Source organism: Dipodomys spectabilis, unplaced genomic scaffold (assembly GCF_019054845.1).
Source record: "Dipodomys spectabilis isolate Male_0828 unplaced genomic scaffold, ASM1905484v1 ptg000140l, whole genome shotgun sequence".
NCBI classification, from domain to species: Eukaryota; Metazoa; Chordata; class Mammalia; order Rodentia; family Heteromyidae; genus Dipodomys; species Dipodomys spectabilis.
The window spans coordinates 17,079,031-17,223,209 of NW_024870817.1; positions in this window are offsets into that span (position 1 = coordinate 17,079,031).

The following is a 144,179-nucleotide window of genomic DNA, read 5'->3' on the forward strand; positions in this document are numbered from 1 at the left end:
CATCCCAGTATCACTGTGAATGGACCTGACCATATTTCAGTTTTCCGGAGACTAGAAATACACATATTCTCATTATCCATTGGCATCTAGTATTTCAGCCACTGTTAGGTTTATTTTGTAAATTGGATTTCAACTAATAACATATCTTATTTAATGATGCTCTGGATTATAAGGCCTTACCTTATAAATTCTAATCATCTTCAAACATCATACCATTAAAATATTTTACATGAAAATTTCATTGGAACTATGTTAAGATCTTTGAATGTCATTTCTTTTTTGTGTATATGTGTGCTGGTCTAGGGGTTTAAACTCGGGGTCTGGGAGCTGTCCCCAAGCTTCTTTTGCTCAAGGCTGGTGCTCTACCACTTGAAATACAGTTCCCCTTCTGGATTTCTGATAGCTTATTGTAGGCTATGTGATCCTCAGATCTCATCTCCAGAGTAGCTAGGATTATAGACATGAGCCACCACACCTGGTTTGAATGTCATTTCTAAACAGAGAAATCTGAACGTTGAATGCTATATCAGACAACAGAAAAATGTGACCTGAAATGTAATAAATAATACCATAAAACACAAAAGAAAGTTAAGATACATGAAAGATGCCAAAGATAATATAGCCAAGTGCAACATTGCTTGAGAAAGAAGCAGTTAAGTATAGAGTAGTTGTGTCATGATGAAACGCATTGCTGTACAGACACATAGAAAGATATAAGTAACATAATTATAATAAAATACTTACTTTGATGGTGAAAGTTTGGATCATCAAAAAATGCAATAGATTCCTTTCTGCTTCAAGAATATAATTCTAATTATTCTTTCTGTCAGAAAAGGACTTCACACACTAGACAATGGAGTTACACACCATAAGATTATCTCGCATCTGACTAAAAGAGGTAAAGTATGTAAAATGTCTGAATATATTACAAGTTTCATATTGTGTTTTCTATATAATTAAACAAAGGAGGAGGCAACAATGCTTGAGAAGAAATGTTCTCATTACCTTGCTTACATGATTGTAAACCCTCTATATAGTATTCTCACAATAAAAAACTTATTTAAAAAAATCTAGGTGAAAATTGAATTAACAGATAGCTCATTCATTTGCAATTTTTCTCTTATGTTTAGACTCTGCTGCCTTCTGTTTCAACTGTGTTCTACATCAGTACTAAGTAAATAAGTTGTTTTATATGAACTAGAATACTGAACACAAATATTTATAATATATACTACTATCCTGTTTTTTTTTCCAATTTCTTCTTCTCTAATACTACTTTAAAATGTTTTACACTCTGACACCATATCGTTTTCCCAGTCTATGCATAGAAAATTTTGTCTATCATAAAAGGATTTTCAAATCCCAACAGAGGTTACTCTGTTCAATGCCAGACATGCAGCATTAAATCCCCATCAATAAGAAATAACAAAAGAATATGACTCTCTTTGGAACACTGTATAAATGAGTTTGACTAATATGTTCTTGTAAAGCAATCACCCAGAGTAATGGAAAATAATTATACACTATTTTCCCCCAAGATTGAGGTTATTAGAACTTTGTGGCTCCCAAGATATTTAGCTTTGTTCACTTACATAATATTTTATATATTTCTCTACCATCTCACAAAATTGAATGTAATATCTATAGATATAAAATATCATAATTAAACTTCAATCTCAATGATTTCCCTTTTGATACTATTTTTATGCAGCTTAAGAGAGAAGGTAAAAATCAATTCAATTACAATTTAGTGAAACATTAACACTAAATAAAAAATGGAAATAAGAATCATTATCATAAGCTAGCCCAATTCAATTTTTCACTACACATTAAATGTTTATTTTCTTTTCTGCTTATGCTGCATTATTTACAGTGATTTTAAAATCTACTCTATCACTATAAATCTTATATGAATATTTATATTTCATTTTATTCATTTTGATGAAATACACCATCTAGAATAACTAATAGAAATTTAATATGCTATTTGTATTTCAGATAAAGATAGGATTTTCATAGATATTTGTCTTTAAAAGCCAATTAGTGAAACAAAACATATTTAAGGGGAAAAAAACCTTTATTCAAATGTTAACTTGTAATATTTGTGGTTCTTTCTGTAACATCTGCCTCGGATTTGTTCTCCCACTTATAGTGTACATTGATTTTAAACAAATCTGTTTTAAAGGTCTTTTCTACTTATTTCCTTGATATTTCTTTGCAAAGATATTTTTAGTATTTTGCTAGATTTAACATATCCTAAGTACTTCTCTGTCATTGATTCTTTTAAAGACCACTTGTCTAAGATTCCCTTTTCTTAGTTTCCTGCAATGGATGCACATGAAAGATCTTATTCCTTTATTTCCACCTCATCTTTTACAACCCATTATTCTTATCTCTGCCTGTGTCTTCCCCTATTGACTTCCTTTTTGGTTTACTTCTTGTCCTTCTTCAGGCAATTTACTCACACTCGATAAACTATCCTCTTTATGCCCTCATCTTCAATCAACCAAATCTTTATTATCTCATTTGAAGGTATCTTATCTCTGAGATATAATCTATAGCAAAATGCAATGCATTCTCCATAGTGTATCTCTGAGCTACTTTTCTTTATAATTTCTTTCTCCACTGGCTTTACACAATCTCTTCAATTTTCTTCTTTCTATGTTCTCTCCCTTCCTCCATCCATTTCTTTCTCCCTCCCTCCTTAACTCTCTTTTTTCTGCACTTCTTATACTTTATTCCCTTCCTTTTCTTTCTGCATTACTTCCTTCTATCCCTTTTCCTCTTTACTTCAAGTTTTTGACTACCATAGCAAAATTCCATTAGTAACACTGTGTTCTTGTTCAGAATTTACAAAGTTTTGAAAATATTGAGAAAATGATCAATTTACTTTCACCTGAAAAATCCAACATTTTTCAGTAATTATATGGAATATATAATATATAATCTCGTTGTGATTTGACCTTAATTTTTTTTAACTTCGGTTATTAGAAATGTGGAGTTTCATATTTAAAAAAAAATGAAGGCAATTTACAACTCCTAATGGAGAAACTCAATATGACATTTGGGATTTAAATAAAGCACATTAATTTAGTGGGGAATGGAACCAAAGTAAAACTGTTTACAATATTTCAGACTAATAAACACCATGTTGTGATTTGAAGGTATCTGAATCAGTTTAGCTTACCGTGGCCCCAAGGAACTCTGAGCTTAAGGAGCTGCTCAAGTTCTGTGTGAGCAGGGGAGACATAATCTTTGCATTTTCACATTATGCTTTTCTGAAAGAAAAAAATGTTCAAGTGTCGATTTTGAATGTCACATTTCTGCATATTATTTTTTATAATGAGAGGGTGTATGAATGAGGTCTTTCTGGGGTAAGAGCTTGCGAGATCATTAAAATGCTAGTGGAGTAGATTATTGCAGGTTAAAATACAGTCACTTTGTAAAGATGGCAAGAATTTTTTTTTGCTCCACTTGTCATTAGGTGGGGGTTATTTCACAGTTACAAATTTTGTCTATTCCAAAACAAGTTTAAATGATGTGACAAAATAATATAATAATCATCAGGGCCCTAGATAGGCTGGGTAGTTCCAGCTTGGTCCCTTGGAGCCTTAAGTCATCCTGTAAGCTTATTATGCTGTTGGAGATTCTACCTGGAGAGATCCTGCATACATGGTGGACCAGAATCTAAATGACTCTTATTGATAGCCCTCTTACCACCTTCAGCTAGATCATATTGTTTTCATAGATAAAACCCTTATACATTTATGTTTTTAATTGGTGAATTTAATCTATTGATTCACAAAGCAATTATCAAGACATATGAATGTTACTTTATGTTCCTTCCTTTTTTTCTAATTATTTCCTTTATTTTCATCTTTTTACCTCTCACTGTATTCCTTAGGGCATAGGTGATTTTCTTTAGTAGAATTTTGTATTAAGTTGTTCTTAGTTTTGGCTTGTGTATTATATATTTTTGCTTTGTGCTTACTACAGGGGCTAGAGAAGGTATATTTGTGTTATAAGAAAGATACTTAAAAAGGATAGTAAGTCAATGTTGATTCTAAATATAAGAAAAGGAATAATATGGTCCAGAGGAAGATGGCAGAGGAGAAGCTGGAGGCTAAACAAGGTTTTTCTTAGAAAGCAGTTTTAGTATTCCAGTTAACAGTCCTAGGCCAGAGAATCACAACAAGTGTGCCATCACAGTACAGAGAGCTTGGCCAAAAAGAAAATCCAGGCAGCTTGGTCAAGGAGACAGATCTGAACTTTGCCTGTGTTCACAGCGGTGGCTGCTGCTCGGCTACCATATCAACAGAGAGAGCTCAGGAAAAAGGCGCCAGACCCAGTGAGCAAGTGGATTCTACTCGCCACCAGCAATAACTGACAAGGAGCAGAAATCTTCATCCTGCTGATCGCAGACCATGGTAACTAAGAGACTGGTGTGAGTACCCACAAGACATCACTCCTTCTCAAGGAGCAGAGGTGGGAAGGTAGTCTCTCCCCCACCAGCGGAGAAGAACTCCATTTTTGATACTGAAAAAAGACTGGCCTGAACAGGTAATGCAACTCAGGCCTTGGAAGAAAACAATAGGAGCCATTCAACAGGTCACTGGAACCTGACCTGCCGGGCTCAGCTCCACCCATGGGAAAGTTGCTCCTCCCAAGCAGAGGAAGCTCTACCCCAGAGGAGTGACTTTGTTCATGGGTAAACAGAGCCAGAGGCTGCCCCTCCCCACTACAGCCTAGGACCCCAGTCTCAGCAGCAGGAGGGGTAAAAGAAAAACAATCAAAACTGAGTAAACATAAATCTTGAGAATGGCTCCAGGCTAGGCTCTGTGAGAGTCTCAGGAGCTAAACCCTCAGGAAAAAGCTACTTATTGCTGATAGGCTTCAACTCTACCCACAAACTAGCCTCATCACAGCAGCTCCAAGCTGAGGAAACAGCCATCTGCCTTTTTTATGATACTCAAACCATATCTCTCTCCTACTGGACTAGCCTGGGAGGGGGACCACAAAGTTGTGGGTAAGGCAGAGGTTCTTTCTGCTTGTTCAAACAAAACTGACTTAAGAAACCAATCAAGCCACTGGGAAACCAAAGACCACAAGCAAACCAGAGATTCCACCAAGAGACTGGTTACAGACACAGGAGAGATACAAGATCTTCTCTCCCCCCCCCCCAATAAAAATCAAAGAACCCTTTTTCCTACCTAATTTTAAAATTTTTTAAAGAAATGTTTCAATTTATTTTCTTTCATAATTTTAATTTTTATTTTAAGTGTGTGTGTGTGTGTTTGTGTGTGTGTGTATTTAAATCATTTTTAACCTTTTGCCTCCTTTTTTTTTCTTTTTTTTGCATGATTTCATTGCTGTTCTGCTCATCCTCAGATATATACCCATCAGCAAATATTAGAACTTATCCTTCATTGTGTGCATACTTAAGTCAGAAATTGATTACTCAATTTACAACCTCTTAGGTTTAACTATTTTAATAATAATGTTATTTCTTTATACTTCTATAATTTTTAAGTATTCTATTTTTAACTTTTTATATTTTATATTTTTTCATTTTTCCTTTTTAATCTCCTTCCTCTTCTCATTCTATCCTTTCTTTCTATCAGTATTATTTCTTTAGGCTTACATAATCATTAAGTGTTTCCCTTTTTTCTTTAAGTTAAATTTTAGTTTTTTTTTTCATTTTTTTCTTGTTTCTTTATCTCTCTCCCCCTTTCATTCTAATCTAACAATTTGCTCTCTAAAATTATGGCGTGGTTAAATTCACACTTTCCTTTTACTTCTCCACATTCTTCTAATCCTATTTTTCTCCAGAATTCTCCCTAAGCCTATTAATTTCTGGTCTGCTGAATCCCTCTTTGACATCCTTAGCCCATAAATCCATAGTTGATTGATGTTGAATTAGATTGTGTTTGTTGAACTAGATTGTATGTGCAACAATTTTGACTGTGTCAATCGATCTGTGCAACTACAGGACTCTGGTTGATGTTTGTCTTAATATAATGTTCTAGCACAAAATTAGTGTTACTTTCACACCAAATGGGCAGAAAAGCTGGAGAAACACAAGAAAAATGGAAAGTCCAGGTACCTCAACTCCCACTCATGATAATCAGGTGACAGAATAGATAGTGAATAATACAGAGGAGAGATCCCCAAAAGCTCTACAAACACTACTGGTAAACATGGCCAATGAAAAGATTGAAAGCCTGAAAAGGACTCAGTGGGAGCATGATAGAGAGCAAGACCAGTAACCAAAAATTAGGAAACTCGTGAGCATAAAGAAGCTAATCAAAGATTAGTACAGGATTTGTGTGAGCAGGATGAGAATAGACAAAGGTCAATGGAGTCATTTATGGAATTCGTAAACAGACAGCTGAAGGAATCCAGGGAGACCACAAAGGGAATGCTTAACGGAGCCCATCAGAAGGAAAGGTGAAATGAACCCCAAGATAAGTATTCAAACGTTTTTGCTTTAATGCAATTGTTTCTAATATAAGATGATTTACTTGTTGCTTTTTATGTCTCTCCCTCACGGTATAACCCCTGCTTTCACTGTATTTGATGTTGGCATAATTTGTGGAGGGGAAGGGAAAAAACAATGGTTTAAATGGGGATACAGGTGGACCCATTGCAACAATGAGAATGTTGAAAAGTGAACTGTATAACTTTGGCGGGGAGGGAGAGGTAGGGGGGTAGAGGGGACGGGGGGTAGAGAGATATGAAGGGATGGGAAGGGGAAACAAAGGAGGAGGCAACAATGCTTGATAAGAAATGTACTCATTATCTTGCGCATGTAATTGTAACCCCTCTGTACTGTATTTTCACAATAAAAATAGAGAAAACTTAAAACACCCAACAAACTAGGAAATCAAAAAAAAAGAAGAAGAAGAAAAGAGGGTCCAAGGAAACGATAACCAATCAACTAAGTGATTTGAGAATAAACATTAAAAATGAAGTTAAGGAAGTAAAGAAGTCCATACAAGATCTAAAACAAAGCTGTAAGAAAGAATTTGAAGCCATCAAAGTTCACCAATTAGAAGGAAAGGAAATAAAAAAACAAAGTAGAAAGTCTTGACAGTAGGTTAGACCGTGCAGAAGATCAAATCTCGAGGACTGAAGACCACCTAAATATAATAGAGAAAGAAAATACAACTATCAAAGACAAATCCAAGAAATAGGGTAGATCTGTTCAACATATAGAAGATACCATCAGAGGGCCTAATCTGAGGATAATGGGTATAGAGGAGCACCTAGAGACAGAAGTTAATGGTCCAGGAAATATATTTAACAGGATCCTAGCAGAGAACTTCCCAAACATGCAAAAAATAGGTCTATTCAGATACAAGAAGCTTTTAGAACCCCAAATAGACCAGACCAGAACAGGACATACTAGCATCACATTAGAATCCTTAAAGGATCAATTCAGACCAAGGAAAGAATCCTTAAAGCTATCAAGGAGAAAAGATCAATTATCTATAAAGGGAAACTAATTAGAATTACCCTAGATTTTTCAGCAGAAACAAAGCAATAAGAGCCTGGAATGATGTATGCCACTCCCCAAAGGCAAGCAACATCAACCAAGAATACTGTACCCAGCTAAACTCTCCTTCATAACAGAAGGTCAAATAAAAACCCTCCATAGCAAAGAAAACTAAAACAATATATCTCCACCAAACTAGCCCTACAAAAGATACTTAAACATGTTCTACACACACACAAAAAAATCAACAAGAGCACAATAAAGGCCAAGAAACCTGTGTGGGGGGGGGGGATAAGGGGGGAAAATGGGAAGGGATGGGAAGGGGAAACAAAGGAGGAGGCAACAATGCTTGATAAGAAATATACTAATTAACTTGCCCATGTAATTGTAACCCCTCTGTATGGTATTTTCAGAAGAAAAGAAAAGAAAAAAAAGAAACCGCACCCAAACTGAGAATTCAAGAACCACAGAAGAACCCAGTTGTCACAGTTTCCAAGAAGGTGGATAACATGGCAGGAATGACCAAACATCTCTCAGCCCTAACTCTCAACATTAATGGTCTTAACTCTCCAATTAAGTGACATAGACTGTCTAATTTGATTAAAAACCAAAATCCTTCTATTTGCTGCCTTCAAGAGTCACACCTTGCCCATAAAAACAAATATATTCTGAAAGTAAAAGGCTGGAATAAAATCTACCAAGCAAATGGCCCCCACAAACAGGAGGGAGTTGCAATCTTAATATCAGATAAAATAGACTTCAATTTTAAATTAGTGAGAAGAGATAAAGAAGGTTGCTACATACTAATGAAAGGATCAGTCATTCAGGAGGAAATTACAATTATAATTATCTATTCACCAAACAATGGAGCACCCAAATTTGTCCAAGAAACACTACTTTCCCTCAAATCTCACATAGATCCAAAGACATTGATTGTTGGGGACTTTAACACACCAATATCCCCACTAGATAGATCAACTCAGCAAAAACAAAACAGAGAAACCACAGATCTAAACAACTGCATATATCAACCAGATTTAACAGACATCTACCGAATATTTCATCCAGCAGCATAAGAATACACGTTTGTAGCAGCACATAGAACATTTTCCAAAATAGACCACATTTTAGGTCACAAAGCAAGCTTGTCCAAATTCAGAAACATTAAAATTATACCCTGCATTCTCTCAGAACACAAGGGAATAAAATTAGAACTCAACGCTAAAAGCCATCAAAGAAAGTCCTATAACACATAGAGGCTGAACCATACACTATTGAACTACCAGTGTGTCATTGAAGAGATTAGAAATGAAATTCAGATGTTTATGACATTCAACAAAAATGAACACACAAATTACCAGCTCTTCTGGGATACAGCAAAGGTAGCACTCAGAGGCAAGACTATAGCTCTGATTTCCTACATCAACAAATTGGAGAGATCCTAGCAAATACCAACATGCCGAAACTAAACCAAGATGAATTAACCAACTTAACAGAGCCATATGTAGCTTCAAAATAAAAACAGCAATAAGAAACCTCCCATCTAAGAAAAGTCCAGGACCAAATCGATTTACAGCAGAATTCTACAAGGCTTCAAAGCAGAACTCACACCACTACTCCTCCAACTCTTCAATGAAATTGAAAGAGAACTTTCACTACTGAACTCTTTCTTTTTTGGGGGGTGGTGGTGTCCGGTCGTGGGGCCTGAACTCTGGGCCTGGGCGCTGTCCCTCAGCAATTCAGCTCAAGGCTAGTGCTCTACCACTTGAGCCACAGCGCCACTTCTGGCTTTTTTCTTTTTGCTTATGTGGTGCTGAGGAATCAAACCCAGGGCCTCATGCATGCAAGGCAAGCGCTCAACCACCGAGCCACCTTCCCAGCCCACTACTGAACTACTGAACTATAGACTAATTTCTTTGATGAGCAGCTATGCAAAACTTCTCAACAAAATTTTGGCCCATCGACTTCAACATTTTATCCAAAAAAATCATACACAACGATCAAACAGTATTCATTTCAAGTTTGCAAAGCTGGTTCAATATATGCAAATCAATTAATATAATTCTTCCCATCAAGAGCAAGAATAAGAATCACATGAGGGCTGGGAAGGTGTCTCAGTGGTAGAGCGCTTGCCTTGCATGCATGAGGCCCTGGGTTCGTTCCTCAGCACCACATAAGCAAAAAAGAAAAAAACAGAAGTGGCGCTGTGGCTCAAGTGGTAGAGCGCTAGCCTTGAGCTGAAGAGCTGAGGGACAGTGCCCAGGTCCAGAGTTCAGGCCCCACGACTGGACCAAAAAAAAAGAATCACATGATTATCTCAATAGATTTAGAAAAAGCATTTGACAAGACCCAATACTCCTTTATGATGAAGGCTCTGGAAAAACTAGGTATCCATGGAACATTCCTCAATACAATAAAGTATATAACAAACCTACAGCCAGCATTATACTTAACGGTGAAAAGCTAAAGCCATTTCTTCTCAACTCAGGAATGAGACAAGGATGTCCAATCTCTTCATTTATTTTCAGTTTAGTACTAGAATGCTTAGCTACAGCAATAAGAAAAAAAATGCAAGCATAAAGAGGATCCAAATAGGGAAAGCTGAAGTAAAACTCTCCCTCTTTGCAGATGACATGATCTTGTATTTAGAGCACCCCTTGGACTCCACTCCCAAGTTACTTCAGTTGATTTGAAACTTGGGCAAAGTAGCAGGTTATAAAATTAACCCCCAATATTTGAGGCTTTTTTGTATGCCAACAATGAGAAGAGCACTGAAATCAGGAAAGCAACTCCTTTTGTAATAGCCCCACAAAAAAATAAAATATCTACAAGAAAACCAAAGAAGTGAAGGAACTCTACGATGAAAATTTTAAAAACCCGAAAATAGAAATCAAAGGAGAACTTAAGAAGTAGAAAAACCTCCCATGCTCCTAGATTGGAAGGAGCATAATCATGGAAATGGCAATAGTTCCCAAGGCTATCTACAAATTCAATCCAATACCTATCAATATTCCAATCTTATTCTTCAATGAACTAGAAGAAGTAATGCAAAAATTCATATGGAACAATAAAAGACCTCGAATTGCAAAAACAATCCTTAACAGAAAGAAAAGTGCTGGAGGACTAGCAATACCAAATTTCAAACTCTACTACAAAGCCATAGTAATCAAAACAGCTTGGTACTGGCACAAGAACAGACCTCAGGACCAATGGAATAGACCTGAAAATCCAGAAATTAACCCACAGACCTATAGCCACCTAATCTTTGATAAGGGAGCTACAAAAATAGAATGGAAGAAAGACAGCCTCTTCAGTAAATGGTGCTGGCAAATTGATTAATTCCCTGTAGAAAATTAAGCTAGACCCTTATATATAACCCTGCACCAGAATCAACTCCAAATGGATCAAAGACCTCAGAGTCAAAGCAGACACCCTGAAAACATTACAGGAAGGAATAGGAGAAATTCTAGGTCTGCTTGGCACAGGCTGAAATTTTCTTAATAGAGACCCAGAAACACAACAAATCAAAGAAAGGTTGGACAAATGGGATTGCATGAAATTGCAGAGCTTCTGCATGGCAAAGGACATAGCTAGAAAGATCAATAGAAAGCCCACCGATTGGAGATCTTCACTAGCAATACATAGACAAGGGCCTCATATCTAAAGTACACTTGGAATTAAAAAAATTAAATCCCCAACAACAAATCCTCAAAGAAACAACAGCCTGATAAATAAGTGGGCTAAAAACTAAAAGAGAAACTTCTCTGAAGAGGAAAGAAGGATGGTCAATAGACATATGAAGATATGCTCAACCTCCCATCCATAAAAGAAATGCAAATCAAAACAACATTGAGGTACCACCTCACCCCAGTTAGAATGGCTATGATCAAGAACTCTAATAACAACAGAGGCTGGAGGGGATGTGGCCAGAAGGGAAACCTACCGCATTGTTGGTGGGAGTATAAACTTGTTCAATTACTTTAGAAAGCAGTATGGAGGTGCCTCAAAAGACTCCCCTATGACCTAGCAATATCACTTTTGGACATTTACCCAAACAATCACCAACAAGGTCATACCAAAGCTAACAACATAAACTATGCTTATCACAGCATTATTTATCATAGCTAAGATATGGAACCAATCCAGATGCCCCTCAGTAGATGAATGGATCAAGAAAATATGGTATAAAGACACACACACACACACACACACACACGATGGAATTCTATGCCTCCATCAGAAAGAATGATATGGAAAGACTTTGAAAAAATTATGTTGAGTGATGTAAGCCACACTCACAGAATCATAGGTCACATGGTTTCTCTTATTTACAATAACTATTACATGTATAGGACAAGTAGAAAAGTTCAAAAGCTATGTACATATGATCATATAAGATGATATTAAGTGAAATGAACCCGAAGATAGGGTCATGAATATAGTTTTTTTTTCCTTTCTTGCTATTGTTTCTAACATAGTAATAATGTACCATGTGATTTTTTTTTGTTTCTTTGTATGTTCCTCCCCCACAGTAAAACCTCTTTTTTCTCTGCATTTGATGTCTATGCCCTGCATCTTGTATATATATTTCTCTAATCCAGGGAGGGGAAGGGAGAGGGTCTAGTTGTGGAGTTGAGAGGGAAGGGATGTTAGGGGAAAACCAAAGGAGGAGGCAACAAAGTTCAATTGGAAATGTACTCATTAACTTGCTCATTTAACTGTAACCCCTCTGTACAGTAATTTTACAATAAAAATTGTACAAAAAAGAAAAGGAATAATACAAAGAAAAAAAATGTCTTTTTATTAAAAATTACTCTTCAATAAATAAAAAATCCTATCATAAATGTCTTCATTTGCTTTTTGCTCCTCCCAATCATTTGCTTTTTGCTCCTCCAAACCTTTGGGTTGACTATATTATCTATCTGTTACAATATTAGTGCAATTATTTGTCTTTACTTTCATTTGTACTTTAGGTAAAGTTTATGTATCACATATAGACTCTTCATTGTTAGCATATATAATTATTTTTATCTGTTGTTTCTACTTTATTATACTTTCTCCTTATGAATTTACATTTTTCACTTTGAAGAGCTTCTCTTATCATTATTTGACCATTTGTCTCTCCTCATTTCTAAAAGCAAATCTATATTGTATAGTATTCTCTATTGAGAGTGTATATATTTAAGTCTAGTTCTTTGAAAATCTCCTTTCTCTGTCTTCCTAACTATAAGAATTCTGTTGAAGAGTTAGCTGTCAAGTAAATTGTCACACCTCTGTATGTAGCTGACATTTTCCTTCTTTTATTTGAGAATCTTTACTTTGTCTTTAACCTTTCAGAGCATGATTGTAATATTTCTTGACATGTACTTGGCTGAGCTATTTCTGACTGGTGGACTTTTGACCTTCTTTTATCTGGATATTTAGTTGTTTCCTTCTGCAGCTTTAAGAAGGTTTTTTTTTTTTTTTTAAATAGTGACTAAGCTTTCTTCTCTTGCATTTGTCTCCCTCCTGAAAGCTAGTAATCCTTGTATTTGCCCTTTTAGTAGTGCACCAAACTTCCCATGTGCTTTTCAAATTCCTCTTCGTTTTTTTTAAAAGGTATCCTCTATATTTTAAAAGCTTATTTTCAGCTCGTGTTTTTCAGTTTGATAAATTTTATTTATGCCTTATATTGTACTTTTTAAAAATTTGATTTAGTATAATTTTCTATTTATTCATTTCTGCTTGGATTCTTACAACCCACTTTAATATGTTAAATTCAGAGTTCTGAGTTGTTTATCTGTTTCCTTGAATTTCAATTGGTTTCATTAAAACATCTGCTTAAATTCCTCTTTCCAAGAGCTTGAACATATTGGATGGCACCTTGCACCTTATTTGACAAATTAGATGAGGCCAGGCTCTCTGGAATGTACTGTCAGGTACACATGAGAAGGCTTTTTATAATAGGGCTATTTTGGCTGGCTATTTATTTTCTCTGAGTTGATGACTTTTAAAAAATGGCAATAGATGGCATACCAATCCAAGTTTGCTACAAGTTCATGATAGATGTATTTTGATTATTTTAATACTAGAGGGAATGCCAAGCCACAAATTTGCTGCAAATACACAGGGAGGGTGGTAAGTACAAAAAAAGCATTCCATCTCCTACTCCCACAAATGGGACTTATCTGGATTCCTCAATTATATTCGAACTGCCTATGGTCTGGCTCTACAGGATTCTGCTTGGATATAGATCTTACTGTAGAGGGTCTGGCTGGAGGTTCCTATGCAATGACATTTTATTTACCTATTTCTCCCCAAAAGCCAATTAATTTCTCCGTGTTATACTATGTACTTTTTTGGATGATGGATGAGGTGGAAAATCCTGTGGCCAGGGATGCTACAGCACTAGGTAACAGCTAAAATCCAGAGTCTCCTGAGACCAATACAATACTGAGAATTAATCAAGATTGTGGCTTGAATGACTTACCTACTGCTATGGTATATTTATGTCCAGAAACCACAAAACTAGTCTCAATTGATGCTTTCCAGTGTAGAAATTTGTTGAAATAAATCTCTGCCAGGTGTTGGGGTATGTTCAAACTCTTCATCTATGCATAGTGGTCTGCTATCAGGTGATGTTCTGATTCACTCTTTTTTAGGTTTCACTGTCCTGACAGAAAAGTTATAAGGAAAAATCTTTTTTCCCCTGTTCTGCCCTCCAGAAGATGAATTATTACTCTGTATTGCACTGTTTAGTGCTCCTAACTTGGATGCATAGACATTGACCTTGGGTAGAGATCATGGGATCTGGTATACAGTATATTTCACTGTGATGGCACTGGTTATAATTCTAAGATGTGCAAGCAATTCCTTGTCCTACCCTCAAGAAATCTCTGCATTGCTAAGATTTCTTCTTGAATCTTTATTTCTCATACTATGCTACAACTAAATAGTATGATTTTTTACTAATTTTTCCTTAGTTCTTTGTGATGTTACTTTGACAAGTTGAGTATCACTTCAAGTGATATTTCTTTGGGAGCAAATCACCTTTTTATTAAACTGTTATCCTGCTCTATCTCTTAATTTTTTTTAACATTTTATAAGATGTTAAAAGTACTTTACCTTCTGGGGATTTGTCTATAATAATAAGGTTATTATACAATTAGTTATAGGCTTGTCTATAATAATAAGGTTAGTTATATAAAAGTATGTATGTATATATATATATATATATATATATATATATACAATCATTTTATAACTAACTAGATGTTCCTATCAATGTTAAATTCTCTATTTTATTGTACTCAGCACTTCTTACACATTTGTCTTATAAAATACATTGATAAATTGTTAACATAATATCACCATTATAGTTTTTTTCTGAGAAACAAATACTTAAACAGTAATTCATAATGATAAATGTCTTGATGTAAAGATGCAGTTTGTATAAAGTTGTACAGAAATACATGAACCATATTCATTATGCTGTGGCAGGGTCAGAGATGTTTTAAGAAAACTTATAATTGGAAGATATGTTATGTTGGAATGTAAAGAATACAAATATTACCATGGTGATGAAATTGGCAGTTTTACTACTGATATTCTTGGATCAATTGGTAAGAATTCTACAAGAGGAAATGACTAAGAGAAATGGGTGGGCAGAGAAGTATAAAAATTTTGAGTATGGATAGGTAGGATGAAAAATACTCAGACTATTCTATTGACAAAAATGTAAGAGTAGAAAATTGTAACAAGTAGATAATTTAACATTCAATTCATGAATATTACGGAATATTTTAGAAAGCAACCATAACTCTTCTATGAATGAAGAAAATTAAATATAATTGCTATGGTTTAACAAATATTACTTACAGTAACCTGAAATTTTTCTGAATATTAACATTCCAATAGACACAACCACTAACAGACAGGATTTTTATGAAGTAGAAACATTCATTTGTTGTGTTTTCTGCACAAAATATATGCACATAAATTATGTGTATCTTAATGTGATATGGTGAGATCTTATACCTGCTTACCAAGGAGTTTTCTGGTAAAATATTAGTGCTAAAGCCAGAAGATGGTTACTCATACCTGTAATCCTTGCTACTCAGGAGGATAAAACCTGAGCTAGCCTGGACAGAAAAGTCCTTGAAAATCCTATGTGCAATTAACCACCAAAAATCTGGAAGTGGCACATACACACACACACACACATACACACACACACACACACACACACACCACACATACACAGACACACATACACAGACACACACACACTAAAAATGACCCTTTAGGTCTTATGTTTTAGTATATTTTTAGGAATTGTGAGCTATAAAAAGATACATTTTAGAAAAATAACATCTTAGAATTCAAATTAAGTGAATATGATTGAATGTAATTGGCTGTTAAATATTTTTTTCTAAAACAACTAGATGATAATTCATATATTTTATCTGAAGGAAAGAATTGTGCTATTTTTCACCTAGCAAAATATTAAAATATCTGTTGTACTTTTATTTTCTTCTGTTCACATTCCTTGTTGTTATTTTCTTGACAAAGTTATATAGAAAACTTTAAATATGCTCACTGAATGCACAATTACATATTACAGCAACTATTGTGATGAAATTTTACATAATATTTTATGAGCATTATCTTTTAGTATAGTCAAAAGAAAGTTAGGAGAGCTACTTTAAATGGAAGAATTTTTTTTCTGATTCTTTTTTTGTTAACCATCCATAGAAAAGTCTTGTGTAATAGTAGAAAGACACCTTTATGACTGCAGCAGTGAAAAAATGTCAGCCCATAAGAGCAGCTGATAAATGCTAGAAGTGAAGTCAATAACTGATGTAACCCATTCTACTGGAAATAATATTGCCCTAAGAGAAATAGCCTTGAAACACCTGTAATTCAATTTAAGAGAAGAATTTTAAGAATTATTGAAATTATGCTCCACACAGAAATAATTATTTTCTGTTACAATTTGCAATCAATATCAATTGATAATGCACACTGTGGTATAAAGTAATTTCTATTTTCAAGAAATTTTTCTTTGTTTCTTGGGATTTGTCTTTGAAGTAAGCTTCTCTGTAAAATCTAATAATTTGAGCCAACAATATGCATGTTCATAAAGGATTATGTGTCTTTTTCTAAGAGACCTGCAGATTTGTTTTTATTTATTAACTTTTAGGAAATGATCGATTTTGCTGTAAGCAGTGTCCTAGATGAAAAGTCCATGTCTATATTTCAGTCTAAAATGTTATCAAAATTTATCATTTCATAGTTAATTCATTAAGAAACAATAGAATTATGTATTTGTGAAATTGAATAATACTCCTATATATACTACAATTTAAATTGGGGACAAAAACCAGTTGTGTTTCTTTTATTAATTTATGACAAGTTTTTTCATCATGATCAATTCTCTACAGTACTTAGTCTTAGTGTATTGTCTTATAGTTGCAAAGGTTCAAGTCTTTCATCTTTACTTTAACTCACTCTTCTTCGAGTGGTTTAAGATGAAACAACTTGGTATACCTACTTTAACCTGTTTGTAGAAGTGACACATTTTTACATGTTTAGTCCTCTGTAGATCTCCCTGGAGTCATTTAGGGTTTCATAAAATAACTTATAAAATTTCAGTAAAATGTTACTGTAATTATCAACAACACAACTTTTTGTGATGTTATTCTTAGAGGAAAAAATAAGAAAGAATGCATATTTAATCTACAAACAGGTTAACAAAGAGTTCATAATATTGTGACTAGGGGATAAAAAGGGCAATCATAGCAACCAATGATACTGGCATTGAGTTTTGCCCTTTGGAGTCCACCATATGCATACGTTGATCTCATGAGGCAATTAGCAAATATGTGATGAGAAAGAGTTTTAGGGTAAAAATAGCAAGAATATTTTGTTCACACTTTGAAAAAGAAAGAGGGGGTTTGCAGAATGCTTCAAAAATAATTAGAGGGGAGTTCCGGGAAGATAGCGGAGGAGAAGCTGGAATCTGAACAAGCTCTTGCATAGAAAACAGTTTCAGAGTTCCAGTGAACAGTCCCAAGCCAGAGAATCACACCAAGTGTGCCATCACAGGACAGAGAGTTAGTCAAGAGAGGGGAAGCCAAGCAGACACATCTGAGCAGCTGCCGTTGCAGCGGCAGGGTCGCAGCGGCGACCACCGCTGCGAGGGCATACCTGAGACACAGTCCTGGACGAAGGAGCCAGACGCAGCGGACGAGCGGATTCTACTCAACACCAGCAAGAACCGACAAGAAGCGGACAACTTCATCCTGCACTTTGCAGACCAGAGACGACCCAGGATCCAAGACTCGGCGTGAGTAGAAGCCCAAATTCCTCACTCCTTCTCAGGGAGCAGAGGAGGGAAGGCCACCCCTCCCCCGCCAGCACCGGTGATCTCCATCTTGGATACCGACAAAGCTCGGAGGAGCAGCTAGCTCCAGCTCAGGCCTTGGAATAAAACGAGTCATTTAGTAGGTCACAAGAACTTAACTGCGAAGTGACCTCACAGACTCAGTTCCATCCAGGGAAAAGTCACCCAGCTCAGGCGCCAGCCATAGGAGTGGCTCTCCTCACCAGGTAACCAGAGCCAGAGGCTGCCTCTCCCTCTAGCAGCCACCACAATCAATTGAAAAACAGAAACCCTGAGAATGGCTCCAGGCTGGGTGCTGTGAGTTTTTTTCACAAAATAGCCCCAGGGAAAAGCTACTGTTTGTTGAAAGGCCTCAACTCTACCCAGAACCTAGCCTCATCACTGCATCCCCCTCTTGTGTGATTCTCAAAGCAGATCACCCTCCCAGTAAACTAACCTGGGAGGGGATCTCAAAATCTTGGGTAAAGCACAGCATTTTTCTGCCTGTTCCAACAAACCAATCAAGCCACAGGACCTCAAGCTGACCAGAGACTCCAACCAGACTCTGGTTACAGACAAAAGGGAGATACAGGACTCTTCCCACCCCTCCCCCCCCAAAAAAAATCAAAGAACTTTTTTTTTCTTCTTCTTTTCTTGTTTTCTTTTTTTTTCTCGTTTTTTGTTACCTTATATATATAAAAAAATTTTTTTCCTTTTCTAAAACTTTTATTAATCTTTAATTTTTGCCTCTTCTGAAAAAATAATTGTTTTCCAGTAACTTTTTTTTTCTCATAATTTTTATTTTAGGAATAACGTGAATGTGTGTTTTCCTTTCTTTTCTTGTCTTCTTTCTCTTTGTCTTTCATTCTTAATTATCTTTTTGTTTTTTGTCTAGCTCTACTGAACTTCTGATCTTTTCTTCTCACTTTCCTATCCTTTCCATCTTTTCCTCTTTTGTTCTTCTTTATGTGACTTAACTCTTGTCTTGCACATTATCAGATAAACCCGTAGTTAACTAGTAGACCCTATCCCCCATTGTGTACACACTTAATCCACAAACTTATTACTCAATTCAAAACCTCTGAGACTTAAACTCATTAATAGCAGTACTACCTCTTTATACCTATATAATATTTTAAGCATTTTTTTTAAAGTTTTTCACATCTCCTCTATGTCCCTCCCTTTTTCTCAACATATTCACATTCGTCTCTAAATAGATGGTCTTTTAATCTCTATAATAACATTAATTTTTACGTTTCCATTTTTTTTCTGGTCTCTTTTCATTCCCCTTTCCCTTTCTTCTTTTTCTCTCTCTCTCTACTTGCATCCTACCCAACCTATTTCCTGCATTGTGATTAGGACATAGTTAACTCTCCCTGTGCCTCCCCACACCAATCTATTCCTATTTTTTACCCACATCTCTCCCTAACCCTAATAATTTCTGGTTTTCCAAATTATTCTCTGCGGTTCAAAGTCCTTTAACATATAGTTGTTTGATGTCGAATAGCTGTATCTGTTGAACTAGATTGTATCTGTAGACTATTGACTGTACAAATGCAAACTTTGGTTGATGGTTGCCTTAAGATAGTGTTAAAGCACAAAACTGGTGCTATCTTCATCTCAAATGGGCAGAGTAAGCCGGAAAAACACAAGAAAAATGGCAAATTCGGGTATCTCAATTCCCAATCTTGATAAACAGGGGTTAGAACAGATAATGAATAATCCAGAGGAGAGTTCCCAAATAGCTCTACAAACACTGCTGGCAAACATGATAAATGAGAAGTTTGACAATGTATAAAGGACTCTGTATGAGCGTGATAGGGAGAGAGAGGAGGTATCCCAGAAGTTTATACAGGAATATCATAAGCGTGAGGAAGCTACTCAAAAACTGATACAGGATTTGCGTGAACAACTTGAGAATACTCAAAGAGAAAGGGAGGAATGGCATGAGCAGGCTGAGAACACTCAAAGAGATCTGCAGGAATCCCACGAACGGGAGGAAGCTAATCAAAGAGTAATACAGTAATTGAGAGACCAGGTAGAGAACACACAAAGATCACTAAAGGCATTCATGGAATCCATTAACAAAGAGCTGAAGGAAGTCAGGGAGACCACAAAGGGAATGCTGAATGGAACCCAACAGAAGGAATGGAAGCCCAAAGAAACCATAACCAATCAACTAAGTGATTTGAGGACAAACACTGAACACCAAATTAAGGAAGTAAAGAAATTCATACAAGACCTAAAACAGAGCTTCAACAAGGAACTTGAAGCTATCAAAGCTGACCAACTAGAAGGAAAAGAGATAAAAAACAAAGTAGAGAGTCTTGACAGCAGGTTAGACCATGCAGAAGATCGAATCTCAGGGATTGAAGACAGCCTAGATATTATAGAGAAAGAACATACAACCATCCAAGACAAGACCAAGAAATATGATAGATCTATCCAACACCTGGAAGACACCATCAGAAGGCCTAATCTAAGGATAATGGGTGTAGAGGAGCACCTAGAAACAAAAGTTAATGGTCTAGGAAATTTGTTTAACAGGATCCTGGCAGAGAACTTCCCAAACATGCAAAAAGATAGGCCTGTCCAGATACAAGAAGCCTATAGAACCCCAAATAGACCAGACCAGAATAGGACATCCCACTGCCACATTATAATCCACACAGGATCAACTCAGAACAAGGAAAAGATCCTTAAAGCTGTCAAGGAGAAAAGGGTAATCACCTATAAAGGGAAACCAATTAGAATCACCTCAGATTTCTCAGCAGAGACAATCAAAGCAAGAAGAGCCTGGAATGATGTATGCCATGCCCTAAAAACAAACAATTATCAACCAAGAATACTGTACCCAGCTAAACTCTCCTTCATAACTGAAGGCCAAATAAAAACCTTCCATAGCTAAGAAAAATGGAAACAATACATCTCCACCAAACCAGCCCTACAAAAGATTCTTAAAGATGTCCTACACATAGAAAACCAACAAGACTGGAATAAAGGCCAAGAAACTGCACCCAAACTGAGAATCCAAGAACCATAGGAAGAACCCAGTTTTCGCAGCCCCCAAGAAGGTAGATAACATAGCAGGAACTCCCAAATACCTCTCAGTCCTATCTCTTAATGTTAACGGACTGAACTCTCCAATTAAGCGACATAGACTGTCTAGTTGGATTAAAAAACAACACCCTTCTATCTGCTGCCTGCAGGAGTCACATCTTGCCAGTAAAAACAAACACATTTTCAATGTTAAAGGCTGGAACAAAATCTACCAAGCAAACGGACCCCATAAACAGGCGGGAGTTGCAATCCTAATATCAGATAAAATAGACTTCAAATTAAAATTCGTGAGAAGAGATAAAGAAGGTCGCTACATACTAATTAAAGGATCTCTCCTTCAAGAGGATATTACAATTCTAAATATCTATTCACCAAACAATGGAGCACCCAAATTTATCAAAGAAACACTACTTTCCCTCAAATCCCATATAGATCCAAAGACATTAATTGTTGGGGATTTTAACACACCACTCTGCCCACTAGATAGATCAACTCGGCAAAAACTCAACAGAGAAACCACAGATCTAAACAGCTGCATAGATCAACTAGACTTAACAGACATCTACCGAACATTTCACCCAGCAGCATCAGAATACACGTTTTTCTCAGCAGCACATGGAACGTTTTCTAAAATAGACCACATTTTAGGACATAAAGCAAACTTGTCTAAATTCAGAAACATTGAAGTTATACCTTGCATTCTTTCTGACCACAAGGGAATAAAATTAGAACTCAACACCAAAAGCGACCAAAGAAAGTCCGGTATCACATGGAGGCTGAACAACACACTGCTGAATCATGAGTGGGTCATGGAAGAAATTAGAAAGGAAATTCAAATGTTAATGCTATTCAACAAAAATGAACACACAAATTACCAGCTCCTCTGGGACACAGCAAAGGCAGTACTCAGAGGCAAGTTTATAGCTCTGAGCTCCTACATCAACAAATTGGAGAGATCTGAAACTAACAATTTAATGACACATCTAAACCTCCTTGAAAAAGAGCAGCAAGATTAACCCCAATCCAGTAGATGGAAAGAAATAATCAAAATTAAATCAGAATTAAATCAATTAGAATCCAAAAAAACTATAGAAAGAATCAACAAAACAAAGAGTTGGTTCTTCGAAAAACTTAACAAAATTGACAGACCCTTAGCAAATCTTATCAGAAAAAGAAGAGAACACACCCAAATTAATAAACTCAGAGATGAGAATGGAAACATCACCACGGAAACAACCAAGATTCAGAACATTATAAGGGAATACTTCTCAAAACTTTATGCTAATAAGTTTGAGAACTTGACAGAAATGGACCTCTTCCTAGCAAATATTGACATGCCAAAACTAAACCAAGATGAGGTAAACTATCTTAACAGGCCCATATCAAGCATTAAAATAGAAACAGCAATAAGAGACCTCCCAGCTAAGAAAAGTCCAGGACCAGATGGTTTTACAGCGGAATTTTACAAGGCCTTCAAAGCAGAGCTCACATCAATTCTCCTCCAACTCTTCAATGAAATTGAAAGAGAAAGCTCACTACCGAACACATTCTATGAAGCCATCATAACCCTCATCCCAAAACCAGGCAGGGACTCATCAAAGAAAGAGAACTATAGACCCATTTCTTTGATGAACATTGATGCAAAACTTCTCAACAAAATTTTGGCCAACCGACTTCAACAATTCATCCAAAAAATCATACACCACCATCAAACAGGATTCATTTCAGGGATACAAAACTGGTTCAATATACGCAAATCAATTAATATTATTCATCACATCAACAGGAGCAAGAATAAGAACCACATGGTTATCTCAATAGACGCAGAAAAAGCATTCGACAAGATCCAACACCCCTTCCTGATGAAGGTTTTGGAAAAATTAGGAATCCATGGAACATTCCTCAATACAGTAAAGGCTGTATATGACAAACCTACAGCCAGCATTATACTCAATGGTGAAACACTAAAGCCATTTCCCCTTAACTCAGGAACAAGACAAGGATGCCCACTCTCTCCACTTCTCTTCAATCTAGTATTAGAATGCCTAGCTACAGCAATAAGACCAGATGCACAATAAAGGGGATCCAAATAAGGAAAGAAGAAATAAAACTCTCCCTCTTTGCAGATGACATGATCTTATATTTAAAGAATCCCATAGACCCCACTCCCAAATTACTCAAGCTGATTCAAAACTTTGACAAAGTAGCAGGTTATAAAATTAACCCCCCAAAATCAATGGCTTTTCTGTATGCCAACAATGAGAAAAGTGTGGCTGAAATTAGGAAAGCAACTCCATTTGTAATAGCCCCACAAAAAATAAAATACCTAGGAATTAACTTAACTAAAGAAGTGAAGGACCTCTATGATGAAAACTTTAAAATCTTGAAAAAGGAAATCAACACAGAACTTAAAAAATGGCAAAACCTCTCATGCTCCTGGATTGGAAAGATTAACATTGTGAAAATGGCAATACTTCCCAAGGCTATCTACCAATTCAACGCAATACCTATCAAAATTCCACCCTCATTCTTCAAGGAAATAGAAGAGGCAATCCAAAAATTCATATGGAACAATAAAAGACCCCGAATAGCAAAAACGCTCCTCAATGGAAAGAACACTGCTGGAGGAATATCAATACCAAATTTCAAACTCTACTATAAAGCCATAGTAATCAAAACAGCTTGGTATTGGCATAAGAACAGACCTCAGGACCATTGGAATAGAATTGAAAACCCAGAAATGAACCTACAGACCTATAGCCATCTAATCTTCGATAAGGGAGCTAAAACAATAGAATGGAAGACGGACAGCCTCTTCAGTAAATGGTGCTGGCAAAACTGGTTAACTACATGTAGAAAACTAAAGCTAGATCCTTATATATCACCCTGCACCAGAATCAACTCCAAATGGATCAAAGACCTTGAACTCAAAGCAGACACTCTGAAAACATTACAGGATGGAATAGGAGAAACCCTGGGTCTCCTTGGCTCAGGCCGAAATTTTCTGAATAGAGACCCGGAAACACAACAAATCAAAGAAAGGTTGGACAAATGGGATTGCATAAGGTTGCAGAGCTTCTGCAGGGCAAATGACATAGCTAGCAAGATCAATAGAAAGCCCACGGATTGGGAGAAGATCTTTACTAGCCATACAACGGACAAGGGTCTCATATCTAAAATATACTTGGAACTCAAAAAATTAAACCACCCAACAACAAATCCTCAAAGAAACAACTGCCCAATAAGTAAGTGGGCGAAAGACTTAAAGAGAAGCTTCTCTGAAGAAGAAAGAAGGATGGCCAATAGACACATGAAGAAATGTTCAACATCCCTAGCCATAAAAGAAATGCAAATCAAAACAACATTGAGATATCACCTCACTCCAGTTAGAACAGCAAAAATCAAGAACTCTAACAACAACAGATGCTGGAGGGGATGTGGACAGAAAGGAACCTTACTTCATTGTTGGTGGGAATGTAAACTTGTTCAACCACTTTGGAAAGCAGTATGGAGGTTCCTCAAAAGACTGCACATAGAACTCCCCTATGACCCAGCAATCCCACTTTTGGGCATTTACCCTAATGTTTACAAAAAAGACCACACTAAAGCTACCAGCACAACTATGTTTATTGCAGCATTATTTACCATAGCTAAGATATGGAACCAAGCCCCTCAGTAGATGAATGGATCAAGAAAATGTGGTATACATACACAATGGAATTCTATGCCTCCATCAGAAAGAATGACATTGCCCCATTTTTTAGGAAATGGAAAGGCTTGGAAAAAATTATATTAAGTGAAGTAAACCAGGCCCAAAGAAACATAGGTCCCATGGTTTCCCTTATTTGCAATATCTAGTATAGATATGAGTCAAGCGGAAAAAGTCAGATAATGTGATGTTAGGAAAACGAACCCTCAAATATGTATTTTAATGTTTTTGTTTCTTTCATGCATGTGTTTCTAACGCATTTATAAGATTATTTCTTTGTTGCTTTGTATGTCCCTCCCCCACAGTGTAACCCCTGCTTTCACTATATTTGATGTCAGTATAACATGTGGAGGAGACGGGGACAAACAAGTCGTTTAAGGATTCAGGTGGACCTGTTGCAACAATGAGAAGTAGAAAATGTCATGTCAAAACCAGCTTTACAATGTCGGAGTGGGGGGGGAGGGGTGGTTTGATTGGGTGGGGGGGCGGGGGGAGGGTGGGAAGGGAGGTGAATGGTAAACAAAGGAGGAGGCTGCAATGCTTGGTAAGAAATGTATGCATAATCCTGCCCATGTAATTGTAACCCCTCTGTACAGTATGTTCTCAAATAAAATAAAATAATTAGAAATATTTTGTTTAAAAGTAACAAATTTAAATGTTGCAGAGCCAGAAAATTGGGAGCAAATTGCCACAATTGAGGTTGTCAGAAGAAATACGTCATTTTTTCTCATATACAAAAATGAGAATGTGAAGCAAGGTTTGCGGACAGGTGGTCTTTCTGAGAAGTGATTCCAAGAAGTGTTTGGTGAGGGGCAAACAAGGGGTCCTGAATCAACTCAGATATACCCTGAATGCTTGCTCATTCTTCTACCCCTCACTGACAACCATCTACTCATGGGATGAGGGCTGATTGAGGATGAATTAATTCTTGCTCCCATAATTCAAATGGGGTTTTAAGAAAAATGTTAAGTTAGGACCTCAATTGGGTGTTTCAGAAGCTTAAGATAGGACTGTTGGAAAACATGAATTTAAATAATAATGCTATATAAATGTTAAATTTTTAGGGGGTTCATGACAAACTGATCATAAAGTCAGTTTGCTATCTGGGTTCTTGTAATCCTAGCTACTCAGAAGGCTGAGATCTGAGGATCACAGTTCAAAACCAGCCTGAGCAGGAAAGTCCATGAGACTTTTATTTATAAATAACCACCAGAGAACCAGAAGTGGCACTATGGCTCAAAAAGTGGAGCAGTAGCTTTAAGCACAAAGAGGCTTGGAGACAGTGCTCTGGCCCTGAGTTCAAGCCCCACAACAGACAAAAACAAAATTAATTCCTTTTCCATTGGCAAGTTACTTTTTGAATCAAATTAAATTCTAAAAGTTTTCATTTGTTTTTATTTCTTAAAATATGTCAAAATATTCAAGTATTTTTCTCAACTATTAGGATATAGAAATTGATATTTCTTTTTGCAATTACCATATGTATTCTAAAGTACAAATTACCAGTTCTTTTTGAATTCAGTTCTGGAGAATTCCATTAGCAACATCAACCTGGTTGTGATAAGTTCACTATATTCACTCTAAAATTTAACTTATTGAGGTACTTAAATTTCAAATTTTACAATTTTAAACATCCAGTATATAAAAATTAGTTTCTAGTATAACTACTAGGTCTTGCTTTCTGAATCAACATCTTCTTCTTTCTCTTAAAAAAAGTGTGATGCTTATTTTTTCCTCTAGTTCCAGTGATTTTTGTAATTTTCTTTTTTAAAATATGTTTTTATTGTAAAAATAGTAAAAAAAATTATTGTAAAATTAGTGTACAGAGGGGTTACAGTTACATGAGTAAGGTAATGAATACATTTCCTATTGTTTTCCTTCTTTGTTTTCCCCCTACCTTCCCTTCCCTCCCTACCTCCCCAACTCCTCCTTCCCTCCCCTCTCCACAAGTAGTAAAGTTCGTTTTCAACGTCTCATTGTTACAATGGGTCAACCTGTATCTCTGTTTAAGCATTTTGTTTTTTCCTTCCCCTCCCCAAATTACAAAAATGTATATACAAGATGCAAGGCACCAGAATCAAATACAGTGAAAACAAGGGTTCTACCATGGGGGAGGAACATATCAAAGAAACAAAAAAAAAAATCACATACTACATTATAAGCATGTTAAAAACAATAGTAAAGAAAAAACCACTTGTGTACCTGTCATGGGGCTCATTTTGCTTAACATCATCTTATATGGTCATATGTACATAGCTTTTGACCTTTTCTGCTTTTTCTAGACATATTCTAAGATATCTCTTATGTTTCCAGTGTTCTTTGATATTTCATTATCATTAGGCAGGATCCTAGTGCTTTGGAGTAAACAGCTATCTAGTTTAAAATTCTAGCTTTGTTCCACACAGCTGATATCAATGTATGTGTTTAACAGAAGTGGAGATATACTCAAACAGGTATCCGAAAGAACACTCTGGACTTCAACTCTCATTTGTTCCACATAATCAGGAAATTCTACCCCCAGGGAATCTTTCCATATCACCTTTCAGTGCAATGTCACTGTTGGTTCCAGTGTATTTATTTCTTAAGTTGACAGAGCAATACTTGTTCTGCAAAGATAACTTTCCATGATTGTAATCATCTATCTGACAGAGGGAAAAGAAAAAGGATGAGAAGGGATGGACCAGTAAACTCTTATTTGCTGTCACTTCTTGTTTTCTGTTTCCTATCACTAGTTGACATTTTTCTTTCTGAAGCACTTTGGTTTATTCTGAGCGAGTGCTGCTGCATTTTGCTATGATTTTCACATTATAGTGCATTTCTCAGGTCTTCCTGAGAAAGTGTAAGAAAAAAGAAAAAGGATAAGAAAAGGAAAAAGGTTCTTTCTCCAACAGTCTTTTCAGTTTTCACTTAAGTATATCATTCTATCTACCCAAATATCTGTATCATTGTCTCAAATATTTTCCCCAGGAATCCATCAAATTACTTTGATTGAATCCCTTAGTTACTTCTTCTCATAAAATACTATATGATTTGTGTGTACTTAACAATCTTTCATCTGTTCATCATTTAATTACAGAAAAATTCTAATGTCTTATTTTGTCATAAACATGTTCTGTGCTATTAATTATTTCTGTCTCCTGGAGTCTGCTTAATTTTAACTTCATAGAACATTTAAAAGCAATTGAATACAGATTATGAAAAATCTCAAAGGTAGTCTGTCTGACAGCAGATCATATTCTTCTGTCAGGAAAGCACACTTAATTATATAAATCTAGACTCAGTAAGGTACACATTGTAGATTGCAATGTTTCTGTAAAATAAGTAATTCATGGGTGAAATTTAAACAACATTCTTTATGGTTCCTATCAAGAATATGAGTGTTGGATCAAATTATTTCACATGGGACATTTAACATTATATATGCATTCTAAAAGTATTCAGATGATGGCTATTTTCTCCCATGACTTCTTTATTGGCATTGGAATTAACATAGATAAAAACAGTCTACATATATCTATTTGATAGACTCAGAGGTGGAACAGAGAGTCTTTTAGCTGTTCAACTTAGCTGTTCAGCATACTATTTAACAAAGGCATTTTCTTTTCCTCAGATAAGGCAGAATAAAATTAGAATTGAGGATAACTTTGAATTTTCATTTTTTCTCTGTTATTAACTATTTGAATGATTTGCTAGAAAAATGCAGAAATAAAAGTAGAATTGATAGAAGTAAATATAAAAGAAAATAGAAGGAGAGTTATTTTTTCAGGCTTACTTCTTTTCTCTAGTGGGAAGAATGAGTAAAACTGCCTCTCGAGAGGAAGAGAGCTGGATATTAAGTTTTAATTATACTAAATCATCCTTTGAGCTACAAGGAAAGCACTCAAGAAGTATGTAGTCTGTTTAGTGACCCAGAAATGTACTTTTTCCTCCTTTCCATTTTTTTTGTAAATAAACAAAAGCTACATGTACTACATTGTAAAAGAACCACTACAATCAAGGGATTTTTTTACCTCTCAAAATGAGCTTTTAGTGCCATTTCTGAAAGTGTACACAATTTTGAGAAGTATCCATTTGATACATTAGCCTTAAGTACTTGTAAACCATTTTATGTGGTAGAAGCATAAACTTGAAGTTGGGCTGCAGGGATATTTTCCTGATACTGACTCTTAGACCTGGAACATGTTTATCTTTTTGTCATGTGTGAGATAAGGCCCATCTGATTCATTAAGTCTTATCCATTATCCCCGTTATGGATATTTTGCAGCACACAATAATATGCCAGAAGTATCTTTTTGCTCTTTGACTATCTTTATTTCTCACTTTACTGCTAGATCGCAGTAAGATATCTAAACCACTTCTTTGTGAAGATAGGTAGAATTACTTAGGACGAAATCTCTACACATTTAAATGTGTCCTGGTTTATCTGCCAAGACTAAACTTTCAATACCCTCATTAGTCTAAGTTTCGTGGTGTGTAGACTAACTGTGGCTGACTAGTGAGACCCACTCTTTGACATGTAATGGTTTGAAGCACAATATTACATGTGTCTCATGAGCTAAAATAAAAAGATAGAAAGCTCAGATAATTAAGAGTTTTAATAAACACTTGAGAAAATTTTATGCTTCCTTTATCTGTTTTTACAGTACCCTGGCCCAAACCAAATGCAACATTCTATGTACTAGGCAGATTGCATGTCCTGAGGCTACTTGAGTCTCAGGAACTAAATTTTATTATTATAGATCCTTTAGCAATTTGCTGTGATTCTATTTGATTCTCCAATTTTGTAGCTATAGCTTTTTCTTTGTTTTGATGTTAATGTATAAATCCACCTGTACCAATCATGTAACATAATGACAAACATGATTACCAAATAAATCATATCTTATATATAATGTCCTACACAGGAACAGCCTTATTTTAAATTCAATAAAACAAACAAAGACATTATGCTATTGTTACTCTTTTCTTTTTGTCACTATTTTTCCTTTGGTATTTAATTCTTTCCTTTAATATCAGTATTTTTAGGTGTTTTAAAGTGCCTTTTGTTTAAAAGTATAGTGAATAATCATCAAAGATTTTTCTCCAAAGTGAATATGTTTTAGCAACAGTTATTTGAAAATGTGTTCTGTGTTAAGGTGATCTTAAGGAAGTCACCACAGACATTGCAATTTCACTAGGTATAAACCCAGTTACTCAGGGAAATAAGATACACAAGTGTGAGAGTGTAAAAATGTGCAGAAGACTGGAGCTCCAGGGACACTTGAGAGCTTTTGAGGAGTGCCTGCTGTATTTCCACTAACTTGTCACCCACCTCTTCTTTATTAAACCACTCCCAATGAAGTCACTTACACTTAACTGAACAATTTAGCATCCCTCTGAGTACAGGAATTTAAAAATATGTTCTTCAAATTTACAATAATTTTTTGTAATAAAGCAAGGTAGCTAAGGAAGTATAGATTCCAGTATACTTCCTTGAGGTATTTGTAAAAGAGAACTGATTTCTATGATGTTTTAAATGTATTGAATAAGTTAAAATTCTTATCAGTTTCCCATTAACATGAAAAACAAAATAAAGCCAAATTGTTTCTTCTGACATTTTCTACATTATTATGATCCTGACTATCCATATTTACCTCAGCTGATAATGAAAGTTAGTGATATCAGCTTTATGTTATTGTAAGTTATTCATATTTTGCAAAGATGTCAAAAGTTAAATCTCAAACCTATCAATAATGGATTATAAGCATTATAAGCAAAGACAATTATTAATATTTCTCATAAACATAGATGTGTAACTTTTACTAAGTAATTACAATGTCAAACATGTCAACATATTGAAAGTTACACTATATGAAGGCAGAATTTGTTTTAAAAAAATGCAGTGTTACTTTAACACTTCAAATCATTGACTAATTTATATCAGCATCATGATTTTAAAAGAACATAACTTACGAATAAAAATTTTCATCAGACTTGGAATATATGTATCTCAATTGGAAGGAGTATACATGAAAAGGAAAGGCCCTGCAAATAAGATTGCAAGTGCTAGTGAATAATTAAATGTGTCCCCCACCCCAGCTGTCAGAACTGCTATTTGAAATTACATTCATTAAAGGAAATCAAGACCTTAGGATATGAAAACATGAAAATGTTTTATTGACAATATAGGACACAGAGAAAAATCAAATGCCTAGAATGCAACTTAGAATTAGCAAAAAAAAAAAAAAGTTTCTAATTTGGGGAGGGGAAGGGAAATAACAAAATGCTGAAATAAGGATACAGGTTGACCCATTGTAACAATGAGATGTATAAGACACTATGTTGAAAATGAACTTTACAACTTGGAGGTGGGGAGGAGTTGGGGAGGAGGGGAGGGAAGGGATGGTAGAGGAAAAACAACTGCTATAGGAAATGTACTCATTACTTTACTGATGTAATTGTAACCCCTCTGTACAGAATATATATATATATACATATATATATATATATATATATATATACACATATATATATATATATATATATATATATAGGTTAGTGTTGGAAATGTAGTTAAGTGGTACAGAGCCAGCTTTTCACTCCTTTGTTAGCTCTCTCCCTTCCTGTTAATGCCCTCTGCATCCAAGCTCGTTTTACTTGCCTGTCATTCTTTTTTCTTCTTTTATTGCATATTAATTGCATCATTAATTGCATGATTGTTTTATTTGCACATTAATAGCACCATTGATTCATTAATGTAATTCAGACATGCAAATATTATGTTTTGTTCAAAACAAGCCTCTCAATTTTTTTCTCTTCACACAGCCACACATCCCCTAGTAATCAGCAGTTTTCATCAAATTTCCTTATGCCTTTTTATTTGTTTGTTTTGTTTCCCTTTGGTCGTTGTGGGTCTTGAACTCTGGGCCTGGGCGCTGTCCCTCAGCTCCTCAGCTCAAGGCGAGTGCTCTACCACATAAGCCACTGTTCCATTTCCAGTTTTCTGGTGGTCACTTGGAGATAAGAATCTCAAGGTCTTTCCTGCCCTGGCTGGCTTTGAACTGCAATCCTCAGATTTCAGCCTCCTGAGTGGCTAGGATTATAGGTGTGAGCCACCTGCACCCGGCTTCCTTATGTCTTCTTGAAGATAGAAATTTTATGAGCATCAGAGCTATTTATCACTCTGAGTGAATTTTTGTATTCTCCATGATATCATAATCAAGAGATTTCCTATAGTATTTTTCCTCTCCTATTGAAGTACTTTCTTCTAAGTGAAGAAACGTGTCATATTTACAGGATGAAAGTTCTCTAACTATAAACTGATTTTCCTTATGGCAGCTGAAATTTCTAATAGTATTTCAGTTTTCATTTTATTATTTTTGTTCTATAATAATATACAAAAGCCTCTAGGTATTTAGCATTTATGTCAAATGAAGAATAAAGCTTACTTGTACAATGCTAAATATATTCCAGACATTCTGAAGTATTACCTGATAGGTTACTTCATAATATGCATGGTGGTTTCACATTGTAATCTCTTGTAGAGAACCAGTATTAAGGAGAGTCAAAAGCCATACGAACATTGTAGCTCCTTTACAGAGAGTCTCATTGGCCAAGAAATTAGCGCAGGGACCAATACTAACTTCACAAGGATGTGAATGAGAAATTATGGAAATAAATCCTTGAGATTTACTACATCACTAGAAGGCAGAGGACTTGACCATACCTTCTGAGAGAACACAGCCACTTAAATATATAATTCTTGAGAACGAAACTTACAGACACAGTGTGAGATAAAATATTCACTTTGTTTTAAGCTATTTTTTCCAGGGGAGGGGTTGCCTTTTTATACAGTAACAAATAATAGCACAATATACCATTATTTACTTACTCTTTTCTTCCCTAGTCTCTATTTCTAAATAAGATATATCCTATAGAACATATGGTAAACAAGCTTATGTGAACTCATATCCAAAGAGCTAATTCCAAAGATGGTGGGGTATAAAATTTTTGTGCTGTTTATAAAATCTAGATTTTTATGGGCTTATTCATGATCAGCTGATTTATCTACTTCCAGATTACTTGCTTAGGAAGAAGTTAATAAAAGAAAACATTCATCTCAGGTTCTTTACAGATTACCAGGAAACAGCTTGATGGAAAAACAATAAAAGCAGATGACCTGTTCTAACTTCATTTCTTTGGACAAAGTATTGGCAGGTCATCTCTTAGTATAATGTACATGTGGCCCTTGCCAAGAAAAAGTGTGCCTATTTACAGACAAATGTTTAAAGAACTGTCCTCATTGAAGGGCTTATAGTGATAAGTAACTTGAGTTTGTGGGTATTTGAAACTTACCTCCAGGGATGTCTCACCTAAGTAATATAAGCTCTAAGTAAAGGATGGAGTTTATAATAGTCTAAGCATCCTGTACTATGTGAAAAAATAATAAAATCTCACTAAACATTATATCATGCCAGCTTGGCACTGGTGGCTTACCCCTTTAACCCTAGCTATTCAGGAGTCTAACATCTGAGTGTCATGTTTTGAAGCCAGCTTGAGTAGGAAACTGCATGAGACTCTTTTAAAAAAATTTTTAGAATACATCTATTTCAATTTATTAGATGTATGTATGTGCCAGTAACTTTTTTTAAAAAAAATAAGATTTTATTGTGAAAATAGTGCACAGAGGGGTTACAATCACATGAGCAAGGTAATGAGTACATTTCTTATCAAGCATTGCTCCCTTCTCCTTTGATTTCCCCCTAGCATCCTTTCCCTCCCATCTCCACAACTACATCCCCCCCGCCTCACCTAAATTGTGGTATATATACACAGTGGAATTCTATGCCTCCATCAGAAAGAATGACATTGTCCCATTTGTTCGGAAATGGAAAGACTTGGAAATATTATATTAAGTGAAGTAAGCCAGGCGCAAAGAAACATAGGTTCCATGGTTTCCTTTATTTGCAATAACTAGTGTTTATCTGAGACAAGCAGAAAGGGTCAGATAAGATGATCTTAAGGGAAATGAACCCCAAGATAAGGACACAAGAGTTTTTTCTTTCTAATGTATTTATAAGGAACCAAGTGATTTTTTTTTGTTGTTTTGTATGTCTTTCTCCCACGGTATAACCTATGTTTTCAGGGGTATTTGATGTTGGTATTATTTGGGGTGTGGAAGGGGAAAAACAAATACTTTAAGTAGGGATACAGGTGGACTCATTGCAACAATGAGATGTACAAGACACTATATTGACACTCTTATCCTCAATTAAGCATAAAAAAAAGATGGAAGTCAAAGGGTGAACCAAAGCAACAGTGATGCTCACAAGACACTATGTTGGAAATGAACTTTAATACTTAGCAGGAAGGGAATTGAAGACAAAAGAAGGAGGGGTAACAATGTTACTTATGTAACTGTAACCCTTCTGTGCATCACTTTTAAATTAACAAAAAAAGCTGGAAATCAAGCTGTGGCCCAAAATAAAAGAAATAAAAATACATTTGCATCTAGGCATCTAGGCTAGGGAACATGATGGATATGAGAAGAGCAAATCACTTCAAACCAGGAAGAATGTTTACCATCTTGCTCTGCCTTGTCTATGGCCAGCAGTTTAACCTTGAAATTAACGCTTATTGCTGAATGATGAAAAGGTTTGATTTTTGTAGATGATCTCATCTTTTGACAATCTAACACTTGGGAGTATCCTCCCTCTCCTTGCTCTGGTGGTAGCATGTCTTTCAGACAGGAAGAGTTAATGTGAGAAAGCGTTTCTAAAAGGAAACTACCATAATAGAGCCATACAACTAATAAAACACAAATATGAGAACATACCATGTGCTATTTGAGGTGATAAAGAGCGAGAAAGCAAATATTTTGGATTGTGTTTCTTATCAAAAGAGAAAGAAAGTATCAAAAGAAAATATATGAGAAATCTTTCTAGGAAACTAAAGAATCTTAGAGTGTATCCTACATAGTCAAAGCTTATTTCTCATTTGGCCTTGTAATAAGCTCTAAAAAAAGATTTAATGTCTGAAACATCCAGTCAAATAATCAGCTAGACTGAGATGTGTTAAAACTACAAAGTTAGCTGCAGCTTTCAGTTCAAATTGTTCAACTCTGAACATGTTCCGCAGTCACAGCTGGAACCTTCACCCTCTGTAGATTTCTGTTAACAATCGTATTTTACATAAAATATTCAATATAAATCAAATCTCTTACCAAAGGAAAATATGCAGTTAGAAATGGATAGTATTTTCCTGTCAGTGACTTCAACATGCAATTTACTAGGGCTAACTTTCTTCTTTTAATAGCTAAATTGCCGGGTGCATAATCCTCACTACCCAGGAGACTGAGATCTGTGGGTCACTGTTCAAAACCAGCCTAGGCAGAAAAGTCTCTGTGAGACTCTTATCTCCAATTAATAAGTAAGCAACAACAACAACAAAAACAAAAACAATGAAGTGGCACTATGTCTTAAAGTAGTAGGCATTAACTGAGCACAACAAAAAATTTGTTAGGAAATGGAAAGACTTGGAAAAAATTAAGTGAAGTAAGCCAGTCCCAAAAAAACATAGGTCCCAGGGTTTCCCTTATTTGCAATAACTAGTATATGTCTGAGACAAGCAGAAAATTTCAGATAGGTTGATGTTAGGTAAAATGAACCCCAAGATAAGGATTCAAATTGTTTTTCATTCTTGCGATATTTTTACCACCTAAAAGTCATTTCCCTTTATTTAGGTAAACACCGTTATGATGAGTTATTGCAGATGAGTATGCTTTTTCATGATCTTCCTATAATAGGACCATTCCTCTTCCCTTTAATAAAAACATTCAGTTAATCATATTTTGTATTTTTACAGGTTAATCATTTCTTTACTTCTTTTCTGTTTTTTGCTTTGTTGGACAAGTCTGTGATAAATACTTTTGTCCACACATTTTTCTATATGCTAGATTCCAAATAAGTTATAGGGCAACATATGGATCAACAATACATGTTTTATATCAAATGTTTCAAGATTGTTTATATGAGTTTCTATATTACTAAAAGTGTGTTGTAAACAATATATGTACATATACTTAATTTAGAGTATTAAAGCTACTTCCTAGGGTGCAGTTATATAATTCTAATACAAATTTATTAGTGTTAATACTCATGTCTTTCTTTGATATATTCTACCTTACCTTTGAAAATAGAAGTAAATACATATTGAAAATGTGCTTTTGGATGACAAAGGAATAAACAACTGTGCAATCACATTTATAATTGTATATATTTATAAAGTTATGTGTAGTTACTTAAACATTCATTTAATTTAATGTTTTATATATATATTTAATAATTACAGCTATATCTGATGTCAAAGGAACAAATATATGTCAAAGGAATCAATAATATATCATTTTTTATTTTGGGTTATCCTTTAAAAATTATGGCTGAAAAGGGAGCCCTACTGCATTGTTGGTGGGAGTGTAAACTTGTTCAACCAATTTGGAAAGCAGTATGGAAGTGCCTCAAAAGACTGAACATAGAGCTCCCCTATGACCCACAATCTCACTTTTGGACACTTACCCAAACAATCACAAACAAGGCCATACTGAGGCTACCAGCATAACTATGTTTATCACAGCAGTATTTACCATAGCTAAGATATGGAACCAACCCAAATGCAACTCAGTAGATGAATGAATGGATCAAGAAAATGTGATAGATAGATAGATAGATAGATAGATAGATAGATAGATAGATAGATAGATAGATAGTTAGATAGATAGATAGAAAATGGAATTCTATGTCTCCATCAGAAAGAATGGCATTGCCCCATTTGTTAGGAAATGGAAAGACTTGGAAAAATTCTATTAAGTGAAGTAAGCCAGGCCCAAAGAAAGAAACATAGGTCCCATTGCTTCCCTTATTTGCAATAACTAGTATAAGTTTAGTACAAGCAGAAAAGGTCAAAAGCTATGTACATATGACCATATAAAATGATGCTAAGTGAAATGAACCCCAAGATAGGGACATAACTTGTTTTTTCTTTCTTGCTATTGTTTTTAACCTATCTAAAAGGTACTATGGGATTTTTTTTGTTTCTCTTGTTTGTTCTTCCTCTACAGTATAATTCCTGTTTTCACTGTTTTTTATTTTGGTGCCCTGCATCTTGTATATACATTTTTCTAATTTGGGGAGGGGAAAGGAAATAACAAAATGCTGAAACAAGGATACGGATTGATCAGTTGTCACAATGAAATGTACAAGACATCATGTTGAAAACAAACTTTAGGACTTAGGGGTCGGGGAGGGGGGGTGTTGGAGAGGTCAGGAGGGAAGGGATAGTAAGGGAAAAACAAAGGAGGAGGTAACAATGCTCAATAAGAAATGTATTCATGTCCTTACTCATGTAACTGTACCACTTCTGTATACTATTTTTACAATAAATTGACACACAGTAAAAAAAAAAAAAGAAGGCTGAAATAGGAAAATTGCATGTAACTAAGCTATACCAAGGACAGTTGAAGCACAATCACTTAATGGATTCCTATTTCACTTTTATCATAAATACAGGTTTCTCACCACAGGCAATATTAACCTATGTGTTCAAATTGTTTCCTTATTATGGAGAAATGATTACAAGTTCTGCTGAGCTGTGATGCAGTTATCTGGGGAGAGAAAAGGCAGGAGATTAGGAAACATTATTGAGGATTATAAATATCTACTAATCCTAAACTAGTCTTTAATTACCTCTATAGGACTCAGAATAAACTCAGCATTAGGATAAACAAAAGACAACAGTATAAGGACATTTTATTTTTAAATACGAGTTTTCCTAAGGACAAATTCAATGTCATTTTCGTGCTTGTATGGCTTTTTTGTCCATTTTACATTGGCTGTCATTCTGTAAATAGCTGATGTTCTAACTTAACTATAAATTATTATTTATTAATTATCTATTGTAATATAGGTCCTTATTTAATCTCTTTACATTGGTATATGTTAGATTTTTCAGCTCATGTTCAAAATTATCTTAGAAAGCTGATGTATAATTATATAATCTTGATAATTTAATTTTCAATGGATAAATCAATAAATTTATTCAGTGCTGAATTTATTAGATCATTCATAATCATTGCCATAGAAAATACAAATATTATGCATAACATCAATTTAAAAGATAAGTAGGAAGCCTAAGAATAAATTAGGTTCAATTTCTTTATGTTGTTACTAGGGCTCAAACTCAGGGCCTCATGGTCTCATTTGCCTTTTTTTCTCATGTTACTACTCTATTACTTGAGCTGTACCTCAGGTCCAGCTCTATTTTGCTGGTTAAATGGGGACAGAGTTTTGTAGAGTTTTCTGCCTGAGCTGGCACATTACCCTGAGAAATCAACTTCCTGAGGAGATAGGATTATAGATGTGATCCAATGATGTCTTGTTGTATATAAAATTTAGAATATTTTATTAGAGATTTGAGTTAATAGTTGTATATGCAAAATTTCAAATTATATCTTTACAATTATTGTCCTTTTATATTTCTTACAGTGGGAGTATAAATTAAAATACACTTTATAGAAATAGGGGTATTTTGTATATGATACTAAAATGTGAGACAAACATGTCTTGCATAACTATTAGTTTCTTTCCTCAGTACCTTTCATTTTTATGAAAAGCTAAATATTGATATTACTTTAAAGAGATTACTCTTTTAATCCAACATCACATTTAATATTTATTTACTCTTGTTTCCTCTTTTATAGTTTAATATGTGTGTGTGTGTGTGTGTGTGTGTGTGTGTGTTTGTAGCAGCACATGGTATTACAAAATTTTAGCACAGTGTGGTCTTTCTCATACGGAACTGTCTATTAAGGTTTCAAATGATTGAAATACATTTTCTCTTCCTATATAGCCCTCTATTCCCTAAATTTCTAGTGAGCTCTATAAAATTCAGGGCTTCACAAACAGGTTAGTGGTATGGCTTTGGTGTAGGATGATTATAATCAGATTTATTTCATTTTAGCTAAATTCTACAATGTTCTGATATTCATATTTCCCAGACATCTAAATACTATCAGGAAAACTTCTTTCTGCCTCTACAGCTCATGACATATCCATGGACTTTCAACCTGCTTTGTGCATTAACATTGTGCCATGACACACTCTTACAAATCATGATCTCGATGAACTACATGTATTTTATATATTAATTATATAAAGATTATCAGAAACTGACTTATCCAGGAACCAAACCTGTGATTTTCAAATGAAATCACAGGAACAGGACAATACCATGAAAAAATAATTATTTACAATAGTGTTATTGGGAAGTAAAATTAATAACAATATGATTGACAGGTAAAGTATAAAATTAGATGCTTTAAGCATTTGGAAAGCCTTGACATGTATTCTCCTAGTGCAAAAAATAGACAACAAAATATATTCCATATTAAAAATTGGCCGTAGGTTAGTTCTGAATATTCAACCATGGTAATTTAGTTTAAAGGCATGAAATGTCTTTCCCTTACACCTAGAGCAAAATAGTTGATAAGGTTGAGAGTATATAGCTACTTAACTTCAGTATTTTACAAACATTTTGGCTCTGGGCCTTCTATTCAGCATCTAGACAAATGACAAGACATTTTAATGTATTTTTTTCTCCTCACTACAAGTAGAAGTACACTTTAAGAATTAAATTAAAATAGTACCCAGAAGCATATTCCATCCTTGTTGCACTCTCCATTCATGTGGTCTACGTGAGTTTTTCTCACTGTATACAAATGTCTATTTTGCTGTTACTTCACAGTGTCAAGAGTAGTTTTGCATATTTTATGAATTAAGATATGTACATATAATTTTATAAAATTTTCTCTGCCTTCAAATCAGCATCACTTGTAGGACTTTTATAACAGAGAAAATAATTTTGAACGTTTGATTACAATGAATGTACAATTAATGATAACTGAAATATAAACACCCAAACAATGAAATACAAACTTAATAATTTCAGGAGTCAAACTCAAGGAGAAATATATTCAAAATGCCAGATACACTATTTGTTATGGAATAAAATAACAATGATAAATATGAAGGAAAATTAAGACTAATTTTGGTAATCATACCTGAAAAGGAAAAAAAAAAGTAGAAAAAGAAATAAAATATACATCAATTTCAAGTTGGGTTACTCTTTCAATTCAGTAAAGTAAAATACTGCAACAACTCTTAATGTCTTCCCATTCAATATGAAGCTTTTTGGTTTTTTTTGGGTCCGGTCATGGGGCCTGAACTCTGGGCCTGGGCGCTGTCCCTCAGCTCTTCAGCTCAAGGCTAGCGCTGTACCACTTGAGCCACAGCGCCACTTCTGGCTTTTTAGTTTTTGCTTATGTGGTGCTGAGGAATCAAACCCAGGGCCTCATGCATGCAAGGCAAGTGCTCTACCACTGAGCCTCCTTCCCAGCCTTGGAAGTTATTTTTTTGTATGGTAGCTTCTTTCATTTCAAGCAGACACAAGTCATTTCTGTTTGTCTGGTAATTACTCAGGAGCAATACCAATTTCTTATATCAAATTCTAAAATGTCTTAAAATTTTATTAAAAAGACACAAATATTCTACCAGATAAAATTAAAACATTTATACTTCAGAAAATAAATTTTAAGACACAATTATATATATATGATAGGATAGACAAGAGATATAATTATCAAGTCCATTTTGAAAGCTAATTTTTCTTGAAAATTAACTGAAAATATAGAAGATACAATTGGTTTATTTCATATATATGAACATATATTTTTATAAAGTTTTCTATTCTTGCTAATTGTTTTTTGCTAATGACTGAGTGCTTATTCTGAATTTAAAGAGCAATTTTTCTGTGTTAATATCATGGGATTTGTCCTTTTTTAAAGTATAGGTAATGTGCATACTAATTTGCGTTCATATTTATGCTAGTATTCCAGAGTTTGTATTTATATTTAATGTTAATGTATGCATTTTATGCAATCTAGAAAATAGTAATTTTCACTTCTGCTTTCTTGAAATTGCTGCCTTTTCAAATTGTAAGATATTGAAAACCAAGGCAACCAAGAATAAAAATTAAGTATTTTGATTCATTTTGCTGCTTTATTTAAGTACATTTGTAAAAAGTGGCTTCTCATTTGAACTAGATTACATCTCAAATTTTCTGCTTAGAAACAGAGGATGGTTATGATGCTGGAGAAGGCAGATAATAAATATCCAGCCTTAACGATTCTGACTTTGTAACCAATGTAAGGTGGCCTAAAACTGACTAATGGTTTCTATTTCCGTCAGCTGACTTTCAGAATCCAAATGATTTTAATGTCTTCCAAGCTGTTTTCCATTGTATATTCGGAGGCTTCTAATGAAACATTTTGAAACAAAGTTTATATGGTATTTTTGCTCATTAAACTCATACATACTCATCCAAAGTCAAAGAACTAAAGAAATTACAGTATATGATAGCCCATACTATCATTTACTATATATTTTAGTTTTATTTCTGCTCATTCTTTTAACACACACACATATATATATACATATTATACTAAATCATTTACATACACATTTTGAAATGAATCCACATTCATTTATGTAAGGATTTATGTGAAGAGCACAGTTAAAAGTGAAAACACTATGCCCATATTTTAATTTATGTAAATTTAAAAAATGTTACTATGGAATTAGAACATAATCTTTAGAGTATACATTAGAATACAACATATAAATGGTAGTTTAGTCACTTTGCTTTTGTTGTTGTTGTTGTTGGTAGTGGAGCTTGAACAGGGCACTGCGCCTGGGCACTATCCTTCAGCTCTTCAGCTCAAGGGGAGCACTTTACCACTGGAGCCATAGCACTACTTCCGGTTTTATGAGTGGTTTATTGGAGATAAAAGTCTCATGGACTTTCCTGCCCGGCCTGGCTTTGAACTGCATTCCTCAGATCTCAACTTCTTCAGTAGGTAAGATTACAGGCTGGAGCCCCTGAAGTGTGCTTTAGTTGAATGTTCTCACTACAAAAAAGATGATTTACACAACTTTATAGATTATTTCACAATCACCAAATGTTACTAAACCAATATTAAAGTCACTATATTCATGATGTTTAATAGAAAAATGGTTAAATATTGACATTTACCTTTTCAAAATGTGAAAGAGAATTTTTTTCCTTTTCTCTCAATACACAGTTGCTGTGAAGGTTTTAATATTATTGTGGTATGTGGAAATATTATCTGGCATATGATATTTGTATTTATGTATATGAGTGTATGCAACACATATATATGCAACACATATGTATATATTATATTTACTTTTACCTATAAGAGAACTTTTGTATTTATTTCTTAGGAAGCTCTATTGATAACACTTTCCCTAGTATTCAAAGAAGGTATTCAAAATATTTGTGTAAGTAATTAATGAGTATTTTACTCTTTTCAAAGCTATAGAACATTCAGGTTCTAGTCCCTAATTATGACCTTAGAGAGTTTCGACCTGAATTTTATTTGCAATGCAAATACTCAGCAGAAAAATTTTGGTAAACAAATTTAAGCTCTGATTTTGTGCCAGTGGCTCATGCCTAAAATCTTAGTTATTCAAGAGGCTAAGATACGATGTTAGGATTTTGAAGTCAGCCCAGACAAGAAAGTCCATGAGATGCTATTCTCCAATTAACCTCTCAAAAACCAGAAGTGGAGCTATGCCTTTCAGTGGTAGAGTTAGGCCTGAGCAAAAGAGCTCAGAAACAGCTCCAGGCCCCTAGTTCAAGCCCCACAACCGACAGTAAATAAATAAATAAACAAATAAAATTTAGACTCTAGTTGGGAGTTCCTCACCCCCAATTTTGGTGCCTAACCTGTTAGATGCCAAATTAGTTACTCTCCATAAATTCTCAATATCCTAATCCTCCAAATTTCCCTCTTCTTTGCAATGACAACGATTTCTGTAGTTAGTAAGGCCAAGAGATTTTTTTTTTTCTCTGTCGTGGGTCTTGAACTCTGGGTTTGGGCGCTGTCCCTGCGCTCTTCAGCTCAAGGCAAGCAGTCTACCTCTGGAGCCACAGCACCACTTCCGACTTTCTAGTGATTAATTGGAGATAAGTCTCACGGACTTTTCTGCGCAGGCTGGCTTTGAACAGTGATCTTCAGATCTCAGCCTCCTGAGTAGCTAGGATTACAGGCGTGAGCCACCGGCGGCGCCCTGCTAAACATTCTTTTTTTTTTTTTTTTTTAAATTTTATTTTATTTTATTTGAGAACATACTGTACAGAGGGGTTACAATTACATGGGCAGGATAATGCATACATTTCTTACCAAGCATTGCAGCCTCCGCCTTTGTTTACCCTTCACCTCCCTTCCCAGCCTCCCCCCTCCCCCCCACCCAATCAAACCCCCCCCCCCCTCCGACATTGTAAAGCTGGTTTTGACATGACATTTTGTACTTCTCATTGTTGCAACAGGTCTACCTGAATCCTTAAACGACTTGTTTGTCCCCATCTCCTCCACATGTTATACTGACATCAAATATAGTGAAAGCAGGGGTTACACTGTGGGGGAGGGACATACAAAGCAACCAAGAAATAATCTTTTAAATGCCTTAGAAACACATGCATGAAAGAAACAAAAACATTAAAATACATATTTGAGGGTTCGTTTTCCTAACAGCACATTATCTGACTTTTTCCCCTTGACTCATACCTATACTAGATATTGCAAATAAGGGAAACCATGGGACCTATGTTTCTTTGGGCCTGGCTTACTTCACTTAATATAATTTTTTCCAAGCCTTTCCATTTCCTAACAAATGGGGCAATGTCATTCTTTCTGATGGAGGCATAGAATTCCATTGTGTATATATACCACATTTTCTTGATCCATTCATCTATTGAGGGGCATCTGGGTTGGTTCCATATCTTAGCTATGGTAAATAATGCTGCAATAAACATAGTTGTGCTGGTAGCTTTAGTGTGGTCTTTTTTGTAAACATTAGGGTAAATGCCCAAAAGTGGGATTGCTGGGTCATAGGGGAGTTCTATGTGAAGTCTTTTGAGGAACCTCCATACTGCTTTCCAAAGTGGTTGAACAAGTTTACATTCCCACCAACAATGAAGTAAGGTTCCTTTCTGTCCACATCCCCTCCAGCATCTGTTGTTGTTAGAGTTCTTGATTTTTGCTGTTCTAACTGGAGTGAGGTGATATCTCAATGTTGTTTTGATTTGCATTTCTTTTATGGCTAGGGATGTTGAACATTTCTTCATGTGTCTATTGGCCATCCTTCTTTCTTCTTCAGAGAAGCTTCTCTTTAAGTCTTTCGCCCACTTACTTATTGGGCAGTTGTTTCTTTGAGGATTTGTTGTTGGGTGGTTTAATTTTTTGAGTTCCAAGTATATTTTAGATATGAGACCCTTGTCCGTTGTATGGCTAGTAAAGATCTTCTCCCAATCCGTGGGCTTTCTATTGATCTTGCTAGCTATGTCATTTGCCCTGCAGAAGCTCTGCAACCTTATGCAATCCCATTTGTCCAACCTTTCTTTGATTTGTTGTGTTTCCGGGTCTCTATTCAGAAAATTTCGGCCTGAGCCAAGGAGACCCAGGGTTTCTCTTATTCCATCCTGTAATGTTTTCAGAGTGTCTGCTTTGAGTTCAAGGTCTTTGATCCATTTGGAGTTGATTCTGGTGCAGGGTGATATATAAGGATCTAGCTTTAGTTTTCTACATGTAGTTAACCAGTTTTGCCAGCACCATTTACTGAAGAGGCTGTCTGTCTTCCATTCTATTGTTTTAGCTCCCTTATCGAAGATTAGATGGCTATAGGTCTGTAGGTTCATTTCTGGGTTTTCAATTCTATTCCAATGGTCCTGAGGTCTGTTCTTATGCCAATACCAAGCTGTTTTGATTATTATGGCTTTATAGTAGAGTTTGAAATTTGGTATTGATATTCCTCCAGCCGTGTTCTTTCCGTTGAGGAGCATTTTTGCTATTCGGGGTCTTTTATTGTTCCATATGAATTTTTGGATTGCCTCTTCTATTTCCTTGAAGAATGAGGGTGGAATTTTGATAGGTATTGCGTTGAATTGGTAGATAGCCTTGGGAAGTATTGCCATTTTCACGATGTTAATCTTTCCAATCCAGGAGCATGGGAGGTTTTGCCATTTTTTAAGTTCTGTGTTGATTTCCTTTTTCAAGATTTTAAAGTTTTCATCATAGAGGTCCTTCACTTCTTTAGTTAAGTTAATTCCTAGGTATTTTATTTTTTGTGGGGCTATTACAAATGGAGTTGCTTTCCTAATTTCAGCCACACTTTTCTCATTGTTGGCATACAGAAAAGCCATTGATTTTTGGGGGTTGACATGGTTATCTCAATAGACGCAGAAAAAGCATTCGACAAGATCCAACACCCCTTCCTGATGAAGGTTTTGGAAAAATTAGGAATCCATGGAACATTCCTCAATACAATAAAGGCTGTATATGACAAACCTACAGCCAGCATTATACTCAATGGTGAAAAACTAAAGCCATTTCCTCTTAACTCAGGAACAAGACAAGGATGCCCACTCTATCCACTTCTCTTCAATCTAGTATTAGAATGCCTAGCTACAGCAATAAGACAAGATGCAGACATAAAGGGGATCCAAATAGGGAAAGAAGAAATAAAACTCTCCCTCTTTGCAGATGACATGATCTTGTATTTAAAGAATCCCATAGACTCCACTCCCAAATTACTCAAGCTGATTCAAAACTTTGGCAAAGTATCAGGTTATAAAATCAACCTGCTAAACATTCTTAACCTATCACATTCCATTCTAGTTCCATAAGTAACCACAGTTTAGAGCATAATCCAGAATTAGACCGTTAGCCTGGCTCACATTGTTATCTCTTCTTCCACATAGTCCCGTTCTCTTAACAAGACCAGCAAAACTCCCTATCTGCCCTCTCAGCTGTGACCTTACAGCCTTGGAGTAGTTGCCAGTCAAGTGATATTTCTAGTCCAGAAGACTGATTCATGTCATTTTGTATGAAACTCTCAGTACTTCTCATTTATCCTGGAATATGTGAAAAGCTCTCGTATTAGATTGGAAATGGAAAATATATAACTACAGAAATATCTAACATAATTGTTCTACGTAGTATAAGACATTTCCATATGGAGTAATGAAAATGGATCTCAGAACAATAAATTGTGAAATCATTCATTCACTCAAGTAGTGCATTTTTCTTTCAGTTTTATTGTTATTATAAAGGATATGTACAGAAGATTTACAGTTACACAAGCCATATAAAGAATACATTTTTCTATTTACTTTTATGTGTTTATAACAAACATGTTGTATGATGTAAACCATTCACTCACACACACACACATACACAAATATTTTACATTGAATTGAGTGAGTCTCCATATTTCCATATAGTTGATTGATTTTCATTGGGAATCATCAGAACAGCGTTTTTCAGGGATCAAATATTAGACTGAAGAACAAGATGACTTGGGAGAATACATATGACTGAAAGTTCAAAAGAATGAAGTTAGTTATAAATTTTAATGTGTAAACAAAATGACTTGTAAGGCATAATGCTTAAGAAGAGGAATACTTTTGTAATTCCAAGGAGAGAGCTAAGTATCTGGGACAGCTCTGACACATCATTCTTCATTCCCAGTTCAGTAGAGTGCAGCTAGAGAGCTAGCTACAGATTGGGACTACACAACATAAAATTGATTGTGGTTGGATAAGTACAAAACTGGTCTTCCCAAAATACCGTCACTTCATGCTTTTTAAAATTCATTTACAAAGATGGGCATTCAGGTTGATAACAATTTAGTAGGAATTAAGGTCTTCTCTAGGAAAATAAAATTATCTTGAGCTATGTTATCTTTTGTTTATCTTTTCTTGGTATAACAATCAGTTATATATATCTTATTCTTTATATGAATGATCCAATAGCATATAAATAACACATTGTATCTTGCTAAATAGCTAACATGGTAATCAAACCAGAGGTCTTCATCATCTATAACACCCTTAAGTCAATTAATTTGTTATTAAATAAACAAATATGTATTATTAATTTATTACAGAAAAACTCAACTGGAAAGGATTATAAAATAAGTATACATTTAATATTTTAAAGAGATATCTGTCACTAACATAAGTATAATATTTTTTCTACCCTGGTGATTCCTGTCTTACTGCAGGAAGACATCAAAGATCCATGGTTATTCTCACTTTTACTGAAAAAAAGTCTTTTTCAAGGACATATACCTACTATTAAGGTCTAACACTTTGAGTACAGCCACAACAAAGTTTCATTTAAGATTATCCTATCATAGGCAGTAAGGACATATCCCTCTTCTGAAAAAAAAATCAAAGCATTTAATATACATGGAGTCATTACTTTGTTTATCCATGATTATAGATAAAGTTACCCAAAAGATTGCACTTCTCAGAATGAGCACAATTTTCAAATCAAGTTTGATTTCATGTCTGGCTCATATGCCAAACTATAGTATGAGGTCCTAGAGTGGGGATTGGATGTGAGGCTGAAGACAGAATAGAGCAAGAGATCTGTGAGTATTTACCTCTTTCCAAAGTAAGTGTATGAATCTCCAGGTGCTGCAGACAGCATAATTTAATAGCCTTGACTAGAAAAGATGGCATTAAAGACGGCATTAGAAAATACTGACACTTATTTCCTGTGATCTCTATATGGACTTATTTCAAGTAGTATCTAATCGCAAAGAGCTCACCTGGAAGGAAGAGAAAATGAATATCACTGCAACATTCTAAAGAACTGGTGCTGAAAGCACTTTGTTAAAAAGGCAGTTTTTTTTAAAGTTTGTCATGTACATATTGTGCCAATCCCCAGGGGGCACTGATAATTCTAATCTTCACTTCGAGTGTGAATTACAATCCCCATTCTTTCCATTGCCAGTCTATTGCTGGAAGCAAGGTATTCATTGTCCGCATTTTTGAAGGTTCTCTGTTTAATCATGTAAAGTTTAGGCATATAAATTATTGCAGTTTTCTCCCTCTTAATCATAGTGAGGGGCACAGAAAATCTTGACACTAACCCTACCGCCCAAGGACATGCAGCACCTTCAAGTAACGCTTAGGTGGAGAAAAACTGATATAACTTTTTAGAAAATCATCTTGTGACTGTGCCAACTGTACTTCAAAACAGACAAGACAACTAAAAATTAAAATCATTAGTATTTCGTTGGTCATTGATATTTCGAGTGAACTCATATTATTTCTCTTCTGGACAATGCTTAAATTTGACCACATTTCCATACTCTGTGTTCCTCTCTAATTTAAAGTGAGTAACTCTATTTAAAACTTTGGTGAGATAAAATTAAAGTGTTATAATCTCAGATATGAAGAAATAATTCATGTTTACCCATCTGATGAGTGAGCAATGATTATCAACACCACAATAAGCTGTCAGAATTCATAGAAATTTCTCAAGACAGAAAATATATTGATCTACATCATAGAAATTTTATTTTAAAATGAAAACAAAATTTACAAACTAATCCTGGGTCCAGTTTAGGCATCTGCCAATTTTCAGATGAAATTTTTCATAAAATCTCAGAATAAAGTTGTTTGCCAAAAGTACAGCCAATCAGAAGGAAATGGCAATCTAGGAGAATATTATTTCATATTCCATATATAGGTTAACATATATTGGAAATAAATGTTGAAATACATATTGACATATTAAATGTGAACTTGACAATTTGGGCTCAATATTATGGGTTTAACCATCTATGAAAATGTACACGTTAAAGAAATGGAGTTATGTCAATAATAGCAAGGAAAGACCTATAGTATTGTTTCCCAACAGTAACACAGACCAGAAAGCAAAGTAAAGTAGGAGTTTGCGGCAGAAATTGTTGAAGGCCTTAGAAATAAAACAGATTGAGTCAGAACATGTTGACTCCAGTGTGGAAGAGAAAAATTATACATAATAAATGTGTTAGTATGTGTCAGTTTTAACTTGGGCTAAAGATTGAAGTCTATATTATAGTTATCAAAAATACTGAAAAAGTAATGAGCCATTATACATATCAGAATGATAAGGTTTAATGAGTATAATAAGCACTAAATGCACAAAGAATTCTAGAAAAAATACAAACTAGAACCTACTGACTCATGTCTCTGCCTTATCCCTCCAGCAAGTATGGAGAAAAGATCTAGAGAAACTCAGACAACAAAGCATGAAACAAGATTGGAGCTTTATATCATGAATCTGAGTTTGTAATAAAGTCCTGGTCAAGGTTTTTGCTTTACAAAAAGTAAAAATAAATAAATAAATAAATAAAAAGACATACACCTCTGATGTTAGCATATGTTTGAAAAAATAATAAACTTTATAATCTATACCACTTCACATTTGGAATTAGCCAGAATTCAAGAAACAGTCACAGAGAGATGGAAACAACAAAACGTAGAAAATATTCTAAAAGAAAAATAAATCGATCTGAGGAAACACATATATGTCAGGTTCTAAATACAAAACTAAAACCAAGAAAACTAAACAAAAAATGAAGTTGTGCATACACAACTGAGGAACATGAAAAGCAAATTGAAAAAAATAAATAATTCAACCATGGAAACAGTGAGAGAATAATACATTATACACAATGGAATATGTCTAATTAAGGTTTTAAATCACATAACCCACATGCTGAAAGAAAAGTTGAAAATATCAACTTAGATCCCTCATTTGTCAAACATCCTTCAAACATAAAGGCAAAAAAATATCATTTTGTGAGTGGGATATTTCATCACCATATGTATTCTAAAGAAATGAAATTTCTTTAGTAATTTACTAAATTACTAAAGAAATCTCTTTCTTTAGTAATTTAGTAAATTACTAAAGAAATTTCTTCTGTATGACAAGAAACAGTATCACACCGTAAAAATGTTCTAAAGAAAGGATGAAATTTTCAGTACTAGTAAAAATTGAATAAATGGAAAATAATACTTACTTTGGTCTTTGCTTGCAATATCTTTATAAATACTATTAAGTGCATAAAATAAAAATTTGGCATGGGGTTGGGGTGGAGGGGTGGGGGGAAGATGGATGGGAAGGGGAAACAAAGGGGGAGGCAACAATGCTTGATCAGAAATGTACTCATTACCTTGTCCATGTAATTGTAACCCCTCTGTACAGTATTTTCACAATAAATAAATAAATTAATTAATAAATCATTAAAGCAAAAAAGAGCTGGGGATGTGGCTCAAGTTGTAGAGTACTTGCTTAGCAATCAGGATGCTCTGAGTTCAAGCCCCAGTACTAACAAAAAGGGGAAAAGGCCTTTTGAAATAAATGTTCTTGATAGTATTACCAGTAAAAAGAAAAAAAATTACATTTACCACAGTGTGTTTTTGGTGTGCACAGAAACATGCCTATCTACATAGTGTCATAATACATAATCACTGCAACACAAATTATGAAAAGAAACCAGACGTCAAAGAGGTAAGAGGTAAAAGTAATCAATTTATTGCTGGGGTGATTTTAAAAAGAAAAGAGGGTAACTCATGCTCCTCATTTTAGTTAAGAGGAGACATTGTAAAACCATCATTAAAAAGTGCTGTAAGAAATTCTGTATGTGTAAATTAGAAAACTTAAACAAAGGAAAGAAAATACAATTTTTTTCATGAGCTGGAGTGTAAAAATTGACCATCTTAATAGATTAATTTGAATTATTTGACACTCTTTAATGCACTTTAATGATGAAAATAACCTTACATTGTAAGAACTGGAGGAAATACACTCCTGGGTAGGATTCTGAGCCATGTGCACCTAGAATCATCTTGCCAAAGGACAGAATGCCATCATTCTCATCTGTGTGGTGTACCACTAAATAAATTAAACCTTGGATTTTATATAAGTAGAGCTATGGGGAATAAAAGCCAAAAGGAGTTCAAGGGGCTGGATCAAGTGTCAGGTTTTTTTTCTAATGAAGTGTCAACAATTAATTTCATTTTCAATTTATTATTCCAATTTAATCAATTAATTGTCATCACTAATAGGTATACACTACCCTAATGTCTTAGTACATAAAGCATAAAATTCCCCTTATGCAATATTCTAAATTCTGCTGTCACTTTTCTTAATATGTAGTTATACTTTTCAAGTATAAAATAGTTGTGGATGTTACAATTTCTTTTAATTTAAGACATTTATTGATGTCTAGTCTTAGATTTTTAAAAAAAAATCATCATTCATATTCCATATATAAATACAACATTTTATTCTCCCATGAGGAATTTTAAGCAATATATGTTGCATGTCTATAATTATAAGCCACATTAGTATATGCATCTTAAACCATATACTATATGCTATACAATATACTTTTCTTCTGTGGTTGGTGATACTAAATTTCGGAGGTATGGTTTCAAATTACTTATTCTTCAAAATGGTTGCTCTATTTTAACATCCACCATTAATATATAGATCTTTTAATTTGATATTCATACCAACAAAACGTTACTTCAACTTTGGACTTCAGAATGGGTGGATATATTTTAACTATTTAGAGGTTTAGTTGGCTTTCAAATATTAACTATTCTAACATTTTACAATGTGTATTTTAAGTCACTTGTATCTTGTTATGTAATTTTCAGTTTCTATATCACACAAATTTTTTTATTTCTATTTTTGAGTGATTTGAAGGATTTGAAAATATTTTTCAATAGCAACTCTTCCTTGTCTATCTGTATTCAATTATCTTCTGGCATTTCTAACTAGCACTTCTTTGTTTACTTAGATAAACTTACTAATGAGGAGTTTTTATGCAACTCAATAAATCAGTCTTTTCCTCTATGATTGTTCCAGAGCTGCTCTTTCTCATATCAAAGTTTAGCATATTTTAAACACTCAAGGTAGCACAAAGGAGACATAGCACACATCTCCTCTATCCCTTGATAGACAATAATTAATGTGCATTGAAGTTGGATATAATCGGTACATTCACCACTGCTTTCATTGATTTTTCAATAAGGCTTAAGGCTATGAAGAAGAAAGTTCTTTCTTTTTATTCCCAGTGTTTTATTTAATTTTCTCCCTTACTGAACCAAAATATACATTTGCTAGCACAGTCTATTTATCACCTCTTCTGTTTCTCATCTTGTTGCCAATTAAATCACAGATCATACCAATTAACAGCTGTTTCTTAGTATTTTCAACCAGATACTGTTTGTGCCAAGTATGACTTCTTTAAATTTCAAAATAATGACTGTTTGCTTTGATTAAAAGAAAGTATATAATTGTGTTACTAATGTCTGCCCTCATACTAGACTGTAATTCTTCAGAAATGAAATTGAAAATGATGGGAAATTCATCTTAATTTTTAACTTATGCATGTATCTAAGTATATGTATCTATGTACAATATTACTATAACAGTTAGAATATGTCTTCCTCAACATATGAATACGCAGTTTATTATTTCCACTTAATATTAGAATACTCCACTGAAAAAAATGTTTTTGTCAATTATGCTATTCAAAGTTATTTAATAGTTTAGTAACATTTATTCTCACCTTTTACTCTTCTCCTGAAACAGTTCATTCTTGCTTATTTATTTTTCTCCGTTTAGGATTAAAATATGATTTTCAGGGCTCAAAACCTCAACTTTTGCATTCAGAAGGCACAAATTTTGAATTTGTGTGAGGGATTTTTCCTTCACTATTGAGTGAAAAAACCTTTGGACCATAAGAGATGAAATTCCTTTTATGGGTTAATAATTAATAATTTTATTAATATAATTAAACATGAATAATTACTAATTATGTGAGCATTACGTGACTATTAACATTACTAGTGTATTAATCTTGAATTCTGCTTCCTTACTGAAATCATTAATTCTAAAAGCCTAAGCGCGGCATGGACTGTGATGCTGTGTTGATTCTTCTTGTCTTTTATAATCCTGATAGATTTGAAGGTACTGGTTAGGCATTTTACAGCACATCCTTTAGTTGGGTTTGTCAAATGTTGTCTAGAGATTCATATGGAGATAGGGTGAAAAACTAAAAATAAGTAAAGAATAGTACTTGTTTTATTTTTGCTAATTTTTTATTTTTGCTAAATTTATGTAAATTGTAGTTTATCAAGCTAGACTTTTTTTGAATCTTTTTAAGTAGTTGCCATTCTACAGAGCAGTTTATGAATATAGTGCCTGTTGATCAATGCCTTTCTCACCCATTCCTTGCTCCCTACCCCTTTCTACAGTTTCCTTAATTGTTAGGTTATGTATTGAATTTGTTTTGCCATTTAACAAAGCAATTTAGTTATACAGTGCAACTTGTTCTGTGTCATTCCTTTGGCATCTTTATATCTCCCTCCCACCCAAACTTTTCCTTACTTTTCTCAATCCTGTGTCATTCACTCATCATTTATTAAACAGTACAAATCAAAAACTAAACATTGCTAATATTCATGAACAATATTATCATTAACTGGGAAAGAGTCACATTGGCTTTACATAATAAAATTTTCACAGGGTGTTAATTGTTCGTTCAAAGGGTATAGCAGAATCTATTAACAAAACTTAACTTTGTCATCACCTAGGCCATTGATGGCTTCAAGGATGAAAGCAAAAGAGGAAACCGTTATGCTACTTGGTTTATTGCTTCAGTGAATCGATGATGAATGCTACACCACTTAATGAGAAGGAGAACACTGTAATAGTTTTGGATAGATTAGTCAAGTTGAAAGATCTTAACACATATGAATAAAATGTAATATGTATATCCGTCTGAGGATATTAGCCTGAAGTTCAAGAGAGAATACTTAGATACAGTATGCATTAGAAGGTAAAGTCACATAAAATTAAATATTATTATTATTTTTGTCTGTCACAGGGCTTGAACTCTTGGCTTGGGCGCTGTCCCTGGGCTCTTCAGCTCTAGATGAGCACTGTCCCACTCAAGCCACACTGCCACTTCTGGTTAATTGGAGATAAGAGTCTTACGGACTTTCCTGCTGGGGCTGACTTTGAACCGCGATCCTCAGATCTCAGCCTCCTGAGTAGCTAGGATTACAGACATGAGCCACCAGTACCCGGCAAAATTCTTATTTTATACTACATGAAATTATCCTAGGAAAGTAAAAATATTCAGGAAAGAAGAACATTGCACAGTTTTATTTGTGGGTGATAGTTGAGAATCCAGCAAAAGAGGCAAACATGCTCCTCAGTGCTGTCATAGAAGCCAACACAGGAGAATTTTCCAAAAGGAGAAAACATTCCATGTTCACCAATACGTGATACAGACATAAAAAGGAGCATGAATTTTTGAAACAGTATATTAGAGATACACTGTAAGTTGATGTTTTACTGAAACAACTGGATCCACGTCAAATCTGTAGGTTGAATACTTGATGTGTGTGAAAACAACAACTCATATCAAAGAAAGGAAGCACAGTAGAGTCATAGTTTAAAATAGTTTATGCTATAATTTATAACTAACTAAAAGTAGAGTTTGAAAGTACTCAACAAAAGATATGCTTACTTTAAAAGTTAAATGTTAAAAAGTTAAATGTTAACTTAAAAGTTAAAAGTTAAATTACCCTGATTTGATCATTATATATTATATGAATCAAATTATTTTAGTATAACCAGTGCTGGTGGCTCATGTCTGCAATCCTAGCTACTCATTAGGCTGAGGTCTGAGGATCAAGGTTGCAAGACAGCTCATGGCGGTAAGTCCATGAATCTCTAATAATTAATGACTAAAACGCTACAAGTGGAGCTGTTGCTCAAGTGGTAGAGCACTAGCCTTGAGTAAAACAGCTAAGGGCCAGTGCCCAAACCCTGAGTTCAAATCCCAGGGCCCACACATAAAAAGAAATATTGTAATATAGTCAATAAATATTTATAATTACTCAGTGACAGTTAACACAGGAAGAATGAAATAACACGGCAGCAGAGATAGAGAGGAAACAGATGTTTTAATATAGAACAAAAGAGCACATTTGCATCTAAATGTAAGCATGAAGAGGAGGAACTAACATAAGCTTATCAGAAGCATATGATGTAATCATTTCAATATAATACAAGCTTATAAAGCTAGACACATCATTATACAGAGAACTTAATGGATTTGTACGAACTGCACACAATTATGAAGCCAAGATTTAAATCAGTAAAAATACATAAGAAATGTGTCAAAACCCACCTTTATTTTCCCAACTTTCTCTCATTTCCATATTATTCAGTCTTCTGACTTAGGAGGGAATAGTTTTGTAATATAGTATATACATTTTAATTAAACTACTGATGAGATATTCTTAGTATCCAATTTTTATTGTAAGTAGAACATTTATATAACTACAAATGAATCACATGAATTAAAATAATACAGAAATTTATAAATAATTATAGAAATAAATATAATAAACATATATATTGGAAATTAAACAGTAAAATGTATAGGATAAAATCTGTAATATTAAATCAATATTCTGAGGATATTATGCTAATTATATTATTTGAATAGTAGTTTTTCTTCAAATTAAACTTCATTTACAATAAAATCCTAATCAAAACATCAGTAAAAATTTACCAAATTATGTAAATTCTTGTGGAGGAATGGAACCAATAATTCTAAGATAATCTCAGACAAGAAGAAAAATGTTTGAGGTTTATGAAATAGCTTTCAAGACATTGAAGGCACAGTATTCTAAGTGGTGTGATATTAGCAAAAATAATGAAAACAGAAAAGAAAAATGTGAAAAGAGAGCCTGGCCATACAGCTTGATTGTGACACACAAGGTCTTTTGCTGAATGCATCAAAGAATTCAATAAGAAAATGATTTTCAAAAAAGAGTTATGAATTAAGTATTTAATTAAATAGTGAAAGTATTGGGGGCTATAAATGTAGCTTAGTTTTTCCTGGCATTTTCCATGCCCTGAATTGGATCCCAGTCCCATCAAAAATAACTAAGTGATTAATAATTTTACTTTGTACAACAGTTATATGAGTTTGATCCTAGGTTCATAAAGTAAAACAAAACAACTTGAAATACTATTAGAAGATAATCTAGAATTCTTTTACAGTCTTCACAGAGGTCAGAACAGCATGAAGACAGGAAGATATGCTAGGGAACCATTACTTCATGACAACCAGAAAGCAAAGAATGAGGCAGAGGCAGTTATTGGATAAAATGCAATCAAAAACTGGTCCCCAAATGACATACTTGCTCCTCCATGGCTCACTTCCTCATGTTATCACTAGTTCCCAAAATACTACTACTAGTACTACTACTAGTAGAAGTAGTACTGCTAGTATTACAATCTATTCCAGAAGCCTGTAGTAGATATTTGACACTCAAAACACAATAATTAGTATTGTTAACAAAAAGAAAAATAATGCTTTCCAAAGTGGTTAAACAAGGTTACACTCCCACCAACAGTGCGGTAGGGTTCCCTTCTGGCCACATAGCTTCTAGCATCTGTTGTTAGTAGAGTTCTTGATTATAGCCATTCTAACTGGGGTGAGGTGGTATCTCAATATTGTTTTGATTTGTATTTCTTTTATGGCTAGAGAGGTTGAGCATTTCTTCATGTGTCTATTGGCCATTCTTATTTCCTCTTCAGAGAAGCTTCTCTTTAGCCCACTTATTTATTGGGCAGTTGTTGGGAGATTTAATTTTTTGAGTTCTAGGTATATTTTATTTTTATTTTTTTATTGTGAAAATACTGTACATAGGGGTTACAATTACATGGGCAAGATAATGAGTACATTTCCTACCAAGCATTGTTGCCTCCTCCTTTATTTCTCCTTCCCAACCCTTCCCATCTCCCCCCCCTCCCATTACCCCCATTACCTCCATCCCTCAAGTATATTTTAGATATGAGACCCTTGTCCGTTGAATGGCTAGTGACAATCTTCTCCCAGTTTGAGGGCTTTCTCTTGATCTTGGTAGCTATGTCCTCTGCCATGCAGAAGCTCTGCAGCTTCATGCAATCCCATTTGTCCAACTTTTCTTTGACTGTTGCTCAAAAGACTCTACATAGAGCTCCCCTAAGACCCAGCAATCCCACTTTTGGGCATTTACCCAAACGATCACAAACAAGGCCATATTAAGACTACCAGCACAACTATGTTTATCACAGCATTGTTTAACATAGCTAAGTATGGAACCAATCCAGATGCCCTTCAGTAAATGATGTCATTTATTCCATCAGAAAGAATGACATTGCCCCATTTGTTAGGAAAAAAAATATTAAGTGAAGTAAGCCAGGCCCAAAGAAACATAGGTCCCATGGTTTTCCTTTTTTGCAATAACTAGTACATGTATAGGAAGAGCAGAAAAGACCAAAAGCCAAGTACATATGATGATATAAGATGATGTTAAGCGAAATGAACCCCAAGATAGGGACACAAATATCTTTTGTTTCTTTCTTGCTATAGTTTCTAACGTATTTATGATGTACCATGTGATTTTTTTTGTTGCTTTGTATGTTCCTCCCTCAAGGTATAACCCTTATTTCCACTTTATTTGATGTCGGTGCCCTGCATCTTGTATATATACTTGTCTAATTCGGGGAGGGGCAGGGAAAAACGAAATCCTTACATTAGGATACAGGTTGGCTTTTGTAACAATGAGATGTACAAAACACTATGTTGAAAACTAACTTTACAAACTTTAGGTGCGGAAGGGAGGAGGAGTGGGGAGGGGGTAGTTGTGGAGGTCAGAGGGAAGGGATGGTGGGGGAAAACAAAGGAGGAGGCAACAATGCTCAATAGGAAATGTACTCATTACCTTGCTCATGTAACTGTAACCCCTCTATATCATTTTTTTTTACAATAAAAAACATAAAATAAATAAATAAGTAATAAAAAAAGAAAAAGAAAAATACTGTTATTCCAAGTGTTAGCAAAGCTGGAAGAGCAAACAAACTTCTTAGACATAGCTGATGGGTATGTAAAATGGCTCAATTATATTTTTAAGCTTATCTCAATATTAGGACTAAGAAATTCATTTCTAAAGTATTTAAGAACAATTTTAAATATATTTCCTGAAAAGAATATTTGTACTTTATTTCATGTAAAAAACAGACTAAATCATATATCCAGCAAGATAAATAATCAAGAAGTTACTGTACATTTATACATTCAGATTCTCTTCAGAAATAAAAATGGAGACAATGATGCATGTAACATGGACAATTCTAAAACACCTTATGTTAGTTGAGAAAAAAGGTACCAAATAGTTTACCTATAATATGGGAATGGGTAGAACTAAACTGTTATTACAGAAATAATCTCTATCATCTGGAAGTGGACAGTGAGCAACATTGCTTAGAATAAAGGACAAAAGAACATTTATTTTTCACAATGCGGAAGTGTTCTGTCCTTGCAAAGTGGTTCCCAAAACTGACGAAAATGCTTGTATTTTAAGATTTTCATGTACATAAACTATACATAAATTGAAATGTGTTACTATAAATGAAAATGATGTATTATGAATTTAATTTTACCAGTAATGATGACTGAATTATGTTCAATATTTAAAAAACAACACTTTTTACATGGGCTATCAGCCAAAAGCATTTCTTTTCTAATCAGCTTGCTTAACATGCTGCCTTGGTTTCTACTTACTGCTTACATAAAGTATGACAGTAGAGAAATAATGTAAAAATCTACTGTCAAAATAAAAGAGAGATGAATTGTTGTTTTTAAAGATTCCTAAATTTCCAAGAGGGAAAGCAACCCTAAGGTTATTAAAAAAAATGTCTCCTAATTAAAGATCAAATCAAGGACATGCTCAGAAAAGCACAATTTAAAGATAAAGGAGAGATGGGACAGGTTCAGAAAGATCAATGATGGTGCTTCACATCATTAACTAAAAATGTAATTATAATTTATCACCATTTCTTGATCTGTTTTTAATAAACTTAATTTCTCTGCTGTATGGTTAAAATTAGGTTAGTTACTTGAAGTTAGTTTTGATGAAACCAAACACTAGAAACATTTCATAATTCTTAATCTGAATCAGAGATGATTAAAGTAATAATAATCTCTAGGGTGGTAAATAAAAAGGAGTGAATCATTTCTCCTGTGCTAATGGAGACAGTTTTCTGAATGTGGAAACACTTTAGAACAATTTTATTTATATTTGCATTTGTTTATTTCATTTCTCCTACTTAAATAAGACACCTAGAATGTGTTTGGCGATATTTATTTCTTCTTTCATTTATGCATTCAACATTCATTATGAATTTTGGTGGTTATTTCTGCTAGAAGCTAATAAAAGAGTTCAAAATAAATTAATCAGTCTACTTAAGTTACTACAAAAATGTTATAGACAAAGGATTTTCTCTCAGCTCTAGAGACTCTGGGTCAAAGATCAAGGTATCCGTCAATTTGGTTCCTATGAAGGGCTCACTTGCTGATTTTGCGGGTGGCTACTTTTTTTAGTGTGTCCTTCTACTACAAATAATATGAGAATATCTCTACATCTTCTTTCCTCTTTCCCTTCCCCAACCTCCACTTTCCTCCTATTTACCCCAATTCATCCTTCCTCCTTCTATAAGGCTATTAATCTCATAAAAGGGTCAACTTCATGACACCATCTAATTTTAATGACTTCTTAAATTTCCTGTCTCCAAATATGACTAGAAGGATATTACATCTTCTGGTTTTAATATGAGTGAGTTGCCTTTCAATTTGGAAATATTCTTAAATACTTTATGCAATAGTATGACCAAGGCAAGTAAGATTTATTCAAATATAATCTTAATTTTTTGATCAAGACATAGACATTATAACTGTAATGACTATTTGCTCATTTATGATATAATAATCATAGAAAATAGAAGACTATATATTTTAAAATTCAAAAGCATTGAGAAGATATAACCCTGCCATTCATTGGAGTTACTGTGATTATTGGATTTCTTTTTTATTTTTAATAACATTAAAAATTATCTCATTGAGTCAGGAGCTGGTGGCTCATGACTGTAATCCTAGCTACTCAGGAAGCTGAGAACTGAGGACAGTGGTTCAAAGCCAGCCTAGGCAGGAATGTCCATGAGACTCTTATCTCCAATTAACTACCAGAAAACCAGAAGTGGTGCTGTGGCTCAGGTAGTAGAGCTCTAACCTTGAGATGAAGAACTCAGGGACAGTGTACAGGCCCAGAGCTCAAGCCTCACGACTGACAGAAAAAAATCTCATTGTTTTTTTCTGTTACAAGAACCATGATGCTTGGCAACAAGAGATTTATAATATAAATTTGTATCATAAAATCAATGAATTAACCAGGTTATTATATTTCTTACCTATTCAAAGAGAAATACATATATATCACATACATGAGTATTCATGCATTTTCAGGAATGAAACAAATAGAATATATAGCCTTAGACAACACTTTCTATGGTGTACAATATTTAACAAAATTTTCCTATCAAATATGTTGCTGAGTGTTTAGTATTTTGAATGGTATAAATTTGATTGGACTGTATTTGTTGAATACAGAGAAGAGATTTTGTATATCCATCATTCCACTTATTAATCAAAGACCATACCAAGTTTCCAGTAACTAATGAAACTTAGATAATGAGCAGTCAAGCCAAAGTGAAGACATTAGCATAACACAGGTAATGGAAACCAGCAAAATATGATTGTATTAAGTTTAAAAAAATGAGTGAAGTGAATCATATATGTCAAGCTTATAACTTAGCTTACAAAGTTGATTTGATGATCTTCACTAGAAATGGTTGAAATTAATTATTTATGCATGCTAGATCAGCAGTAATATACCTGAAATTCTTTTCTATTTATTGGGAGCTTATGTTCCTTTAATATCTAGTTAATCATTGTTTTAGTTATTGATAAATTTTCTACAATGGTAAAGTTAACACGGTTCCTGATTTTTTAGGTTCTTAGTAAAGTTTGATTTTAAACAGTTTGAAGTTATGAAAAATACTTATCTTTAAATCAACATAAGTAAAACTAAATTTGACTTTTGGAATACTAGTGAAGACAATAAGATGTATTTTATCATTTTCATCATCAAGAAACGGATTAATTACTGTCATATTTTTCTACATACCACCTTTGGTGTACAAAGGACATTTTCCTAACCTCAAGACCTCCAACACAAACATCGAGATTGGAGCTGGCATTAATCTGCAGCTGCCAGTGGCAGCCCTCCAGAGCAAAAGACTGCAAGGTCTGCAACGAGAATTTCTGCAATGAGGAGAATAGACTTATCAGGAGACCACACCTGCCAACGCAAAAATGCAAGGCCAGTGAACAAATTAAGACTGCAATCAAAGGAGACACTCAGGCCATTGCCTTTTCCCTTTGTGTTAAAAATGAATTGTAGATGGCATATATTAAGCAGACATGCTTAGAGTCTGTTTATTGATCCACAAACACTACAGAAAATTTCCAAGAATTTCCATTAGCTTAAACATATAATAAAATATTACAAAAAAGGGAAGGAGGTGATTATCATTGAAAAATGTTTTTATATATGTATATGAAAATAATAATGAAAAGTATTTAAACATTTATTGATTGAAATCCTGGGTTTGAAGTTTCACTGGCATATCTTTTCTTCATTTCACAGGAATTAGCTCCTTCAAAATTGTCTTTATCTAACAGTGGGATTACTTTTGGTGATGTTTCTCCTTCCCTTCACCAATCCCATCAATCTAGAGACTACAAGCCTCACAGTCTTTAATTCAGTAACTTGTGTCCCAGAATCATAGTTCTCCTGTTGTTGACTATCTGATCCTAACAATGAAGCTAAGTGCTGGAGGGAATGCTGTCTCAGCATAACAGTAATCAATGTCCATTGATATCCCAAATTGTATATATGGGACTCATGTACAAATTACTGCCTTGCTTTCTCTCAAATCCAGCTGAGTCTCAACTTGATTATAATCTGTTTATCCTTTGCACAAAGAACAATATACTAGAGAAATTTTTTACTTTAATTGATAGCTTATGCACGCTTCAACGTGATTTGTAACAACTTATCATTATAAGAACAAGTTTGATGGATATTTCTCAATTCAATAGTGTTTAAGTTGTGATGATGAGACAATTTCATATAGCCATAGACAATTTATGTGATCACTCTATAAAATATTTGAAGCAAAATTATGTCTTTGGTGATGATTCAACTAGTTTAATATCAATATTTTCAGATGAATTTTGGAAGTATTCACATAAAATAATTCCTCAATACAAATTTCTATGAACTATAACTTAATTTTAACCCTTTTGATTTGCCCTATGACTGACATTCATGGCAAGAGACATCTATATTTTTGTATAATTCTCATTGAAGAAATATGCTTCAGGAGAACTCAGAATTACAAAGACTTTCTAATCAACTATATTGTATTTAATCATGATTTTTTGTTCCAAAAGAAATGAAAAATTTGAATTATCAAAGTGAACTGTCAATCAGGTAAATTAATAATTTGCTAAATGAAATAGTTTGCAATGTGGAAACTTGGTTGAATGAACTTTTGCAAGTGTGGTCTCACCTCAGAAAGGCCATCATCAAGAACAAAAACAACAAACACTGCTGAACAAGTCAGAGAAAAAAATGAGCTCATACTTATTTAAAGTGAATAAGTCAATGTACAAAACATTTTGAGAGAAATCACATTAAATAACTATTGTTTTTATATATTGTTATATGACTTTATTTTGCCTATTGTTTATAGATTTTAATTTCTTTTACCTATTGTATGAATTACAATTTGTATTAGGTATTAACTTATTAAGGAAAAAATGTATATGCTGACTTCTTGAACTGAAATCTCTTTTATCCACTAAATATTTTTAGGTGTATATAGGGTTCAGGGCTGTCTGTGGCTTCAGGCTTCTACCAGAAACCTTGGAACATGTTCCTGATGAATAAGTTGCTACTACACTATCAAACTACACTAGTTTGGTTTAGCTCTATGAAGCTGACCAACAAGTGGATGTGGGCTATGTAGCACTAAAGGTAAACTTGGAAAGCAAAGCACAGGAAACAGCTATATTTTTGTGTTTTTGTTTCCCCAAGTAAATTACCTAGCATCATTATGGCAATCAATGCTGAAACAAATTTAATTAAAGTTTTCCTATAAGCATGTCCTTAAGGTTTTATATTAATAGCTTATGTTGAAACCAACTATAGCATCAACATTTAACATAGCAACTTTACAAATATAATTTAAAGTAATCTGTATGGGCATCAGACTCTCATGAGAAAGTCAAATGCTTTGTCATTTGTTATTTAGATAATGTGTTGCATTGTAATAGAGCTCTAGTCTTCTAATAGCTCATTTGATGACTGTCAGTAACATTTCTTTGATCTTTACTTGACAATTCTACCAATGCTATAATACCAATTTCTATATTTACATATCAATTTAACTATCTCTTCTTTAATTTTTTTTGTTATGTGCTACATGAGGCAGTTGTTAGGCTTAAACTCAGTAATAGAACTGAATTTAAACTGTTAATGCCTTTTAAGATACCTTAAACCTGGCAGAAGCAAAGTAAACTACATGTTTAGAAGAAAATAAATGACAAACAAATAAAAGTAAACATAAACCTAACGTGCCACAGGGGGGGCATGTTATTATTGATATTTTAAAGTCAATATACAGTATGAAGGACTAGCATAAAACTTGAAATGAGTCATTTTCTGCTTCTGCAAATAGTCTTCACTCCTTCAAAACCTTTTTCAGAACACTACACATTACTGTGACTATACCCTTTCTTAATTTTTCTGATAGCTTTGAAGGAAATTGTGTGCAGCTGTACATTTCTAAGTGCTACATAGCTTTTATAGTTCTCACCAAAGTATGCTATAATACACAAAATATTATAATAGGTTGTGAGAGAAGCTAGTTTCTAATTCAAGTATCCAGATTAAGCCCTACATGCTTTTGTTCCTTAACTTTTAACCTATAATGGCTATTTTCTGTATTAAGTTACTTTTTGAATGATTTTCTTTGACTATCTTATCCTCTGTGTGTTCCTTTCTTTCAATCTGGAAACACATTATTTAAAATTTATGACCTCCAAAGTCTATCATGTAGAACTCTTTTTTTTTTTTTTTTTGGTCCGGTTGTGGGGCCTGAACTCTGGGCCTGGGCGCTGTCCCTCAGCTCTTCAGCTCAAAGTTAGCGCTCTACCACTGGGCTACAGCACCACTTCTGGCTTTTTTCTTTTATGCTTATGTGGTGCTGAGGAATTGAACCCAGGGCCTCATGTATGCAAGGCAAGCGGTCTACCACTGAGCCACCTTCCCAGCCCAACTCTTTCATTTTTTATTTATTACTATTTTCTTTTATCACAAAGTCCTTCGTGGCCAAACATTGGGTCTAATAGGAAATGGATTTCTCTTAACTTTACCATTTGCAACTTATGTTACTTAAAGTAAAACATTAAATTTCAGTGAAGGTACTACCTTTAAAAATGCAAATAATCAGTACAACAGCAAAGCTATGAGTTAAAAGAGAAATGTAAGCAGAGTCTATAAATTTCTAATGAACGTGAAGTATTGTTTAACCAATACAGAAAAATAGTGGACAACAGCATTAAATAGCATTAAGAACTAGCTTGGTGATCAGAAGCCTAATAATACTTCAATATTATATATATATGTACATAATATATATAATACTTCAATATTATTAAAAGCTACATTGGAACTGAAATTCATGATAGTAATCAATATGACATACATTTCAGTATTTTTTATTCTCAAGTATAATTTATACATAATTGGCAGCTTTTACAGTTCTTTCACAATGTGAGAAACCTATTCAGAAATTAGCTTTCTGATCATTCCATAGTTGAAGTTTCATGATTGAATGTTTTATTATGTCTTTTAAATAATAATGTATAAGAACTAAGTATCCTTTTCAAAATATATATCTGACCATTCTCCAGGTCAGAATGGGGACTATAGTGGGAGATTAGTAATTAGTAGGAACATTAATTACTATCTGGCTTGCCCAGGAATGTATATAAACTTTCCAGTCAATGTCTCTTTGACCAGAGGGATCTCTGTACAGGGTATATAGTTAAAATCAAACAGACTGTACAAATCATAAATATTTTCCATAAATCAAAACTGCAGACTCAAGTAGGAATAGAAAAAAACAATGACAGGAAGTTCTGACATCATCTATCTTTTAAATATGTCATAAAATATTGCGAAGAATAGGGCATGCAATTAGTTTACAAATGGTTGATTGGAAGGCATAACTATAATTAAGATGGATTCTACTCACAAATGGACATGTGGGAATAAAGCCCCTTTACAGGACTTTTAAAGATAATTTAGTTTTTTGTAAGTATTTAAGTAAAATTGTATTCCAAGTAAGGCAAAGAATTTCACATTTAATCAGATATTAAGGACTCCTAAGTAGAGAACCAGTGAATGAAAAAAATTGAATTAATTGTGGCCCATGTTTGATGCTGTAACAGCTGTAACAGTGCAATGAGAGATGAAGCTTTCTTCACAGTCCCAGTTAGGGAGATTTGCATCCATCTATTTGGTGGCTCACCTACTTAGCAACCACAAACTTTTTATATGTAAGATTACTGGATGACAGTGAAGGTAAGACATTGTAAAGGAGTAACTCATCTTAAAACTATCTTTAGTCAAATATATTCTACAATGGATTTTCCATTTAATGAAGATTTTATCTATATGGAAGTCAGAAATATTGTATACACAGAGACACCTCAAAGGACTGCCTAGTTTGTCAAAATGAGAGACACCTGTGGCTTAATTTTTACCAATGGTTAGCAAATAGCATGACATCCCATCCTGGGCTGAAGTTCTGGCTAGACACTTAACTGTTCGACATCAGGTGATCTTCAACCACACTTCTGAGATAAGTTTTATTTTTAAATACTTATGAGATTTTCCGAAATACTTTAGTACACATTGATAGAACTTTTGAAATTCTTTTTTTTTTTGGGGGGGGGGGGTCTGGTCATGGGACCTGAACTCTGGGCCTAGGCACTGTCCCTCAGCTCTTCAGCTCAAGACTAGTGCTCTACCACTTGAGCCACTGAGCCACTTCTGGATTTTTTCTTTATGCTCATGTGGTGCTGAGGAATCAAACCTAGAGCCTCAGGCATGCAAGGCAAGCGCTCTACCACTGAGCTACCTTAACAGCTCACCTTTAGAATTCTTAAGCATTCATTATATATCATCAAAACCCAGTAATTTACTATCATTTCATTACATATGTCATCAGACCATAAATACATACCATTATATTTAAACATCATGAAAGCTAGTAAGTTAAAACAACCCTTTCAATGTCAAGATTGCCATGATAGATATGGTTGTATTTTACCTGTATCATTAAGCTAGAGTCAGAATGATGTTTTAGTAAGGACATCAACTTTCATTTGTTAGCTAAAACAAAACCTAATATGAATCATTTATCCAAAAAAAAAAGAACTTATACTAGTTCATTTTGCTTCTCCAGCAAAATTTATGTACTATGCTAGACAAATGGATGCTATTTAGGACAGTCTGAAATAATTAGACTTCTCTGTATGAGACTATTATCCTTAAATTCTTTTTCCTTGTTATTAACTACACCAGTACAGTTATATTTATTTGGGCTTTATATTTATTTGGACTTTATATTATATTTTCCTTTTACAGCACTGTAACAAATACTTTAATGAAGAATATTAAGGAAAAAATATTTGTTTGGGCTCACAGTTTTAAAGGTTTCAATCCATGGTCAGGATAAAGTGGAAGCATCAGAGAGGAAAAGTTTGGTTGAGGAAGGGTGGTCACTTAATGGAAACCAGGAAGCAAAGAGAATTAACGGGAACAAGTCTTGGCAAGACAAACCCTTCATTGACACATCCTCAGTCAAATACTTTCTTCAACTTGGTTATATCTACTTTCCACCAGTTTGCAAAATGCCACCACAACACAAACTCCTCAAGAAGTTTCTTCATTACTGGGTCATGATTAAACACAGGAGATTTCTTCAAGGAACTAGAAGAGATATTTTATAAGAACTGTTTACCACAGATACTTGTGAATGATGCACTTACAATGATTGTTTTACTCTTTCTGTATAACAATTATTCTTTGAATTTTATAAAAAGTGATTTCCATACATAACCAAATTTTTAAAAAGGGAAAATAGGGCACTGAATAAACAATGTAATTATTCTTTGTGAATCTGCAGATACATAATTTTTGCCACTATAAAGGGTACTGTTACATTCCCCTCAATGACATTTTGTTATCATTTTCTACTGTTTACCCTATTTTTTCACATAAGATATCAGTATTTGAAATAGCAATGCAATAATAATTTACTCTCATTCACAGCTCAACCATGTCAATGACTTACTAAAGCTGAATTATAAAGCTAGAACTTTAATGACCTCACATAAAACTCTAGCTTTAAGGAAGTTATTATACAGAGCCAGGTTCCAGTGCCTCACACTTGTGATCTTAGCTACTCAGGAGGCCGAAATTTGAGGATAATGATTTGAAGCCAGTCTGGGCAGGAATATCTGTTAAACCCTTATCTCCAATTAACCACCAAAAATCTAGATGTAGAACTATGGTTCAAGTGATAGAACACTAGTTTTTGAGTAAAAACCCTCTAGGACAGCATCAAGCCCTGAGTTCAACCTTAGGACTTACACACACACACACACACACACACACACACACACCCTTAAACACAAACAGAAAAATGTTATAGAAGAATATATAGCTTTAAACAAAAGAAATTATGACTAAAAGCTTATTGTAAAGCTGTTTTAAGTAAAAAGAGTGGTAATAAGCATTTACTGTCATTATATTTTGATAGTCTCAAACAACTATCAAAGACACTGATTTTGTATGTTCATGAACTCATATTCTAATAATCTGGTAAAGAACCATAAATATGTAAGTGGCATAAATGGTGTATTTTATGAGTCAAATTTGCTTAGTTAAGGGATATCCAGCTAGCTGGCAAAAAAACCATTCTTGGGTATGTGAGAGGTCATTTAAGCAAGACTGATTGGACCATGTCAGCTAAACAGAAGATTATTCTCATCAATATGGGATGCCATGGTCCAATCTGTACAGGACTCCAATAGAATAAAAAATATATATAGAAACTATAGTATTTATGCTTTTCTTCTTTAGCTTGGATACCAATTTTCTGCTTCTTTCAGACACTGGAGCTCCTCATTCTCAGGCCTCTCAATGTCTAGTTTTATCAAACAACTTCCTCAATACAGTTCTCAGGGTTTTACAATTTCATTGAGTGCTACACCATCAGGTTCTCTGGTTTACAGGCCTTTATATTCAGACTGAATTGGACAGCCAACTTTCTAATGCTCCAACACGCAGACAGAATTTCAATGAGCTTGAAGGGCTTATAATACAGGATGTAATTCACATAAAACATATTTTTCATACCTTTATATAGAGAGATGTATTTTGTGACTATAGGTATGTCCATGAGAGTTTAAGAAAATTGAAAAAATTTGGTTAATTCATTTAGCATTTCACTAAAAAGAGATGAAAAATACTATTAGCATAGAAAATGATGTAAAGAAGTAGAGAAACACAATTAACATAAGAATGGGTTTCAAAATATTTGTGCAATAGCAAGCTACAGAGATTTCAAAATAAATGGTATTAGACTCAGTATTCAAAATTGTATGCACCTGAAAGCAAATCCCAAAACATAACTATTAGACCTTGAAGCATTGTTACTTTCTTTCATTTTTATAAGGCTCTAGTGAAAAGCCTTCTCAGAGTTCCTTAAATAGTAATATTTCTAAAAGAACTATTATTCATTATTTCTAATTTAATCTCAGAAGTATTATTCTGAAATATTACATAAGTTAACAATTATTAACAGAAAGAGACAGTGTTGTTGATATATGGCACAGAGAAAAGAGAATACTACAGTTCATCTACTAGGAGGCCTGTAAAGAACCAGGAAAGGCAAGCTAATGTCACATGATTTATTGATTCATGAATATGTTTTAAACAAAATTATCATACTTCCTCAAATTAGCAAGGCAAAATGTTCTCATGATTGTTTTTATGAGAAAAAATATGAAGTTGAATAATTGCTTTTGACCAAATGTGTCATCAATTAAACGGCAATCATTAACTCTCAACAATGATTGGCATAATGGTTCTATCTGTTACTAATATAATTATTCCAATATATATATATGGGGGGGGGTTGGTTGTGGGGCCTGAACTCTGGGCCTAGGTGCTGTCCCTCAGCTCTTCAGCTCAAGGCTAGCACTCTACCACTTGAGCCACAGCGCCACTTCTGGCTTTTTTTCCTTTTGATTATGTGGTGCTGAGGCATGCAAGGCAAGCGCTCTACCACTGAGCCACCTTCCCAGCCCCGATTTTTAGTGAATAAACAAAAATGTTTAGGGTAAAGGAAATGAGGCGAAATGATATAACACTTGGTAAAAATCAAAATGAAGCCAAAATCAAAACAAGCAATGCAAGAATAAGCAAGTTAATGACAAACAAAACATCAAATTTGTATGTAAACATTCATGGTATCATTTGTTTTGATGCCTGCCAAGATGGAAATTTAACTAGAATGGATTTTATTATGACATATAAATTTCTAGTATAGTCACACAAACTTTAAGTCCATTTTTACGATAAAATAGAATTCCAAAAGTCTTATTGTTATATACAAAGACATAGGTATTTAAGATCTACAAATTATACTATTTAGTTTTAAAGAGCCAATGGTAAGTTGATTATAAAGCTATATTACAAACAAACTCTATCACTTATGGAGATAACTGTAAATCTTAAATTTATGTTGAAACAGACTTACTTGACTGCGTATCTGAAGAATAAAAGGAGTTTAGACATGATGCTCACCTCGTATAAACCTGCTTGTGTCAATGGTCAATAGAATATATCCAGTGAAGAGCCTTCCATTCAAACAGAAGTTTCCAGAATTGGTGGAAGGTAAACTTGGCAACAAAAATTAAGAGAAAAATATGAAGACATAGATGAATGTAGTAATAACTAAAGTAGAAGAGAGCAGTGTTAATCTGGCAATGTCTTATGAAACATTGTAACTCCACAGCCTGAATGCTAGACATGGTACTACAGCATTTAATGTTTCTCTTGTTGGTTTTCACACCTCTTTTGGTCTGATCCAACATACTTGGCTATGCTCTTATTCCTCCGTTTGGCTACTGAAAATACATCCCCTGACCCACCATTGTTTGCTTGTTCATTTTTGAAGAGTGAAAAGTGTTGATTTTATAAGTAGTCAGATAGAATAACTTACTTTGTATTTCAAATGAAATAATGAATTTGTTTTTTCTTAATTTTTAGTTTATATTGTTGTAAAGCTGCTGAGGAGAGGTTACAGTTACCTAAGTAAGGTAATGAGTACATTTCTTGTCCAACATTGTTACCCACTCCATTTTTTTCCCACTGTCCCTCCCCCAACCACTCCTCCCCTGCCTGGCCAAGTTCATTTCCAAGTTCTTTTCCAATCTAGTGTCTTGTGAATATCAGTTTCTAACAATTGTCAAACTGTTAATATTTTAAGAAGACTCTTGGAGACTAAAAGAAATACATAAATGATTTTGTATGTATTTTTTTATGAGATGGAGGAGCTTTTGTGGACCAGAGATGGAATGTTATGGATTGAAATAAACATTTCTTCTGTAGTTTCAAGTGTTAGGAGCATGGTTGTCAGCTGATGAACTATTTTTTTTTTTTTTTTGGCCAGTCCTGGGGCTTGAACTAAGGGCCTGGGCACTGTCCCTGAGCCTCTCTGTGCTCAAGGCTAGCATTCTACAACTTGAGCCACAACACTACTTCCAGCCTTTTCTGTATATATGGTACTGAACGGTGGAACCCAGGGCTTCATGCATGCTAGGTAACCATTCTGCCACTAAGCCACATTCTCAGTCCCAGCTCATGGACTTTTGCAAGATTAGATCATAACCAATTTTTATAATTTTATTGAGATTAAATGATTACGTAAATTCACAGATTTTACAGTATTGTAGGATAGTGATACTTAGTTAAAGCTACAAACACATTTTAACCTTCACAAGGCAAATTGTCATTATCTTGGTGCATAAAGTTTGTGAATTCTACAATCTTTGACAATACAACTATTTCTTCCACATCAGGGGACGTGTACATTTCTTTCCTTCTGCTTAGTGTTCGCTGTTCCCTCTTACCCTCTCCTTCCCTCCCTCCTATCACTGCCCTTGACTTGCTTAGGTCATTTTCATCAATGTCCACTGCAGCTGATGTGCCTGTTTCTTTTACTTTTCACTGTTTTACTCTGATTCTGTGTCCCCCTCCTAGCTTCCTTCAGATATCTGAGGTCAAGAATATGAAGTCATTTAGAAATTATCTGACAAATTAGTTGTATGTCCTTTGCTTGTTGAGTACTATTTACTTTGTCAAATCGCCTTGCATTTTGGATTTAACACCATGTATCAGGGAGACCAAGTGCTGTTTGTTTGATCTTGGCTTACCTTGCTCAAAATGATTTGCTCTAGTTCCATTCATTTCCCTGTGAATGCCATTATATTTTCCTTTGTAATGGCTACATGATATTCCATTTATTTATTTATTTAGGTTGATCATGGGGCTTGAACTTTGGGCCTAGGCACTGTCCCTCAACTCTTCAGCTCAAGGCAAGCCCTTTACCATTTGCGCCACAATGCTACTTCTGGCTTTCTGGTGGTTAATTGTAGATAAGAGTCTCACAGACTTTCCTGCCTGGGGTTGGCTTTGAACCTTGATCCTCAGATCTCAGCCTCCTGAGTAGCTAGGATTATAGGCATGAGCCACTAGCGCCCACCTTGTATTCTATTTATATAGGTACCATGATTTTTGGATCCATTAATCTGTAGTGGAGCATCTGGGTTGCTTCCACATAACCAGATCTATCAGTGAATTCATCTTGGATGAATTCATATGTGGGTCTTGGTTGAAGGAAGTAGATCATTGGAGAGACATGTATCTCTGCAGAGTATATTCTGTCCTCTAACACTCTTTTCTGTTTTTTTGATTGTTTTGGGTTGTCAAGACCAATCAGCTTTGATCAAACATGCATTCCTGTCCTATGTCCTTCTACACCTCCTGGGCTCAAAAGTAAAGGAGCCAGGTGACCAAGAGCTAAAACACTGCACTATGAAAAATAAAAATTTTCTCCTCTAATTTGTTGAATGCAACGTATTTTTGTGATAGTAACATTTCATAGATAATTTTGCAATTCTTACAAATTAAAAAGTTCCTAAATAAATCATGTTTTTTCTCTACCAACCATACATTTTGGTTTTAGGAATTTTAAGATTTTATTATCACCAGGAAATGTCAAATTTTCTAGTCTCATATAGTCTTGCAATTATCTACCATCTTTTAAATATAGTTACATACTCCTTGGGCATAAGTTAAAATAATTAACACAATATAGTAATTAGAGTTAACAAGAGAGAAAATATATTGATGATACTGGCCAAACAAAATCTTCTGGTATCTATGGAAAAGCATACATATACAAATATAGATAGACAGACAGATAGATAGTTAGATAGATAGGATAAAGCTTATAATGACTTTAAACATCCATAATCTTTATATATGTGTTTTTTAAAAAACACTTATATAAACACAAATATATATATATATATATATGTGTGTGTGTGTGTGTGTGTGTGTGTATGTGTGTATGTGCTTTTTAAAAACACATACAACTTGAACTCAGTAGCTGATACTGTTGATGAGCTATCACTTTACAAACTGAGCTATGCCTCCAACTCCTTAGTAACATTTTTAACTGGGACATAATATGCATCCATATTATGGGTAAACAAAACTATCATTCAAAACAGGCCTGTATGAATATATTTCTTTGTGAACAGTGTCATTCCCTCCCTCATTTTCTCCCAGTTCCTCCCCCACCCCCCACCTTCCTCACCCCTCCTCCCAAGTTATATAGTTAATTTCCAACATAGTGTCTAGTGAGTATCACTGTTGAATTGGTTCACCCTTTGTCCTACATTTCTGTGCTTCATCTTTCCCTTTATAAGCTAGACAACGCGTACAGAAATCAAAAACAGGAATACACCAAAGAAAAAAGAAAAAAAAAACACAAGGAATAGAGTAAAATATTGGTGTCACTTAAATTAAAACCTATAGAATTTGTAGTTTTTAAATTTCAGCACTTAAATGATTACTCAGTGATCTTAGCTGAAGCACAAAAAAGCACAGAATTGGGCTAAAAGCAAAAGCTCACAGGGCTATTATGGAAAGTTCATTTTATGGAGGTTACATCTCAAACTATCTTTCATAATCATTCCAGTTGAAAACAACACAGAAAATAATTTTCCTTGTAGGATTATTTCTAATAGTTTGGTTTCATTGGAAATTTTATAGGAAGGAAAAATAGATTTAAATTCCTATACTGCTTTCCATGAAGTGAAATGCTATTTTTTTCAAGCATTTTAAGAAGTGTAAACAGAAGAAAATGAGTTAAAATAATAACATCTAAAGAGAACCAACCCATTCCTTGACTTAAGCTATTGCATATTTCTGACACAATTTTTAGGAAATGAGTTTTGTCAATGAATGAAGCATATTATATATTAACAAAGCTTATTTGTAACAATTGCTAGCAAATTTTATGTGTTTTTTTCCTTAATTTAGCAACCAAATACAATTTTACCATGTGGTTTTAATTTGTTGGAAATTTCTAAAACAAAACTGCTTACCAAACTGTGCTAAAGTCTCACAAATTAAACAAATATTACAAAAAAAAAGAATGATTGAAGCAATGCAGGTACTGACATTTCTACTTTAATCCAAACTAAAAGTGAGACTGAATCATTTTACAAATATTAATATCAATTTGAGAATTTATAAGTACAAACAAAAAATAAAATACTGTTTTTTCATTCAGTTTTATGTAATTTATGCATGAAATAACCTTGTAATTTTAAAATAATTTTATTAGAGTTAAAAGTCTATTAATACAAACAGAGTCCTCATTGTAGGAAAGGAAATGTTTCCTTAGCAACAGAAATTTTGTCCAGAAAACAGTTTAACATATAATAGCTTTCTTTCATCTGCTGTCATGTTTCTCATGCGAAAATCTTGTAAAGCTAAATTAAGGACCTTAATTTGAAATCTATAAAAAATAAACTTGATTATTCGTTTAAACAAAGAGTGGAGAACTGTGACATATTTCCATCATGAACCCAGCAAGCAACTCTTGGATAAAGGTGGTCTATTTCCTCGGGGAATCATGATGAACATACACAATAGTTTATAGAGAAACCATATAAATTGTTAAAAAATTCACTTTATGATGGTGTCTAAAGACTAGCAAAGACTGGACAATTTTTAAAGAGTCTGAAATTTGGATTTTTTTAGTTATTCTTGCCAATCAATTAATTATGTGTGTCGAGAAATTTCCAAGTACATAAGATTTTGACCCTACCTAACATTGATATTAGGTAATATAATGCATACTGAATCCAATATATTAACTATTCACATCTGTTGAATTTGACTTTTTAAGAAACATACATATCTTATTACAATTTTTTTCTTATAAATGATACAAAAGTAAATTTGTGTTATTCTTATAAATAAAATAGTTATGCATTGGTGAATCACAGTTTTGAACCTTAGCATCTCATGAGGCTGAGATCTGAGGATCATGGATTGAAGCCAGCCTGCACAGGAACATCTCTGAGATTATCTCCAATTAAGCACCAAAAAAGCCAGATGTGGAGCTGTGGCTCAGGTGGTAGAACACTAACTGAGCAAAAAGGCTCAAGGACAGCATTCAGGCCAGGAATTTAAGGCCAAGAACATATGGGCTCATTTGCAGCATGTGTATTCAAGCACACACACACAGTGGAATTATGCTTCAACTATATACCTTATGTATAATTTATTGATATATTTATTCATATTATTCACTCACTAATTTGTTATTCATATAATCTATTAACCACATTCACATTACACACTCATTAATTTGTTATTTGTGTACTTGGTTAACCCACTTGATGTACATTTATAAACAAATTTTATTTTGTTTGAGATTTAAGAAGCTCTGTCTTCAAAAGAGACTTTTGAAACATAAATAATATGCTCATCTCAGGGGACTGTTTTTCAAGGGAAATTTTAATGATGACTGTCTAAAGAGAAGTGTGTCAACAGGATTTTAATTCTATAGACATACATTAAGTGTTTGTGCCACTGTGCAGGAGAATGTGTCCCATATACAAGGGAAATTATTATTAAAATATGATGGAAAAAGGACACGTAATTTTAATATAGAAATTAATTCATTGCTTGATAGAAATAAATGCATTTTTCTCTATCTGTCTTTCTGTCACTCTCTGTTTTGGTACTGGGGTTCAAGTTTAAGATTTTGTCCTTCTTAGGCAGACTTTTCCTAGACTTTTTTGTTGGTTTGTTTTGTTTTCAGAATTAACCCCAAGCCCCATCCCTCTCTACTCGGGCCTCCTTCCAGTTTAGCTAAGATTTCAGACATACATCATATATTTGTACTTAGGAGTACAGGGAACATGGTACCTAGGATTACAAGTATGAGCCACTGGCACCAAATTGGTTTCTCTTTTGAGAATAGAATATTTGAACTTTTGAGTGCGAGACCTTGAGTTCAAACTCTACTAATGTTGAAAAAAAAAAAATGGGCAGGGGGAAAAATAAGCAGTGCTTATTTATTTTCTTGGTTGTAAAATAACGTTAAATACCTTTTGCAAGGCCTCCTTTTATTCAGCAAGGTCTGATCCTTGGAGTGGACTTGGAGGGAAAGAGCGAAGAGGGAATGGGAGGGGAAGGGGAAGGATCTTAAGTTTGAGGCCAGACTAGGTAATTTAATGAGACCCTATCTCAAATAAATTGATCCATTTTTTAAAGGATTAATATACACATAGCTCAAAAATTAACCACCAAGGAATAAACAACCCTATTAATAAATGGATTAATAAATTATACAGCTCTCACAAGAAGAAATTCAAATGGTTGATACATACATGAACAAATGTTCCACATTCTTAGCCATAAAACAATCAAAACCATACAGAGAGTCCATCTCACCCAGTCAGAATGGCTTTGAACAAGAAAACATTCTGTTTGGATTTTCTGTTGGGATGAATTTTCAATGTTTTTTTTGCCAACTTTGGTCTTGAACTACATTTTTTTCTGTTCTGTACCCCTCAAGTGGTTGAATTATCTTCATGAATCACTATATCCAGTCTTATACGAAGTTAAATGACAGATTATACATTCCATCTCAAGATGAGAACTCTTGCATTCTGAAACTAAGATTAGGTGAAACAGTAAAAATAAAATTGCATGTTTAAAGTAAACCTAAAAAGATTTTAACATATAACCATATTATCTTATTGTAAAATCACAAAAATAGTATGCACATTAAATTTCAAGAGTTTTGGATAGTGTTTTCAAATTCAAGGAAACTTGAACTGACTTAATAAATACATAGTAACCTTACAAATACTTGAAGACAAATGATAGTCTTCATATGTGAAAATTGTTGAAATCTTAGTAATATGATAAATGATAAAGCAGGTTATCTTTGGAAGCCTTATTCTTTCAGTGAACAAGTTACCTGATTTAAAATAATTAACTGATTTTTCTATGGTTTTATCTCTCTAAAGTTAGTAGAATAAATTGTCATTGTTCTAGATAGATTTTTCGCTCTATATTTTTCCTTATCTAACCATCATGGTGTTGAAAGAAGAGAAGATTGGCTGTGTCCAAATCACAGAGGTGTATCCTGTGTCCTTGCCGTCTTACTTGTTGTTTTCCTTTTGTCACTGAATTATCAAGAAACTGTGTACATGACATATTTCTAGGAATGATGTTGAGTTGGCAAGTATTCTTCTCAGCATAAATGAGGATGTTTCCATTAACATAGAAATGTTGAACAAAATACATGCAAAAACTATGGACCTCTGATGGTACAGTATTTCTTCCAAATTACCAAACTCTGACCTCTCTTCTTCTAATTTGGGTCTTAAAGTCAATTAACCCAAATACTTTTCATGATAATCTAATCCATACAAAACTTTCATTTTGAGAATAAATTTGTGAAAATGAATCTTAAAATAGTTTGATATGAAAATACAGAATAATACAGTATTGTCTGATAATAAATTAATTACAATAAGCTCTTCTGAGATTTAACTATTGCAACCACGGCACAAAGTAATATTGTTATATAGGAATTTGATCAGTGAGGTAGGGAAGCCAGATTTTGAGAGGTCTGATTGGGAATCATTATTGGAGAGCTGGTGATTGCAAGTGAACTGGCAACCCAAAGAACTTGCAGCCCTAAATGTTGTTAGCATGAGGCTTGTAAAGGTAAAAACCACATCAAGGCAGATGCTGCATTGTATAATGGTTAGCAAAGCGTGTTTAAAGAAGCAAAACAAGCCACCTATGAGTTTCCTAGTGGGATCAGTGAGGGTTCCTTAGAAGTTAACTAGTGGGAACAATGAGGAGTAAGAGATTCACCAGAACACAACAATTTTATCAATCAGAGGTAAAGGGTAGGGATTTCCTGAAGTCAAACAATCCATGACATATCTGCAGTTCAGGGAATGACTTATGTCCCATATATAGTACTCAGAATCAAATGAAATTTCACTGTTACCTATTAAGGCATTAAGATGGCGTGGGGACAAGATGGCATTGCTTAGGATGAATATCCATATTTCAATATAAAGTTATAATAATGTATGTAAAGTATAAATGTGTGTATACATATGTGTGTGAAAACAAATAAGAATTTTAAATAAACAAATCCAAGAAGAAAACACATATCTACCACATACACAATAAACTGTTATCCTATGTCCTCTTTGTAAAGATAAAAATCCAAATGACCTGTAACTTAGACGTAAGAATATACATATAGGGCTGGGAAGATGGCTCAGTGGTAGAGCGCTTGCCTTGCATGCCTGAGGCCCTGGGTTCGATTCCTCAGCACCACATAAGCAAAAAGAAGAAAGCCAGAAGTGGCGCTGTGGCTCAAGTGGTAGAGCACTAGCCTTGAGCTGAAGAGCTGAGGGACAGCACCCAGGCCCAGAGTTCGGGCCCCACGACCGGACCCCCCCAAAAAAAGAATATACATATAAACTAGCTCACAGAAAACATGATTTATAAAGGTTTAGCACAAGAGAAATGTCTAATATTATTCAAAGTCACTTACCGCACTACATACTTAAATTCTAAGAATAACAAACTATACTGTTTTTGATCATTTCATTGTACTTTGTCAGAATTGAATACTGTCATATTGCACTGTTGAAAATTACTCACTTTCGATTCCTAATGATAAATATGTGAATGATATTTATGTTCTTAGTAATATATTAACTCTTTCAATTTTACCAGTTTCTGTATTAAAACAACAATCTAAATTGCATATATTATATAGAATATATATGTATAAAGGAAGAGAGGAATGTTTCATATGGCATAACTATAATTAACCAATAATTGAAATGATCTTTAGTAATTTTATCAATAACAGGACTTCACATATAGATATATACATACATATGTATATGTGTGTATATAGATATATACATATATAGATACATATATAGATATGTATATATCTATATATGTATATATCTATATACATATATATCTATATATCTATATACATAAAGCAAAAACTGTTAGAAATACAGGGGGTGAAATTATCTATAGTTCTTAGGGGATTTTCTGAAAAAAAAAAACAGTTATGACCTGAATATAGGATAAGTGAGTTCTAGCCAGCGCCAGTGGCTTACGCCTGTAATCCTAGCTAGTCAGGAGGCTGAGATCTGAGGACTGTGGTTCAAAGCCAGCCCGAGCAAGAAATGTCGTGATATTCTTTTTTTTTTTTTTTGGGTCCGGTCGTGGGGCCTGAACTCTGGGCCTGGGCGCTGGAACTCTGGGCCTGGGCGCTGTCCTCAGCTCTTCAGCTCAAGGCTAGCGCTCTACCACTTGAGCCACAGCGCCACTTCTGGCTTTTTTCTTTTTGCTTATGTGGTGCTGGGGAATTGAGCCCAGGGCCTCATACATGCAAGGCAAGCACTCTACCACTGAGCCACCTCCCCAGCCCCTGCCGTGAGATTCTTATGTCCAGTTAACCACCAGAAAACCAGAAGTAGAGCTGTGGCTCAAGTACTTTGAGCCTTGAGCTGAAGAGCTGAGGGACAGCACCCAGTCCCAGAGTTCAAGAACCATGAAGAAAGATAAGTGAGTTCTAGTCTTATAATATATTTAAGGGAGAGAAAGATTTTAAGAGTTTGGCAAATTTTTCCCAAAGTGGAAGTATTTAGAATTTGTTTGTCTTTTAGCTAAAATATCTAGACATTTTCAAAAACAATTGTTGATTGGTTGACATAAAATATAGCCAATAGAATGAAAATTAATTAGGAGACAAATGGTAACATTCTACTCATCCCACAAATCTCTCATAATATAGTAAGATCATATTTTGTTTCATTAATACCTAGCACACACAGTACTGCATTTCACACAATCACTTTAACATTATATTCCCAAAATGTTTGCATTTCATCTTAATGACTTTAGAAAATAAAGTGACACGGTTAAAAGTAAAGGTCAAGTTTATAAGTAATCTCTTGCTTACTTAATCCATGTAATAGACCACATCCCTATAATAATAGTAATTATTTCCACATATTGCAATTTAATTTATTCTGGAAATTAATTATTATAGTATGTTGTTTGCTTAAGAGAATTTATGAGTGATAAAATTATAGGAATCCAAATTTAAAACCTAATAAGTAACTTAAACATTCAAAGAAATATAAACTAATAAATTAAATATTCATTATCATATGCCAATTATCTCCTTAATTTTAATGACTATGTTTATAAGATAGAGTTAGTGTAAAAATCATAAATCTGGAAGTGGCACTGTGGCTCAAATGCTAAAGCCCTAGTCTTGAGTACACATAGTTTCATGGACAGAGCCCAGGCCCTGTGTTCAACCAACAACAACAACAAAAATAGAATCACAAATCTTCCTACCTTAGAAATTTTAATAACATAATTTAAACAAATTATATCTTCTATACAAGTGGCTAAAATACACAATTTTTGTTTATATTAGTTATGTGTTTATGCTGCTGTGTATACTTTTAACTTTAATGTTTTATTAAACTGTATAAAACTTATTAACTCAAATGTAGGTTTTATTTTAAAATAAAAATTTTCTTTAAAATTCAAGAAAAAGAGGAGGAACATGAAAAGAAACAATATGTTCCTCCCCCACGGTATAAACCTTCTTTTCCCTGTATTTCTTGTCGGTGCACTGCATCATATATATATATATATATATTTCTCTAATTCGGGGAGGGGAAGGGAAAAAACAAAATGCTTAAATAAGGATACAGGTTGACTCATTGTAACAATGAGATGTACAAAACACTATGTGGAAAACGAACTTTACAACTTAGGCAATTGCGGGGATGGGGTGGGGGAAGGGGTGTAGTGTGGAGGTGGGAGGGAAGGGATAGTAGGGGGAAAACAAAGGAGGAGGCAACAATGCTCAATAGACAATATATCTTGTAACTGTAATCCCTCTGTACAGCATTTTTACAATACAAAACGTGCAACAAAAAAAAAAAGAAAAAGAAAAAGAAAAAGAGGAGCCAGGCACTGGTGGCTCACGCCTGTAATCCTAGCTACTCAGGAGGCTGAGATCTGAGGATCACTGTCCAAAGCCAGCCAGGGCAGAAACATCCCTGCGGCTCTTATCTCCAATTAACCAGCAAGGAGAAAACCGGAAGTGGTAGTGTGGCTCAAGCAGTAGAGCTTGAAGAGCGCAGGGACAGTGCCAAAACCCAGAGTTCAAACCCCACCACTGAAGAAAGAAAGAAGAGAGAAAGAAAGAATGAAAGAGAAAGAAAGAAAGGGAAGAAAGAAAGAAGAAGAAAGGAAGGAAAGAAGGAAAGAAGGGAGCCAAAAGTTGAGTCTCTCAACATACTAGGCTTAACTATCTCACTGGAACATCTTGAGGCTGAGTTTACAGAATCCTACCCTCATCCTGCCCTAAGTAAACATCCTGCAACTGCTAATGACCACCTTTTCCCCCTGCCCTAAGCAAGCATCCTGCACTGCTATGGCCAATGAAAAAGCTTCCTTATTCCAAGCATATAAAAACCCCTGTGTGAAAAATAAAAATTTGCAGCTTGATCAGAATCCTTGTCTTGCTGCCATTCTTTGTGTCTCTTGTCCCTTCATTCCTTCTAGCTTAATTGACGTCCTGCGGGTCGGGACAGGAAGGAAGAAGGAAGGAAGGAGGAAGGAAGGAAGGAAGGAAACAAGGAAGGAAGGAAGGAAGGAGAAAGAAAGAAAGGAGGGAGAAAGAAAGAAAGGAGAGAGAGAGAGAGGGAGGGAAGGAAGGAAGGAAGGAAAAAGAGGAGGTCAGAAAAAGAAAGAAAGAAGGTAAGTAAAATAAGAAAATGAATATTGATAGAAAGAAGGAAAGGATGGAACGGTAAAGAGACAAATATGTTTTCTTACATTAGGACAGAATACAATGCTATAATCTTTAATACAATGCTATAATCTTCAATATTATATTAGTTTTAAACTAGGCTGTTTTCTTTAAAATCTCAAAATCTTATAAATTAATTGATTTCATCATTGGTATAATTACATTACCTTTATTATGTGTAATGTCACTCTGAGTTGAACTTTAGTTCGGTTACACATCTTCAACTACAGATTAAAACGCTCTACATTTATCTATGATTGTTATTCGACAAGAAATGTACTTATTACTTTACTTATGTAAATGCAACATCACTGTACATCATCTTGACAAGAAAATTCTTGAGTTATTTCTCTTATATTATCTACATCTTAAAGAAAATATTGGGTTTTGAATTGTTTTGTACCTTTTGATGCACATATATGACTTATTGGGGTAAAAAGAGAAAAAATGCAGTACACTGTGCAAGTTCAATTATTTAACTAGCAGGTTTTAGATCATTATATTCAACATGGTATATCCAGCTACCCATTTGAAAGAAATGATAATTCATTCATCAATCAATAGAAAATGTCCTTCATCTGTGAATCTAGAGTAGGTAATTAGTAATTGAAAGCTAATTCCATGATCATATAAAATAACTGTGCAGTTTATAATTTGTACTATAAAATCATAAAGATGAAATTTATCAACTCTTTTTTTTTGCTCTGAAAGTTTGAAAAAAACATTAAAACATAACTTGGATGGAATGCATGTGAATCTGATTTAAGTTAATAATATAATTCTAAGACAAGATATGAAAATCATCTTTGAAAAATGAATTCATAGTGGGTTCACATGTAAGGTACAGGAGACTAAATCAGATCAATTCTCATAGGTATTTCTTAGTTTCAACAATCTCTGAAGTTGGTTCTGATTATAGACATATCCTACACTTGTTCCTATGAAGATAATTCATGGCTGTTGTATTCTCCAAGTTATAGGATATATTTATCCAAATATTGATCTCTGTCGCTCTTCCATGCATTTTTAAGTAGTTGTAAAAATTGGAATTCTACATTGCTGTCTAAATACCTGTTTCAGAGATTGAACGCAGCTTTTCCTAAGCTGGTTTATGGTCACATGGCTTATAATCTACCGCTTGAACCATGCTTCCACTTTAGACTTTTTACTAGCTATTTGGAAATGAGAGTGCTGCAGTTGCCTGCCCCAGATGGCTCTAAATCATGATCCTCAGAAATCAAACTCATGTGTATCTGTGATTACGGCCATGAGCCACTGATACCCAGTAAAGCACAGACTTTTAAAACAAAAACTATAATTTCTATGAACAGTGCTTATCATATAATAAGGCTTGAGAACATTTTTAATGGATAAATACATTATCTGTTAAGATTAACTGTTCCATCTTCTATATATCCATTGGGTAAAAGAATAAAATAGGCATGATTTGAAGCAGATATTAATTCACCAGCAGATAAATTTTCCAAAGCCTAATCTAATAATATTTTGAAGTCTTAAGCTTAGAGAAAGTCTCAAAGATAAATATGAGATATTTACAATAGCTTAGAGTTTCATCAAGCAATAAAAACTAGAAAGCCAGTGGGCCAGAGTTTATGCACAAACCTTGAGAAACATCTGATTTCTATGGCTGCATTTTTTATCTTCCTCCTCTGAGGCACAATCTCTGGGTAGAATTGGGCCTAATTTAGACTAGTGTCCCACTTTATCTTTTCTGTGGGCCTGTTTTGTGTTAAGATCTCGGCTAAGGAAGATGTTCAAAATTTCATAGAGTAATTATCACCAAATCTGAAAGAGCAACAAAATGCATTCAATGTGAGGAATAATGATGCTGCTCACAGTGCCCATTGCTGGACTTACGGAATTTAAAGAGACCTTCTCTAGTCATTCAGCATGAACTGTGTTACTTTAAGCACAACAGGGGCAGAAAAGAGAGAGTGGTGGAAAATACATACAGAAATCTGTTGATAAAGAACAATGTATCCATATACTGTTGATTTACCTTAAAAGATAACAAATATGCCTATTTAAGCCCTAAGTAAAAGAATTTTATTAACGAGGGAAAAATGTTGCAATTATGTCTTAGAACACTAGCACCATGAAGAAATACAGTCCAAGATAGTAAAATAACTTCCCAAAGGTGTGCTTGCCCCAACCAAGAGGTTATGTAAAAATGTCTGTTACAAAAGTGGAATAAATTATGGTTGTAGTTGAAACGAACTTTAAGAATTAGGCACTATTATGAATGCATCAGCTTGGGTTAGTTAGACACGTGGACCCCATATAAGATTCACAAGCCGGGCACCGGTGGCTCACAGCCCGTAATTCTAGCTACTCACCGTAATTCTAGCGACTCAAGAGGCTGAGATCTGAGGATCGCGGGTCAAAGCCATCCCGGGCAGGAAAATCCGTGAAACTCCTATCTCCAACAAACAACCAGAAAACTGGAAGTGGCGCTGTGGCTCAAGTGGTAGAGCACTAGCCTTGAGGTGAAGAGCTGAGGGACAGCACTCAGACCCAGATTTCAAGCCCTATGTCTGACCAAAAAAAAAAAAGATTCACAAGTCTGTAAAGTAAATGAAAGAGGCAAATAGGAGGAGGAATTGGAAGGAGAATGGGATAGAGTAAAATGTAAGGGAAAAACGAAAATAGGCATGAAATGGTTTTAAAGTTAAATTGGTATTGCATCAATAAACTGAACCCTACAAAAATATGATATCTTTTATCAAAATAATTACTTCTAGTCATCTATCTATTTTTATTGTAAACATGATATACAGTTACATAAATCAGGCAATGAGTATATTTTTTTTTTGAAGAGTGAATATCTTTTCTCCTTTTCTTGCTTTTTATCCATTCTGGCCCCTCCTCCCAAGTTATATAGTTTATTTTCAGTATCGTGTCTAGTGTGTATCACTGCTGAATTAGTTCACCCTTTGTCCCACCATTTATGTGCTCCACATTACCCTTCCCAAACAGATACATTTACATATAAGACAGAAATTAAAAATAAAAAAACAGCAACAAAGGAGAACAAAATTCAAAAAAAAAAGCAAAATAACAAAGAACCTCTTTTCTCCTTTTCTGGAGTTTTTTGTTGTTATTTGTTTTTTTGTTTTTTTTTTGTCAGTCGTGGGTCTTGAACTCTTCTGGGCTTGGGCGGTTTCCCACAGCAATTCAGCTTAAACTGAGCACTCTACCACTTGAGCCACAGTGCCACTTCTGGTTTTCTGAGTGGCTTATTGGAGACAAGAGTTTCACAGAGTTTCTTGACTGGGATGGCTTTGAACCATGATCCTCAGATCTTAGTCTCCTGAGCCACTGGCACCCCACTCTGGAGTTAATTTTGATAAACATCATTTTCTATGATTATATGCACTATTGAGCCTTTGTGATCCTCTCCTAAGAATATTCTCTTGTGGTATCATTGTGAGAATATTTGGAGTCCTGTTTAATTTATCATGTCCAACTGCAATTTTGTTGTCTTTTGCCATGCATTGTATTTCCTTGTAAATTTATAGGCACATTCTAATTACTAAAAAGGAGCAAAACTGCTCAATGTATGTTTCTGTGGGTCTGGCAAATTTCATTTAATATAATTTTTCCAAGTCTTCTATTCATTTTACTGCAAAATTCTTTGCAATTATCCACATTTGAGAATACCACAGCAATAGATTGTAAGTGTTTAACAGATACAAAAAAAAATTTGGGTTTTAAAATCTTTATTTAAATATTCAATTAAATTACTTTTGCTTCTCCAAACAGTGTGTGTTTACTTTAATTTTCTTTCCTTGAAAAAGGTATATAGATCTTCAAAGGGGAGGTTTATAAAAATATCACTAGGATACAAACAAAAATATATATAGGGAGTTAGCTTACAAAATAGTTTATTAATGGCAGTTTTTCTTAGAAAACTAAATCAATTTTCTACAGAATACTTGTTTGAATGTAACTATAAATTTAACTAGTCATTTAATTTATTTACAATTCAGTTGAGTAATAAAGCTATCTTTTGATCCTGTGTTTGATTTACAATATTTTTCTAAAATATTTATATTATTAAAGTTAGATCATTCATGGGAGAAGGCATATTAAAAAATGAAGGGCACAGTTAATTATCACATGTTAACATATGTGTGCAAAAGGAAATCCAAAAAACTTAGAAGACTAGTTTTTGTTGCCAAGCATAGAGGAGTTCAGGAAAAGCTAGGTGAGGCTAGGGGCTTCTCCTAATGCCTTCAGAAAGCTGTAACTCTCTCTAGTCCTTTCTTAGATCTTATTAAGACACATTTTTGTTAATCTTGCAAGGGATCTGTCAATTTTATTGATTTTTTTAAAGTCCAGCTTTTTATTTCATTAATTTTATTTATAGTTTTTAAATCTTTATCTCATTAATTTCTGCCCTTATCTTGATCGTCTCACTTAGTCCAGTAACTTTAGGTTCAATGTTTTCTTGCTTTTCTAACAGTTTTAGTTGCATTATGAGATTTTGTTTTTACTTGAGCTGCTTGTATTTTCTCGATGTGTGTGCTCAGAACAATTAACTTGCCTCTTAGGACTGCTTTTGCTGTGCTCCTGACATTCCATTGTGATGTATTTTCATTTTCATTGAATTGTAGGAATTTACTAAATTCTTTTTTAATTTCTTCTGTGACTCAGGTGTTATTCAGTAGCATGCTGTTCAGCCTCCATGTATTTAAGTAATTTCTGCACTATGCTTTGTTGTTGAGAACAAGTTTGATTCCACTATGGTCAGATAGAATACAAGACATCTGCTTGTATTTGTTTAAATTCTTTGTATAAACTATGATATGATCTATTTTGGAGATCTGTGTGTATTGATTTATGGTTGAGTGCAAAACTCTTTAGAAGTCTCTTAAGTCCATTTGGGATATAGTGTCATTTAGTTCATTTAGGCTTCTTTGCAAATCCTCTGTTTGGTTGACCTGTCCTTTGGTGAGAGTGGGGTATTAAAGTCCCCCACCATTACTGTATTAGGATCTACCTTGTTCTGTAAGTCTGAGAGTATTTTGTTTCACATATTTAGGTGTTCCATTGTTTGCTGAATATAAATTGATGATTGTGATAGCCTCTTTTTGGATTGCTCCCTGTATTAATATGTAGTAATCTTCTTTGTCTTTTTATATTGATTTTAATGAGAAACATATTCTGTTGGTTATCAAAGTGCCTTCTTGCTGGGTGCATTTGCATGGAAGAGAGGATACCCAAGTCAATAAAATAAGGATTGGCCCAGGGGAAGTCACAAGAAACATCCAAGACATCCAAATGATCATAAAGAACTATTTCCAGAATTAATACTCAGTAAAGAAAGAAAACCTAGCAGAAATGGATGAATTTCTAGAGAAAGAAAACCTAGCAGAAATGGATGAATTTCTAGAGAATTACAAATTGCCCAAACTGAACCAAGAAGATAAGTCAACTAAATAAGTCAATAACTTAAAAAGAGATAGAGGAAGCAATCAGAAATCTTCCAATAAGGAAAAGTCCAGGCCCAGACAGATTCACCACAGAATTCTGTAAGACTTTTAAAGAGAAACTAATACCCATACTCCTCAAGGTCTTCTGTGAAATAGAAGCAAAGGGAACAATTTCAAACTCATTCTAGGAAGCCAATAGCACATCCCCAAACCAGGCAAAGGTCCAATGAAAAAAGAGAGCTGCAGCTCAATTTTTCTGATGAACACAGATGCAAAATGCCTCAATAAAATTTTGGCATATAGAATCCAGAAACATATCCAAAAAATCATACATTATGACCAAGTAAGCTTTATCCCACAGATACAAGACTCATTTAACATATGTAAATCAATAAATGTAATCCATCACATGTAACATCAGGAACCACATGATTATCTCTACTGATGCAGAAAAGGCTTTTGACAAAATTCAACACCCTTTCACATTAACAGCTCTTGAGAAAATAGGAATAAAAGGAACATTCTTTAAAAAAAATAAAAGCCATATACTATAGACCAATAGCCAATATCACACTGAATGGGGAAAAACTAAAATCCATTCCCCTCAAATCAGGAAAAGGCAAAGATGCCCACTCTCTCCACTCCTCTTCAATATAGTTTTGGAATCTCTAGCCAGAGCAAAAAAAAAGTACAATAAATGGATCCACATAGGGAAGGAAGAAATTAAACTATCCCTATTTGCAGATGACAAGCTCTTACACCTATATGACCTCCAAAACTCCAATCACAACTCCTAGAACTAACAAATCATTTTGGCAAAGTAGCAGGACACCCACAAAACTCAGTTGCCTTTCTGTACACCATCAATGTACAACAGAAAGGGAAATCAGGAAAACAACCCCATTAACAGTAACCTCAAAAAATAAAATAAAATATCTAGGAATTAACCAAAGATATAAAGGACCTCTTTAGTGAAACTATAAAGAAAGAAATCAAAGAGGACACAAGGAAATGGAAAGACCTTCCATGTCCTTGGATAGGTAGCATCAATATTGTGAAAATGACCATATTGCCAAAAATGATATACAAATTTAATGCAATTCCCATCGAAATCCCAATGACATTCTTCATTAAAACAGATCAAAGAATCCAAAAATTTATGTGGAACAGCAAAAGACTGAGAATAGCCAAAGAACTTCTAGGCAAAAGAACAATGCCGATTTCAAGCTCTACTATAGAGTCATAATAACAAAAACAGCTTTGTATTGGCACAAAAATAGACCTGGAGTCCAATGGAATAGATTAGAAGACCCAGAAATAAAACCACATACTTACAGTTAGCTGCTTTTTGAAAAAGGAGCCAAAGGCATACAGTTGAAAAAACTAGCCTCTGCAACTATTTGTGCTGGGAAAACTGGGCAGCCATATGCAGAAAACTAAAAGTGGATCCCAGCCTGTCACTATGCACTAACATCAACTCAAAATGGATTAAAGAGCTCAACATCAAACCTGAAACTCTGAAAGTACTGCAGGACAGAATAGGAGAGACACGTGAACTTACAGGTACAGGCAGGAATTTCCTGAACAGAGTTCCAAGGTCACAACAAATTGGACAGAGACTTGACAAATGGGACTACCTTAAAATAAAAAGTTTCTGCACAGATAAAGACATAGACAGCCAACCAATTGGGAAAAGATATTTACCATCAAGGTATCAGACAAAGACCTAATATCCTCCCAAATCTAACAAATCAAACACTAAATGGGCATGGGAGCTAAAGAGAGACTTCTTAGAAGAAGAGATAGAAATGGTCAAGAAGCACATGAGGATATGTTCATCATCCCTGGACATAAAGGAAATTCAAATAAAAACAACTCTGAGATACTAATTTACCCCAGTCAGAATGGCCTATATCCTAAATTCAGACATCAACAAATGTTGGAAAGGATGGACTGAAAGAAGAACCTTACTGCACTGCTAGCAAGAATGCAAACTAATACAACCACTCTGGAAAGCAGTCTGTAAATTTCTCAGAAAAAATTAATATAGACCTTCTCTCTGACCCAGACTAACCACTCCTAGGCATCTAACCTGAGGAACAGGAAATCAGGATACAAGGACACATGCACCTCCATGTTCTTTGTTGCATTATTCACAATAGCCAAGATATGGAAACAACCAGATGTCCCACTATAGATGAAGGGATCCATAAATTGTGATACCTATATATAGTGGAATATGACGCAGCCATTAGGATGAACAAAATAATGGCATTCACAGGGAAATGGATAGCACTAGAACAAATCATGTTGAGTGAAATAAGCCAAGATCAAAGAGAAAAATGGCACAGGGTCTCCCTGATATGAAGATCTTAAACTTAAAAATACAACAGTATATGACAAAGTAAACAGAACTCAAGAAACCAAGGACTTCTCCTTAACTTGTCATATTGTCTTTAGATGACTCTGTTCTTGACCCCACATATGGTATATACTAGGAGGAGGGCACAGAATCAGAAGTAAATGGGTGAAAAAATACAGCAGAAGGGCCCATCAGCTGCACTGGGCATTAGTAAAACTGAACTAAGCAACTCCAGGCCAATGATGGGAGTCAGGGAATGAGAGAGAAAGAGGGAATGGATTACACCAAGTGTAATGAAAGAAATGTAAATATCACCAGATTTGGAAGAAATATTTGAATTGTCAAAGTTTGTAGAGTTCAAAAGCTTTATAAACCATGATAAGGACAATTCTTCTTGTGAAGGTTAAAATGTGTTTGTGACTTAACTATGTATCACTATTCCACAATACTGTGAAATTTATGTAATCATTTTATCTTAATAAAGAAATAAAACATATTTTTGGACTTTGCACCTTCAGAAATATGATATAACATGTGCTTGTTGTTTTCAAATAATAAATTTATAGCAATCGGTTCAAGTGGAATTTGGAAACTATTCTCTAGGGGTGTAGAAGACTAGACACCATGTAACGATGTCAGACATTGCATGAGGCCTGATGCTGTAATGAGGTCAGATGTTGTATTGACCACTGATTGTCTAGACTCTCTGACTTTCTATCAATACTTGAGTAGAACATGTCCCAGTAAAAACATTTACAATCCTATTTATAGAAAGTGGAGGCAGAGGTGGCTAGCCTTGTCAGATATCTTTACATTTGGAATTCATTAGATGTTTAGAGGGTCGTTAATCAGCTATAAACATGACCTACTACTGATGTAGAGGGAATGGCTAGATGCTCATCATGTAAAGATTCAATACAGGCTGAAGAGTTGGGAAAATTCAATAAGAAGTTTTCAAATCATTAACTTTGTGTATGTCACATTATGAAGAAATAAAGTCCAGGAGAAAAAAAGTAGAATTTTAAATATTTTTAAATGGATTAACTCAATATATTTATTGAAAAGAGGCCACAGTATGTGAGGGAATTAGTGCTCTTGGTATTCAAAGGGTGACAATATTATTGCAGGCCGATCACATTAAGAAAAGATTCATGGGCAGAAAATGGTCCTGAGAGGAACATTGCAATGTAATTGGATTTATATTGATGACAGCCAAAGGAAGGCAGGAACCCTGCTGTAGGTTTTGATTTCCTATAAATAGACAATAAGATAGGATTTAAGGGAAATGAGTTTAGATGTGAGGTGATAGAAGAAAGAAGAATAGAGAGAGGACTGGAAGATTCCAAAAATATCATGCTTGGTTCAGTGGATTATACATAATGATGATAGGATTTTAGTCCCACTATTGAATTCTGAAAAATACTATAATACTTAGAAGATGCCTAAAACATTTCCTTATTTTAGGATAGAAGAATCTATGGTGTTAATCAGAATTCTCATTCTTTAACTTCTCTACAGCTGCTTTTGAATGTATTTGTATAAGCTCTATATCATCAGATATGAACTGTTTGTAGGCTGAGCAAACTTTGAAAACCAGACAAATCTGTAAAAGAGTATTTTAGGCTGACACTGAGGAACCACCAGATAGAATGTACATAGAAGCACATATAGATGTGGGCAGAGATGATGTCCTTAGGATGGATTTTTGCATAACTAAATAACCATCTAGCTTCATTCTTCATTGCCATTGGTTCTTTAAAACAATGGGTGTAACTGTTTCTTTTTTTAAATTTTATTTTATTGTAAAATGCTGTACAGAAGGTTTGCAGTTACATGAATAAGGTAATGAGTACATTGCTTGTTGTGCATTGTTACCTTCTCCTTTATTTTTCTCTCATTATCCTTTCCTTCCCTCTTACTCCCACTCTCTGCCAAGTTGTAAAGTTCATTTCCAACATAGTGTCTTATGAGTATCATTGTTGCAATGGGTCGTCCTGTGTTCTTGTTTCAGCATTTTGTTTTTCCCCTTCCGCTCCCCAAATTAGATAAACGTATTTACAAGAATCAGGGTACCAAAATCAAATACAATGACAACAGGGGATATACCATAGGGGGAAAGAACATAAAAAAAGAAACAAACAAACACAAATAGTATATTAAAAGCAACAACAACAAAAAGAAACCTCTTGTGTCCATATCTTGGGGCTCTTTACCCTTAGCATCATCTTACATGGTCATATGTACATAGCATTTGAGATTTTCTGCTAATCTGATAAGATTATCTTAGATGTATACAAATTATTGCAAATAAATGAAACCATAGGACCTATATTTCTTTGAGTCTGGTGTCACTGTTTCTTAAAAGGAAAAAATAAATATTTTAAGAAGAGAGTGAATGGAGTAGATGTTAGTCCTAATTGCTGCATATATCCACCTAATGTCCATATCCCTAATTTACTATTCACTCTGGACCCTTTCCCCAGTATCATTTCTATGAATATTGATCTTTCTGCTCCTATGTCTTTATGAAGTTATTTATTATTGATCATTAATACTATACATGGAAGCACCAAGAGGCATTACTGAGTCCCACTATACTCTAGATATTAAGCTCTTTGCCTTTGAATTTTTCATTGGCTGCAATTGACTGTATTCTTTTCAAGTCAAGGAGCTTAAATAAAAGGATTTTCCTATACTAACTATTCTTTTTGTTTGTTTGTTTTGTTTTGTTTTTAGGTCAGTCATGGTGCCTGAATTCTGGGCCCAGGAGCTGTCCTTCAGCTCTTCAGCTCAAGAATAGTGCTCTACCACTTGACCACAGCACCACTTTTGTTTTTTTTCACTTATGTGGTGCTGAGGAATCGAACCCAGGGCCTCATGCATGCAAGACAAGCACTCTACCACTGAGCCACCTTCCCAGCCTCTAACTGTATTCCTAATAATTAAAAAAAACTAACATTTGACCTCCTTGTGTATTATTCTATCATGTGTCATAATAGAATGCTAGTCTCTGTTTCTTACCTTAAAGAAATAATTCAACCAAGCTAAACTTATAAGAAAAGAGGTTTATTTTGACTTATGATATTGGTCTGTTCTAAGAAGCTTATCTGATAATGATAGAGATAGAACCCAAAGATAGGATGGAACATCAATTACTAGAGATGAAAAACACACCTGCTAATTTTTGTGCTCTTTCTTCCTCTCATTATGAAGTCAACCAGATTCAGTCACAAAGTCTCCATTTAACTAATGCTCCTCATTTCTTAAAATCCAAGCTCTAAAGATGGCATCCAGAATAAAAGTCCACCCTTTTAATACTTTGCATAGGGATTGCATTTCAACCTTTGTGGCTTGGGGGGCCAACAAAATCCTACCCAAACTACAGCAGGCTCCATAGCAGCATTTTATATTGTCAACTATCATTATCTTTTGTTGCTTATGTACTAGTCCAAGGCTTGGACTCAGGGACTTATGCTCTTACTGGTAATTTTGTTCTTCTAGGATTTTTTCTGGTTAGCTAGAAACAGATTGAGGTAGACATTTCTGTGTGGTTGGCATTAAACTCCCAGCCTCCTCAGGAGCTAGAATTACAGTAAAGACCCTGGTGGGTTCTATTATTTCACAACATTGATAAGCTAATGAAACAAAAGAAGAAAGATTTTACAACATTTCAGATTTAAAAGTCGAATGTCACTGACAACACTTTCAGCAATGGTTGAGAGATGAATTAGGTGTTGCTGACCAAAGGACTATATGAATAATGTGTTTTTTAACTCCCTAAAAATCTACAATTAATCAAATGGATTTCCTTTTAAAAAAACAAGCACATATTAAAACATCCTTGTGCTGATTTCTGATATATAGTTCTTCATGAACTGTGTTATGATACTTGCCTAAAATGGGTCTAAAAATCAATATCCAAATTAAGTGAATGAGAATCATTGTTAAATGCATTTCAAGTATGCCATAAAATACATAACAGTTTAAACTCAAAAATAATTTACGTTTAATAGTAATTATTAAAAATATTACAAGGCACAAGTCAAGGATGTGTGCTTTAAACAGTTTTTAAGAAGTTTTATACTTTAAAATAGTATCTCAGAATTACACAATGAATACAAGTCTCTTTAAGACATGAAAAAGAAAAAAAAATAACTCACCTTTTAAAATTGTATTCAATTAAAACTGAGTTCATTTAAGTTAGAAAATAGTCTAGTTGGAGCTGGGAAGGTGGCTCAGTGGTAGAGTGCTTGCTTTGCTTTCATGAGGCCCTGAGTTTGATTCTCCAGCACCACATAAGCAAAAAGAAAAAAAAGCCAGAAGTGGCGCTGTGGCTCAAGTGGTAGAGCGCTAGCCTTGAGCTGAAGAGCTGAGGGCCAGCGCCCAGGCCCAGAGTTCAGGCCCCACGACCGGACACCCCCCCCCCCCAAAAAAAAAAGAAAAAAAAAAGAAATGGTGTAGTTTCTTTTGAAATTGTCCCTATTTAGCCGAAGTTTACTGCTCAAAGTTGTGGTTTATCATATAGGTAATTTTTCCTTTTACCCTTGGAATGTATTGCAGGGATGAAGTTACAAATGCCTCCTAAATATGAACTTTGTCCCTATAGACATTTTCTGTGCAAATGAGTTTGTAGATGTATGACCAGAAATTCTTTTCTATATCAAATACAAATTTAATCTCAGTATAAGAAGTAGCTGAGGCCATTGTGTGCACAAGCTTCTCATTATTTAAAGAACAGTTTCATTGCCCTGTGGAAATTCTTGACATACAGTATTTGGAAGGAGATACTATTCTCATCCATCTTCATATATGCAACTCACTCAAGCAGTAAGCTTAGGTTTTTGACTATTCTTATTGATGATACTAAAATATACTCATATTATCTATGATAAATAAGTTCCTCCCTGATTTTACATTCTTCATATCTGTATCTTTCTAGCTAAGGACACTCATTGTCTTTGTAATTAAATGCAAATTCAGAGTTTTGCAAATTCATTCAGAAATAAAAGAAAATGCACAGACTTCAGTGATAGAAGAAAGCCTTTCTCCCTATTGTAGAAATTGGTAGATAGTTCTATTCCAAACACCACATTTTTTGTTTAAAGAGACAGAATAGAGTCTAGATATTAATGATTTAGACACAATTAAAAGATTTTGTCTTCTCAAAAACTGCAGAGGCTTCATTCTCTAGGCTCAGTGACAAGTCTTATGCAGGATTTGAAGAAATTGAAGCAGATTTAAGGAAATGGAAAAATCTCCCATGCTCCTGACTTGGAAGAATTAACATCATGAAAAATTCCCTCAACATTCTTCAATGATATAGGGAAAACAATTCAAAGTTTTTTTCTCACACTTTTTTTAATTGTGAAAATACCATACAGAGGGATTACAATTAGATGAGCAAGGTAATGAGTACATTTCTTAACGAGCATTGTTGCCTCCTCCTTTGTTTCCCCTTCCCATATTCCACCTTATCCCCTGTCCGCCGTTGCCTCCCTCCCCCTGTGCCAAAGTTGTAAAGTTCGTTTTTTCCACATAACGTCTTGTACATCTCATTGTTGAAATGGGTCACCTTTATCCCTATTTAAACAATTTGTTTTCTTCCCTTCTCCTCCCCAAATTATAACAACATCAAATATAGTGAAAACAGGGGTCATACCATGGGGGAGGAACATAAGAAACAAAAAGAAATAATCTTATAAATATGTCAGAAACAATAGTAAGCAAGAAAATAAAAACATTTGAGTCTTTACCTTGAAGTTCATTTTGCCTAACAGTAACTTATCTGACAGTTTCTGCTTGTCTCAGACACATGCTAATTATTCCAAATAAGGGAAACCGTGGGACCTATGCTTCTTTGGGCCTTGCTCACTTCACTTAATATAATTGTTTCCAAGTCTTTCCATTTCCTAACAAATGGGACATTGTCGTTCTTTCTAATGGAAGCATAGAATTCCATTGTGTATATATACCACCTTTTCTTGATCCATTCATCTACTGAGGGGCTATGGTAAATAATGCTGCAATAAACATAGCTATGCTTGTAGCTTTATTGTGGCCTTGTTTGTGATCGTTTGGGTAAATGCCCAAAAGTGGGATTGCTGGGTCATAGGGCAGCTCTATGTGGAGTCTTTTGAGGAACCTCCATATTACTTTCCAACTAACACTCCCACCAACAATGCAGTAGAGTTCCCTTCTGTCCACATCCCCTCCAGCATCTGTTGTTATTAGAGCTCTTGATTATAGCCATTCTAAGTGGGGTGAGGTGGTATCTAAATGTTGATTTGATTTGCATTTCTTTTATGGCTAGGGAGGTTGGGCATTTCTTCATGTGTCTATTGGTCATCCTTCTTTCTTCTTCAGAGAAGTTTCTCTTTCAGTCTTTAGCCCACTTATTTATTAGGCAGTTGTTTCTTTTTTTAATTTAATTGTATTTATTTTTTTACTGTGAAAATACCATACATAGGAGTTACAATTACATGGGCAAGATAATGAGTACATTTCTTATCAATCATTGTTGCCTCCTCTTTGTTTCCCCTTCCTATCCCTTCCCATACCTCCCCCACATCCCCCCACTTAATCCTCCCCCCACCAAAGTTGTAAAGTTCATTTTTCAACATAACGACTTGTACATCTCCTTGTTGCAATGGGTACACCTGTATTCCTATTTAAACAATTTGTCTTTTCCCTTCCCCTCCACAAATCATACCAACATCAAATACGGTGAAAGTAGGGGTTATATCGTGGGGGAGGGACATACAAAGCAACATAGAAATCATATTATAAATGTGTTAGAAACAATTGTATGAAACAGAAAAAAAAACATTTGAATACTTATCTTGGGGTTCATTCCCCTAACATCAACTTATCTGACCTTTTCTGCTTGACTCAGACATATACTACTTTTTGCAAATAAGGGAAACCATGGGACCTATGTTTCTTTGGGCCTGGCTTACTTCACTTAATATAATTTTTTCCAAGTCTTTCCATTTCCTAACAAATGGGGCAATGTCACTCTTTCTGATGGAGGCATAGAATTCCATTATGTATATATACCACCTTTTCTTGATCCATTCATCTACTGAGGGGCATCTGGGTTGGTTCCATATCTTAGTCATGATAAATACTGCTACAATAAACATAGTTGTGCTGGTAGCTTTAGTGTGGTCTTTTTTGTAAACATTTGGATAAATGCCCAAAAGTGGGATTGCTGGGTCATAGGGGAGCATTATGTGGAGTGTTTTGAGGAACCTCCACACTGCTTTCCAAAGTGGTTGAACAAGTTTACACTCCCACCAACAATGCAGTAAGGTTCCCTTCTGTCCACATTCCCTCCAGCATCTTTTGTTATTAGAGTTCTTGATTATAGCCATTCTAAATGGGGTGAGGTGGTATCTAAATGTTGTTTTGATTTGCATGTCTTTTATGGCTAGAGAGTTTAAGCATTTCTTCATGTGTCTATTGGCCATCCTTCTTTCGTCTTCAGAGAAGTTTCTCTTTAAGTCTTTAGCACACTTATTTATTGGGCTGTTGTTTCTTTGAGGATTTGTTTTTGAGGGGTTTAATATTTTGAGTTCCATGTATATTTTAGATATAATGCTCTTGTCCATTGTATGGCTAGTGAAGATCATCTCCCAATCTGTGGGCTTTCTATTGATCTTGCTAGCTATGTCCTTTGCCATGCAGAAGCTCTGCAATTTCATGCAATCCCATTTATCCAACCTTTCTTTAATTTGTTGTGTTTCTGTGTCTCTATTAAGAAAATTTAGGGGCTGGGAAGGTGGTTCAGTGGTAAGCACTTGCCTTACATGCATGAGGCCCTGGGTTCGATTCCTCAGCACCACATAAGCAAAAAGAAAAAAGCCAGAAGTGGCACTGTGGCTCAAGTGGTAGAGCAGTGACCTTGAGCTGAAGAGCTGAGGGATAGTGCCCCGGCCCAAAGTTCAGGCCCACAACCAGACACCCCCCTCCCAAAAAAAAAAGAAAGAAAATTTGGGCCTGTACCAAGGAGACCTAGGGTTTCTTCTCCTTCATCCTGCAATGTTTTCAGGGTGTCTGCTTTGACTCTGAGGTCTTTGATCCATTTGAAGTTGATTCTGCTGCAGAACTTAGAAAGTGGAAAAACCTCCGATGCTCCTGGTTTGGAAGGATCAAAATTGTGAAAATTGCAATACTTCCCAAGGTTATCTACAAATTCAATGCGATACCTATCAATATTCCAACCTCATTCTTCAAAAAAATAGAAAAGGCAATCCAAAAATTCATATGGAACAATAAAATACCCCGAATAGCAAAAACGATCCTTAACAGAAAGAACAGTGTTGGAGGAATATCAATACCAAATTTCAAACTCTACTACAAAGCCATAGTAATCAAAACAGCTTGGTACTGGCACAAGAACAGACCTCAGGACCAATGGAATAGAATTGAAAACCCAGAAATTATCCCACAGACCTATAGCCATCTGATATTTGATAAGGGAACTAAAAAAATAGAATGGAAGAAAGACAGCCTGTTCAGTAAATGGTGCTGGCAATATTGCTTAATCACTTGTAGAATACTAAAGCTAGCAATACAAAATTTCATATGGAATAACAAAAACACAAAAAGCAAAAGCAATCCTTAGCAGGAAGAACATTGTTGGAGAAATATCAATACCAAACTTCAAACTCTATTACAAAGCTATAGTAATAAAAACAGCTTGATACTGGCACAAGAATAGGCCGGAGGACAAATGGAATAGAACAGCAGACTCAAAAATGAACCTACAGACCTACAACCACCTACTATTTGGCAAGGGAGCCTTAAACACATGTTGGAAGAAAGACAGCCTCTTCAACAAATAGTGCTGGCAAAATTTGCTATGCACATGCAGATGACTGGAGCCAAATTCTTTTTTTTTCTTTACATTTTTATTTATTTTATTGTCAAGGTGATATACAGAGGGATTACAGTTACATATGGCAGGTAATGAGTACATTTCTTATCGAACTTCTTACGTCATCCCTCCTTGTCTCCCAATTTCCTCCCCTCCAATTCCTCCACTCCCCCAAAGCTGTACAGTTCATTTCCAACCTATTGCCTTGTGAGTATTGCTGTTTCATTGTTTGCTCTCTGTCCTCTGTCTCACCATTTTGTTTTTCCTCTTCTCTTCTCTAATTCAGATAAACATATATACTATACCCTTGGTGTCAAAATCAAATACAGTAACAACAGGGGATAAACCATAGGATAAAATACAGAAAATTAAAAAGAAATGACATAGTTCATTAAAAAATAACACAGAAAAATCTCTTGTTTCTATGTCTTGGAGTTCATTTCGCTTAGTCTCATCTTATTTAGTCATGTTTACAGAGCTGTTGAACTATTCTAATCATCTGCTAGGACTCTCCTAGACATATACTAATCATTGCAAATGGGAAACCATGGTATCTTTTAAAAATATGTTTTATTTAAAGATACTGTACATAGGGGTTACAGTTACAAAAATAAGGAAATGAGTATGTTTGTTATTGATCATTATTACCCTTTCCTTTGTTTTTCCCCTAGTATCCCTTCTCTCCCCACCTCCCTAAATCCTCCCCACCCCCCAGAAGTTGGGGGGTTCATTATCAACATAGTCTCTTGTACCTTGTATGTCTCATTGTTACAATGGTTCAAACTGTATCCTTGTTTCAGCATTTTGTTATTTCCTTTCCCCTCCCCAAAGTAGAAAAATGTATATACCAGATGCAGGGCACCAGAATCAAATACAATGACAACAGGGGTAATACCACAGGGGGGAAGAACATGCAAAAGAAACAAAAAAAAATCACATAGTAAATTACAAACAACAGCAACAAAGTAAAATCCTCTTGTGTCCATACCTCGAGGTTCATTTCACTTAGCATCATCTAATATGTACATAGCTTTGATCTTTTCAGCTTGTCTGGTAAGATTATCCTAGATGTATACTAGTTATTGCAAATTAAGGAAACCAAGGGACCTATGTTTCTTCTGCCTGGCTCACTTCACTTAATATAATTTTTTTCCAAGTCTTTCCATTTCCTAACAAATGGGATGGTGCCGTTCTTTCTGATGGAGACATAATTCATCTATCTATCTATCTATTTGTATATATATATATATATATATATATGTATATATATATATATATATCACATTATCTTGATCCATTCATCTACTTAGGGATATCTGAGTTGGTTCCATATATTACTTATAGTAAATAGTACTGTAATAAGCATTTGAAGAGGAAATAAGAGTGGCCAATAGACACATGAAGAAATACTCAATTTCTCTAGCCATAAAAGAAATACAAAGCAAAACAGCGTTGAGATTCTACCTCATCCCAGTTAGAATGGCTATAATCAACATACATAATAACAACAGATGCTGGAGCAGATGTGGCCAAAAGGGAACCTTACTGCATTGTTGGTGGGAGTGTAAACTGTTTCAGCCACTCTTGAATGCAGCGTGGAGTTTCCTCAGAAGACTACACATAGAGCTCCCCTATGACCCAGCAACCCCACTTCTGGGCATTTACCCCAACGATCACAAGCAAGACCATACTAAAGCTACAATGGGATCTTTTGAAGCATTATTTACCATAGCTAAGATGTAGAATCACCCCAGATGCCCCTAATAGATGATTGGATCAAGAAACTGTGGTTTATATACATAATGGAATTCTATACTTCCATCAGAAAGAATGACATTGCCTCATTTGTAAGGAAAAACAAAAAAAATGGAAAAAATCATATTAAATGAAGGAAGCCAGGCCCAAAGAAACATGGAACTAAATTCTTACATATCACTCTGCACAAGAATAATTAAAAAATGGATCGGTGTAATGCCAGGTACTATGAAAATATTACAGGAAGTGGGAGGGGATCATTAGGGCTCCTAGGCATGGGATGAAACTTCCCAAGTAAAGATGCAGAATTACAACAAACAAAAGAGAGCCTGGATAAATGGAATTCCATCAAATTAAAGAGTTTCTGTATCACAAAGGACATAACTAACAAAAAGCCCACAGGATGTGTAATGATTTTTACCAGCTACGTATCACACAAGGGCCTTATAACTAAAATACACTTAGAGCTCCAAAAATTAAACACCCCAGAATATACCCTCAAATATTCAATACTCCATTTAATAAATAGGCTAAAAACTTAAAGAGAGACTTCTCAGAAGAAGAAATAAAATGCCCAATAGAAACAAGAAGAAATGTTCAACATTTCTAGCCCTAAAAGACTTCCTGGAAAAATATTTTTAACATTATGTTTCCGATAATCATTTAAACATAAATACTTAAAGATTTATAGCAATTTAGTTAAATGTAATTTCTTTGATTATCTTCACTTTAAAAGATTTCATTCTTACAATTTGCATCTTAAAATAACTATCATAAATCCCAGTTTCTTCCTTTTTCATGTATCATTTTTGCTTCAGTAAATATTTTGTCACCAGCCAATTTGTTTTCTTTGATTTGATTGCTAACGCATAAACAAAGCTAATAAAATGATGTTCTTCCAATAAAATATCATGTAAAATTACCAGTGATATATTCAAAGAGAATTATTTTGGATAACTGACCACACCACACACACACACACACACACACACACACACACAGACTTCTCTAATAGTAATTCTTGAATATTCCACAAGATACTGAAACTATGATTACTTCATAAGTTTCACACAGTTGAGTATCATCTAGATTTACTGTATTAAATACGTTGCTGCCATTCAAGCATGGATGAAAGACCACAAAGAAAATATTTTAAACATATAGTATGTGTGAAATTTGTTAAACTGTATAATGGGCCTATAGATACCAGTACAAAATAGTATTATGTAAATTGTATGTATTTCTAAATTAGTTTGTATTTTATGGGTATAAAATATGGCAATTTTAATTTATTGAAAAACAAATTTGTGAGTAAATTTAACAAATGATGTATTTCTATAGACAAATAAAATTTATCTCCTCACAACTAGGATATTATTCTTGATACAGAAATTAAACTTGAAATCATTGATCTCAGCTTCTCATATGACCTAATGCAATAAAATATGTACACTTTACTGAATTACTTAGAATTTCTATTCTATTCTATTCCATTCTATTTGCATGCACATTATGTTTTCTCCTTTTACCAATTCTATTTTATATACATTCACTTTCCAAACTGTTTCCCAAAATACTGATTAGGAATATAATCCTTTCCTATAAAAGAAACATCTACTGAGATTATAAAACTACATTGTCAATGTATAACCTCAATCTGTTCATCTGTATGAGCCATGGAACATAAATAATCTGGAATGGTCACATAGTTCACTATAATTATTACAATCACTAAAGTGTATAATATATTACTCTTCATATAGAAAAAGAATATGTAATTTTAAAAATATTTTACTGTTATAATTAAGGTATTGTATAGAGTGATTACTGTTTCATGAGTCAGATAATGAATGCATTTCTTTTTTGGACAAAATCACACATTATTTCACCTTTTCCCTTCCTCTTTACCCTCTTCTCTACCTTTTCACAAATTGCATAGTTAATTTTCAACCTAGTATCTACTGAGTACCAACTATTTTCCCCTCAAGATTATTCCTATCATTTACAGTAACTGCCAAGATAAATCAGAAATTCCAGACATCTAAATACAATGGGATCTTTAGTTACACAAATCTTTTCAGTGGATCATAGTATGAAGTTCTTCACAAAGTTCTTTATAGACAGAAAAATGAGGTATTCTATGGAAAATAATTTCATCTTCTTTCAATATTAATCAAATTGCTTCCGATTTTCCTTCTTTCCAATTTTATATGATAATAGGTGTATTCCTGTGTCCCAGAAACAAGATTTGTGGTTGTGGAATAGGTTTTCAATAATGATTTAACTTTAAATAAAATATGCCTATATTTTATTACGTATTTAAATTTTAAATATATAAATTGATTTAAAACTATCAGCATTTCTCTGTGCAACATTTAACACAGTGGCCAAAGGTGACCTTTTTAAATGTAATGCAATGTGATATTCTATTCATAAAAACTTGATTTAATTGAACTTGGTATGGGATATATCCTTAGATTAATTAGTAGAAATGCTTCTGCTATTAATAACTTATAAAAATAGATTATTTATTATTCTATATCTTATTCCTTAAAAAGGAAGTAAAATTACCTATCTCATTAGACCACTTGGCCTAGAAGAGTATTTAATTATTTTGTTTGTATGGTAGGAGAATTTCAGGGTCTGGCTTAACATCTTTATTAAATAATTGATAAAATGAGTAGAAAATAATATGGTCCCTTTTAATCTTTTATTTTCTTCAACCATTGTAAATTAGATTATATACATCACTCTTCTGCATTGGTCTTTTTACCAATTCCATTTTACATAAATTCACATTTCAAACTGTTCCCAGAGATTTACTTCTACAAAAAAGTACTAGTTCATTGATAGAAAAATGTGAGATCATTTCTAGTGTGGGTAGTACATACATATGGGACTTTTAAGGCCTGTGGTTTACTACATTAGAGAGAAAGGCAAACAGCAATAGATAATGGTCATAATAGTGAAGAAAGAACCCAGTTGGCATGCTTGCATATGGTGAGTGTTTTTATTATAATATAGAATATTTCTTATATTTTTTATTATTTTTATATACGTGTAACAAAGGAATTACTATTCAACATATCAGTTTATAAGTACAGCACATATTGAAAGTTGCCAGCCATTTGAACTGTTTTTTATCTATGCTAAGTATATTATCTATGCTAAATATATTATTTATGTTCCTAATGTTTAGAGCAGGGGTGGGTACAATATAATTTTGTTCTAAATAAATGTATGTTTGGCAATGAAGTCTTTCTAATTTTAACCAAGAAATAAACACATCAGCTTGCTTTTGTCTGGTTTTTTGTTGCTGTTTTGTTTTTTTTTAATTCTGTTTTAGTTTTTTGGGTAGAGACAATGAAAAGCACCTATTACTTATAGTTACCTAGGGCAGGAAGTCCTGGACATAGCAGAGGACAAACTAACATTTTTGGGAAAGTACACTAAGGAGAACAACCAAGCAAACCCAAGTGTGACTAAGAACCTATGCTGACACCACTGACTTCCTTTAAGCAGAAAGTGAAGGCCAATCAGTTATAGGCAGATGAACTGAACATTAAAATACTGTTATAGCTCAAACCAGTTTTCAAAGAACACAGATGGAGAAGCAAAAGTTTTGCTTTGTGGATTATGTTGCTGTTTTGTTTTTGTTGTTTAGTTTTATTTTAAATTTTAAAATATTTGACTTATAATTAAGGTGTTGTATAGAGTAATTACTGTTTCATGAGTCAGGTAACACATACATTTCATACTGGGACAAAAATCACACCCTTTTTCACCTTCCCCCTTTTGCTTTACCTCTTCTCTGCATTCTCACAAGTTGCATAGTTAATTTTCTACATTGTATCTACCGAGTACCATGCTTACATTTGTTCATCCTTCCTCTCTCCATTTCTGCACCTTAATCTTGCTTTTGACCATAAGACTTTAAGGAAATTTCCCTCATGGCACAAAATAACTTCAAAAAAAAAAAAAAAAGACTCCAATGAGTAAAAAAAAAAAAAGACTCCAAAGAGTATACTCAGTAAGAAACACTACTTGCAAAATTATTTTGGAAAAACTACTAAATGAAGCACAATACTCCTCCAAATAGGAAACAAGAGCAAACACTTGAAATGATGATGAAAGAGAACCTAATGTCCAGAGGTATGAGATATTATTGTTCATAACACCATCTTTAATAAATATTTAAATAGCATACAAAGAAACAGGTGTGTGGCAAATTCACAAGAAATGTAGGACATCAAGTATTCCTGGGAAGCTTGTACTTAAAAAAATGTTTCTATAGAAACTCCCTTAAATACTATTAAAGATCTAAAAGAATGCATGGAAAAGAAGAAAAAGAAAGAAAAGAAAGAAAATTAAGGTAAGAAAGCAATAGCAAAGGAGATAACAAGTAGATAAAATTATAAAAATAGATCAAACAGAAAATGTGGAGCTGAAATAAATGATAGTTAAAGCACAAAATTCACTAGGGATGTTTGACAGAATGTCTAAATGGTTAAAACTGCTTCATTACGGTAAAAGTGAATTTTCTTACAGTATAAAGGCAAATTTTACTAAACAGTAAAAGTGAAGTTGAATACAAAATATATTGAAATTATAAATCTCAGGAGCACAAATTACAAAAGAATGAAATCTAAAAATAATCCAAACAAATTTACAGCTATAAGATCAGACATTTAAAAAGATGTGATATAAAATTAGCCCATGTATCAATGAAAAAAATAATTTAGATGTATGCCCAGACATTCAACAGAAAAAATATAACCCTTTCTAAAACCTGAAACATCTTTAGAGGGGCTGAAGATGTAGCTCAGTAATAGAGTACTTTCTTGGCATGGAGTGGCCCTGGGCTTCATTCCTAGCTTAGGCAACAAGATCTCTTCTAGGAAGAATGTATATCTACATGTAACAAGAGAATTTTTTTCTTACATATAATATAGCAACTCAAAATAGTTATTATGCCTAAAAAATAAAATAAAATAAAAATAAAAATAAAATAATTTAAATAAAATAAAAATTTAATTTACAAATTAAATAAAAATTATAATATAATATAAAAATAAAAGAATAAAATAAATAAAAATGAAAATAGAACTAGAAAACATTGGTGAAAATGTTCATAGTACAGAATTTGAAAATGCTTTCTTAAATCTAATATTAAAAAAATGGACACAAAACAAATTATGTTTGAGTTCAACAAAACAAAAATTCAAGTCTGGAGGAAGATAGTGGAGGAGAAGCTGGAGGCTAAACAAACTCTCACATAGAAAACAGTTTTAGTGTTCCAGTGAACAGTCCTAGGCTAGAGAATCACACCAAGTGTGCTATCACAGTACAGAGAGTTTGGCCAGAGGGAAAATCCAGGCAGCTTGGTCAAGGAGACAGATATGAGCACTTGCTGTTAGCCATGGCTGCGTTGGCTGTGGTGGTGGCCAAGGCAACCATACCAACAGAGAAAGTCCTGGACAAAGGCACCAGACGCAGCATGCAAGTGGATTCTACTCATCATCAGCAAGAACTGATAAGGAGCCAATATCTTCATCCTGCTGATTGCAGACCAGGGACAGACCAGGAACCAAGACTACGGCATGAGTAGAACCCTGACATCCTCACTGCTTCTCAAGGAACCCAGGTGGAAAGGCAGTTCCTCACCCACCACCAGAGCAAATCTCCATCTTTAATACTGACAAAGGCCAGGTCTAGCAGCTAGCTCCAACCCAGGCCTAGGAAAAAACAATTAGAGCTATTAGCAGGTCATAGGAACTTGACCTGAACTGCCAGGCTCAGCTCCACCTAGGGGAAAGTCACCCTGCCCAGGCAGAAGCAGCTCTACCTCCGGCGGAGTGACTCTTCACTGGGTAAAAAGAGCCAGAGGCTGCCCCTCCCCAATGCAGCCTAGATAAACAATTGAAACTCAGTAAATATAAGCCATGAGAATGGCTCTGTGAGTGTCTCAGGAGCTAGCTAGCCCCTGAAGGAAAAGCTACTGATTGCTGATAGGTCTCAACCCTACCTAGAACCTAGCCTCCTCAAGGCAACAACCATCTCCCTCTTTTGTGATACTCAAAGCAGATCTCCCTCCCATTGAACTAGCTTGGGAGGAGGCTCACAAAGTCCTGGGGAAGGCAGAGCTGTCTGCCTGCTCAAACAAACTGACTTAAGAAACAAATCAAGTCACAGGAAAACCAAACACCACAAGCAGACCACAGACTCCACCAAGAGACTGGTTATCAACACAGGAGAGATACAAGATCTCCCCCCCCCAAAAAAAAAAAACAATAAAGAACTCTCTTTGCTACCTTTTTTAAATTTTTATTTTTTTAAATTGTTTTCTATTTTTTTCTCATAATTTTTATTTTAGGTGTATATGTGTGTGCTTTTTTTTTAATCTCCTTGGACATTCTGGTCCCTTTTTTCTTTTTCTTTCTTTTCTTTTTTCTTCCTTCTTTGTGTAACTTAATTGCTGTTCTGCTCATCCCCAGATATATACCCATTGTCGATTATTAGACCTTATCCCCCATAGTGTACATACTTAATACAGAATATTATTACTTAATTCATAACCTCTTAGGCTTAACTAATTTAATAGTAGTATTATGTCTTTATACTTAAATAATTTTCAAGAATTCCAATTTTAAGAATTTTTATTTTTTCACGTTTCCTTTTTATCCCTCCCCTCCATTCATCCTATCATTTTTTTCTCTCAATATCATTTCTATATACTTACATAATTTTTAAGTGTTTCATTTTTTATTGAAATTTTTGATTTTCCATTTTTTCTTGTTTTTTTTTTAATCCCTCTCCTATCATTCTGTCCTATCCATTTCCCTCTCTGAGATTAGGAGTTGGTTAAATTCACTCTCCTTTTACCTTTCCACATGCCTCTAATCTTATTTTTCCCCACATGTCTTCCTAAACCTAATAATTTCTGGTTTGCTGAATCCCTCTTTGCTGTTCTTAGCGCATTAATCCATAGTTGTTTGATGTTGAATAGATTGTATCTGTTCAACTAGATTGTATCTGCAGCCATTTTGACTGTGCAACTACAGGACTCTGGTTGATGCTTGCCTTAAAATAGTGTTCTAGCACAAAATTGGTGTTACTTTCATACCAAATGGACAGAACAAGCCAGGGAAACACAAGAAAAATAGCATGTCCAAGCATCTCAGCTCCCATCCAGGATAATCAGTTAATGAATAATCCAGAGGAGAGTTCCCAAACGGTCTACAAAAATTACTGGTAAAAATAGTGAATGAAAATATTGAAAACCTACAAAGGACTCAGTGTGAGTGTGATAGGGAGTGAGACAAGACTAAGCAAAGATTAATACAGGGACTTTACAAGCATGTTGAGGCTAACCAAAAATTACTACAGGAATCTCATGAGAGTGAGAAAGCTACTCAAAGATGAATACAGGAATTGCATGAGCAGGCTGAGAAAAGTCAAAGAGAAGCATAGGAATTGTGTGAGCAGGCTGGGAACAGACAAAGAGAAATACAGGAATTACATGAGCAGGATGAGAATAGACAAAGATCAATAGAGGCTTTCATGGAATCCATAAACAGACAGCTGAACAAAACAAGGGACACCACAAAGAGAATGCTGAAAGGAGCCCATCAGAAGGGAAAGGAGTCCAAGGAAACCATAACCAATCAACTAAGTGATTTGAGAATAAACACTGAACACCAAATTAAGGAAGTAAAGAAGTTCATACAAGATTTAAAACAAAGCTCCAACAAAGAATTTGAAGCCATTAAAGCTGATTAATTAGAAGGAAAGGAAATAAAAAACAAAGTAGAAAGTCTTGACAATACGTTAGACCATGCAGAAGATCGAATCTTGGGGATTGAAGAAAGCCTAGATATTATAGAGAAAGAACATACAAGTACCCAAGACAAATTCAAAAAATATGATAGATCTATTCAACATTTGGAAGACATCATCAGAAGGCCTAATCTGAGGATAATGGCTGTAGAGCAGCACCTAAAGACAGAAGTTAATGGTCTAAGAAATTTATTTAACAGGATCCTAGCAGAGAACTTCCAAAACATGCAAAAAGATAGGCCTATTCAGATACAAGAAGCTTTTAGAACTCCAAATAGACTAGACCCAGCCTCACATTATAATCTGCACAGGATCAATTCAGACCAAGGAAAAGATCCTTAAAGCTGTCAAGGAGAAAAGATCAATCACCTATAAAGGGAAACTAATTAGAATTACGCCAGATTTCTCAGCAGAAACAAAGCAATAGGAGCTTGGAATGATGTATGCCACTCCCTAAGGACAAACAACTATCAACCAAGAATACTGTACCCAGCTAAACTCTCCTTCATAACAGAAGGTCAAATAAAAACCTTCCATAGCAAAGAAAAACTGAAACAATATATCTCCACCTAGGAAAGGAAAATGAACCCTAAGATATGTATTCAAATGTTTTTTTTCTTTCACACGATTGTTTCTAACATATTTATAAGATTATTTCTTTGTTGCTTTGTATGTTCCTCCCCCACAATATAACCCCTGCTTTCACTGTATTTGATGTCGGTATAATTTGTGGAGGGGAAGGGGAGAAATAAATCATATAAATAGGGATACAGGTGGACCCATTGCAAAAATGAGATGTATAAGTTGTTATGTCGAAAATGAACTTTACAACGGGGGGGGGTGGGGAGAGATTGAGTGAGGGGGCAGGGGGAGGATGGGAAGGGGAAACAAAGGAGGAGGCTACAATGCTTGATAAGAAATGTACTCATTATCTTGCCCATGTAATTGTAACTCCTCTGTACAGTATTTTCACAATAAAAAAAGATACTTAAATATATCCTACACATAGAAAACCAACAAGACCACACTAAAAGCCAAGAAACCGCCCCCAAACTTAGAATCCAAGAACCAAAGGAAGAACCCAGCTGTCGCAGCCCCAAAGAAGGTGGATAACAAGGTAGGAACAACCAAATACCTCTCAGTCCTAACTCTCAATATTAATATCCTTAACTCTCCAATTAAGCAACATAGAATGTCTAGTCGGATTAAAAAACAAGATCCTTCTATCTGCTGCCTTCAGGAGTCACACCTTGCCCATAAAACAAACATATTCTGAAAGTGAAAGGCTGGAATAAAATCTACCAAGCAAATGGCCCCCGTGAACAGGCAGGAGTTGCAATCCTAATATCAGATAAAATAGATTTCAAATTAAAATTAGTGAGAGGAGATAAAGAAGGTCGCTACACATTAATTAAGGTATCTCTCCTTCAGGAAGATACTAGAATTCTAAATATCTATTTGCCAAACAACAGAACACCAAAATTTATCCAAGAAACACTACTTTCCCTCAAAGATCCAAAAATATTAATTATTGGGTACTTTAACACACCACTACCCCCACTACATAGATCAACTCAGAAAAACTCAACAGAGAAACCGCAGATCTAAGCAACTGCATAGATCAACTAGATTTAACAGACATCTACCGAATATTTCACCCAGCAGCATCAGAATACATGTTTTTCTCAGCAGCACATGGAGGATTTTCCAAAATAGACCACATTTTAGGTCACAAAGCAAAGTTGTCCAAATTCAGAAACATTGAAGTTATGTCCTGCATTCTCTCAGACCACAAAGGAATAAAATTAGAACTCAACATCAAAAGCCACAAAAAAAAAGTCCTGTAACAAATGGAGGGTGAACAACACACTGTTGAATCACCAGTGGGTCATGGAAGAGATTCAAAAGGAAATTCAAATGTTCATGATATTCAACAAAAACGAACACTCAAATTACCAGCTCCTCTGGGACACAGCAAAGGCAGTACTCAGGGGCAAGTTTATAGCTCTCAGTTCCTACATAAACAAATTGGAGAGATCTGAAACTAACAATTTAATGAGACATCTGAATCTCCTTGAAAAAGAGCAGCAAGTTAAACACCAATCCAGTAGATGGAAATAAATAATTCAAATTAAACCAGAAATAAACGAATTAGAATTTTAAAAATAGAAAGAGTGAACAAAAAAAGAGTTGGTTCTTCGAAAAAATTAACAAAATTGACAGAGCCGTAGCAAATCTTATCAGAAAAAGAAGAGAACACACCCAAATAAACAAACTCAGAGATGAGAATGGAAACATCACCACATGAATAACCAAGATTCAGAATGTTATAAGGGAATAATTCTCAAAACTTTATGCTAACAAGTTTGAGATCCTGGAAGAAATGGATCTTTTCCTAGCAAATATCTACATAACAAAACTAAACCAAGATGAGTTAAACCAAGTTAACAGACCCATATGAAGCATTGAAATAGAAACTGCAATAAGAGACCTCCCAACTAAGAAAATCCCAGGGCCAGAGAAATTTAAAGCAGAATTCTACAAGGCCTTCAAAGCAAAGCTCACCCCAATACTCCTCCAACTCTTCAATGAAATTGAAAGAGTTCACTAAGGAACTCATTCTATGAAGCCATCATAACCCTCATCCCAAAACTAGACAAGGACTCATCAAAGAAACGGAACTATAGACCCCTTTCTTTGATGAACATTAATGCAAAACTTTTCAACAAAATTTTGGCCAATTGACTTCAACAATTCATCCAAAAAAATCATACACCACGATTAGAGAGGATTCATTTCAGGGATGCAAAGCTGGTTCAATATAGGCAAATCAATTAATATAATTCATCACATCAACAAGAGCAAGGATAAGAACCACATGATTTTCTCAATCGATACAGAAGAAGCATTTGACAATATGCAACACCCCTTTATTATGAAGGCTCTGGAAAAGTTAAGAATCCACGGAACATTGCTCAATACAATAAAGGCTGTATATGACAAATCTACAGCCAGCATTATAATTAATGGTTTAAATCAAAGTGATTTCCTCTAAACTCAAGAATAAGACAAGTTTGTCCACTCTCCACTTCTCTTCAATTCAGTATGAGAATGTCTAGATACAGTAATAAGACAAGATGAAAACATAAAAGGGATCCCAATAAGGAATGAAGTAAAACTCGCTCTCTTTGCAGATGACATGATCTTGTATTTAAAGAATTTCACTTACTCCACTCCCAAATTTTACTAAAGCTGATTGAAACTTTGGTGAAGTAGCACGGTATAAAATTAACCCTCATAAATCAACGGCTTTTCTTTTTTGTTGTTGTTGATGTATTACATATTTGCTTTATTGTGAAAATACTGTACAGAGGGGTTACAATTATATGGGCAAGATAATGAGTACATTTCTTGTTTTTATATTTTTTTATTTAATTTTAATTTTTTGTGAACATACTGTACAGAGGGGTTACAATTACATGGGCAAGATAATGAGTACATTTCTTATCAAGCATTGCAGCCTCCTCCTTTGTTTACCCTTCACATCCTTCCCAGCCTCCCTCCCACTCCCACCCACCTACACAACGGCCCCCCCCCCCCCCCCCCCCCCCCCCCCCCCCCCCCCCCCCGCCCAGCACCAAAGTTGTAAAATTCGTCTTTGACATGACAACTTGTACTTCTCATAGTTGCATCGGGTCCACCTGTATCCTTAAACGACTTGTTTTTCCCCATCTCCTCCACAAATTATACCGACATCAAATATAGTGAAAGCAGGGGTTATACTGTGGGGGAGGGACATACAAAGCTACAAAGAAATAATCTTATAAATGTGTTAGAAATAATCACATGAAGGAAAAAAATATTTGAATACATATCTTAGGGTTCATTTCCCTAACATCAACTTATCTGACCTTTTCTGCTTGACTCATACATATACTAGATATTGCAAATAAGGGAAACCATGGGACCTACGTTTCTTTGGGCCTGGCTTACTTCACTTAATAGAATTTTTTCCAAGTTTTTCCATTTCCTAACAAATGGGGCAATGTCATTCTTTCTGATGGAGACATAGAATTCCATTGTGTATATATACCACATTTTCTTGATCCATTCATCTACTGAGGGGCATCTGGGTTGGTTCCATATCTTAGCTATGGTAAATAATGCTGCAATAAACATAGTCGTGCTGGTAGCTTTAGTGTGGTCTTGTTTGTAAACATTAGGGTAAATGCCCAAAAGTGGGATTGCTGGGTCATAGGGGAGCTCTATGTAGAGTCTTTTGAGGAACCTCCATACTACTTTCCAAAGTGGTTGAACAAGTTTACACTCCCACCAACAATGCAGCAAGTTTCCCTTCTGCCCACATCCCCTCCACCATCTGTTGTTATTAGAGTTCTTGATAGTAGCCATTCTAATTGGATTAAGGTGGTATCTCAATGTTGTTTTGATTTGCATTTATTTTATGGCTGTATGCCAACAATGAGAAGAGTGTGGCTGAAATCAGGAAAGGAACTCTATTCATAATACCCCCACAAAAAATAAAATACCTATAAATTAACTTCACAAAAGAAGTGAAGGACCTCTATGAGGAAAACTTTAAAAACCTGAAAAAGGAAATCAAAACAGAACTTAAAAAGTGCAAAAACCTCTGATGCTCCTGGATTGGAAGGATCAAAGTCTTCAAAATGTCAAAACTTCCCAAGGCTATGTACAAACTCAATGTGATATGTGTCAATATTCTAACTTCATTCTTCAAAGAAATAGAAGATGCAATCCAAAAATTCTTATGGAACAATAAAAGAACCCCGATAGCAAAAACGATTCGTAACAGAAAGAACAGTGCTGGAGGAATATCAATAACAAATTTCAAACTCTACTACAAAGCCATAGTAATCAAAACAGCTTGGTATTGGCACAAGAACAGACCTCAGGACCAATAGAAGGGAAATGAAAACCCAGAAATGAACCCACAGATGTACAGATACCTAATCCTTGATAAGGGAGCTAAAAATATAGAATGGATGAAAGCTTGTTCAGTAAATGGTGCTGGCAAAATTGGTTAATCATTTGTAAAAAACTCAAGCTAGATCCTTATATATCACCCTGCACCAGAATCAACTCCAAATGGATCATAGATCTTGGAGTCAAAGCAGACACCTTGAAAACATTACAGGAAGGAGTAAGAGAAACCCTAGGTCTCCTTGGCAAAGGGCGAAATGTTCTTAGTAGAGACCCAGAAACACAGCAAATCAAAGAAAGGTTGGACAAATGGGATTACATGAAGCTGCAGAGCTTCTGCATGGCAAAGGACATAGCTAGAAAGATCAATAGAAAGCCCACGGATTGGGAGAAAATTTTCACTAGCCATACAACGGACAAGGGTCTCATATCTAAAATATACCTGGAAGTCAAAGATTAAATCCCTAAACAACAAATCCTCAAAGAAAAAAACTGCCCAATAAATAAGTAGACTAAAAACTTAAAGAGAAACTTTTCAGAAGAGGAAATAAGGATGGCCAATAGACACATGAAGAAATGTTCAACCTCTCTAGACATAAAGGTAATGTAAATCAAAACAACATTAAGATACCACCTCACCCCAGTTTGAATGGCTATAATCAAGAACTCTAATAACAACAGATGCTGGAGGGGATGTGGACAGAAGGGAACTGCATTGTAGGTGGAAACGTAAACTTGTTCAACCACTTTGAAAAGTAGTTTGGAGGTTCCTCAATAGACTCCACATAGAGCTCCCCTATGACCCAGCAATCCCACTTTTGGGCATTTACCCCCAATGATCACAAACAAGACCATACTAAAGCTACCAGCACAACTATGCTTATTGCAACATTATTTATCATAGCTAAGATATGGAACCAACCCTGATGCTCCTCAGTAGATGAATGGATCAAAAAATGTGGTATATATATATCATGGAATTCTATTCTTCTATCAGAAAGAATGACATTGCCCCATTTGTCAGGAAATGGAAAGACTTGGAAAAAATTATATTAAGTGAAGTAAGCCAGGTCCAAAGAAACATAGGTCCTTTGGTTTCCCTTATTTGCAATAACAAGTATATGTCTGAGACAAGTAGGAAAGTTCAGGTAAGTTGATGTTAAGTGAAATGAACCCTCAGATAAAGATATAAGTGGGTTTTACCTTCTTGCTATTGTTTCTATTGCATTTGTAATGTACCATGTGATTTTTTTGATGCTTTTTATGTTCTTACCTTTTGGTATAACCCCTGTTTTTACTCTATTTGGTGTTGGTATAATTTGGGGAGGGGAAGTGGAAAAAATTGTTTAAATAGGGGTACAGGTTGACCCATTACAAAAATGAAATGCTATGTCAAAAAATGAACTTTACAATTTAGGTGGGTTGGGGTGTGGGGGTACGGAGATTGTAGTTGTGGAGATGGAAGGGAAGGGATGGTAGGGAAAAAAATAAAGGAGGCAACCGTGATTGACAAGATATGTACTCATTACCTTAGTCATGTAATTTTAAGCCCTCTGTACAGTATTTTAACAATAAAAATCTTATTTAAAAATTTGTTTATTCTTATTATCTTTAAATCATTGTACAAAGGAGTTGTCATTTAGCATAATAGTTTATGAATATAATCTTGATCAATGTCATCTCTTTCAACATTTTCACCCATCCTTCCCCCTAACCACATCTTTCTCCTCCCTTGAGTGTACTGATTTCATCTAAAACATTTATTTACATTACATACCACCCAATCAACATATTTACTTATAATATATAAGCTAAATGTACCTTCAATATATAAGGCAAGCATCCATCCTTTGTCCCTTTTGGCCTGGCTTATTTCTCTTAACATAATTTTTTCGAGGTCTTTCCATTTCTTTACACTTGATACACTATCATTCTTTTTAGTGGAGGAATAAAATTGAACAATTCATCACATTTTAAACTGTTCATTATTTTCTTTTTGCTAGTACCAAGGCTTGAACGAGGGCCTCCTGTGCTTTTGCTTAGATTTTTTTTTCCTGGCTGGCACTCTCTCATTTGAGGCATATCTCAAAGCTAAATTTAAGAGAACATTGTCAAGAAAGGAAAAAGGCAGACTCAGACTACATGTTAGAGATAAAATGCAAATGACATATGTGATGAAAATGTAAGGTCCAAGATACATCAAGAACTTTTTTTCCTTTCTTTTTACATCAAGAACTTTTAAAGAATCCAAGGACAACTTGATTTTAAGATAGGCAAAACTCTTGAAAATGTCTCCAAAAAGAAAGGCATACCGGCAAGTGCTGATAGTAATATAAAATAGTATTTTCTCTGCAAAAGCATGCCAAATCTTCAAAAGTTATGTATCTTCTAGGTATATACCCAGAAGAATGGAACAGATGAATGAAACTAATACTATTTTTTTGCATCCAAGCATGGAAGCAATCTAAATATCTATCGATCAAGGTGTGATAGGTAAACCCGGAATACAATATAAGAAATGCAAGTACTTTGATGTTTCAATGACTGACTGTATTTAGGAGACTTTATCATTGGTATTAAAGTTGAAAGTACAGTGCCTGATACCAAGATATTGAATGAGATTAACTTTCTTTCTTCAAATTTCTAATTGTCTGAATATTCTCCCTTGCCTACAATTTACCTAACATTCCTACTGATTGGGAAGATTCATGGTAAACTATACCATCATATCTGTTCCCTTCTTTGCTAGAAGAGATTGGTTTTGTTTCTGAATTTCCACCAAATTTGCTTCTTCTCCCACAGCTCAGATTTCTGTCTCTTAAATTCTTTATTAAAACTTCAATTTAATCTTTGTGGGTAGTAGTAATGATAATTTGTGTGTGTGTGTGTGTGTGTGTGTGTGTGTGTGTGTGTAGGTATATATGAACATACAGTGCAACTTGTTCTTAGGTATGTTTCCATTACATGTAATCAAGATGTTGGCACCTGTAATCCCAGCTACTCTATGAGGTAGGATATAAAGAGTACTGTCTCAAACCAATTAAAATCTCAGCACAAAATACAAGAGCAAAACAGGATAAGTCATGTGTCTCTAAGCACATGGTCCAAAATTTAATTCCATGTACCATCAAAATTTAAACAAATAACAGAATTTTGGCATACTTATTAGCATTTAATCATGACTTATTTTTCCTCAAAATATCTAGAAACCATAAGCAATAAATGACCAATTGAAATAGTTAATTTCCCTAGGTTTTCAGAAAAAATTAAGAGATTAAAAGCATTGATTATGTCTTTTTTGCCATCCAGAAATTATTTATATGCATGGCACTGTTTTTAATTAATATTAATGAAGACTTTATTTACAAAATTTTCAACCAAGTATACTGAGATAGTATGTTATACTACTATACTAAGTTCAACATCATCTCTATTACTAAATGTTGTACTAGACAGTCACATACTACATTTATTCAAAATATTATAAGTGGTATTTAAGTTCCTCAAAAGTATTTATGTAATATTTGAAGAGTATGTCCAGCTCCATCCCATGTTCAAAGCAGAGGGTAACATGGTTAAAAAAGATATGTACTCATAACCTGACTTACCTAAATATAAACCATCTGTATATTATTTCTTCAATAAAATATATTTTAAAAGCATATTGCCTTCATATTGAAGGCTGGATAATATAAACCATAATATTTATTTTGTATATCAGAGGCAAACTTCAAGATTATATTGCTTAGAGTGGTTAGTGTATCACAAGGGAAAGTATAAATCTAATAAATTAAATACTAAAGAAATACTAATTTGACAAAAGGGATAAACCAAAGGGGGAAAACACAAAAGAAAAATGAAATGACATAGTACATTAAAGACAACAACAACTACAAATAAAAACCTCTTGTTTCCATGTCTTGGAGTTCATTTAACTTAGCATCAACTTACATGGTCATTACCCTTTGTTTTCACTGTATTTGATTTTGGTACCATGGGTATTTTATATATGATTATCTGAATTAGGGAAGGGAAAGGGAAAAACAAAATGGTGAGACAAAGGACAAAAGCAAACCAATGCAACAGCGATACTCATGAGATAATAGTTTGGAAAAAAAACTGTATAGCTTGGAGGGATTGGTAAGAAAATGGAAGAAAATTGAGGGCAGGTTTAACAACTTCAATAAGAAATATACTCACTACCTTGCTGTGTAACTATGTAACTACCTTATTATGTAACCCCTATGTATATCACCTTGACAATAAAATTAAATTTAAAAATAATTAGTAATTTAAAATTGCAGAGGAAAAATTCTCAAATTAATTTATTTTTTGTGTGATTAATTTATAATTTGGGTAGCTTTAAATTTCACTTGAGTTAATATCTGTCTCTAATCTCAAGAAATTTTCAACTAGTTGAAATGTTTTGCTTTTTTATTTCTCCTAGATATGGTGTATATGCTTTTCCCGTTAAGCAATAAAGGGTTTTACTATTGGTCAATGTTAAGAAATTAAACTCCAGAAACTTAAAGAATCACATTTTGACTATAAAGTATAAAAAACTGATTTCAACTGTAAGATATGAATTAGCTAGCAACATAATGAGGCTTACAGAACATAGCAGGCATTATGTTGCTCAGAGTTCTTCAGGCAGCTAGATTCTATTACTCTATGTCCAGGCTCTCATAAGGTAAAAATGAGCAGCAATCAGGTTTTGAAAGTGGAATGTATGGTGAAATTATACCACTGGTGGAATTTTATGAAATTACAGAGAAGTATACCTACTTAGAATTAGGTTATAAAGAACTGCTGCTCAATATATGTCTACTAAAATATCAACAGCAAATTGACAGCAAATTTGTCTACCTTGTTTTGAAAATTTAAAACTATTACTTTAATCTAAATTTTTTGAACCTTCTTACTCCAATAAAACTAGTTCCATTAAATCTTTTTCAAAGATGATTTTACAGATACTGCATAATCAAGCAATTAGTAAAATAAGAAACATTTTGTCCTTTTTTGTTGGATTTTTTTATTTCTCCCTTCCTTTTACAGTTTATTGTAGGTTTTTTGTTTTTGTTTTTGTTTGTTTTCTGTTTTTTTGAGGTCCAGGGCTTTGAATACCAAGATTACTTCTTGCTGGTTGCTCATATCTGGCATTCTATCATTTGAGCATGTTTCCAGACCTGCTTTTAGCTGGTCATTTTGGAGATTCATGAAAGCCTCAAACAGGACTATTCCTATTCTTAGACTCTTGAAGAACAGGCATAAACCATCAGCAGCTAGCACTCTGTTTTTAATAGAAACTACAAATAATGTTAGACAAAGACATTTGGGGTACACATAGATTAATTTATTTCTTGTTCAGTTAATAATATGCATCACTCCTATTCCACGTTTACCTGCATTTGCATCATTTAGCATACCTTGATTACCATAAACATGTATAAACATGTATAAAATTTCATAATTTTAAAATAGTATATTCATGGACCCAGAATTTTGTTTAAGTATTCTTAAATTGTGATTATTCTCATTTTTGGGCTAAAATACGTTAGTGGATAATAAATAAATTGAGAAATTTAAAGATTGGACTTGAAAGGCATAGTATAATTTGAAATCAGTTCTCAACTTCCTTAAAGTTAAGAACACCTACAATCCGAGTAGTTTATTTTCATGTATGGCTATTAGACATTTTCATTATTATCTTTTATCAAGTTATAAAAAAGAATGTTTTTTGGAGTGAACTTCACTAGCTCACAATCAACTCTTAGAATAGAATTTGGTAACACATTTATGAAGTAGCTCAATTGAGTCTTATGCACATTAAATTCTGAATATTATGAACCCAAATGTACAGCATCTGCAATCTCCATGTTAAAAACTAATTTAATTACACTGATATCAAATAATGTGTCAGTGGGATCCAGAATATAGGCCTTTCTGAATTATTGCCATCAGAATACCCATACATTTCTGGGCATGTCATTTTGCAAATAATAGAACCTCATGGTAATCTAAGAATTTATGAATACTAGAACTCCAGGAACATGACCCTTTAACCATTCAATTTCTACCATCTAAAGTCATATGTAGAGAGTCAGTAGGGTCAATATCAATATACAAACAAGTCAGAGAAATCACCAATGCCGAGAAGCAGATGCTGTGGTTCTGTTTTAGGTGGAGGACTCTACATAATTAGAACGAAGAAAGCATGGAGAATGATTAATTAATGGGATTTTATTATACCTTTAATAATTCAATTCTAGGTGATAATTATAGAAGATGGAATGAAATATAGCATATGTTATATAATTGCAGAATTAAGGACATGATCTATTTACATAAATTAATCCTACTCAAAATAACAAAAAAAGCCTGTCTCTTAAAGACAACACAAATGACAGGAGATTCTTTAGTAAACAAAATAGAGGTTAGTACAAAGGAAGGGCTTGAATTCTAGTTGTCAACCTACAGGTCCAGTGCAGGGCAGCTTTTGTCTGATTTGATTGAAGAGTGCATAACACTGACATTTTCAGGGCCTGCAGCTAAATTAAACCAAGAAGACAGAGATTGACAGGTGGCTTTGTCCAAAGGTAATTATTTAGAACTTGAAGTGTATTTACCAACAGTGAGTGTCATGAGCGTTGACTATGTATAGTTGAGTTTATTGCCTTTCAGCAAACACTGTCCAGTGTTTACCTCATGAAAGGTGATATCAGACATCGCTGATACAACACCAAATAAAGCACTATCTCTTCCCTCAGCAAGTTCACAGGCAGCTTTGGAATTCTCAAGATGACTTATATAACACAGAGTGATGTTTCAGGTGCAGAGGTTCATACATTAAATACGTTGATGTGCTGACCTGAGATTTTATTAAAGCCAAAAATATGTGCTCTCCATTTTTAATTATCATCTCATACAAAAGTTAGAAATGTCTATAAGACTATGCATAGTTACAGTGGTATTAGCTCTCCTGTATTAAAACTGTGGATACCAAATATGCAAATGGACTTATAGGATTTTCTTATATTTTTAATAATTCAGGAAAATTTTTTGAAGTCTGTGTGCAAATTTCTCATGGTTATCATGAACATTTTTCAGTGTTTTTTTTTAATTGAAAGAGATCCATATGTGGTCAAAATAATTTATATATTGAAAGTGAATGAAGCAAATGTGTACATGAAGCTTAAAATTCTCATGACTTTAAATTACACATTTTTCATGTACATTATATCATTATGCACATAGATCCACACAGGTCTACACACATAAATGGAATTAGAATGTGGCTCCTAATTTAAAGTGCTTTATATATGTCTGCTCTGTGTAGGTATTTTAAATGAAATTATTATCATTTTATTGGCATAAGAGTCTGAGAATAGAAACATTAATTAGAGTAATGAATTGCATGCCTTCTTGTCTCCCAACGTTATCACTTACTAATTTGTCAGTGGTATTAGTCCTCTAATTAATGCCCCTAGCAATCCCAGAAGTCTTCCTCTCTCGCCTCAGATGTTCTCCTCTAGGTGGCTGGCTTCTGCTATGACACCCCTCACAGGCTCTTCACAGTGGAGTCAAAGTAATTTTTGAACATTTATATGAGCTGTTACATCAGTTATAACTCATTACTATCTTTCAATTCTAATTATTACACAAGCTGCCCTCTTTCTAAGACATCTTCCCACACTACTATTAGTTCATTTGCTACAATTAAATCATATCTTATTTCTTTAATCTACTGGCTCCCAAGGATATATATTACCTCAGGCATTTTGCACATTTGTGTTTTCTCTATGGAATATATTCTTCCTTACTTTTCTTTTGGAAATGAGTGAATGATTACCTTAATTTAAAGCTTGTTCATACTAATAACATCTCGAAGATAACCTTACTCAACCTCAGTTGCAGGGCAATCCTAACCATTACTCCAAATAAGTCTTAAAACTTATTTTTATAACTTTAGAAATTTACGCAGTCTTTAACATATATTTCTTATTTTCTGTCTTCCATTTAAATGTGACTATTTAATCATGAGAGTAGAACGTGCAGTCGGCTTTACTTTTACTTCCACTACTTAATAGAGTATCAGAAATACAATAGGGGCCACATTATTTTCAGTGGGTGAAAACAAATGGTAATCCGTGAATAACACATCTGCAACACAGAAGATACCTTTATGGGCTCATGGATGTCCAATTTATGTTGATTTGTTGATGCGTATGGCATTCTAACTTTGCAGTAAGCAACTACCAAGTTAGCAAAAACATACAAACAAACATAAAAGAAAACTTTTACAAGTAGACATTGAAAAAGAAAAGGTGTCTGTGATTTTTTTACAAATCAGAGAAACAAAAAGTCCTAGAAAGAAGCATATGAAATCTAAGAAAAATCTTGTGAGTGAAGGTTGGAAATGTGCCTGGAATGAGATCTCTAAATGTTTTGCTTATAATAATCTTCTTTAACTTATCAAGTTTAAATTGCATCTATTAATTATTTATAATTAGCCATTATCCATCCCCTCTACCCATATTTGGCATATTTTCAGTTCCTAATTTGTCATTTACTATTTTAAGTGAAGTGCTTAGATTTGTGCCAATCAACCCAAGTCTTTCTTTACTTTCTGCTGCAATAACAGAACACCTGAGAGTGAGTCATTAAAAATTTGTTTACATTGTATCTCAGTTCAGTGCCCTGGGAAAGCATACCAGCTGATGAGTGCCAGCCACTTAGTCTCCCTGCAGGGAAAACAAATAAGAAGGGGAGAGGATACTTGTGGCCAAGAGGGCTGTGACCAAAAGGTTGACACTATAATAAACTCCTCTCCAGAAAACTAAGCCATTCTCATGAAAGCTACATTAATCCATTCCTAAACCTGAATCCTTATGACTCTAAATACTTCTTAATGACCCACTGCTTTTCCACATCACTGCTTTGGAACCAAGCCTCCACATGAGCTTAGTGATAACAAACCATGTTCAACTCTATGACTGAATTCTGCAATGCAGACAGGGTCTTAAATTTGGGCGAGTGGTGATGGCAACATACACATCTCTTATTCTGTAATTCATGTGTGAAAATGTTTGTATTCTTTGCCCTTTGGTGAAAGATTTTAGATTCAAATGTATTAGCCTTTAAGCAAAGTTATGTATATGTTTATATGAGCACTTAAGTCAGCCGAGCAGCTTTAGTAATTTATTAATATTATTTTCATAAACTTTTTTTCTGTCTCTATTCTGTTATCCTTTTTGCATGCTAATTTCCAGTGAATCTTTTACCTTTAAAAAACCAAGAGTCAGAAATATTTTTGTTTCCATAACCTACAAAATTTTTCTACATTTCTCCAAAGGATATGCTTATAGTTTATTAAAATTATACTTAACTAGAATAAAAATATTTTCTCTACTCTATATTTTAATTGATAGAACATAGCCTCAAATCCAGAAGTTCTTATTGGGAAACTTAAGTTGGCTTTTTCCATGTCACTTTTTTTTTCTACCTTACTGAGTCAGTTTCTTCGCTCTTCTTGATCCATTTAGTCTTTGCTGATTTTCCTCAAAAGTCTGGTGGTGACATTTTTACTCAAATGAATAACATTTGCATAAATATATATGAAAATCACTGCTGAAATTCTAATAGTTATGTTTAGTAAGTCAATTCTGTGGCTAATGACAGTTTCTTAAATTCCTACATAAGTGGGTGGACTATGCAAAATGCTAAATTCTGTGTATTGCTAATGACAAACAGTAACCTTCCTCCACTTATATTACTTTTTATACTCATATATAATATTTAATACTTCTTAAACTTGTACTAATTTCTAAGAATTATTCTAAGGTAATTACTCATCTAGGAGTAAAATCAAAACTGCAGACAGAAACTAAAGGACAAGTACTTTTTTTAGAATAAAAAAGAAGAGATAATGCACCATCAGTGTCTCTCCCTTGCTGAGAGAGAGAGACAAATGAAGCAAGAATTCATTGTGCTCATCAGACAAATGATAAGGTCAAGGTAATTAGGGCCTGACAGGAACATTTTTAGTTGTGCAGCTGGGAATATAAATTGTTAAACGCTGTAAGGTATTTTTCTAGACTTCTGGAAGTATAACTTTAACTAAACAATATCATATTTCATTAAAACACATTAACATACAATTTATAGGTATCACAACTAGAAATCATTTGTCTATGTGAAGACACATATTGATGCCAATTTGAGTAATAGGATATGAAGTTGACAAAAAGCAAACGGATAATCAGTTTTATTTTTACATAGATACTTTACATAAAAGCATAAACATTTGGTCAGCTTTTGGTAAAATGCTCAAATCAAGATAATTTTTCTGATATTTCATAGTTAACCAATTTGCTTGATTTAATATCTGGAAGTATAGTTGCTAGATTTCTAAATTAAATGCTAAATTTCTAAATTAAATGCTAGGCTGTAGTTAGAAGAGGGGATCAATAAAACTGAAATGAAAAAGGATTAGGACATTGAGCTATAGTACCCTGACTGGGAAAAGACTTATGTAAGAAAATATTTGCTACAAGCAAAATACTTTCAACAAAATTATCTGGAAACAAATTATATTTCACTGTATACCTTATAACTTGGAGTAAGATAACAAATATTTGTTATCTTTTTATTTAACCAGAGTCATGTTATTAAAGACAAGTTTCTTCTAAATGAACAAAAAGCATGGCTCTTATATGTGGTTTAGCCTAAACAGTAAATTTTTTTTAATATGAACTTTACTGTATGTTTAAATGATTTAAAATCATCTTCTCCCTATTCTCAAATGAGAATTTGTTCATATTTTAAATAATGAAATGAGTTATAAGCCAGCCACTAGTGGCTCAAGCCTGTAATCCTAGCTACTCAGGAGGTTGAAATCTGAAAATCATGGTTCAAAGCCAGCTTGGGCAGGAAAGTCCATGAGACCCTTATCTCCTGTTAGCCAGCAGAAAACCAGATATGGCTCTGTGGCTCAAAGAAGTAGATGCTAACCTTGAGTGAAAAAGCTCAGGGACAGTATCCAGGTCCTGAGTTTAAGCCCCATGACTGACCAAAAAAAAAAGTCTATTTATCTATATATTTGAATCTAATAATCATCTTTTTAATATTTCCTGTATGATCTAGAAATAAAACTTCGTAAGAATGGCTTAAATGTTTTTCAATCATCATTTAAAGCCTGTTTAAGCCAAAGAAAGTCCTGTGGAGATTTATGTTGATTTTCCCTGGCAGGCTGCTTTGCACAGGAAATGGGGAACTTGAGTTTTTGAATTAGCAATTCAACTAACTAAAATGGCTGCCCATATTTTACTCAAGGAACCTGCAGAATATTGGTTAGACTATTCATTATTTTAATGTTCATTTTCTTTCTTGTACAGTAACGCTGCTGGCATTGGAATATTTCTTGAGCGCTGCTACAGGAAATTTCTCTGCTTTTTTGACAGAAGTCAAGGATTTATGATATGCCTCTCAGCAGTACTAAGGCAAATAGCAAAAACTGTTATCCTTAGTGTACTTCTGTAATGTGAATGCTTGAAACTTACATCTGGCCTGAGAATATGCTCTACAACATAGTATTGCTTTTATACTGTTTGTCCCTTTAAAAAAAAAAAAAAAAGCTTTCTTTTGTTTTCACTGTGCAAACGCTTAGAGTGCTGTTTAATTAATCGTGTGCAGTTGTAATTATTTGTCTTCTACTATCCATTGGATTAACTTGTAGATTTATGACATATTCTTGTTATTATAAATGAGGGAAACTATGCAGCCTATGTTTCTTTGGGTCTGGCTTATTTCAATTAATGTAATGTTTTCCAAGTCTTTCTATTTCCTTAATAAGGAAGCATTTTCTTGATCTGAGTTAATTCCGTATCTCAGATATGGTAAATAATGCTGTCATGAACATAGTTGTGCTGGTGGCATTACTGTGGGATGGTTTGTGGTCATTTGGATAAATGTCCAGGAGTGGGACTGCTGGGTCATAGGGAAGCTCTGTTTAGTATTTTGAGGAACTTCTATACTGTTTTCCAGAGAACTTGAACAAGTTTATATTCCCACCAACAGTATAATAGCATTCCTTTTTGGCCACATCTCACCAGCATCTGTTTTTTTTTTAATATTTTCTTTTTTTCTAATATGTTTTTATTGTAAAAATAGTGTACAGAGGAGTTACAGTTAGTAAGGTAATGAGTACATTCCTATTGAGCATTGTTACCTCCTCCTTTGCTTTTCCCCTACAAACCCTTAACTCCCCACCTCCCCAAGTCTTTCTTCCTTCTCCCCCCAAAGTTGTAAACTTTGGTTTCAACATAGTGTCATGAACATCTCCTTGTTACAATGGATCAACCTGTTTCCCTATTTAAGTATTTTGTTTTTTCCCTTCCCCACCCCAAATTAGAAAACTATATATATATATATATATATATATATATATATATATATATGATGCAGAGCACTGGAATCAAACACAGTGAAAACAGGGGCTATAACATGGAGGAAGAACATATCAAAAAAAACAAAAAAATCATATAGTACATTAAAAACAATAGCAAGAAAGACAAAAAAACACGTGTCCCTATCATAGGGTTCATTTTGCTTAATATCATCTTATATAGTCATATGTACATAGTTTTTTATCTTTCTTCTTGTCCTAGACATATATTAGTTATTGCAAATAAGGGAAGCCATAGGACCTATGTTTCTTTGGGCCTGGCTTACTTCACGCAATATAATTTTTTCCAAGTCTTTCCATTTCCTAACAAATGGGGTGATGTCATTCTTTCTGATGAAGACATTGAATTCCATTATATATAATATAATATATAATATGTGGTATATATAATGCATATATTATATTTATGCCACATATATATGTATATATACATATGTGTATATATATATATATATATATATATATATATATACCACACACACACACACACACACATACACACACACACACACACACACACATATATATCACATTTTCTTGATCCATTCATCTACTGAGGGGCATCTGGGTTGGTTTCATATCTTAGCTATGGTGAATAATGCTGCGACAAACATAGTTAATTGTGCTGGTAGCTTTAATATACCCTTGTTTGTGATCATTTGGGTAAATCCCCAGAAGTGGGATTGCTGGGTCATAGGGGAGCTCTATGTGGAGTCTTTGGCGAAACCTCCATACTTATTTCCAAAGTTGTTGAAGAAGTTTACACTCCTATCAACAATACAGTAGGGTTCCCTTTTGACCACAGTATGTGTTGTTATTAGATTTCTTGATTATAACCATTCTAACTGGGGTGAGGTGTAATCTCAATGTTGTTTTGATTTGCATTTCTTTTAGCTTAGAGATATTAAATATTTCTTCATGTATCTACAGAACATTCTTATTTATTCCTAGGAAAGGATCACAATAGCTCAATGGGTATGTGCATATGACCATACACAATGATGCTTATTGAAATGAATTCTAAGAAATGGAAACAAGGGTTTTAGTACTGTTTGCAGTTCTTTTGTTTTCTTTCTTTCCCCTCCCTTTGTTTTATTTCCTGTTATCACTCTTTTTTATTTCTGTGTCCTTTGTCATGTATATAAGTTTATCTGACTTGGGGAAGGGAAAGGGAATCACAGAAATAGTGGGGACAAAGGATACACTAATTCAACAATGATACTCACTAGACACTATGTTGGAAATGAACTTTACAACTTGGGGGGACAGGGTGCTGGGGGAAAGGGAGAGAAAATGAGGGTACAGCTAACACTGTTCAAAAAGAAAATGTACTTATTCCCTTACTTATGCAGCTGTAACTCCTCTGTATATCACCTTTACAATTAAATTTAAATTCAAAAACAATGAAAAAATTATTATCCCAATATAGATCCAAAAAGATTCAGAAAATTTCTTCTATGTGAAACATTTTGAAACAAATTACAAATATTGGAATGAATTAATATAACCTTGCTAAGCCAAAACTCAGCTACAAGATATGAGCTGATATCAGCTTCTATTACTGTAATGACCTTGGATAAAATCAGTTATGGTTTAGTAGCAAAAAAAGTTAATGGGTAATAGATAAAATTGTGCCCTTTAAGACAGTGAACAATGACTACTCCTTTATCATTGCAAAATGAAAACTTATGAGTCTTCATAAGATCATGAAAAGACATGCTAGTAAATACACTCAATTCTGATTGATAAAATTTTTCCAGTGTTACCTTAAAGCTTGATCTTTCTCAATGTCATCCTATAAGTTATTAGATATATATAATTTCAGAATTAAAAAGACCACTGAAGTCTTAAACCCTGCCTACATTTGAAAGATGAGGAGCTAGTGTCATACAAGTCAAGAACTTTGCCAAAGTTTAAAGAGCAAATATTGGAAAAATTAGGTTGAGAAATATTGTTAATCAAACTTAAATACCTTTTTTATTACAAGACTTTTAAAAACCTAAAATGAATGAGGCAGTACTGTGAATTTTCCAGAGGATATATAATCTATGTAGTTTCCCACACTCACATTTACATAAACAGTAAGGAATTTTAAAGCCGGGTGCTGGTGGCTGACGCCTATAATCCTTAATCAGGAGGCTGAGATCTGAGGATCACAGTTCAAAGCCAGCCCAGTCAGGAAAGTTCATGAGACTCTTACCTTCAATAAACCACCAGAAAACCAAAAGTGGTGCTGTGGCTCAAATGCTAGAGCTCTAGCCTTGAGCTGAAGAGCTGAAGGACATTACTCGGGCCCAGAGTTCAAGCCCCAAGACTGACCAAAAGAAAAAAAAAAAGGTGAGGAATTTTAATATAGTGAAATTTTCTAGCTACTTTCTTAGAACAAAGAGCACAAAATTTTAAAATGCAAGAAAAGACCAATAGGGTAAAGTTGCATGTATAATCTATTATGTGTTCCTTCATTATATGAATCCAATTCACTTATAACTAATTTAAAACTAGACATTGTTCACATATATTTCTTTTACTTTGAAAAACATTTTTTCAGAACATACTTGGACTTAGGTTCACATAAATTTACAAATTTTGCACACAACTTTCTATGCCCATTTAGTCCTTTCCTCATCGCAACTGATGTACTATCACATGTGGGATGGTGTGCATAGAATCATTTGTGACATTTACGAGATTTTTGTTTTACCTCAATGACAGATTTTTTTTCTACAACAAGTAATGAATGATAATCCTTCCAAATACTTCATTCTCAATAATTCCCATTTTTTCCCCAATGTTTCATACCAGTGTTTCATACCAGGCTCTGCTTCAATAGACATTCCTTAAAAATTTATTTTGACATTATTGAAATTCAGAACTAAATACTGTGAGTATACAGCAATATGAAAATCTATTTTTCTCTTTTTTTTCTTTTTCTTTTTGATTTATTGATTGCTTGATAGAGTAAATTATACACAGTGAGGGATTGTCCCACAACTTAGAGTTTTGTTTAAAACCATTTAGAAAAACAAGGTCATGTTCCAGTTCTTTCTATGTTGAATTCACTTCAGATTCCTAATGGTATGTGCACAGGACACATGGACCCAAAAAGCACTCAAACTCCTGGGGCTCCAGAGCAGTGAACTGAAGAGCTCCTTATGTTTTGTCTTTTCCACCCATACTGAACTTTGGAGTTGGTGCCCCCTGGAGAAAACACTTTTGTCCAGGTTTTGATTTCTGATGCTGAGAAGAGATTCCAGGAGAGAGGTGCCAGACTACACAGGCAGACAAGAAAGGCCAGAAAAACCCTCTGTGACAACCCTGCAACCATCGGAATCCAGGCTATAGAATTGGCACTTGTTCTGCTAATGACATAAATTGGTACAGATCTCGACCTTCTGGGTTTTCCCAATGTCTCTCAATGCCTGTGCCAACCCAGCCTGATCCTGGGCAAATCTCTCAGGGTCAAAGTTCCATATATACCTTTATGGAAGGCTGTAGCTCTCCAGAGCAGCAGGATAGTTCTGCAGGGTGGCCATGGAGATGCAGATTCCATAGAAACTGAAGAGGCTGAGCTGGTACACTGGCTCAGAGCAGGCAGGATGATAGAGAGCCTTTCATCACTGATTTCACAGTGATCCAGGGCCCAGGTCTCAAGGATGCTGGCAACTTGCTCCAACAGGGTTCTCAGGGGTTGAGGATTGAAGCTGTCTGTGAACAGAGACTTCAGATGCAGGTGCTTGAGCTGGCTGGTGCAGAGACACTGGGACAGAAACCAAAGGTTGGCTTCTGCCACCCCACAAATATTGAGAAACAAGATCTTCAAAGGTGTCAGCCTCTGGAGGATGGCTGACAGCTTTCCATTTTGGAAGAGGCCATTCTGCAAATGAAGCTCCTGGAGATACTCCAGCTGCCCCAGACCTGCCTCCAATTTGCATATCTATCAATCAGAGAGCAGCTTCTGAGGGGATTTCTGAGCCACACCCAGCATACCTGGATGCAGTGTCTCCCTCCTTGGTTGAACAGTGCATTGAGATGAATTCAAAGTGAGGTTTTAACCAAAAAGTGGTAGGATTAAAGACCTGACTTACACAGCCCACCCTCTCTTTGAAGTGTTAAGCTAGAAAGATTTACCAGTCTTACCCGTTAATCCCTTCATTCCTTCTCAAAGACGTCCCACTGCTCTGAGCCTACAAAGGATTCAAAAAGAGCACCCAACCCAACTTTATAGCATTCACAAAATCTTCTGGAAATTCTAGCGTTGTATTTCTTTTCCTCCTTTCTTTCCTTCCTTCCTTCCTTCCTTCCTTCCTTCCTTCCTTCCTTCCTTCCTTCCTTCCTTCCATTCTTCCTTCCTTCCTTCCTTCCCTCCCTCCCTTCTTTTCTGTGTGGATCCTAGAACTTTAACTTGGAGCCTAGATGCTATGCCTTAACTTCTTATCAAGTCTGCTCTACCACTTGAGCCACCACAGGAGTTCTGACTTTTTCTGAGGGGTTGATTGGAGATAAGAGTCTTGATACAGGCAGAGAAATGGCTGTATCATGAAACTCTAATCCCTGTGTACATTGTACCTCATTTCACCGTAAAATGTGAAAAATTTAAAAGAAAGGGCCTCACAGACATTCCTGCCAGCTTGGCTTCAAACTCCCATCCTCTAATTGCAGCCTGTTAACTAGTATATTTACAAGCAGGATCCATGGGGTGCCTGTGTCAACTTCTTTCTTTTTCATTCTTTTGTTCTTTCTATTCTTGTTTCTTTCCTTCTTTCTCTCTGTTTTTGTTTTTTTGATGTGCTTAGGGGGACAGGAAGTGAATATTTCTTATAGAAGAGACAATGAAGTGTGGAATGCATTCTCAAGGTGGGATTGATCAAATCTGAACTGACATTAGATACTGAGATTTGTCATCCCAAGTATGTTGGAGAAGAAGAAAGAGTTCTGCTTTCATGGGATATCTATTGGCATTTGTTTAGACTTTTCCCCTAGTTTTCCTCCAAAACTTGATCTATGGATATTTAAGGTTGGTCCTGTTTTTGTTTTGTTTTGTTTTTTGGTTGTTCCACCTATGGGACTTGAATTTAGGGCCTGGGTCCTGTCCAAGAGCTTTCCTGTTCAGCAAACTAACCCAGCCACAGCCCCACTTCTGGCTTTTTTGGAGGTTCACCAGAAATGAGAGTCTTAAGGACTTTCCTGCCCAAGCTAGCTTTGAACTTTGTTCCTCAGATCTCAGACTTGTTGAGTGTAGTGCCCACGTCGCAGGACCCCCACAAAGAAGACCACTGAGAGTCAGAGGTTCCGAAATGCAAAAGTAAGGTTTTATTTAGATGGGCTACAGCTCAGGCCTTGTCCTAGGAGGAGAGCCCCTAGCTAAGGACTTACAGGGCTTATAAAGGCACACAACCAGGTGTTTGGATTACCACCACGTGTTGCTCTGCTAACTGAGATAAACAAGCAACAAATGGTCACTGCCTCAAGAATAGAATTACTTTAACCCTTCATTTCCCCCCTTGACTTATGGTCCTGAGACACAATCTTGTGGCTCTGACTCAAAACTAAACAACAGCTCTCGATCTTGAATGGGTTCTTTTCTTTTCTAGTCCCTCTCTGACCTTAGCCATACTATTAAACAACAATACCAATAACAATCAGTCCATTTTTCTTTTCTTGAGGCCTACGCAGAGTGGTTGGGTAGGATGCTTGGAGACTTCCCATGTTTCTCAATGGTCGTCCAGGGCAAAGGGGTCAGCCGGTCTGGAGTGGGAGCAGTGGATCCAAGCGGCAATGCCGTCCACCTTAAGGGCAGTGGGTGTAGCCAATAGCACCATGTAAGGTCCCTTCCACTGTGGTTCCAGAGATCGCAGGTTGTGCCTTAGAACAAGCACCCAGTCCCCTGGTTTAAACAGATGGGGGTAGGGACAGAAGCAGAGTCATATAATAACTTTGGTTGAGGCCACATACTCTTATACACCAACTGTAAATAGTCAAGCTTACACAGAGATTCAGTATCATCCAAATCAGCAAGCAATTCAGTCTGGAGGCTAGGGATAATGGGTGGAGGGGTGTCCATACATTATTTCAAAAGGAATAAAGCCAAGCTGATAGGGTGATTTTTTTTTCTAGATAAGGGGTAGGTTTATTCATCGTTCCAGCTGGCACCAGGCCATCTTGGCCCTCCATGCAGTGGGGAATGGCCTGGGAAAGAGAGAGAGCTGGGAAAGAGTGAGCTAGGAAAGAGAAGAGAGCTGGGAAAGAAGGAAAGAGCTGAGAAAGAGATAGAAAAGAGCAGAGAGAGCATCTGGGAAAGGTGGGAAAGAGAGCTAGTTAAGAGAGCTGGGAAAGAGAAGAGAAGGAAAGAGTTGAGAAAGAGCTAGAAAAGAGCAGAGAGAGAGCAGAGAGAGCTGATAGGGTGAATTTCTTACTCTAAACAGGGCAAAAGGAAGGAGCGATACCCAGTCTGTGCCAGTCTCCAAGGCCAATTTAGTTAAGGTCTCTTTTAGAGTCTGATTCATTCTTTCTACCTGCCCTGAACTCTGGGGTCTATAAGCATAGTGCAATTTCCAATCTGTCCTCAGTGCTGAGGCTATTCCCTGACTTACTTTTGAGATGAAGGCCAGTCCATTTTCCAACCCGATAGTGGATAGGAAGCCATACCTGGGTAGCATTTCTTCCAGGATCTTCTTAGCCATGACGTTCACGGTCTCATGCTTTGTTGGTTAAGCTTCAACCCATCCTGAAAAGGTGTCTACAAAAACTAGCAAATATTTATATCCAAATTTTCCAGTTTTAATTTCTGTGAAGTCTACTTCCCAATACACAACTGGCCTATCTCCACGGAGGTGAGCTCCTTTGGTAACCAGTTGATTGGGGACATTGGTGAGCTGATGGGCTTTACAATTTTTAACAATGTCCTCAATGAGTTGGTTTCCTTGCCTAATTTTTACTTCTGAGTGTCAGAGCAAGTCCTGCATTCTTCGGGTTCCCATGTGAGAGGCCCAATGGATTCTCTTAAGAATCCCCTTGCCCAATCTTTGTGGCAAGATAAGTTTCCCCTCACCAGTTTTCCACAAGTCTTTGTTTCCTTCTCTGTCCAGGGGTTTATAGGCCATGGGAATTTTCTTTATCCACTCCAAGTCTTCTTGGGAGTACTGAGGATCAGGAGGCAAAGCTCGTGGCCCTAGGTCTACTAGAGTCAGTACTTCCACTCTGGGCTGGAAGGCCGCCTCCTTAGCTGCCTGAATGGCCAAGTTATTTTCTTTGGTCTAGAAGCAGTTCTCTTTTGATGGCCAGGACAGTGCATAATGGCAATATTTGCTGGTTCCTATAAGGCCTGGATAAGGCTTAAAATTTCCTGTTTGTTTTTAATAGCCTTTCCCTCAGCTGTCAGCAGCCCCCTCTCTTGGTAAGTGGCTCCATGGACATGCATGGTGGCAAAAGCATACCAACTGTTCATGTAAATGTTTAGTCTCTTCCCTTTTCCCATTTGTAGGGCTTTTGTTAGTGCCACTAGTTCTGATCTTTGTGCAGATGTTCCCTGGGGGAGTACTTCTGCCCACACTATCTCAGTGTCCGTGGTTACTGCTGTGCCCGCGTACCTTTTTCCATCTCGGTGAAACTGCTGTCATCTGTGAACCAGGTATGCTCGGCATGTGATAGTGGCGAGTCCAACAAGTCTGGCCTGAGACTATATACTTGGGCCAGTATCTGCTCACAGTCATGCAGAGATACTTCCAGATCTGCCAGCAAAGTAACTGGATTTAATGCTATAGGTATGCAAAAGCTGATCCATGCTGGGTTAAGTAACAATGGACCATGTGGGCATTGCTCATCCACCTGTTGGGTGGTTGTTTTAGCACCCCCTCTAGAGCTTGTGAAACCTTGGCCCAGTCTCTCTTTTCATGCTCAATTTCACATTGTCTGTCCTTCCTTTCCTGTCTTTGCTCCTCTGTCTCTCATTGTAAACCTTTTCCATCGTGGATACTAGATCCCTAATAGACTTTTCACCAAGTCTGTCTAGAGCCTGCAACTTTCACTTTTTGTCTGGTGCAGTTTGATTTATATAGGCAAACATAATCATCTGAGCTGACTCCTGGGTCTCAAGATCATGCGAGGTATATTGACTAAAAGCTTCCATGAGCCGCTCAAGATATGCTGCCAGACTTTCACTTCCTCCCTGTCTAAGGTCATAAACTTTGGCCATATTAGTAGGCCGCCTTGAGACCTGCCAACCGAGCCTGGCAATAGAGGAGGAGTCACTCCCTACCTTCAGCCCTATTGTAGTCCCATGTTGGTCGGTTCTCGGGAAAATAGGCAGCGATCAGGGCAGGATCTGTGATGGGCGCTCCTGTGGGGCCAGGGATATGTTTTGGGGTGCCTCTCGGATACAGTCTCTCTCTTTGGTGGTACAAAGGACCAGTAAAAGCTGACTACAATCATCCCAAGTGGGCTGATAAGTAAAGAGAATAGTTTCAAGCAAATGAATTAAATCCTCAGGTTTCTCAGAAAAGGGGGCATTTGGGGTGTGCCAATTGTATAGATCACTGGTAGAAAATGGCCAATATTGGAGTTGCTGTTGACCATCCACATCCACAGTACCTAAGGTGCATAAGGGAAAAACAGCTGTATTAGATGGGGGTTGATCCCATGGCAGCGTCGAGTAACTGACCCCTCAGAACCTTTAAGGGCAGGTGCTGAGGGATTAGCTGCTGGTTCTATAGCTCCCTCCTCCTCTTGATCATTCTCAGGCTCTGCAGAAGGAACCTGGGAAAGGAAGAATGGGGGAGGAAACATTTCTTCTTCCAAGTTATTTCCCTGAAAAACTGGGGGGTACAATTTCTTTTCCTCTTTCTTAGTTTTTCCAGTGCCGTCAGTAGTACAGTCCAAAAAACAATAAACAGTACAAACAAAACACATGCAGGCCTGACAGTTAAGAAAAAAAGCTTACGAAGTGGAGATCTCCTAAACTGATCCACTGACTCCTGTAACAGGGAAGCAGAAGGAGCGGGCCCACAGTGGGCGAGTTGGGCCTCGGTTAGGAGGCCCTCTTGGTCAGTTCTGGCCCAACACGGAACCGACCCACGCCCCACAATTCTCATGGCAGTGTTCCAAGTTCCAAGTACCCCCCCCCCAAGAGAATCTGGGACGTCTCCCCGTTCCTCCAGGGTTGTCCTGCAAGTGCGTCTGTTTCAACAACCCTTTACACAATACAAATAGGAGCAGCTGTCCTCACAAAGGAAAACAAAATTAAAACAGACAAACAGGCGAATGACAGGACAAGACAAACTAACGAAGACGAATTGACAGCGCTGTTTTACCTTCAGAGTCTGAGGTCTCGGGTGTCTTTGGGGGGATCCCAGAGGAGCCCCACTAATATGTAGTGCCCACATCGCAGGACCCCCACAAAGAAGACCACCGAGAGTCAGACATTCCAAAATGCAAAAGCAAGGTTTTATTTAGATGGGCTACACCTCGGGCCTTGTCTTACACTCCGACACAGGGGAGCATAGGAGGAGAGCCCCAAGCTAAGGATTTACAGGGCTTATAAAGGCACACAACCAGGTGTTTGGATTACCATCACGTGTTGCTCTGCTAGCTGAGATAAACAAGCAACAAATGGTCACTGCCTCAAGAATGGAATTACTTTAACCCTTCACTGAGGAGCTAGGATTCTACATGGGAATAATACTCTTGTTCTCTGGTGCTGAGAAATGATGTCTTTCTACTTCCTCTTTTCCTTTCTTTCATTTTAAAATAAATTGATTGGCTCATTTATACAGTAAATTGTAGACAGTCAGGGGCTGCTCCAGGACTTGGGGGTTTGCATATATTCATTTAGAAAAACAAAATCATTTTCTAGTTCTTACCAGGCTGAACACTATCCAGATTCCTGATGGTGTGTACACAGGACACATGTATCCCCAAAACCTTACTCAGCCTGGCTTCTCTCTCTCTCTCTCTCTCTCTCTCTCTCTCTCTCTCTCTCTCTCCTCTTTTGTCAGTCATGGGGCTTGAACTCTGGGCCTAAGCACTGTCCCTCAGCTATTCAGCTCATGGATAGTGCTCTACCACTTGAGCCACAGTGCCACTTCTGGTTTTCTGGTGGTTTATTGGACATAAGAGTTTCATGGCCTTTCCTGCCCGGGCTGGCTTTGAACCAAGATCCTCAGATCTCAGCCTGTTGGGTAGCTAGGATTACAGGTGTGAGCCACTGGCACCCAGCTTCCAGCTTCTCTTTTGAATGTATAACACACTGAACTCAAAAGATATCCCACCTATATACCTAATTCCTCAAGAGATTCCCATGGATTACTCACTGGCCTGAGCTTGTGAAAGATCCAAGAACAGCAGCTAGCTCAATTTGCACATTCACCAAGATATGTGGAAATTCTATCTCTGCCTCTTTCCTTCCCTCCCTTTCTCCCTTTGTTCCTTTCTTCTTCCTTTTTTCCTTCCTGCTATCTTTGTTTTTCTGTTCTGGTCCTGGAACAGAAACCTGGAGGAGGTAGTCCCTTAGCTTCTTATTGTCTAGGCTAGTGCTCTACCACTTGAGCCACAACAGTCCTTCTGACTTTTTCTGATCATTTTTATTTCTATTAGGAAAGGTTTTTTTCACCTTTCCCCATTCTGGGGATCCTGGGGCTTGAATTCTGGGCCTGGCTCACTGTCCCTGAGCTTTTATTGCTCAAGGCTAGTGCTCTACCACTTGAGCCACAGTACCACTTGAGGTTTTTCTGAGTAGTATTGGAGTGGGCTTTATTACCCAGGCTGGGCTGGCTTCAATCTTGATCCTCAGATATCAGCCTCATGAACAACAAAACTTACAGGTGTGAGCCACCAGTGCACAGCACTGGAAAAACTCTTGAAGTAGGTTTGTTATGTCAAGGGATATGTACCTTTAAAAACAATTGTAATATCACTAAAACACTGCAATTAAATAGCCACAAACAAACTAAATATCCAAGAGTAATGAACACTTTTTCTCAGTCACTAAAACACCTCTACTCCTGCTAGCAGGGATGCTTTTCAGTGTTTATATGCTCTTTCAACTTTTATGTTAGGAGTGACATAGGCTTTGATTTGGCTTTGATGGTAGGATTGAGCACAGGCCATTGTCATACCTGAATCCAGATGCTTGTCACTGTATTTGTTGTAGTTTCATTTCTCCTTCCCCCATTTTTGTACCCATATTTAAGTTATTTATATTATCACTGGTTATTATATATTCTATTTGATGTCCTCTGTCATCTAACACATTTTCTGTTTCTCCATTTTCACCTCGTGATTTACCAGTGGTTATTACATGTTCATATTTGATAAATGTCAGCGTACAGAGACTACAATAGTCTCTGTTGAAGAATATTCTGCTTTACAGATTATTTTACAGGATTACAGGCATACAGAGGAACTTATGGAACAACTTTTTTGTCATTCCAGTGCCTCCACTTTAAATTTGAATTACCTTGTGTCACATACCTCATGGTTACACTGTCAAGATATTTACCTTCCATAGCTGCTCAAAGGCTTCCACGTTTGCTCGCTTCTTTTCCACTTACTGTTCAATTTATGCATTTATTATTCTGGTATTTTTATTTAGAGATATTTTAAGATCTACAATTCTTCCTATAATACTGATTAAAACTATACTTCCTTTATTTAAAGAATTTGGGGTTATTTCTATTTTTAACATAATCTGCACTAATGATAGTAAATGATAAATATAATTTTCTATTTTCTCTGATCTTTTTAAACTCCATCTCTGTTTACAGTAAAAGTCATATGACACATTGAGTATTTCTCAAATACGCAAAGCATAATACTTGATCAGAAGGTTAAAAAAACCTCACTCATTTTGCCAATAATGTCAAGTAGATGTATTCCTTGTTGTTATTGTATTTGATTTTTGATACCCTATGTATTGTATATACATTTATCTGAATTAGGGAATGGAAGAGGAACAAAAAATGGTGAGACAAAGGACAAAGTGCGAACCAATGCAACAACGATACTCACAAGAAAATATGTTGGGAGGGGGGCATTGAGGAAGAGGGAAAATAGGAGAAAAATGAGGGAGGGGTTAACAATGTTCAACCAGAAATGTACTCAGTACCTTGCATATGTAACTGTAACCTCTCTGTACATCACCTTGACAATAAAATTAAATGAAATAAAAAGAGTAGACTTTCTAAGGCATCCCTAACAGTACTATCCCTACTTCTAGCTATTCAGGGGGGTAGCATCTAGAGAATAACTGCTAGAGATCAGCCACAGCAAAAACCTGGTAATATATCATCCCTCAAAACAAGTCAGGTATGTGGCTTATGCTTATAACCCTAGCTACCTGGTGAATATAGTAGGACTGAAGCAGGGATATTAAAATTATTAAATATTAACAGACATAATCAGACATTTGAATTATGAAACAAAATCAAAAGCCAAATACAACTACCAAAGCAAAACCCAAGAAACTAGCTTTCTTCCGTCACCTCCTTTTAGGAGTTAAGTTGTTAAGAAAAGGTTAGAAAGAATGAAAAGCATGTCTGGCCAAAGAAAATACTGAAGGGCACCTATTGTCCTTGTTGAGTTCTAAGTAAGCCTTGTCCATCTTACCTACCAGAATCGTTGTCTAAGGATTTGGAGTGCTAGATGACATGACCAAGTTTATAACTACAAGTTCAGAAAATGTAAAAGACATACGTATCTCAAATGGACATAAAAGAATTAACAATTGTACATCATGTGAAGTAAATTTTCTAGGAAAAGTGATATGTAAACCTTAACATAGGAAACCTTTTTGTTTCTTTTCCTAATTTTAATGTTTAATTTTGTTTTTATCTTAGGTACACTAAGGGTATTCATTCCACAGATCAAATTATGAGTACAATGTATCTTTTTACTTTTTTCTTTAACTAGTTGCACAAACGAGTTGACATTTAACAAAGCAGTTGATGAATACAATCCATCTTGATGAACGTATGTCACTCCTTTCCACATTGTCACTCATCCTTCCCAACCCAAGCGTTTCCCCATTATTCTTAATTTCATAGGATGCACATTTTATGAAAACTTTAAGCAGAGGGAAATTTAAATTCCATAGGTGACCATCAAGTCACATTTAGTTTCTGTACACATCTGAAATTGGCAAGTTGTCATAATATTTTGATGTTAATATGGCTCTTCTTGCTGTACTGATTCATCTTCAAATGACTTCATATCTGTCCTTAGCACATTGAAAATGCAGGGAAAGGGGATGATGAAAGAGACACCTTATTAAAGAAAGAGAAGAACATAAGTATATACAAGTGAAGGAGTGAGTCTAGCTTCTACTAATTCATAATGGAGGGAACAAATTCAAGAACATTTTATTAATGTAAATTTTTTGACACGTACTGCTGAGGATGGCACTCAAAGTATACGTGTCTTGGCCTTCTCAAATTACAATCCTATTTTTGCCATCTAGAGATCTCTTTTCCATTAACTGTCCTTGGCTACTGCTTGTGACATTGAGATAATCTTTCTTACCTTTTTCCTCTTAGAAAGAGTAAGGTAAGGTAAATCCTGACAATAAATCCATGTAAGATAAATCCTGACAAAGATGTTTCCTGGTGAATTCTCATCTTTTGTGTAGCTGATAGAGTCATAGAGGGTTACAGTATAAGATTGGTGTTATTTCTGCAAAATATTTCCTTAAAATTAATTATGCTCTAAGAATATTTTCCTCTAGTCAGTTTCTACACAAGTAACCATAGACAAGGATTTTGCTTAAACATAGTCTTTAAGGATTCTTACCTTTTAACTTACTGGCCTCTTTATTCTCTCTGCACTTTTCCTTCCCCTAATGGATACTGTCCTGAGGCATTTTGAAATGATAGCTTTAGGTGAGATATCTAGAATCCTCCCTTTGCCACCTGCTGCCTAATTTTATCAATCTTGTCTCCTGCTGTGGGAGCTATTTCCCAGCCTCTTGGACTAGATGCAATTTTGGGGTAGATACATTGACTTTTCAAACCCAGCAAGATCACAAATTATGGGACCCTAAATCACTTAGATGGCAGGCTACATGGGGAGAGAATATCTCTCAGCAAAGCATTATATTCTTCCTTCACTGCTTTACACTGCTTTCCAAAGTTGGAGTTTATACCTGTCCCCACCCCCTTTTTTGAAACTTTGTAAAAGGAGCTAGAGGTAACAGCAATATACTTGAATTCTTAGTGCTCCTGACACTTATGCAATCATTGCAGCTTCAATTGACACATATCCTCAAAGGATAGCAGACAATGTATTTTTAGTCATGTTTGCTCACATGTTCATGTGCTTGCATGAAAGCTCTCTCTATGCTGGTGTCAATAGTTTGTTTACAAGAATGGCATAGGATGAGAAAGTTATGGTTCCAGACTCCTAGTCATTTTATTCAGGAAGAAAAATACTTTTAAAATAAGAGATATCTGATATGTGTACTTATGCATGTACATTCTTAGAGGTAAAGAAAATGAAAAGGGTTAGTATATTGCATTAGCAAATTCTGGAAGTGAAAGCAGAGGTACATCACAGGGGAATATCAAATACTTTTATTGTTTATTAATGAATAGTAAAATATAATGTCATTAATGTGCTCTAAAAGTTATTCTTATTGTCAATTAGCTTTAGTATGTAGTATGGCAATTAAAAATTTCTACATAGTGTTTATCTTTTGAGTTTAATTCAATTTTTACTGTTCTTTGAGGAGCATGATTCTAATTTCTATTTTATTTCAGAAATTTTGGCATTTATTATTGTATTTATTTTCTCTTTCTTTCTTTCTTTCTTTAGGACTTTCTTTCTTTCTTTCTTTCTTTCTTTTTTTGGTTGGTCGTGGGGCTTGATCTCTGGGCCTGGGCGCTGTCCCTCAGCTCAAGGAGAGCACTCTAACACTTGAACTACAGTGCCACTTCCGGTTTTCTGGTGGTTAATTGGAGATAAGAGTCTCACGGACTTTCTTGCCTGGGCTGGCTTTGAACCATGATCCTCAGGTCTCAGGCTCCTGAGTAGCTAGGATTACAGGCATGAGCCACTGGCGCCTGGCTTATTATTGTATTTCTGTTGTAAGTAATGATTTTGTTTAAAATTCCAAGGGAAAGAGTTGGAATTACATTTGACTGAGGAGGGCATGGTTCTCTTACTGGAGGAAGAGAGATCAAGTATCAGTACTTACTGAGTGGGCATTGGCATAGTTTAAGAACTTGATACTAAATTTTGGATTGCTATCATATTATTTGGATTACATACCTGTTTTCTTTGCCTAGAACTTTTGGATTAATTAATACTTGAAGTCTCTAAAACACTGTGAGAAAAGCTTTGGATCTGAAATTATTATAATAGGATTTAACACATGTGTCATATTAAACTTTGATATAGCATTTAATATTGTAAAGTATCTTTCTTAATCCCACGGATGCATCCCACGGATGCATTATTCATTATAACTTTTAACTGACAGTAAAGAATTAACGGTGAGTTATGTGGTGATTCTGGGGAGCCAAGTGTTCTGGAGGGTAGAGTTAGGAAATGGTTGGAGAATGTTATATAACATATTCGCTCAATGAATCTCATTCCTCTAGTCTGTAAACTCTTTCTAAATATATCTGCATAGTTCTGCCTCCCACCTTCACAAACTGCGCTACTCTAAATATTTCTCTTTTATACTGAAATATTTTTGAGCTCATATTCTAATATGTACTATATGTAGCAGTGTACATATTCTCAAATAACTATACTTTAATACTGCTACCACTGCTTCTATTTATCTTGGTTTATCTTTCTATTTATCTTATTCTAGTTTTACTTAGCTCATTGAAGATTATTTACATGATTTTTTGATAATGCATACTGTTTAAATAATACCAAACTAATGATATTTTTACTAATGAATTTTAATGAACTACTTGGAATATAAATTAAGAGGTCTTGAGTTAAATACTATCTTTGTTCACTTGAGAATTTTTACATGAATGTAGTGTACTTGTTTTGCAATTGTATTTCCAATAAAAGAGTAATGATTGCATAAATATTTTAGGCTTACTGCGGATAACCAAATGATGAAAATGTAAAACCTTTTTTACATTACATATATTTGAAATGGAAATTGAGATATAATGTGTACCTACACTCACTTGACAGATTATTCACATATTTGTAGCCTTATAGTGTTAATCAATCCAGAGTTGCCGAAAGGAAAATGATAAACTACCACAGAACTGTAAACTTTGCTTGATAAGTTTAATAATACAGTAAAATATAAATGAACATACCTGGGTTTATTTTAAGAATATTGTGATCTTAAATAAATTTGCTTTCAAAACTGAAGGTGTGTCTCAAATGATAAAACATCAACAGTGAATTTAAAAAGCTATGTACGAGGCCTTGATCTCAAGCCCTAGTACTAGTTCAAAAGGGGAGAAAAACAAAAGAATTCAAATACTTATCTATTCAGTCATAAAAAATAATTTGGCTTTCAGTAAGAGTTGAGGAAAGAAATTCCAGGAAGTTTTGAGAGGTCTTTATAGGACTGCGTTTAATATTTTTATATGCTAATTGCTTTAATTTTATCTGAAGCACCATTTCAAATCTCCTAATGTTTAACTCCAATTATGGACACGAAATTTTTGTAAATGTTTCAAATACATAATTTTCTCACTTCTGATTAGCTTTTGGCACCATCGAACCTATATTCTCATGCTATCTCTACAGCCAATATATTTCAAGTCAAACTGATACTTTAAATTCTAACAAAAAACAACAACAACAATTATAAATCATATGTATATGTTACATCCATTTAGGAGAATTTATTAATTGGTGTTATATATAAATTAAAATCTAGATGAGACATTTTGCCAGAACAAATCTGAAAAATAAAGAATCTACTTATTTTTAATGTTTGGTCTTTGATAGTTTTAAGAACATCACTTTCCACTTTTACTTTTTCTCTAGCTGCACAAATTTTTTCAAGGTCGTAAATGTTCAAACAGCCTTGGAATTTTCTTTAGGAAGAGATGTTCTCTGACTACTCCTATAGCTCAACTCCTTCCTCCCTTTGAAGTCAGGGTAAATCCACTGTGCCAGGCATACCCTTCCTAGGACTTGGGTGGAAAAGTAACTATACTATTTCTATGGGTCATCATCTGAGCTTTCTTTTCTATGGTCATCATCTGAACCTCCTCATGTGAATTTCAGGTAGAAGTTCATCTCTCTTCTGCTGCAAGTCTGCAAAACAGAGTACAACACATTCAAATTGAAATTTCAATATGCAGTTTTTAAGTTTTTTATTTCTTGGGTTAGTTTTTGTAGGCTCTTGTATCTCTTCCAACAGGAGGCCCCTGCCATCTTAATTCAATCTTCCCCTTTTCCACCTCTCATTCTCTCTTACCTCAGGCACTTCTGCATATTTCTCATGTAGAAAAAATTAGCCAGCACTATTGTAGACTTGCTACTTAATGACTATCCAAGGTTCTCACCTTTCTTCACAAGACAGATATAAATGCACTTACTAACCTAAATCCATTTCTCTGCTAGAAGGAGTTGTGGTGACATTCTCTCACATCTCTAAGAGTGCACATCTAAATTTGTACTTCTGTGCAAATCTTCAGACACTAGAAAACTTTACTTAGGTACTTCTGTCAGCGACTCCATGTATCTTTTCTTTCTGGCTGAACAACAATCTTTAGAAGTACAAGCTATTCTTATGAAACTTTAATCTTTAAATCAAATACTCCATTAACTTGAGTGCTATGACTGGTAATACTTTCTGTCATTGTATGTGTTCCTGTCTAATACAGTTTTTTTAAAAAAAAGTTTTTTTAGTCTCCAATCTATATATATCATTTTAACAAACTATTAAAAACAACAAATTTGTTTTCTTTTCAGAGCATTTAAAATACAATACAAGCAGTTTTAAAATAATGAGGAAATTATTTAAATGAGATATACAGTATCATACAGAAAGACCTAGCCAGATATGATTGTTTTATATTTCAATTACAGTACTGCATACAAAGTCACAGAACATATATTGACTTTATGTACAAAATGGATTAGTTTAATACATCTTATTAGTTAAGAAAGAATAATTTTATTCACACAGATACCTACCAATAAGGGAAGAAAAATAAATGTTTTAAGATAATCTTAACAAAATACCATTTCTAAAAATAGATTTACAGTAAAGATTTGCTGTAGAATATGTAACTTAATATAAAGTTGTGATATATACACACACACACACACACACACACACATATATATATATATATATATATATATAAAACTGTTGAACTGAAGACATATACTATTACATTTGCTATTCCATATACTATTACATTTGCTGTTAAGCTCACTTTTTCTAATTTTTTTACTCACTTGCATATTTTTAAAAATTAAATCCATTTAAGGTATGTGACTATTATATTGCACTGGAAATTATTTTGGAACAATATGGAAAAAGTTGAATAATCTTAATTTATAATACAACTAGTAGTTTTACTATTGTGTCCTACAAATGAAAAAAGTAAGAACAACACATATGTATTTAATGACTATTATATGTATACAAACACATTTACATACAGATACTAGTATCCACATTTGTATGTCCTTATGCTATTATAGATGCCACCTATTTGTTATGATCATCAGGGTTTTGACTCTACTAATTGGAGATGGAGATTTTTGCACCTAAATATAACAGCTTTACATTGGGAACATGAATTTATATTTTTCTCTGTGTATTTCTGTAATCATATATGTTACAGAAACCCTTGATGGAAGCATTTTTACTACTTTTTTTCTAATGTTCTACAAGAAATCACTTCTACTTTTTAAAAGTCATAAAATGTGATGAGGAAAATACATCGTCCAAATTACCTTACAATTCACCACTATGTAATAGGAAAATTAACAATATAAATGCACAGACTTTCTCAATGTCAGTTTGCTGCCACATACCTCAGAAGGAAAGGTTCATGGAAGGTAATCATTTACCATGTTTGGATTCCAGCTCTTTCTCATAGACAGGGCTCCATTCCAATGTGGGATCATGTCCACTTCTAATGTGTGATGATAGGAAGAAACAATGATCAAGGTAACTTGAAATGATGAGTTGCTAAAACAGGACTGGAAAATCCCCAAGTGTCAATCATCCATAATCTTCTCCATAGCAGGAATCATTCTTCCTGAATAAGAATGAGCATTCAGACACTTATTGGCTCAAAATCCCATGGAGCCACTGACAATTATTTTGCACACTTATTTGGGAT